Here is a 144,179-nt window from a genome sequence, read left to right as displayed (position 1 = left end):
AAAAATCAGTACCACCAGACTCTCACTGCATTTACTGTATGTTCCCTCAAACTCCTCCATTTTCTTACATTTATTTATTCCTGTTTATCTTATTGATATTGCTCAAGTTCCTTATGTATTCTGTAGTCTGTTGACAATTGTTTCTTCTTTTAATTGGTTTGTGTATCACCTTCATGTCTAAAACCTCCTGATGTAGCGTTGTCAAGTACTAATTTTATTTTATTTTATTAGTTTTGTTTATTAATAGGAACTGTTATGTAGGCATGCTGTTCCTATTTTGTGTTAAAGTTTTTCCTGTCTACTCCTTTTTTATTTATTTACTGTTCAATTTTTTACTTTTTCATCGCATTACCATCACACTGTCAAAGGTTTTACTTACTGTACGTTTCTGCTTGAGTCTAGACGTGTTACTTCTCTTCCAATGTTGTTTGCAAACATTGTAACTTATTTGGTAACAATACTCAGTAAATGTCTGAAGATGGCCTTGTAAGCCGAAAACCGGTTAACACAGTATAAGCAATATTGTAGAACAAAAGAAAATTGGTGCTTTTCATGTATTAAATACCGGTAACTTTAAACTAAGTTGATTGTTTTTTAACTTTCGCATCTGATATGCTACAAGTGTTTACAGTAGCCTTTTACAACTGAATTGATTTACGGCCAAAACGAGATATCTATTACAACAAAAACTTTGCACCAAATTTAATGTTACTCTGAAACGTTTTTCGGTTTATGGTCACTGAGAAATTCCACATAGGGTTAAGTTAACATGAATGCAGACAACGTACACTCCCATTAGAAGGCTAAACTAATGTGGCATAATATGTTAATTATTTACAGTAACTGTAAATCGTAAACGCCAATTAATTACGACATAGGTTTGCAAAATACTAGTAACTTACGAAGATTCTCGAAAATTACGTCTGCAATAGTCCGAAAACAACAATAGCAGCTTTCGAAACTTCGCAGAATTGTACGTTTATTCGCATTAATATACACTGATTCCAGAGGTGAAAGATTCTTTGCAGAAGGATACTACTGCTAAAGTTGTATAGAGCACAGATGTTGATTACGAATGATGCTGTAACACAAAACACGTTCTTCGTGGCATACAATGTACGACAATACACTATAAAAAACGGCACATATTAAGAGTCTTGACAGAATCAGCACGAGAGACACGATTAAATTTTATGTCTAGTTTTGGAGCCAGGTTTGAGGCGATTTTGTCCGACGCACGTGATTTTACTCGGATGCAAAATAAATACCGGAAGTCGGATTACGTACGTAATTGAAACTGAATAAATGTGCTCATTGCACGAATTTTGCGCGTAGCTGGTTTTGTGTTGCTTGTTACATTAACGTCACAAAGAGGACACTGTAGCTTCGGCGTACCCAACAAAACCGGCGTAAAATGTGAAGCTCAACGAGGCATGTTCCCGGTTTGGACCAGCTAAGTGACACGAAAACATGAATCAAGATATTGCAAAGATATCTCAAAAATAAGATTCTTGCTAAAAAACATGGAAAAGGGGTATGATAATGTAGAAAGATCAGATAACAAATACACTGACAAATTACTTCGAACACAGATATTTTCTGTTTCACACATGACAAGAAACAGAAACTGGCTGATTTCCCTTTACAAAACTAAATGAACGTCGAATGATATTTTCTTACTAGAGCTGAAAAATGGTGTACATCTTCAAGTTAGCAGATCACAGCGTCTTTGAATTGTTTGAACCACTCGCGTCCTTCTTCCATAGGACTATTAATTGGTATCTAACTAGTAGCATTCCCGTAGCATTAAAACTGACATCACCACATCTTAGAGTGAGCTTCATTATAGCGTGCTTGCCAGCGTATTATTTTGCATTCTTCTAGCATATATTTAATATCCCTAATTTGGGATTGATTACAGACAGTTTTCACTGCTTTATAACACGTGATATATTCCATTATTAAACTCATAATTATTATTTAAAGAAAAAATGCGATTACGTTTACTTCCGATAAATTTCTTTTTAACTTCCATTTTGATCATTATGGATCATATTTCAGCCTCAATTATGGTTCTTACTTTGCTCTTCCCTGCGTTTCTAGTACGCTCCCTATTGCCCTCCATCTTGAATATTTATTTTCTTGCCACTTTTGGTTTCATGGCTCTGAGCATTATGGGACTTAACATCTATGGTCATCAGTCCCATAGAACTTAGAACTAGTTAAACCTAACTAACCTAAGGACAGCACACAACACCCAGTCATCACGAAGCAGAGAAAATGCCTGACCCCGCCTGTAATCGAACCCGGGAACCCGGGCGTGGGAAGCGAGAACGCTACCGCACGCTGCGGACCTTTGGTTTCTTAGTTCTACTTACTTATCCTGCTGAATTCAATGAATTCATTTTTACAATAATTTTTTGTGTTTCTCTTCCATCCATGAATACTCTTTGTAAATTTATAAGATGCAAGTTGTCAATACACCTTTCTACAAACATTGGGGGTTATATATTGTGCTAAGTGTCATTGCTCATTCTGTAAATAAGTTCACAAAAGGCAAAGTTTCACTTTGTTATTTCGGACGAAACTTTCCGTTCACAGTTTGCAGCCACGTTGTTGTTAGTTTTGAACTTACTACTTTTGTAGAAATTCATGTCTCTAGTCTATCGAATTTATAATTCACTGTTGAACATTCACGCACGTGTAAACATTCAGAACTACTGACTGTAGTCTGCAGCCTTAGTTTTATATTTGTGTAGATACATTCACTATCATAGGTGTCCTTACTCACACCGCATATTATTTGTATTCTAGTGAATGGTTTATTATATCACAAAATGTCGGTGGTTGTACTGAGGAACAATGCAAAATTGTGATTAGCCCTTATTATTCTATTTTGTAGGTCTTGGTTTATCAAATGTGATAAAACAACTTACAAGAGATGGACATAAGCAAAGTTTTCTGACGATTTTTGATGGATTCACACCCGGAGACAGCAATAGATCCAGACGATGGAGTGAAGGCGAAGGGATAAGAGATCAATGCTTACTGCCTCTCTAAAATTTTCTGTTACTTTGTACGCAGAAAAAAAATGGCTCTGAGCGCTATGGGACCTAACTTCTGAGGTCATCAGTCCCCTATAACTTAGAACTACTTAAACCTAACTAACCCTAGGGACATCACACACATCCATGCCCAAGGCAGGATTCGAACCTGCGACCGTAGCGGTCGCGCGGTTCCAGACTGTAGCGCCTAGAACCGCTCGGCCACCCCGACAGGACTTTGTAGACTTCTAAATTATTCATGATCACAGTGATTTCCCCCCCCCCCCCCCAAAAAAAAAAAGTTAAAATGTTATTTGCCATTGCCCCGAATTTTAACATTGTGATGATTCTTTTATTATGTGAAAGTACATTAACCTACAGTTGCCGAGCGTATAGCAAAAATTAGTTTATCTTGTGTGAAGCAGCACTACTTCAGGTCTAAAAGAAAAACCACTTGTAAATACTTATTTTCCAGCAGAAGAAAATCAAACTTGGAACCTACGATACAAATCTGGCTGTGTAGTGTATATTCCGCTGCTCCGGGCTTGATTCAGTTCTAGAGAGTACTCATTATTTAAGCTAAAAATAAACAGCTTCACGTAGCAGTTACCGAAAAAAAACTGCACATAGTAATCAATTGAAACAAAAAAAATCTTTCACTTCATCCTGCTTTAAAGAAAACGATGAACTACGGAAAACAAACAGCATATATACTGTCAAGAACGATGCAATCACTACGCCACATAGTAATCGTGTGCAAACTGCCTTTTTAAATAAATCAGTTAATATTAACTGCTATGGACCTGATTTGACGCAAAAATTATAAAGGCGTTAATCAGGATTGAATATAAAGCCAAGACTAAGGAATGCATTACATATCACTATTCGTGTTTTGGGCACTGCATTTCCTAGTTGTGGATTCCGTGCTGATAAGTGATTGTTTTGTGGCTCCACCACCGGCTTTGAGTCAGTTATCAGGCTACTACTTTCCCCGGGAGCTCGATGTTGCGTGGTTTCTCAGAATCTCTTTGACAAGGTTATGAAGCAGATTTTCACGAAATTGTTAGTGAAAAGATTTTTTTTCGTACTTTCCTCGCCGCGCGGGGTAGGTAGCCGCGCGGTTTAAGTCGTCTTGTCACGGTCTGGCCGCCTACCCCCGTCGGAGGTTCGAGTCCTCCCTCTGGCATGGGTTTGTGTGTTGTCCTCAGGGTTAGTTAAAGTTAGATTAAGTAGTGCGTAAGCTTAGGGACCGATGACCTGAGCTGTTTGGTCCCATAAGACCTTATCACAAATTTCCAAATTTTTACTTTCCTCTCTTCTCGCCACACTCAGCAAACGTTTTAATACATTATTCCATTTTTAAACTTGGGTTAATACTTCAGTGCGATTAAAAAGAAATGGATGCATCTGAACCATCACAACATGCCACAGATGATAAATTCTCTAATAATAGTAGCAATAAAATGCATACAGTATTTTAACATAATAATAATAATAATAATAATAATAATAATAATAAATTAGTAATTTGTCTGTGCTGAAGTTCATTTTTGTCACGTAAGTACCCAAAAAACAATGGTATTGATTTGATTTTATTTATTCCAAATTTGTTCCGGATCAGCTTTGGGTACACCTGCTACCATTGCGGGTAGTATTAAAATGAGTAATGTGTTCTGTTATATTAACCTCTTTCTTCTAATTTCCGGTATTTTGGTACTGGAAATAAACTGTTGCAACATAATCAGATTGTGAATGTTACAGACCGTATGTAGCACACTAAACAGAGTGCGATGAACACACCTTGGTATCCACTGCTGCATATTAGTAAGCGCTATCAACCATCTCACATCATTTCCTCATGTTGATCGGTGGCGAGAGCGGATGTTGGTTGAAACATATTCCTTGCCAGTCGTCACACCAGTATTTGTATAATTTATTCAGGCCATCTCAAGACGTTACCTACTTTTCACGCGATGTCAGATAGTTGTTTGTGCTTACATACACTGATAAACAAAAATGTGAGGCACGCAGTAGGGGAGAAGGAAACGAAATGAAACTTCACGGATTTAGAGGGCATGTAATATTACTTCAGTGATTACAAAATCACATTTAGAAAGAACTTGGCAGTATGTGCCCAATGATCACAACGGCGTCGCATCCTCTTTAGCCATGCGCATTCACTGATTCGGTGGGGAAGAGCCGTTGTATCCTTTCCTGAGGCTAGTTGGCCCCCGATTTTTGGAGCTGATGTTTCTAATCCTGGGATAGTGGCACTGCTGGCCGCCGTGGCCGAGCGGTTCTACGCGCTCCAGTCCGGAACCGCGCTGCGGCTACGGTCGTAGATTCGGATCCAGCCTCGGGCATGGATGTGTGTGATGTCCTTAGGTTAGTTAGGTTTAAGTAGTTCTAAGTCTAGGGGATTGATGACCCCAGTTGCTAAGTCCAATAGTGCTTAGAGCCATTTTTTGATAGTGACAATGGAGCAAATTTGACTCCCGAGCTGGTCTCACAAATGTTCTATGGAGAACAGATCTGGGGACCCTGCTGGCCAAAGGGATACCTCAGCATCGCCCAAATAGTTCATAGACACGCTTTCCATGCTCGGACGAGCATGGTCCTGCTAAAAATTGCACAAAAATACCGTCACATGACAGGCAACACATGAAGACTCAGGATGTCCGTGACGTAACGTGTCTCCGGCAAAATTCCCTCAGTCACTACCAGCTGTGACCTGAAGTCATTAAACTAAACTAAACTCCTCTCGAATAGGCCATGAAGGCCCAACGGTACCGACCGGCCTCCGTGTCGTCCTCAGCCCACAGGCGTCACTGGTTGCGGATATGGAGGGGCATGAGGTCAGCACACCGCTCTCCCGGCCGTATTTCAGTTTCCGAGACCGGAGCCGCTACTTCTCAATCAAGTAGCTCCTTAGTTCGTCTCACAAGGGCTGAGTGCACTCCACTTGCCAACAGTGCTCGACAGACCGGATGGTCACCCATCCAAGTGCTAGCCCAGCCCGACAGCGCTTAACTTCGGTGATCGGACTGGAACCGGTATTACCAACTGCGGCAAGGCCGTTGACTGAACTGAAGTCACATGTATTAAAAAAGTGGGAACTCTCGCCAGGTCGGCGCCATACTAACCGACGATGGTCATCTGGGTAGGTCAGAAATGTGAGTCATCGTTGAACACAATGCGACTCTTTTTATCAGCAGTCTATACTTCCTGTACACGGTACCACTCCAGACTCAGCCATCTGTGATGTGGTGTTAACGGTAGACACTACCTGCTGCTAGTCTCTGAACAATAGGGCAGGACTGCACAGAATGTTCTTGGTACACAACACAGCGACCATTTACCTATAGTGATCAGATCAGGTCGATAAGAACCCTAACGATGAGTCTGTCGGCCTCACATTACCATGGAGTCCAACTTCTGGCCACTGACAGATCTGGATAACACACAATCTGGCTGTTGCACGTTTCGACCAGCTGACCGTGTGGAGACTCACAACGCGCCCCCTTTCACACACTTTCAGGTGCTGGAGACGCTGTCTTCAAACGACTTCGAGGCATCTTCGTTCCCTTCTTACTGACCTCTTAACATCTGGAATTTTCCTTTAAAAATTATTTACGTTTGCTTTTGAAGTCGTACTGGCTTGGTTAGTTGGTTGTAACTTTGCAGTTGTTTAGCTTTGGGTGGCTTTGTGCATTTCCAGCTGCGAGAGAAATCAAACATATGTGCCTGCGAGAATACAACATGAATTTGCCCCTGTTTTATTAGATTTCCAAAAATGAGAAAGCTGATTAAATCCTGAACTTTCCTATTAATCTCTTTAATAAAACAAAGTGGTCCCTGTCCGTTAATCATCTGCCTAATAACGCTACCCATGAAATGGTCCCTGTGCGTTGACAATTTTCGTAGCAATCTGATCTTGAAATGAAAATATCTTTCCTCGTAATGTCATTGCTTGGAAACGTGGTGCTTGCTGCTCTCTGTGCACCAGCTGTAAATCTCTAACTACAGTTGCTGAGAGCTTAGCAATGCTCCAGACAACAAGTAAACTATTTTAAACTCATCACTGAGTGAGACACTCTTTAAATAAAAATGACTTTGATCGAGGATGTGGAAAATGTTCTTAGGCGAAATATTTCTTTAACACAGTGTTTTTAAATTATCTGATATACAGTGTGTCCATAAAGTCCCTTTAAAACTTCAAAATTTATTACAACGGCAGTTGTTGAAATATTTTAACATCATTTCTTTTGTTGTAATCAGTGTTTACAAAAGTTTTTTTGACAGTGTTTAATAGATCTCTATACGGGCGCCTTTAGTTGCACGAAGCACATCAAGACGGTACTCGATTTCTTGCCGTGTTCGCTGTAGCATAGCGTCCTCAATGGTGGCAATGGCATTACGAATCCTTTGCTTCAAGTCAGCAATGTCCCGTATCTGTGTTTGATACACGATGTCTTTTAATACCCCTATAAAAAAAGTCCAAGGGAGTGATATCCGGCGAACGCTGTGGCCAAGGAATTGGCCCATCCCTCGCAATCCATCTGCCTGGAAATGTTTCATTGAGAAACCGACGAACATGCAGTCCGCAATGTGGTGGTGCACCATCTTGCTGGAAAATGATAGCTGGTTGTAAGTCAATCAATTGTGGTGCTACATATTCGATCAGGAGGTCGAGGTAAACATCTGCAGTAATTGGTGACTCGTTGAAGAAAAAATTCGGTTGCACATGATTCCACACCACATATTCACTTTTGGACTATCCCGATGAAGCTCTCTAGTCACATGCGGGTGTTCAGATCCCCAGATTCTCACATTGCGTCTGTTTAATGTCCCAGAAACATGAAAAGTTGCCTCGTCACTGAAACAAACTCGCTTGAGGAATGCTTCATCCTCCGAAAGGCGTTCCAGCATGTTGGGTGCAACTCTGTCCCTTTTGCCTTTTCATTTGGCTCAAGTGTCTGTAACAGTTGCACTTTGTAAGGGTACAACCGTAAGTTCTTGTGGAGGACCTTCTGCACAGTTGAATTTGGTAGATGCAACTGTCTGGCAGCAGTGCAGATGGACTTCGTAGGTGAACGAGTGAAGACGTTTAAAACGCGATCGATGTTTTCCTCGGATGTTCTTGGTCGCCCGCTCCTCCCTTTGTCCATCACTGTCTCCATAAATGTTTTGTGCCATGCACGGACTGAAGGGCGTGATGGTGGATCTCTTTCATACTTTGTTTTGAAGTTTCGTTGAGTCTGAACATCCGAATTTGTCTCAGTTAACCGGGACACACATTGTGCCTTCTCTTGAGGAGTTGCCATTTTGTAGAGGTTCAATTCCTTCCAACAACAGAGTATCTGAAACACAAAGTTTTAGTGTATATAAAAACTTAAGTAAACAGTGATTACAATAAAAGAAAAATTGTTAAAATATCTCAACAACTGCCGCTGTAATGATATTTTGAAGTTTTAAAGGGCCTTTAGGGACATCGCCTTTATGGAAATCCTGTATTATTACTTTTATGAAATTCATGTTGCAACACTCCCTAATCTTGACAAAGGGCAACAATGATATCAAAATCTTACTCTTACAAATGTCAGCCAAATAATTAATAAGCATCAAAAATTTCTTTCTGTGAAAATTAATCTTTAATGAAGAATCTCCAGTTCCATGATACGGATGTCTCATTCAACAATGGTTCCAAACTATGCGCGACTGCAATGCAACTAAATAAAAAATGTTACCGTCATTCCTCTTCATATGCTTTCTAATCTCATTATATCTCATTTCATTGTTAATCACTAATCGAATGTCTCTCCTCTTTTTCACAATATTCAGATACAAATCATTTTATTTGCAGATGCACTTAGCTTAACTTCTATATTGCCACGATAGAACTCCCGCGCTCCTCGCTGCCAAGCAGCTTCCAGCGACACAGCTACTCTGACCAAAGACTGCGCGCGATTGATAATAAATTCAGAATTGTCGCTTAGCGTTTGAGACATCCAGAGTATGTACAAATTCCAGAAATGCAAATAACAAACTCGCAGTAGATCCATTTCAAATCTGATGTTGTTCACGCCCCTTATATACCATACTAGCCCTGGCAACAACATTAAAGGCGAACAACACTGGGGCACTCTTGTGGCCAACCTACCTGTAACAGAGTGTTACAACTTTAATAATTTATATTGCCGACTATTGCATGTACGTGTACGAAATTACACTGCCATTCGACCACGTCTTCTGGGTGTTACACGTTTTTTTGCTAGGCAGTGTATTTGCAGTGATGGACGCCTTCACAGCACAATGTTAACTAAGCTACATACGGGCCGTAACATGCACACCCGAACAATTTGTTACATGCTATTTCTTATACCAACATCTAATAAATTCTCCGAATGAAACTTTCACTCTGCAGCGGAGTATGGGACGATATGAAACTTCCTGGTAGATTAAAACCGTGTGCCTGACCGAGACTCGAATTCACAACCTTTGCCTTTGGGGGGGTGTGTTCTACAGATGAGCTACCCAGGCACGACTCACGACCCTTCCTCACAGCTTCAGTTTGGATGGTAGAAGGCGAGGTACTGACGGAAATGAAGCTGTGAGGAGAGGTCGTAAGTTGTGCTTGGGCAGCTCAGTCGCCAGAGCACCTGCCAGCGAAAGGCAAAGGCTCCGACTTCGAGTCTCGGCCCGATACACAGTTTTAATCTGCCGGGACGTTTCATTTCAGAAGTTGTGCGTAAGAAGTTATTTTAAAGGATTACGTAGGTGATAATTTTAATACCCTTGGCTATATATGGTGTATATCATATATAACCCCATCAATACATACCATTGAAATTACACGGCACTAGAAGCAAAAGAAGTCTCAGTAAACATAGGGCCACAACCGTTTGCGAGATAATTGCGAATTTATGGATACGAGCCACCACTCACTTGTTTCTGTGTAAATGTCATCCCAGTTAAGAAAAGTTAATACTGCACAACATTAAGAAACGGTATTAGAGATACTGTGGTAGATGAGCAAGTGTTCTGAATAAACACAAAATCAATTACATGACTGTACTCGTAGTTAAAACAGGTGTTAAAAGTGCCGTCCTTGTTCCCAGATGCACGCCTGGAACATTTTGAGAGCTTTAACAAGCATTCACAAGTCACTGCTCCAGTTCTTCAACCGTGTTAATCGGAGTGGTGACTCCAAACACAAAATTCCAGCCTGCCGGAGTGACCTAGCGGTTCTAGGCGCTACAGTCTGGAACCACGCGACCGCTACGATCGCAGGTTCGAATCCTGCCTCGGGCATGGATGTGTGTGATGTCCTTAAGTTAGTTAGGTTTAAGTAGTTGTAAGTTATAGGGGACTGACGACCTCAGCAGTTAAGTCCCATAGTGCTCAGAGCCATTTGAACCATTTTGAACAAAATTCCATGGTGTACATATCTGGTGACATTGGACCCTGCGGTGTGGATCATCCTTGCCCAATCCATCTTTGGCAAAATGGGCGCGTTAGATGTCGTCTCACCATAGCAGAAAAATTTGCCGGAGCTCCGTCATGAATGTACCACATCATCTGACGTTGCTCTAAGGGAAATTCCTCAAGAAATGCTGCTAGATTATGCCACAGAAACAGAAGGTAATTCCGTCCACTAACTTTGTTTAGTAACATGTGCGGCCCAATAAGACGATCACCCATTACCCGCAGCCACATATTCAACGAGAAAATCACGCACTTGGAGACACATGCAGAATGCATGGACTTGAGCCTAGATGACTCGAAACGCTAGAATTGTGATAATGAAACTGAAATTTCTCGTAATTAGAGATAAGAAAAAGTGATCTGTAATTGCTTTGAATAATAGTTAGTAGCCGAAATGGCATTCAGTACTATTTACTCCTCTGTTAAGACTGTCATCTTCTGATGTGTTTACAGCGATCCATTAACGCAGAGTACATGGACAATCAACATTTATATTTGCCATTACAAATGAGGAAATGAAAATTCTTCCTTTTCATACCTTTAAAGAAGTAGTTGTTTAGATGTCCTGTTACATTATGACTGTACCACACATGCCATGTTTACTTTATACGTCCCACATTCCACAAGGGGTTGTTAAAAATAAAAACAGGTTTGTCGCAGCTAAAAAGCAATACAGTCAAAAAGCACTTTGCGTAACTAGGGATGTCCACACATAATGTTCTACTGATGCCTGTTAGATGTTGAACTGCGTAACAGTGTACATTTGGCATTTGCAATACGATTATAATGGAACAGGACGTATAACAACCACATTGAAAAGGTAATGGCAAATATAAATATTGATTGCCCATGTAATATATGTAAATTGATCACTTTACAGATCAGAAACTGAGAGTCTGCACTATTCAACCGGTTATCGGGCCGGCCGCTGGTGGCCGAACGGTTCAGTCTGGAACCACGCGACCGCTACGGTCGCAGGTTCGAATCCTGCCTCGGGCATGGATGTGTGTGATGTCCTTAGGTTAGTTAGGTTAAAGTAGTTCTAAGTTCTAGGGGACTAATGATCTCAGATGTTAAGTCCCATAGTGCTCAGAGCCATTTTTTGAACCGGTTATCGGAAATAAATAGTACTGAATGCCATCTTGATCATTAAACACACCCTCACGCATGAACCGTGCGTCATCTGTAAATGAAATGTTTTTCTCAAACATAGGGTTGCTTACAGCTTGTTCATGCATCCGCAGACAGAACATTAGTCTAGGACCAAAGTCCGTCTCACTTAGACATTGAACTCGTTGGAGGTTGTACGGTACATTCCACTGTGTTGCATTATTCTTCAAACACTGCTGTGGGTCATTCCAGGAATTTATTTGGCATGTTTCACTGTTAAGATTCTTGGACAGTGTTCGACTGTTTCCAGCACCACATGTTCAAGCGTGTACAAAGGCCGCAGTTTGTAGGGAGGCACTGATGCACGCTTGTAAACGTTCGGTACTCGGGGGCCTTCGGGCAGGGCATACTTTTTGGTAAAGCGTGCAGCGCCCCGTGCATTGCCTTTAGCCCTACTATACATGAAATGCATATCCACCACCTCGTCATTACTGTAATGATCCATGTTACCACCTACTCTCGTACGACACAACTGACGCTCCACAAACGACTGACGTGAGTGGCTGTGCTGTCATATCTATTCTGTTTACATAACGTATCGAAAATGAAACAGGGGCCACACCACAGCCTGGGATGCTGCGTTTACGGAGAATCACGTCAACAGTGGCTGGTAATCACAAATTCTCAGTTATCTCGCATACGGTCTTCTTGTATCGTGTACTGTATGAGATTACGCGATTAACTATGATACAGCCTGTATATGATCTACCCGAAGGTTAATGGCGTTGTGTGTAATGCATATATGCATTCCCATCACATGTTTAAGCCAAGTATCACGCACTATTATGCGATCGGGAATGCTCAGTAGCAGCCAGGCTACATGTACATTTAACAATTAAGCGTCAGCAAGAGCATTAGTGATGAAACCATAGGAGGCAACGTTGTGCAACCTTAGTAGGGACAAGATCCGACTATTTGGGAGTAGGATCTTACAATCTGAGACAGTGTTCCGAGACAAACTTCCGTCACAATATCCGCAAACGTGACGTCAGATCGGCCTAGCAACAGCGATCTGAACGCACATTGGCTGAAGGTTTGGATATATATATATATATATATATATATATACTCCTGGAAATGGAAAAAAGAACACATTGACACCGGTGTGTCAGACCCACCATACTTGCTCCGGACACTGCGAGAGGGCTGTACAAACAATGATCACACGCACGGCACAGCGGACACACCAGGAACCGTGGTGTTGGCCGTCGAATGGCGCTAGCTGCGCAGCATTTGTGCACCGCCGCCGTCAGTGTCAGCCAGTTTGCCGTGGCATACGGAGCTCCATCGCAGTCTTTAACACTGGTAGCATGCCGTGACAGCGTGGACGTGAACCGTATGTGCAGTTGACGGACTTTGAGCGAGGGCGTAAAGTGGGCATGCGGGAGGCCGGGTGGACGTACAGCCGAATTGCTCAACACGTGGGGCGTGAGGTCTCCACAGTACATCGATGTTGTCGCCAGTGGTCGGCGGAAGGTGCACGTGCCCGTCGACCTGGGACCGGACCGCAGCGACGCACGGATGCACGCCAAGACCGTAGGATCCTACGCAGTGCCGTAGGGGACCGCACCGCCACTTCCCAGCAAATTAGGGACACTGTTGCTCCTGGGGTATCGGCGAGGACCATTCGCAACCGTCTCCATGAAGCTGGGCTACGGTCTCGCACACCGTTAGGCCGTCTTCCGCTCACGCCCCAACATCGTGCAGCCCGCCTCCAGTGGTGTCGCGACAGGCGTGAATGGAGGGACGAATGGAGACGTGTCGTCTTCAGCGATGAGAGTTGCTTCTGCCTTGGTGCCAATGATGGTCGTATGCGTGTTTGGCGCCGTGCAGGTGAGCGCCACAATCAGGACTGCATAAGACCGAGGCACACAGGGCCAACACCCGGCATCGTGGTGTGGGGAGCGATCTCCTACACTGGCCGTACACCACTGGTGATCGTCGAGGGGACACTGAATAGTGCACGGTACATCCAAACCGTCATCGAACCCATCGTTCTACCATTCCTAGACCGGCAAGGGAACTTGCTGTCCCAACAGGACAATGCACGTCCGCATGTATCCCGTGCCACCCAACGTGCTCTAGAAGGTGTAAGTCAACTACCCTGGCCAGCAAGATCTCTGGATCTGTCCCCCATTGAGCATGTTTGGGACTGGATGAAGCGTCGTCTCACGCGGTCTGCACGTCCAGCACGAACGCTGGTCCAACTGAGGCGCCAGGTGGAAATGGCATGGCAAGCCGTTCCACAGGACTACATCCAGCATCTCTACGATCGTCTCCATGGGAGAATAGCAGCCTGCATTGCTGCGAAAGGTGGATATACACTGTATTAATGCCGACATTGTGCATGCTCTGTTGCCTGTGTCTATGTGCCTGTGGTTCTGTCAGTGTGACCATGTGATGTATCTGACCCCAGGAATGTGTCAATAAAGTTTCCCCTTCCTGGGACAATGAATTCACGGTGTTCTTATTTCAATTTCCAGGAGTGTATATAGGGAACGAGAGAAGTGTCCTTATTGGCTGAGAGAGAAAGGTGGGGTGGTCTCTCTCGTCCTTCGGGAAGACAGGGAGAGTTAGTCGCGAGGAGCCACGCAAAGCGCACGGTCGAGTAACCGGGGCGGCTGTAAAAGAACGGTCGCGAGTGAATATTTCAGACGTTAAATAAGATATAAAGTGAAGTTATTAGTTATAAGGACAGTGTCCCTCATTATGTAAAGTCAGAAAACTGTGTTAATGTGTGTAAAGGGTCGAATAACGGCGTAGTCCAGAGCCACCATATTGCAGATGATGATTCTGTGACGCGTGTGACAAAGAAATTTCTGTATTAAAACAATTATAGTACAAACGTTGTTAACAGTTAACAACTGGCATCCCTAAACACTCCACTTCAGCAGGATCACCACCTACATGGAACCTGGCGATTGAGCGCTACAACTGTGCGACGAGGGACTTACCGAAGCAGCAAGACACCAGGTTAGTGATACCGTCCAGAGAAGCACTTCCTTCTCGCTACAGTGCAAATGAGGGTGTTGTATGTGCCCGAAAACAGCCAGGCAAAAAATTTGAATAAACAAAAGAAAATTAAACAAGAAGCTTTTGTCGACACTTACCAGTCAAAAACGAACATCATCGCAAACATTAGAGCCACCCAGCATTCAGGCTACAACGTTTCTGAAGTTCCAGTGCTTAGCGCATCGCCCTGCCAGAAGTCCAAAAAACTTCAGAGAAATATTTTGTTTGGAAAGTACTTGCCAAGAGTTGAGAAATCTGTGTCACGGAATTAAGGGCTCTAATAGCGACAAACTCTCATAGCTTGACTAACTTGAGAACGTCTTAATTTACACTATCGAAGACAGCGCTCATGACAATCAGTATTTCAATTAGTACAACGATTGTGAACACAGATCTTGCAGAGTTTGGCTGTGGGAAGGGGTATGTTGTTTGTTTCAATAGTTTTCTGTCTTTTATTACTGATCATCTTGAACGCACGAACAAGTAGAATTTCTTTTGGCAGCACGTATGCTTAGCTGTGGATATCTGTCCTTCTGAAGAGTGCATGTGTATACGTTATATCCGAATTTTATTATTATTTTTTTTTAGCTCAGAGAATAAAGAAAACTTTCTATGCCAGAGTGTAGCATATAATTTACACTATGCACTATCGGTGTATCAGTTGCTTTCGTTTCTGCATGTTCGCCGTAGGTGTCAGCATTATTCTAAGATAAAGGCTGTTTACGGCAGAGTCAGTACATGTTCGAGAAATTGAGGTAATATCTGTTTTTAGTAATTTTGGGTGGGAATGTGTTTAGAACATGATGCAATATGCTAATGTATCCTACACTATAGAGAAAGTTATTGTTCATTCCATCGAAAAATACAGCTATTTATGTTCTTCGATGTAGTGCTGGGACTGCTTTCGGCAACATCTATACTTTCACTTTCCACTGGCACTGGTTTCATAATTTTTCGGTCTTAAGTATTGAGTTTCCTGAGGACTGCACCTATTTCATTTATTTTTTTAACATAAATAGTATTCAAAATAAATTTGTTCTAAAATTTTGGTAGATCACACCAATTTCTTAAATTTGCTTATTTTAATCTTATTTTGCTGCATAACGGCGCATTAACGATCAATAAGACCATTTCATTAACAAAATCAAGGCTTAGGACTGCGAAGGATAAGCACCTTCAGCTGGCTGAAAAGTGTCCTGCAGGCAGCCAGGCAGCAGTTGTATCCATGCATCCAGGCGAACACTTCAGACGTAAAAATCCTTGCCATTATCAAAATCCTTGATTTCCATGCGCCATTATTCTCCTGTTTGGAGTTGGAGAGGCTCCCACGAGCGCCTCCCCAAGTGGCGGATAAGGATTTCTTATCAGATATGGCGGACACTGGGGAAATAAAATATCCGGGATGGACCGAAAACTAGAACTACGAGACGACAGATCTCGAAACCGTAGAGAAGGCAATCTGTCATCCGTCTAGCACAGATAAAGTTTGAAACAAAATCAGCTGGAACGGAAGCTTAAAGGTGGCAGCCGCATCATAGTCGTAGGGAGGGAGAGAGAGAGAAAGAGAGAGAAGGAGAGAGAGAGGAGAGGGGGGCAGGGGAGGGGTAATAACTTATCAGAAACGTTTAAGGTAGCAACATCGAACGTTAGAGGTGTGACAGAAAGAAACAGAACTGGGAGAAGAACTAAGCAATGCTAACGGCAATATTGCTACCATAATTGAAACAGAAGAGAAATTACGGCGAACGACCGAATTTATAAAGATGCCATGATCTACTGCGTAGTATAGCAGGAACAAAGAACAGCTGATAGAGTCTCTATCTGTATGCGAAAAGCGTCAAAGAACAGAACACATTTCTACAAATTGATAAGCAGAAGTCGAGAGAGGATATGTCTCCATATTGTCTTTGTGTGCGTCAGAAGAAGGAACAACTCAAAATTCCGTGAAATTCATGACGTATTACAGGACAGTATTGAAAAATAAATAAAAGTAATTACATACTTCTCATGGAAGAATTAAACACCCGACTGGGAAAGAGATCCATTAACTACCCATTAACTATATAGTAGCAAAAGAGTGAAAATACACTGACTAAAAAGGGAAAGAAGCTAATACCGTTTGCCACAAACAATGAATTACAAATAATAAACATCTTTTTTAAACATTGTTATATTCATAAATTTACATAGGCAGATCGAGGTACAGTGTCAATAGAAGACTATATTCTTGCAAATAAAAAGTCATGGGTAGAATAAAAGACACAAGAGATTACAAACGATTTGATGTAGCATCAGATTACTTCTTAGTCTGAAGTGAAATAACATTTTTTTAAAACACCCGTGAAATCCAAGTCGGATATAAGGATTTACAAAATGCACCTACGCCAACAACTTTGTGTCAGATTATTATAACAAAAGAGACTAAATGAGAAATGTCAAACAAAACCAGTAAGAAATACTCTAAAAGGGAACTAACGATTTTGAACGACCATATTGACAAGTTAATAAAAGACAAGGAGAAGGCGTATCTTAAAACTCTGTTATCACCTAATACTGTGAATCACAGAGAGGATCATTAAAGTAAATCTGCATTAGTAAAGAAAGAAACAGGAAACATTAAACGGGAAAGTTGGAAGCTATATTGAAGTGACATTTAATATGATATTCATGAAAGACAAAACAAAGCACACAAGATAATAAAGCTTTGAATAAACGAGAGTGAGATACTTCAGAATTAAAGGTAATATCGGAAAAAGAATGGGGAAAATACTTCAAATGTATGTGGGCAGATAATGAAGAGGAACCAAAAATAAACAACAGTACCTGAGGCTCTGTATGTTTAATAACAATGAAAGAGCTACAAAATGTGACCAAAGAAAACAAAAGAAAAAGTCACCTGTCACTGATAATATAAAAATGGAGCAGGTTAAATGTGAATCTGATCAACGAAAGCAAAGACTCTTAAATTTTATGAATGTTTGTTGGTTGAGGGGACACGTGCCAGACGATTCAAATGACACTTTAGATTGACCTGTTTATAAGAAAGACGATAAATCACAACGCGCAAATTACCGAGGAATAAGTCTACTAAATTCCTGCTACCAAATATGTGCCAAAACTATAAACAAGGGATTAGTACTGTGGTGTGTGTACTGTAACACCTTTGGTAGACACACCATCAGATTATTTGACTTGTCGCTCTAACGAAGTAGGCGAGTGTCAGCAATATGTGTTGTGACTTGGCAAGACAGCCAATACTTAACTTTAATCCATAACTGGTGAACATCGGTCTGACGGTACATGCATCACAAGATAAATAGCAATTGATAATGGCGCCTTGCTAGGTCGTAGCAAATGACGTAGCTGAAGGTTATGCTAACTATCGTCTCGGCAAATGAGATTGTAATTTGTCAGTGAACCATCGCTAGCAAAGTCGGATGTACAACTAGGGCGTGTGCTAGGAAGCCTCTCTAGACCTGCCGTGTGGCGGCGCTCGGTCTGCAATCACTGACAGTGGCGACACGTGGGTCCGACGTATACTAACGGACCGCGGCCGATTTAAAGGCTACCACCTAGCGAGTGTGGTGTCTGGCGGTGACACCACAATATGTCTTGTGGTCTTATCGTGGTGTGTTTATCTTCTGCTATTAGGTCGGATGATAGAAATGCCACTTGCACACTTAGAGTAGCAGATTGACAGTGACCAACTTTAAACAGAACTTGCTTAATTTTCACACATATTTATTAAAATAATAAAAAGCATAGAAATTACTTAACTTGATTCTGGATGCTGTTTACAATTGACAATCTGAAGTTGCTTTGGCCTTGGTACGTTAATCTTTTTCTCACATATCTCTGATACTTGACACAGTGTCTATGCATTTCTCTTCATGGCTGTTGTTGTTGTTGTGGTCTTCAGTCCTGAGACTGGTTTGATGCAGCTCTCCATGCTACTCTATCCTGTGCAAGCCTCTTCATCTCCCAGTACCTACTGCAACCTACATCCTTCTGAATCTGCTTAGTGTATTCATCTCTTGGTCTCCCTCTACGATATTTACCCTCCACGCTGCCCTCCAATACTAAATTGGTGACCCCTTGATGCCTCAGAACGTGTCCTACCAACCGATCCCTTCTTCTGGTCAAGTTGTGCCACAAACTTCCTTTCTCCCCAATCCTATTCAATACTTCCTCATTAGTTATGTGGTCTACCCATCTAATCTTCAGCATTCTTCTGTAGCACCACATTCCGAAAGCTTCTATTCTCTTCTTGTCCAAACTATTTATCGTCCATGTTTCACTTCCATACATGGCTACACTCCATACAAATACTTTCACAAAGGACTTCCTGACACTTAAATCTATACTCGATGTTAACAAATTTCTCTTCTTCAGAAACGCTTTCTTTGCCATTGCCAGTCTACATTTTATATCCTCTATTCTTCGACCATCATCAGTTATTTTGCTCCCCAAATAGCAAAACTCGTTTACTACTTTAAGTGTCTCATTTCCTAATCTAATTCCCTCAGCATCACCCGACTTAATTCGACTACATTGCATTATCCTCGTTTTGCTTTTGTTGATGTTCATCTTATACCCTCTATTCAAGACACTGCCCATTCCGTTCAACTGCTCTTAGAAATCCTTTGCTGTCTCTGACAGAATTACAATGTCATCGGCGAACCTCAAAGTTTTTATTTCCTCTCCATGGATTTTAATACCTACTCCGAATTTTTCTTTTGTTTCCTTTACTGCTTGCTCAATATTCAGATTGAATAACATCGGGGGAGGCTACAACCCTGTCTTACTCCCTTCCCAACCACAGCTTCTCTTTCATGTCCCTCGACTCTTATAACTGCCATCTGCTTTCTGTACAAATTGTAAATAGCCTTTCGCTCCCTGTATTTTACCCCTGCCACCTTTAGAGTTTGAAAGAGAGTATTCCAGTCAACATTGTCAAAAGCTTTCTCTAAGTCTACAAATGCTAGAAACGTAGGTTTGCCTTTCCTTAATCTTTGTTCTAAGATAAGTCGTAAGGTCAGTATTGCCTCACGTGTTCCAGTGTTTCTACGGAATCCTAACTGATCTTCCCCGAGGTCGGCTTCTACTAGTTTTTCCATTCGTCTGTAAAGAATTCGTGTTAGTATTTTGCAGCTGTAGCTTATTAAACTGATTGTTCGGTAATTTTCACATGTGTCAACACCTGCTTTCTTTGGTACTGGAATTATTATATTCTTCTTTCTTCTTCATGGCTATGTACAGGAATATTATAATCTTATTAGGCGCAGACTGAAACTTTACTATAGACTGGTACAGACTAATGCAGACTGGTACTGACTGGTGCAGACAAATGCAGACTAATGCAGACTAATTGGAGGTCTGTACACTCGTTATAATACCTTGCACGTTCAGGTATCACTGCGCAAGTGTGATCCACAAGGAGAAACGTTCTACGTTAGCAGCAATCTCATTGGCTGCATTATGTATTAATACGCAGATCGGCGGAAGCAGAATTTGGTCCGTCTCTAAGACAGCGCCATCTCGTAGTGCGGAGACGGACGAGCGCTGCGCCTGCACTGTTGTGCTTAGTGGGGCGCGCTCTATTGGGAAATTTGTGTATGCGCTGACTATGCGGAACTATGTACACAAGTACCAATAGCCGACACACATATGTTAGAGGTAAAATACAAAAAAATAATAAACTAAGCATCCGTACTCTTAGGAATGGGAGAATTGCTGGTATCAGTCAATGACTCAGACAATACTGCCTATTGTCCCCCGTCATTTTTAATGTTTACATTGACGGTATCATTCGTAAATGGTTGATTTTATTAAGTGGCACATTAAAAAGTGATAATTTCAATTTGATGATAATCAAATTATAATAAGAGAATCTGAAGAAGAGCTTCTAATTTCTGTACACAAATTGAGACAAACTGCCGCTAAGTACGGAGTGAGACTAAACAGATGCAACAAAAGTGATGGCAATTCAGGGATTGGAATCCATAAGAGCCAAAGTTGCTATAGACAGACAAATAACTGAATAAGTAAGATAATTTAAATATTTACGTTGTGATTTTTAAATTTCCCAAGTCAGATGATTTAGAGCTAAAACTGGCCGGATTTAGATATTTCTATGGAACTATACAACATACATAAAACATAACGTACGGAAAGAAGCATTAATTAAACTCTACAAAGTAACAGCGTTACATTGCTGCTGTATGGTAGCGAATGTTAGACCCTAACATCTGATCAGCTGCAACGAGCCGAATCATCAGAGATGAAGTTTCTCCGCTTTGTAACGGTATATTCATTGTTGGACCATGAAAGAAATACCGACATTAGATAAGAACTAAATGTCGAACTAAATATTTGAACCAAATATAATTAAAAATATCGACTGAACTAGAAAGACCACCGTATGTCTAATGACAGAATAAGTGAAACGACAATACAATATAATTCAAGCGGCAAGAGGAACGTTGGACGTCCCTTAAAGAGATGGTGTGACAACTACGAGGCGAAACAGGACAAAAGGCCTAATACCTGAAGAGGAAAAAGATGATGATCGTTGTTATTTTCCATAAACTGGTTACGAAGAATGGAAATAAATATACAAAAATATGAATGATTATAATAAATTTTTTTAAGGGGGTCATGACTCAGTTAACCTTTCCTTTGTATCAACGAACGTGTGGAAACAGGCTTTTCAAAAGTCTGCAATTTCAGCATCGTTTATTTAAATTCGTTAATATTACTACAGCAGTAGTTATTTGCGTTTAACAGATTTGTGCCTTAGCTGATGTGTGTCCACATAAATCAGTTACTATGACGGTCTACATCCTAAATTACAAACGATACACATACTAAAGCTAATTGCATACGTTCATACATTGCGTTCCTCGCTGAGGTTATTATTATGTGCACAGATTAATCACTGGTAAGCAAACAACGGCTGCAATATAGAGTGCCGTAAACAGTGTACCGACTCTAATAGTTCTGCGGACGAAATTAACAGCAGCGGTGTCAGCGCGAGATACTCCGTAGCAGGCAATTTGATTGTGTGCTCCCAGGGGCTGCCGCGAAGTTCAGCGCAGGGCGTGGGGTCCTCTCGACACATTCCCTTTAAGCAAGGAGAGGAGCGAGTGCGGCGGGATATTAAGGTAGATAAATATTTCAGATCGGAGTAACAAAGGACTTTTCAGAGAGTATAATGGAAATTTGATTTAAGACTTTGGTCTCTATGAAAGGAGAGCGGGCGGAAGTTCGGAAAGGGCAGACTTAGTCCATTATTTCCAGCGCCTTCCTCCTACAATAAAAGCAGCAGCCGAGATTAATCGCTGTATTATGTACGCTCGGTGTACGGACTTCCTTATTATATTAAGAGATATTGTACCAGACACTTTGTGCGAGAGAAAAAGAAGTCTATTATATTAAGATTAGCCGCCGAGAAGCGCTGTTAAAAAATCTTGCATTTAGTGGGGATTTTGAATTGTTTGTACCACTTTTTCAGGTGCTGAAATACGAAAGTACGAATAAGCGTCTCATCGTTCCACCGTTCTTTGAAATTTACGCTGTTGTCGCCCTTCGTCTACTACAGCAACTGGAATTTAATTTACTTTAAAGTTGATTTGTAAAGAAGGTTCAGTGAAGAAAACGCTTAATTCCATTAAGTAGCTTTTGTTTCAGTTACTGAGAACAATACGCCTCGTCCTTTACTAGGGGATTATACTCTTAGTGAATTCCTTAGTGGTTTTCCGTTAGTACACAACTCTTTCTATTTCGTCCGACCACGGCATAAGATATACGCATTTTCTTTAACGAATTGGATCTAGTAAATGAATTAAACGAGAGTTGTGTTGTAAGTAGCTTATGTATACAACCAAATTACTATCGAAGTTGCAAATATGTAAATATTGATTGCAGCACGACCTTAATTTGTATGGCTCCACTTCAGCACTCACGGAGAGATTGTTGACACTAACAGATACCGATGCCACCACCATATGTGTAGCCGTAGCGATGCTAAGTAGTTATCGAGACGATTCAATACAGCCTGTCGATTAAATTTGGTGACCTAAGGAATTTTATAGCATGCAATGTTTAGCTCTTAGAGCAGTTTTTACATGTTGTTCACCAACAAACTTAATGCAAAAAGAATTTTGAGTTTCGAATGGTACTTTTAATTGAATGGGAGGGGGGGGGGGGGGGGGGAGGAACAGTGGCTTAGGACGAACTACGTATAGTTCATTTGTTCACAAGTGAGGAAAAGATCTGCCTCGAAATTGCGCACAGCATAAGCGTCCTGCATTAATCATTTATTTGCATCTGTTTTGCACAACCTTTATTCATTCACACATCATATCTGCTAAATCCCTTTATGAATGTAAAATTTTTAACTTCACCTTGGTTTTGGGAATTATTAGACTGTCCAGCTTTAAGTCTGAAAGTGAAATGGTTTCCACGCTGCGAAATATTTATTCGTGTTTAAGTCTGTGCTACCTCTCCTTGCCGCTTACGAGACGAGAACATGAAAGATTGCCCATGCTTAGCATATTTTTATATTTACTTCAGGTGTTCCGGCGGTAAAATAAGTTGTATTTACTATATCACTTCATATAAAGATATTTTAGAGTTGATGATTCATAATCTGTCTGTAACGCTGTTGTCTGTCATTCTGCATGGTTCAAGTCCTCTCGAACAATAGTTTATATAGTCCTATCCTGGTAATCAGATCTAACAGAACGACTGCGGAAGAAATGTTATGTGTCTGCGTAACAATCCTTATCATTTATTCCTCCGCTTGGTCTGTCAACTCCTGTCAGTATTGTCCCATATTTTTCGTCACTATTATATACATTCGATCTTTATGATAACTTACAACCACTGGTTTCCCTATTTACCATAAATATACGGGTGCACATCAATAAGTAAATACAATTTTTTTCTGCTCCAAACGTTTATAGCACTGACCCAACAACGACATGTCTTAACCTCACCATAAAGGTACGAGACAACAAACAAACAAAAATTACGCGAAGCGAAATGTAGTGTGAGGAGGGCTATGCGAGAGGCGTTCAATGAATTCGAAAGTAAAGTTCTATGTACTGACTTGGCAGAAAATCCTAAGAAATTTTGGTCTTATGTCAAAGCGGTAGGTGGATCAAAACAAAATGTCCAGACACTCTGTGACCAAAATGGTACTGAAACAGAGGATGGCAGACTAAATGCCGGAATACTAAATGTCTTTTTCCAAAGCTGTTTCACTGAGGAAGACTGCACTGTAGTTCCTTCTCTAGATTGTCGCACAGATGACAAAATTGTAGATATCGAAATAGACGACAGAGGGATAGAGAAACAATTAAAATCTTTCAAAAGAGGAAAGGCCGCTGGACCTGATGGGATACCATTTCGATTTTACACAGAGTACGCGAAGGAACTTGGCCCCCTCCCCCCGCCGGCCGCGGTGGTCTTGCGGTTGTAGGCGCTGCAGTCCAGAACCGCGGGACTGCTACGGTCGCAGGTTCGAATCCTGCCTCGGGCATGGAAGTGTGTGATGGCCTTAGGTTAGTTAGGTTTAAGTAGTTCTAAGTTCTAGGGGACTGATGACCTAAGATGTTAAGTCCCATAGTGCTCAGAGCCATTTGAACCATTTTTTAACCCCTCGTCCCCCCCCCCCCCCCCCCCCCCCTTATTGCAGCGGTGTACCGTCGGTCTCTAGAAGAGCGTAGCGTTCCAAAGGATTGGAAAATGGCACAGGTCATCAACGTTTTCAAGAAGGGACGTCGAACAGATGTGCAGAACTACAGACCTATATCTCTAACGTCTATCAGTTGTAGAATTTTGGAACACGTATTATGTTCGAGTATAACGACTTTTCTGGAGACTAGAAATCTACTCTGTAGCAATAAGCATGGGTTTCGAAAAAGATCGTGTGAAACCCAGCTCGCGCTATTCGTCCACGAGACTAAGAGGGCCATAGACACGGGTTCCCAGGTAGATGCCGTGTTTCTTGACTTCCGCAAGGCGTTCGATACAGTTCCCCACAGTCGTTTAGTGAACGAAGTAAGAGCATAAGGACTATCAGACCAATTGTGTGATAGGATTGAAGAGTTCCTAAATAACAGAACGCAGCATGTCATTCTCAATGGAGAGAAGTCTTCCGAAGTAAGAGTGATTTCAGGTGTGCCGCAGGGGAGTGTCGTAGGACCGTTGCTATTAACAATATACATAAATGACCTTGTGGATGACATCGGAAGTTCACTGAGACTTTTTGCAGATGATGCTGTGGTATATAGAGAGGTTGTAACAATGGAAAATTGTACTGAAATGCAGGAGGATCTGCAGCGAATTGACGCATGGTGCAGGGAATGGCAATTCAATCTCAATGTAGACAAGTGTAATGTGCTGCGAATACATAGAAAGAAAGATCCCTTATCATTTAGCTACAATATAGCAGGTCAGCAACTGGAAACAGTTAATTCCGTAAATTATCTGGGAGTAGACATTATGAGTGATTTAAAATGGAATGATCATATAAAGTTGATCATCGGTAAAGCATATGCCAGACAAATTCATTGGAAGAATCCTAAGGAAGTGCATTCCGAATACAAAAGGAAGTAGGTTACAGTACGCTTGTTCGCCCACTGCTTGAATACTGCTCAGCAGTGTGGGATCCGTGCCAGATAGGGTTGATAGAAGAGATAGAGAGGATCCAACGGAGAGCAACGCGCTTCGTTACAGGATCATTTAGTAATCGCGAAAGCGTTACGGAGATGACAGATAAACTCCAGTGGAAGACTCTGCAGGAGAGACGCTCAGTAGCTCGGTACGGGCTTTTTTTGAAGTTTCGAGAACATACCTTCACCGAGGAGTCAAGCAGTATATTGCTCCCTCCTACGTATATCTCGCGAAGAGACCATGAGAATAAAATCAGAGAGATTAGAGCCCACATAGAGGCATACCGAGAATCCTTCTTTCCACGAACAATACGAGACCGGAATAGAAGGGAGAACCGATAGAGGTACTCAAGGTACCCTCCGCCACACACCATCAGGTGGCTTGCGGAGTATGGATGTAGATGTAGATGTAGTATGCGTCAGTAAATAAATATAATTTTTCCCTGCTCCATTGAGCAATTACTCATCAATGACGTGCCTCACCTCACTGTTGTTCTTGTGCGTTAGCATTGATGGTTAAACGAATACTGTAGTCGTTGGCATTTAACAGCATTTTTTGTGTGTCCTCCAATCTCCGTGTGCACCAAGGAAGAAAATGAGTGAAGTGATTCGTTTTCTGTACTCCATAGGCATTACTCTGCGGAGTTTTGCGAAATACTGCTGCAGTGATGTGGTACCTATCTGAACGAGTGGACAAATCGCATTGAAGGCAGATGTGTATTTACCGTCAACGCAGTCAGTTCGAGTAGGTGGATAGGAACATTGCGACTGCTATGCAAATATTTCGTGATGATCGTCGTACCGTAATTGATGACACTATGGTTTGAACATTAGAAACGTTTCAGGGTTTGCAGTCGTCCACGAATCTCTATACGACGTATGAGTTTATATTCGTTAGGTACCACGTCAACTGACAGGCAAACACGAACAGCAATGTTTGGAAACGTTGAAAACACTTTTAAGGCGTTTATAAGAGGAAGGAGAAGACATTTTAAGTATCATAGTAACTGTAAATGAGACGTTGGACCAACACTACGAACCTCGGTGTTGGCGACGGAGTATATTGTGGAAACTTCCTAAGAGAAAAAAAAAATTATGGACAAGAGTCTGTAGGAAAGGTGCGTTTTGGGAAAGTAGAGGTACACTTCTAAATCATTACATTCCTAATGGCCAAACACAGACTATTAATTGATATTGTGAGCTACTGAGCTACTGCGAGATCAGGAGAACATTTTCAAAAGCATTTTCAAAAGATATTACTTTTCTTCAGTATAACGTTGGCTGTAATGCTGCTGGGAAACAATCTTGGTTTCGAACTGCTTGAGTACCCATAGCTATAGGGGTTAGTACCATTTTCAGTTTACGAAGGAGCGTTGGGGGAATCGCAATTTTTATAATATTAAGAGGTTGTGAAATCTGTGTACCCGTTACTTTGCACGATGCCAGAACGGAATTAAGAAGCTCGTCAAGAGATGGACCAAGTGCATGAAGGTAGCGGAAAACTATTGTTGTGTGCAATGCTGTCGTCACATTAAAAAGTTTACTTAAAAAATTATCGTGCTATTTGACTTGCCCGTTGTATCCTAATTGCAATCACCACAACTAGTGAAACTTCTCATATTTTCCAACAATTTTTCTGTGTTGTGTGCTCAAATATTGCACTTTCTGTTTGAGGACGTCACTATGGTGCAATTTCCTATGTACATCCTCACAACGTAAGTACATGTTTCTCCCACTACTTGGGCTCTAGGGCAGAGCACCGAACAATGCATTAAAGGTCATAAAAGTGTGCTGGATATCATGCCGCGTCATATTGTACAAGGGCTATTTATTTTCCGAGCTCTGATCGGCCGCGAAATTGAAACATTAATGAGTACCTGACAAATCTTTGTGAAGACGTGTTTTGCGGTGTCTGTAGTATACCCGTAGACCTAGCCGAACGGTCTAACGCACTGCTTCCCGAGCAGGAAGGCGTGACGGTCCCCAGCAGGAATCCGCCCGGCGGATTAGTGTCGAGGTCCGGTGTGCCGGCCAGCCTGTGGATGGTTTTTAAGGCGGTTTTCCATCTGCCTCGGCGAATGCGGGCTGGTCCCCCTTATCTCGCCTCAGTTACACTATATCGGCGATTTCTGCGCAAACACTGTCTCCACGTACGCGTACACCATAATTAGTGTACCACGCAAACATTGGGGTTACATTCGTCTGGAATGAGATGGTCCCGGGGGGCGCTCCACTGGGGGCCGAACCGCACAATAACCCTGGGTTCGATGTGGGCGACGGTGGGGTGAGTGGACAGCTGTAGCCTGTTGTGGGGTTCTGTACCTCTGAGGGCTACGGCGGAGACGAAGTCTCTCCGTCGTTTCTAGGTCCCCAGTTCAATACATACATACATACATAACTGTAGACCACGTCACGTCGCACTTTTCACTTCTGAGCGCCCAGAGAGCACATAAATATGCATAGAACAAGAGAGTATCCCACCATAACGTGACTGTCATGCGTTTCCCTCTTCATGACAATCCTTGGCCACACACAGCTGGTGCAACGAAGATGCTTATACAGCAGTTTCGATGGGAAATATTTGAACACCCACCACACATCCCAGACTGGACTCCCTGTGATTTTCATCTCTTTTCTCACATCAAACGCTTGCTATGGGGATACATTTTTGCACAGAAAACGAGCTGCAGGCCACTGTAGGGAATTGGCGGGAGAGACAAGCGGCTTCCTTCCTTTATGAGAGAATTCGAAAGTTGGTACAACGGTATGGGAAATGTCTTAGAAAGGACACTATGTAATGAAGTAGCTCAAGTTTCTCTGAAATTTATCATCTGACTTATATCTACCGTTCGGCCACTGTTGATTTGTTGTGGTGCCCGAGTCGAAAGTAACACTCATTCACGGTTACCTCTTGCTACTGGCTTAGTGATTTCGCCAGTGTATACTTCACAACACTCACTGTCCGCTTTGTACAAGGCTCAGTGGGTGGAGAGTTTATCTCGTCTTCAGAGGAGCCCAACACCCTCTCGATTTTATGGATGCTGTAGAAGGCTGTTGGATACCTAAACGATGAGGATATTTATCATTTTGGCCAATGACACTCTTCACACAAAGTAAGTGCATTTCTGGCTGCTGTTTATAATAACCACCTCTATGTCATTCTTTTATTGTTTTGGGCTATGCATTCGTTTGGGTCTATATCCATTAGCACGTTGTTTTCACACTTTTAAAGTCACGTGTTAAGTCGCGAGCATCACTTAGACGCTGTGCGTGAATGGTGAATGAGCTGATATCTGAGTTTTCTGTGTTGGGTGGGAATGAGTTCGCTTCCCGTATACTCTGCGATTTAGTTTGTCATCCAGTGTACTGTACGTCTAAACGCCTAGTAATGGAACTGCATCATGTTGCTGCACTTCGAGAATGAACTAAATATATTTGTCCAGTTATTCGTGGATTCTTTGTAGCTGAGGCTCACCATGCAGCCAAGTATATGAATCATCAATGTAGGCGTAATAGAGTCGTACTAAATGCAATGGGTTAAAAGGCATCCATGAATATGTGTAACAGGGGCAAGGGAGAACCCATTGTTACACTGCCTGTCCTCTTGTAGTACTTTTGCTGCGGTTACAAGTAAGTCGATGATGGACGTAGCTGCACTGAGTGGTATATGTCTGGCGGGTCCGTTTCGTCTACTGGCACATTTATGAATCGGGAGTTTAGACCGAAGCTGTACATGAAGGCCACACCTTCCTTATCGTAAGAGTGCATCAAGCTCTTCACTTAAGAATCCGTTTTCATAACTGGCGGTCTTAATTTTCAGGTTAAAGATTTTGCCAAGTTGTACATAGGCGAATTGATCTCATTTATTACTGGCCCCAATGCATAGTCTTCTTTGTGTATTTTTGGCACTCCATGAATTCTAGGTGTAGCTGCAAATTTTCGGTATTAGTCCTTTGGCTGTGTCAGCGTCTTACCTTGAGGTAAACATTTTTGGAAGGTAACTATCAACAGCCGCCAAGTAATGTATGAGATGCATATTTGACCATCAGATGCTTTTATTTTAAACCAAAATATCGAGCGGTTTCAGTCATGGACCATCTTCACGGATAAGGGTTAAAATGGTTTAAGCCACGACATTACATCTGTCGTGACTTTAATGTGCAGAGCATGTCATGAATATCAATATACGAAAAAGGACTTATAGAAGCAAACGTACTAATACCAAGGGTACGAGTCAAATACAACTATTGCTAGATATGACTTTTAAAATGTTTTAATGTAACGAAATATTTTCATAAAAAGTTTCATGCCTTATTTCACCCACTCAGGGGTTGAATTTCAAACTGACATTGAAAGCAAGAAGCAAAATACATTTTTTTTAGTTTCAGAAATGCTTTCGTACTGAAATATTTCCATAGAAACATTCATCCCCTATTTTAACCCCTTAAGGGTGAAATTTTCGGAAACACTGAAATACGTATTTGTTTGTTTCCAACCGAGAAGTCAAAAACCAATTTTCGTAGTCCTAGCTTCAACATTGCCTTAATACCGATATATTTTCGAAAAATCTTTCATCCCGTAATTCACTGCATGGGGGGGAGGGGGGGGGGGAATTTTGAATAGTCTCTCACTAAAGGATGTCTACAGCACAAGATCAACTCACTCTCCAAAATTCCTATTTCAATATTAACAGTTCAGGCTAGACGATGAGTGAGTGAATCAGTCAGACTGTATTTCACCCCCTTATGGGTTGAATTTCCAAAAACACGTAATTTTTTGTTCCTAACTGAGAAACCAATTTCAAATTGTCATACATCACGCTTTAAAATGCTTCCATAATGATGCGTCTCCATAAAACGTTTCATAATCAATTTCTCCCCCTTATCGTTTGAATTTCCAAGAACGCTAACACACTTAAATTTTTTTGTAAGCGAGAAGACAAATAACAGTTTTCATAGATGTCACTTTAAAAATACTTCAATAGCTTTTTAATGATGAATTTTACCCGCTATTTCACTCCAATAGTGGCTAAATTTCCAAAAAAAAGTTGAAACACGTATTTCTTTATTTCTGACGGAGAAAAATCCCTTTTAAACGACGCCTATGGTATAAGATCAACACACTCTCCAGATTTCAAATTAATATCCTGACAGGTTTTGGCGATGACGAGTCAGTCAGTCAAAACATGTTCTTTTATCTGCAGAGATAAAGATCTTTATTTTCAACTGGATTTTATTACATGTTATTAACCATGTTAATGTACTTTATGTTTTATATTCCTCAAAAATTGCATGAAAGTTAGACAACTTCAAATGAGAAAAGATGGATTGATGACTTCCAAGTAAAGACAAGCTTGTATGTTTGGACTGGCTGTATTGGTGAACCCAAAGAGTAACAAATAGAAATAAAAAACAAATAGCTATCTGATTAAGGCTTCCCATTTTCGATTCATTACATATTTGCATCTCACTAATATTTGTCCAATACTTTTTTCCAGGAACTGTTTCAACATTTCTCTCAAGGATCGTCTCAGCTTTGTCTAATTTAGAGCTTCACTTGTTTGACGTTTTCTTTCTCAGTATGTTCCTGAAGTTATACTTTCTGATACCAATCAAAGGAATTCCGGCTGGGTTTCCGCAGTTTCGACTATCTCTTTCGAATCCCACGCTACTGTCACATGCTTCCCTTTCAGGAAAAAAAACAGTAGGTGCAATTTTCTCAGTATGAGAGAATGATTCACTTGTAGAAACCAGAAGTTACTTGTTTCAGTTCATTTACCTTTTTTCTTCTAATTTTTACCAATTAGTGGTTTAAGGAATTTCTAAATATTTTGTTTCTGCTGTTAATACCAGAACGAAATTATTCTGTTTGTTATCAGGGGAAACCGGGGCACATTTACGTAGATTTATTTTCGAAGTTATTCCAATCTTTTGATTTGATTTATCATGTTTAAAATTATTTAGTCTTATAAAGTGGTTATTGAAGTATAACTTGATATATTTATTTATAATTAAACGTTTCATTCGAGAGTGGAAAATAATTTTGTACAGGCTCAAGTTGAGGCAGGTTAAAGCACCTTTCGGTGCACGTTCACGCATACAATAGATCACACTAATGTGGAAACAAAACACAGTACTGAAAGTTTCAAAATACGTTTTACGCGAGTAAACTATATTACAGGCCTAGTTACAGCAATTAAAAAGGTGAAATACAAAAATTTTGCTGGCAGCAAACCAATTGCTTGGCAAACTTCCGCCTCTTAGTATAATATGGCCTACATAGGCGCTTGAATGTTAATTAAAGGCCTATTCATCATCATTGCCCGAGTTGTAATTTACGCACAGCTGTCGTGAGTCCACCTTTTATATCTCAGACACTGGGCCCATTCTTGATTCCTTTTTGAATATTGTGACATTTCAGGCAGAACATACAAATGCAGTTTTCATTCTCTTCATCAGACTGCTGCAGGTTATAAAAGAAAGGAAGAAGAACATTCGTTGAGACGGGTGTACTTGCTAACAGACGCTAAGGAGGAGACAAAGATGATGGATGACATATAAGGAAGCGTAAATTACGCGTCCCTGAAGAGGATGGCAGAAGCCAGGAAACCGTGGAGAGTTACCATGTGAAAACCTGCCTTTGTGCAGAAGACCAATAATGACGTCAGAAATAGGCCTTGTCCATATTTTTCCTTGTTTCAGATTTTAGCAGTTTCTTGCCCTTATCAGATCTTGCTACCGAGCGATGTGACTCATTGGTTAGCATACTGGCCTCACATTCGGGAAGACGACGGTTCAACCCCGTCCCGATTTAAGTTTTCCGTGACTGCCCCATAAATCGCTCCAGGCAAATGCCGGGAGGGTTCCTTTGAAAGGGTACGGCCGATTTCCTTGTCCATCCTTGACACAATCCGAGCTTGTGCTCCGTCTCTAATGACCTCGATGTAGATAGGAAGTTAAACCCCGTCTTCCTTTCTTCCTTGCCCTCATAGAATTAGTACTGGCTGCTTTAGATTCATTAGGTTCAAATACCTTTTTAACAATTTCCATCCTTTAATATCTTGTGCCTTCATTTTTTCCACATTGCGTTTCCAGCTGGTGTTTTAACATTCCGTTACTGTGACATCAGATAGATGGCAAAATAGTGCGTAAATGTGCCCCAATAGAACTCCGTAAACGCACCCCATCGATATGCTTGAATTAGTTTCAGATCCATAGTAGTAGCTTTCCGGCTTTCAGATTATACAAATGTACCTTGTGAAGTAGAATAGTCTCCTATAAACAACATTTATCTATTATCAGTTCAAAAAGGTTTACTCCCTAGGAGTTTTGACGTCTGAATAACAAATTTTGCGTACCTCACACAAAAATTTTCTTCGCATTAAGACGTTCACTCACCAGTGCCGTGAAGTTTGTGAAAGCCTTTAAATATGTTGGCAGTTCAGGACGTGACACTGTGTTATACTTTAAATAAAATTGTTGTTTTATTAAATTTTGTATGACCTTATATTTGTACAAGATTTTGTCTAGGGTTTTTTAAATATATGCTTTTATATGCGATCTGAATCCTCTCGCCATTAATAGTGGTGCTTCCTGCATTTTTGTATCGGATTTTTCGATGTATTGACATACTTGTGTATTTGTTTTAGCTCTGTTAATTTATTTTTTTATAAATTATTTGGTAGTTTCTAATATTAACAGTGTACATTAGTCTTGTATGTATCAATTCCGATGTAATTACTGGTAAATATTTTGATACTTTTACAAAATAAATGTTAGGTTGACTATTTGTCCGAATAGGGGGCGTTGTTGGTCGAGGTGGCTAAACTGTTAGTACTGATGCAGTCTGTAAACAATAACTTCAGACCATATTCACATTCTGTTAGATATGCTGCTCCTTTTTCTCATTATGTCTATACTGTAGGTGTGACTATTTATTCAAATATGAAAGATATGTGTGTTTAAGCACATGTTTTATGTGACCACATTGGGTAAGGTATGGTACATATTTGTCTCATTTTTATTTTTACTGAGCTACATTGTCTTCTATATTCTTCCAACTTACTTACTTCTGTTACCTCTAGCACTGATGATGGCTGTTCTACAAAACGAAATCGACCTGCAGTATATTCATATTATTGGCGACTAATCGCTGCATCTTTCCATTTGTTTAGCTAAAGGTCGTTGCATACAGGAGTCACATGGATTCCGACGTAAATAATCTTTATATTATGCTTGTTGGCAATTTTGCTACGTCTTTGTACCAGGATTTGTAGTTCATCTTCTGTTTTCCTAAACATTAGTTGGTCATCCGCAAGTAAAAGAGTGTTACATTGGTCTCACATTTTATTCTAAAACCATTGTGGTCATAAGTCCATTCTCGTAGGATGTTCCCAATATATTAGAGACCTGACTTAGGGTCTTGTCGACATTTATAGGTGTGCTCCGCTCTTCAATGCTTTCCGTGAGTATCTTTGTACGATTATACAGACTTTTAAGAATAGTAACTATGTGGGATAGCCCCTCTTATTCAATATCTCTCACAGATCTTCCCTCTTCACACGGTCGAAGGCCTTTTCTTAGTCTATAAACGCTACATACGTCTCTGTGTTCTTTATGTTTCTCAACAATTTAGCTCACTACGAATATGTTTTAATACCCGGGTGGTCTGGCATAAAGCCACAGTCTTCCTCAAGCAGTAAGATCTCCATAATTGGTTTCATTCTTTGTTTTTCATATTTTGGATAGCCGGGTGTAAAAATATTGATTCCTCTGTAATTATTATAAATTATTCTGTCTCCGTTCTTAAAAAGTAAAATCACTTTCATTATTTGGTATTTTTTGTTGTAACCAGTGCAGATTTTACAAGTGAACTAGCTTTAATTGAAGCGATGCTCCACAGTCCTTCAAAAGTCGTGCGTCGATCTTATCTGTCGTTATAGCTTTTTTATTTGTGCTGGTTTTCAGAGCTTCTTTTAATTCTTCTCTTGATTATGTCAACACTTAAATTTTTCATGTACAAAATCTACCTGTTGTTCTGTTTCATCATACCATAATCCTTTATGCACCTAATAAAGTCTTCCTCTTTAATAAGGTTGAATCTTGCAACATCTCTTTCCGTTTTGTTTAGGTGTTAAATCATCTTTTACGGAAACTGCTGATATCCATGTAAATAATTTTCAGTATTTTTGATCAGAAGTATACTGAAAGGTGTTAACAGTAATTTCCACTGCATCCTTTGTTGTTTTATCTCGCAGTTATATTAACCGAACAAGCACTTGTACGTGGGGATTAGGTTTCTGAAGAACTCATTAAAATTGTCCTGACATACTGCAACATTATCTCTGATGATTCCATTCGGCGGGCGTTCTGAATGACTATGACTCTACTCAAAACTACGGTTCGGTAATTTTGGTACACTACATAAATAACGGAGTAAATGGTAGCATTACCGGCACTATTGGTATAATTTGCAGGGAAAGAAACATAAATGAATATGTAAGAGAGAAACTGGGAGCAGACGACTTCTCTTGGTTTTTTTGTTTGTTTGGTTGTTTCTTTTGCACGTTTTTAGAGCTGCACATGTCATAACACGACATGGAGGTCTGGGAATGGTGGCCACTGAATCCATAGATGCAAAAACATTTAACGATCTTTATTAATTTCCCTGCGCCCAGTCTGTCCATGCAGGTAATAAGTACACTTGACAAACGATAAATCCTTTGAATGAGCTATGGATCCAGATTTAGCAGTTTATCAAACAGTCTTCTTTTTAATATCTCTCGAGCGCCAAAGAAGCGTTCTAGTCGCGCTGGCAGGGACTCATACGCTAATAAGGCATGTTCTGGATATAAGTATCGATTTGGACATTTAATAAACACAACGTTACAAAAATATTTGGCACCTACGTCAAATGGCAAATGGGCGACAATTTAGTGGAACATAGGTAGTTATACATTTCTAATTATCACATCGACAATATTAAGCTACGTAGTTTCTGGTTTGTTCTGTGGTATATTGTTCCTCATATATGCAAAAGATCTTTCGTCTAATATATAACAAACAGAATTAGTTCTTTTGCTGATGACACTAGTATTGCAACCACTCCAAGCACACATACAGAAACACCAGAAATGGTAAACAACGTTCTTACAAGAATCACTGACTGGTTTTCTGCAAATGGTCTCACCCTAAATTTTAAAAAGACAACATATTCAGCTCCGCACATCTAGGGGTACTACACAAATGATGTGTAAAACATGGTTAGGAAATAATAAATAGGATGAAAACTTCAAAGTTCTTATGTCCATACTGATGCGAATTTAAATTGGAAAATGTACACTTTAGAGCTGCTAAAACATCTTAATTCAACCACATTTCCACAAAGAACCATTGCAGACCTTGGGGAGACAGAAATCAGTGAGATGACATGTTCTGGCCGGCCGCGGTGGTCTAGCGGTTCTAGGCGCTCAGTCCGGAACCGCGCGACTGCTACGGTCGCAGGATCGAATCCTGCCTCGGGCATGGATGTGTGTGATGTCCTTAGGTTGGTTAGGTTTAAGTAGTTATATGTTCTAGGGGACTGATGACCACAGATGTTAGGTCCCATAGTGCTCAGAGCCATTTGAACCATTTTTTTGACATGTTCTGTATATTTTCATTCAATAACGTCATATGGAATAATGCCCTTTAGTAACTCGTCTTTAAGAAAAGTATTCATTGCGCAAAAACGTGCTGTAAGGATAATACGAGGGCGGTTCAGAAAGTAACCTCCGATTGGTCACAGTGCGGGTTGTGGGGGGAGTAGCGACGCCATCTGTGCGTTCACGCACTCAACAGGTCAGTCGGCATCAAGCCGTGGTCGAGTGAACGTCGTACCTGCGCTAGTTTAGTTTTTGTGGCAGTTTGAAATGTGTGCTGCAATAGAAAACCCCGCCAAATGTGAAGTGCGTGGTGTCATAAGATTTTTTACAGCCAAAGGATATTCTGCAGCAGCTATTCATCGTGAGCTTTGTGCCGTGTACAGACCAAGAGTTATGAGTGAAGGAGTTGTCCGTGAATGGGTACGTTTATTTAAAAGTGGACGAGAAAACGTTCATGATGAAGAGAGGACTGGTAGACCATCATTGGTGACTGACGAACTCGTTCAGACAGTTGATGCAAAAGGTCGTGAAAATCGACGTTTCTCAATGTCGGAGTTGTCTACTGGTTTTCCACAGATTTCTAAGACTCTCTTGTACGAGATAGTGACAGCAAGATTGGGTTACCGTAAGTTCTGTGCAAGATGGGTGCCCAAAATTCTTACCGACCACCACAAAACTCAAAGAATGGCCTCTGCATTAGACTTTCTGTCACGTTATGAGGACGAAGGAGAACCATTGTTAAACAGAATCGTGACCGGTGACGAAACCTGGATTAAGTACGTGAACCCTGAGACAAAAGAACAATCAAAGATGTGGGCACATTCAAATTCGCCTACCAAACCAAGAAAAGCCTCGCAAGATTTTTCTGCCAGAAAACTGATGGCAACGGTGTTTTGGGATGCCAAAGGGGTGTTGTTGGTTGAATTCATGGAACGTGTTACGACCATTAATCAAGACGTGTACTGTGAAACAATAAAAAAGTTACGACGGGCTATACAGAACAAACGCCGTGGTATGCTGACTTCCGGTATCGTTTTTTTGCACGGTAACGCCCGTCCTCACTCTGCTCGCAGAACAACGGCCCTTCTTGAGTCCTTCAAGTGGGACGTTATCAACCATCCACCTTACAGCCCAGACCTGGCGCCAAGTGATTATCACCTCTTCATGCATTTGAAGAAATGGCTCGGGTCACAGCGGTTTGATGACGACGAAGAGCTCAAAGATGCGGTCACAGGCTGGCTCCAGGCACAAGCGGGTGATTTTTATGCAGAAGGAATTTCAAAGCTTGTGAAGAGATACGATAAGTGCCTCAATCGCTATGGAGACTATGTAGAAAAATAGTGCAAAGATGTAGTTGTAAGATGTATATATTAAAATATTTTTATTTAACTTGGTGTATTTTTTTAAATCAACCGGAGGTTACTTTCTGAACGGCCCTCGTATGTCGTGCTCATCCATGATCATCTTGTAGACATCTTTTTAACGAATTGGGTATTCTGACTACTGCTTTGCAGTATATTTATTCCCTCATGAGGTTAGTTGTAAATAATCCTCCAGTTCAAAAGGAACGACATAAATCATTACAATACCAGAAGGAGGAATGACATTCGTTACTCTACATTAAGGTTGTCTTTAGCACAAATAGAGGTGCACAATGCCACAACAAGAATTTTTGATCACTTACCCAGCGATATAAAATGTCAAAGTAAATTTGAAAACAAACTGAGAAAACTTCTCCTTGACAACTCCTTCTGTTCCGTAGAAGACTTCCTATTACTCACTAAAGCGTAAAAAAATGGTGGGTAGGAATTACTAAGTCACATCTGTATATCTTTTTCCTTTTTGCAAAATATAAAGATATTTAGAAATATTCAGAATGCAGCCTATGTATAAATTAATTTGGGATGTGAAGATAAAATGTCTCGTTCCACATCGTTACGGTCTATTGTGCAAAATAATTCTTGGAACGTATAACTATCTACAGTCTTGGTACTCATTGAAATCCGCCGCCCACAATAGCTAATTTCGTGAAAGTAGGGCAATAATGTACTATCATAAGCCAAAATGGTTAAGTGTCGCAGACCCTTCCAGTGTGGTCAAAGATGTTTTCATGATGAGGAACGAAGTGGCAGACCATCTCTCTGCGAATAACTGGAAACTGCAAGAAGAGTGGGGGCCTTGGGGCTTCCAGACCAGCCTATCAATATGTTAGCTATGGTGAAAACAGTAAAATCAGTGCTGGATTAATCTTCAATACCTTGCATGACATTCTGAACGTGACAAACGCGGCCACCCACAGGATTTCGCGATTGCTCACAGCTAGAGCTGTAGAACTACCGTAGGGTACCTCACACTGTCATTTGGAAGCATAAATTACGATGGTTTTCATAGCAGCTTTGGTCAGTTAAGGTGGTACACACATTACCTGTACGTTAGGTGTGTTGCTTGCATACAGTCATTACCACATAATGATCGCTTTCTTTGCGTATGCAATTAGTGTCTTACTATATTCCCCTAAAAACCGGAAGCGTCTAGAAACAGTGTGGATATTTTAAGAGCCGGGCAACCTACGGCACAGTTTTATTCTATATAATTATTCTTCTATGTGTTACTTTAAAGTAAACAGTGTTTATAGCAAAATTGAAATAGTTAGTGTTCAGTTTAGGTTTTATTCGACAATTGAACAGATAGATGTTTCTGTAAAAATGAAGAAAACGGTACAGATTTATCATCGAACGCTAGAAAACGCCATTTCCTCACCAAAAAGACAAAATACAAAAATACATCAGACACAACTTCAGCACATCGTAGGACTTTTTTTATATAACATGTTTGTCTTTTTCACAAACAACCTTCGCATTTATGATTAATAACAGGGAATATTTGCGTTTGATCGAGAAGATGGACGTTCTATTGAGTACAAAGTGTTTGTACATATAAACTTTACTTGCATCAAAGGTAGTTGCACTGGTTACAGCCGCCCGGCGTGGCCGAGTGCTTCTAGGCGCTACAGTCTGGAGCCGCGCGACTGCTACGGACGTAGGTTCGAATCCTGCCTCGGGCATGGATGTGTGTAATGTCCTTAGGTTAGTTACGTAGTTCTAAGTGCTAGGGGAATGATGACCTCAGCAGTTAAGTCCCATAGTGCTCAGAGCCATTTGAACCATTTTTTTGCACTGGTTACATAAAAGGGCATAATTTACGAGATCGACTAAATTTTATTACTTACAAAATGCAATTTATATTTTGTGAAGATATAATACGAGCAGTGGACCAACACTAAATGATGCGCGGTTCTAAATATGTGCAAAACAAACAAAAAAGCAAAGAGACCAGTGTAAGTAGGCTGTTTAGGTTTTTTTATTGGTAACGCCACGTAGCGCTCTGTATGAAAATCACTGGCTGTGCTGTGTGCAGTCTGTGGCTAGTTCGCATTGTTGTCTGCCATTGTAGTGTTGGGCAGCTGGATGTTAGCAGCGCGTGGCGTTGCGCAGTTGGAGGTGAGCCGCCAGCAGTGGTGGATGTGGGGAGAGAGATGTTGGAATTTTGAGAGCGGATGATCTGGACGTGTGTCCATCAGAAACAGTGCATTTGTAAGAATGGATGTCATGAACTGCTATATATGGCTCTGAGCACTATGCGACTTAACTCCTGAGGTCATCAGTCGCCTAGAACTTAGAACTAGTTAAACCTAACGACATCACACACATCCATGCCCGAGGCAGGATTCGAACCTACGACCGTAGCGGTCGCTCGGTTCCAGACTGTAGCGCCTAGAACCGCACGGCCACTCCGGCCGGCTGCTATATATATTATGACTTTTGAACACTATTAAGGTAAATACATTGTTTGTTCTCTATCAAAATCTTTCATTTGCTAACTATGCCTATCAGTAGTTAGTGCCTTCAGTAGTTTGAATCTTTTATTTAGCTGGCAGTAGTGGCGCTCGCTGTATTGCAGTAGTTTGAGTAACGAAGATTTTTGTGAGGTAAGTGATTTGTGAAACGTATAGGTTAATGTTAGTCAGGGCGATTCTTTTGTAGGGATTTCTGAAAGTCAGATTGCGTTGCGCTAAAAATATTGTGTGTCAGTTTAAGCACAGTCATGTATAATTGTTCAAAGGGGGACGTGGGACGTTTCACCAGCTCCCAGTTTCTCTTACACATTCTTTCTGTGCCAGTGCTAACAGTACTACCGGTAATGCTATCATTTACTACGTCATTTATGTAGCGTGCCAGAACTACCGAACCGTAGTTCTGGTAGAGCGCAACTTTACTCAGAGCTGTTGAAAGGCCCGCCGAACGGAACGAGCAGCGAAAATGTTGCAACAGTGTGTCAGGACAATTCTTATGACTTCTTTGCGAACCTAATCAACATGTATGAGCGCTGGTTGTGTTAATATAGCTTCGAGACCAAAGAGCAAAGGAAGCAGTGGAAAAATGGGGATTCACCAGCGCCGAAATAGGGGAGGACTCAATCAACATCGGGCAAAGTGATGCTGTGCACATTTTGAGACTTCCATGGAATACGGCGAACAGATTATGATTGCGTGAGGGAAATCTTTACGGGAATATAATACCGAAATCCCTTACAAGGTTACAGGTGGGACGAAGCGTTTTTGCCACTAAGACGTCCCAGCTCTTTCTACACTGAAAACAGTCACACATGCAACTTCTCTGGTCGAACAAATTTTGCCTCCTCCTTCTTGTCTTCCTAACATGGCTTCCTCTTCCCTCGGATTAAAAAGCCATTTCCAGAATAACGACGAGGTGGTTCACGGAAAAACTGCAGACTTATACAGCCAGGGTCGCTGATACGTCCTCCATTATTGAGAAGGGAGGGAAGGGAAGGGTAGGGTAGGATAGCTTTTAACGTTACGTCGACATCGGGGTCATAGAGACGCAGCCCAAGCTGGGAATGTTTCAGGAATGGGGGAAGGAAAACGGCTGTGCCCTTTCAATGGAAGCATGCTGGCTGCCATTTGCGTGCAGCGAGTCTGGTGAAACATACTTCTGTATGATCGAACGCAAGTTTGAACCGTCGTTCTGTCGTTGGGAAATTTGTGTCGTTTAGCAAGTTAAATATGCAGGAACAGGTTAACTTAAAGTAATATGGACGCAGCTTGTTTATTCATGTTGATGTCAAACTATATGACTACCCCCAGTGTGAGCTATACGAGAGATATTAAGGGGACACTGTATGTCCTATGCCTCCAATGTTAAATTTCGAATTTTGTTAACCCATTATCTTGGAAACTTTTTAATACACCAACTTACAATTTTCCTTTAATATGGAATGCATCTTTCTAGTTACACTGAACTTGAATTATTACTAAAATTGTATTGTTGGACACGTTATTTTCTTAAGCAGTCAATTTTTTGACAGAATTTTGTAAATAAATGAACATAAAAACGAAAAACTGAGGATATTTTAATTATTATAGTTCCATATGCGTTGAATCTCACACTTGGCATGCTGTGAAAATTTCATGTCTCTACCTTCAGTACTTTTTTTAGAGAACGGGTCATTTATTGCAAGAAATGTAGTTCAGAGATATTGAGGGTTAAAACATTTTTATTACAAATTCTTATACAGACTAACATTTCTGCGTCTTTTATGCACTAGAATTGCCGTAGCCCATTGTCTGTGTATTCCTCAGTGTCACAACAGCCCAGTGATTGCCTCCTCCTTTTCTTTCTTGCTTCTTTTGTCGTTTGCTGAGCAGCTAATGCTGCTTCACGTACACGAAGCTCATCCAGTTCCCGCACTCCTTTAGCTGTGTTCTGTCCAAACCTTAACCCTAACTTCTTGAGAATCTTAAGCATTTCATAGTTCCCACCATTAAAAGTTATTGCACGAACAGACACTGCTAACTTTAGAGCCATAAGGCCAACAAATACATTTTTAGTCAGACGGCACCACACAACATTATTGAAGAACTCATTCACATTCTGGTCTCCCCATGTAAATACTTCTTTAGTAGCTCAGGATTTGCCAAATCTCTGTAAATAGGTTTGATTGCCTCCATTACTGCCAAAGGAAGAGAATGTTTACTTGTAAATTCAAGTAGGGTGTCAGAAAATTCAGCTTGCTTATATTTACACCAAGTGTTTGGTGGAGGTGGACACAAAGCATGACATGGTTTCCTTCACCGCTAGCGCACGTGTTTTCAAGTACTTCGGAAGAAAATGCAGGTCTCACATATCTGTTACCCGCAATAGAAGTTATCTTACTACAAAAATAGCCGATAATCGCACTAATTTCAACGAAAACTAGTATCAGAAACAAAGGACTGATTTGTTTATTCGTAATGCTAACTTCTGAGAGTAGCAGTAGGCACAAAACAAAGCAATTCACAGCCTTCTAGACTCTGTACTTCCTAAGATATGACTGCTCAACTATGTCAGTATATGCATAGCCGTGAAATTTGACAGTCACGCGTCAACATTCAAAATATTATTTGAAGGTCTCACAATTGTCTGATTTTAATGTACTATGTACCAAAATGTCCAGAAAAGTCCAAAGTACATTATGGAGTAGAAAACAGAAAATGTCGAATTTCAACGAATATCACATGCAATGTCCCGTTAAGAGTTTCAATGCTGACCGTGAAATCCGATCAGGTGGTATCCTTTTTACATGGTCGTAACTTCTTTTTCTATAGTGCCTAATTTCTACTGGCATTGCTGTTCTGAGGTCTAGTTTCCCCCTTATGTCTTCACTTCGCACTCTCTCTCTCTCTTAATATTAGTCCAAGAAGTGCCCGCAGAAATCTAATCTCGGCTGCTCTAATTATTTTTCGTCTCCGTTTCTTAAAATCTATTTTTCTCTGCCATACGTAAGTGCAGGCTTAGCCACCACGTTTTACAGTCTTAGTGTTATCTCTTTCGTCATTGTTGAACCAAGGTACTGTATCTCCTCACACGTCTATTTATAGCATTATATGTCTGTATATTTTGAACCACCTCTGAATTCATATTGATATATCTGCCCTGAGATATTTAAACGAATTTACCTATCCTGTTAACTTATTGTTTATTACTATTTTTACTCTTCTTCCGTGTTTTCCTTCCATTGCCATTACTTTCGCTTCATTTGCAGGCTAGATTAGTTCCCGGCGTTGCCCGGATAGGTATTTATCCGAATTATTTTACCCCTCTCTCTGTTCGTCACCTCCTCCCCTCGCTGTCCATTTTCTCCTCTTTCCTTCCTCGATCCATCTACTCCCTTCCCCTCTCTCTGTCAATCTCCTCTTGTTCCCTTTCTCATTTCCGCCTCCCCACTCTGCATATTTGTGTCCACCTACTCGTTCTCCCACTCTCTCTCTCTCTCTCTCTCCTCCCCCCCCCCCCCCCCGTTCCCTCTCCACGTTATCATCCCAACCGTAGTTCTTTGTAGGTAAGTAATGTGAGTACCAAGTTGGGTTCAAATCGGGTCTGTGGTTTACGAGGAGATGTGTAAGATATGTACACACGTAATACGTATGGGTGTAATCATTTGATAATTTTCTAAAATGTTATTTAATTTAATAACACGCTCTTGTAAAAAGTATTGTGAATTTCTGCTATGAGAACATGGTCTACCACAAATAAAATTTCATTAATAATTTTGTTCATTCCCAGGCCAGTCCTTCTGGGATTTTTAGAGTACCATTCTTCAAAAGCTTTGTTGATGTGTACATCAAGAATAACTGGCGAGAGAGCACACCGTTGTTTCAGCCCCTGGTTTACAGTCAAAACTCTCCGGATATACCAAATTAAGACTTATCGTACAGTGATATAATGACATTCAACAAATTTAAACTTGCACTATAGGCAGTATGTATTTCCCACAATTGCATTTTATCCTGTTCCTTATTATTACTGTTTATTAAGTATAGCTTACGAGTTACAGACTATTTTGGTTCGATTTCATTTATTTCCATTTATTCTTGTAAACTTTAATTCTTTTTTTAATTTATGGTCAAACTAATTTTATTTAAACAAATAAAATAATTTTCCGCAGGGACAATTGAATTCGGAAATAATAATTATATAGGACTATCTTCCATTTCCGATAAAACCGCATCCGTTACACCCATATACAAACAGTGGTGCCACGTAACAAAATTTCCCGTTGTTTGCCACGGAACGTTATGCATAAGAAAGCTAAAAGATTAATGCCGACGCGTTCCCTCCCCACGTTCGACATAAAGGAAGGAAATTTTATTAATTCCGGAACAATAAGTCCGCATAGCTTCCATATCCCAGAAGCCCCTGTGCCTGCGGTGAATTCCCGGCCGTCAGAGGGGAGCCATGCATTTGACGCGCGGTCTGGGGAGCCGCCATTAATCTTGGCTTCGGCCCGGCCCGGCTCCAGCCCTTACCCACACAAGCCGCCCACACGGGGGCGTGTTGGGGCAGCACACAAGCCTGCCACACCGGATCACACAACGTGTCGCAGGGGAGCTAGCTGGACAGTGCCAGCTACCCACCTTACGACTACCGACTACATCTGTTTTTTGCACGTGATATACATGGTGGTGCAAAGAAACATTTCTTTAACAGATAAAAAATATGCACCACGCACCACGAGGGAATAGTCCAATTTACAAGAAAAACATAGGTGTACGTGTACAGACAAACTAATGGCTACAATTTCAGAAAAAACTGGATGATTTATCCAAGAGAAAAAGCTTCATAAATTGAGCAAATCGTCAACGCGTTGGCCCACCTCTGTCCCTTTGCAAGCAGTTATCCGGCTTGGCATTGATTGATACAGTTGTTGGCTACCCTCCTGAGGGATATCGCGTCAAATTCTGTCCAACTGACGCGTTAGATTGTCAAAATCCCGAACAGGTTGTAGGGCCCTGCCCATTATGTTCCAAACGTTCTCAATTGGAGAGAGATCTGGAGAACTTGCTGGCGAAGGCAGCGCTTGCCGAGCGCGAAGACAAGCAGTAGAAACACTCGCTGTATGTGGACGGACATTATCTTGCTGAAATGAAAGCCAAAGATGGCTGGCTATGAAGGCAACGATACGGGCCATATAATATAGTCCACGCAGCGCTGTGTTGCAAGGGTACCGTAGTGACAAGCAAAGGTGTTCTGCTACGAAACGAAATGGCACTCCAGACCACCATTATCGGACCATATAGCGAGTGACAATCAGATTGGTATTACCACGGCTGTTCGGGATGTCTACGGTGATCATCGGAGCTCAGTTCGAAGCAGGATTCATCACTGAAGACGATCTGGTCAGCGGTGGGATACCAAACAAATTGTCGCCCACGATAAGGCCCGACAAGCAAGAGGTGGTTTAGGTTGCTATTTATTTTTACAGCAGGACTCCTTTGGCTGTTCTCCGCGGCAAACTTAAAGCTCAGCGGCACGGTGGCTATATTTTACGCCCCGTTTTGTTGGCCTTCATGGCAAGCCATTTTGGACTTACATTTCAACAAGATAATGCCCACCTGCATACGGCATGAATTTCTAATGCTTGTATTCGTGCTTACCGAACCCTACATCGACCGGAAAGTCACCAGATCTCTACGCAGTTGAAAATCTTTGATAGCATTATGGCCAAGGCCATCTAATCAGTTTGGGATTTTGAAGATTCTAACGCGCCAGTTGGATAGAATTTGGTACGATGTCCCTCAGGCGGACATCCAGCAAGCCAAACAATGCCAAGCCGAATAACTGCTTGCAGTAAGGATAGTGGTGGACTCTTGTATAAATCATCCATTTTTTATGACATTATAATAAGTTGTTTGCCTCTACGTGCGCACGTATCTGCCTGTTTCTGTCCCAGTTGGATATTTGCTTCGTGGAGCGTCGACTGTTTTGTCTTATAGTGTACTTCGTCTGTTATAGACTGTTAGAAAAGACCAGTTTCGGTTTATAAAACATAAAACCACCTTAGTGGCAGTTCTCGCGTTGCGTTTCGTAAAGTACGAGGGTCGTTTAATAAGTAATGCCCCACATTTTTTAAAAAAGCCATTAAGATACATAGACGAACGTCCTTATTGGTGCTTCAAATTTGATGTTTGTTCTGTGCGCCGGTGAAGTTCTAACCGTTGTGGCAGGTGGCAGAGCCGTAGTAAAGCGTCACGGTGGCGTCTACATACGACTCACGTTACAAGCAGCGCGCTGTTATTGAATTCTTGTGTGCAGAAAAAGAAACCGTGGCGAACATCCATAAACGTTTGTGTGCAATGTATGGCTATGGTGCAGCTGATAGGAGTACAGTTGGGCGATGGGTGAAGAAAGTTACAGTCTCAGGAAATGCAGAAACAGAGCTCCACGATAAGCCACGCTCGGGACGTCCTCTCATTTTCACAGCTTCCGACATGCTGTATCGTGCGGATGTCATTATTTGTTCCGACAACTCGATCCTCTACGGGGAACACACATTGAAGATGACGAGAGTGTCACTCATGCAGAGAAAAAATGGCTTCGCCTACAGGACAAGAGCTTTTACCAGTAGGGAATACATGCTCTTCCACAACGTTGGCGTACGGACTTAGAACGTGATGGAAACTAAGTAGAAAAATAGGACATGGACAATACATGTTGATGTATATTGGCACCAAATTCAGACCCTTAACAATAAATAAGTTCTGCGAAAAAAATGTGGGGCATTATTTATTGAACGAGCCTCGTAATAAAAAAAATCTAGACAGCTTCGTTCGTTTTATCGACCTAGAAAAAAACGTTCGACAACGTAAAATGATATATGTTCGAATTCCTCAGCAATAAAGCTGCAGGAAAAACAGGTAACATACAAAATGTATAACAATCGAGAGGGAATAACAAAAATGGAAGACCAAGAAAGAACAAGATTAAAATGGCATTAACACAGTGATGAAACTCTCGCCCTTAATGCCCAATGTATAAAATACGTGGAAAATGTTCTGGACGAGACGAACTAAAGATTGTATTTTATTAGCAGAACACTTGGAAGATGCAACATATGTACTAAAGAGACTGCCTGCACTACCCGTGTCCGTTGAATACCAGAATGTTCGTGTGCGGAACGGGATTTTTACCAGTCAAGATTGACGGAGGGCATCGAAGAAGTTCAGAGATAGACAGGTCTATGACACGTGAGAGGGGGTGACAATCATTAAAATGATGACATTATTCGTTGTGGTGAAATCTCTTCAAAAAATTTCTTTCACAAGCTTTCTCCTCCGAACGTGACAGTTCTTTTCTCTGTGACAGACAACTCACATACATAGGTAGAAATGATAATAGCAATAAAATACAAGAAATCACAGCTTTTACAGAAAGACTTGGGTGTTCATTTTTCGCAGCTTTATTTGAAAGTGGAAATGAAGAAAAACAGTTTGAAAGTGGATCCATGCCAAGAACTCGGTTCCGAATTGCAGAGTATTGATATACAGATGTATTTACAGATGTAGATGAACACTGAAGAAGCACAGAGAAATATCAGGAAGGTTCAATAAAGGTACTAGAATTCGGGGTGAAAGAACGTAATTGATAAGATTCTCTGATGCCATTGTTCAACACAGTAAACGTGAAAACGAACTACTGGACATTTGGAATGGAATAAGCAGTCTTTCGAACATTCACTATGAACTGAGAGTAAACCAAACAAAGACAAAAGTAATGAGTGAAATCGTAGTAAATACGACGTCTTAATTAAGCCAGGAAAGAAATCCGAAATGGGCTGGATCAGTGGGGATTTTCCACTCTTCCACTCTTCACAGTTTCAATCGCATAGTATCAAGATAAGCTATTTAAATTATTTAAAAATGAGAAACACATTTAAAATTCAATGCCAAATTAAATAATTTCAAGGAAAATTTAGAGTTCATTTTAACGCAAAAATCTTAATGTTCCTTAGGACAAAGACAAGCCCTATATAAGGCACAGAATGTAGTAAGGCTAAAACTGTATTAAAGGGAGACGTAAATGTAAGCAACTGTACCCGAGCAGACTAGAACGGCCTTAATTATAAAATCGTGAAGATAAAATATGATTTTAACTTAACTGATTAAAAAAACTTAAAACCTTACTCAAAAACAATGAAAAACAATTTAATACCAATACCTAGGCAAGATAAATTTAAACCCAGGAATTGAAGATTTAACACCTTTTTTTCAATAACACAAGGATAATTAATTTACAATAGAATAAGTTATATGTTGGGATCCTAATGCACATCAAAATTTTGTTAATCTGGAGGCGACAGGACACAAAATCAGAATTATTCGAAGCATAAACTTAACTTGAATAGCAGCATTAAGTAGTGCGGCTGCGGTTGGAGGAAGCAGCGTGAAAGACAGACAGCGGCTCGAACTGCCGAGCGTATGCACTCCAAATGACGTAGCCAGCCGGCTAAGCAAGCCGACGAGGCGTGAGTAAGTGGCGCCCGATCCTGGGTACCCGTACCTGCAATGGCGTACAAAAGATTATTAAAAACAGTTTCCAGCAGCACAAATAATTTTAATCACACGTAATTCCAACACAGAGCTGTGTATCAAATAAATACTCTTAGGATAGAATTAATTAATCTGAGCTCTTATCAAACCCATGGAAACTCAACTGTCTTTTAACAGGTTAACCAAATTATTTAAGAAACCAGGTACAAACACTTAAAATAAATAATTTCAGCAATAAGATAATAATATGAGAAAAAATTTCCTTTCTGTCAAACCATTAAAGCAGCCGCAAGGACACTAGGATGACATTCGAAACTCATCAGTACACATATTAGTTCACAGCAGTTCGGAGAACTGAACCATGGACCTTGCCGTTGGTGGGGAGGCTTGCGTGCCGCAGATAGCCGTACCGTAGGTGCAACCACAACCGAGGGGTATCTGTTGAGAGGCCGGAAAAACGTGTGGTTCCTGAAGAGGGTCAGCAGCCTTTTCAATAGTTGCAGGGGCAACAGTGTGGATGATTGACTGATCTGGCCTTGCAACACTAACCAAAACGGCTTTGCTGTGCTGGTACTGCGAACGGCTGAAAGCAAGGGGAAACTACGGCCGTCATTTTTCCCGAGAGCATGCAGCTTTGCTGTGTGGATAAATAATGATGGCGTCCTCTTGGGTAAAATATTCCGGAGGTAAAATAGTCCCCCATTCGGATCTCCGGGCGGGGACTACTCAGGACCTGGATACTCTGAAAGAACCAGAGGTTGCAGAGAGCTTCAGGTAGAGCATTAGGGAACGATTGACAAGAATGGGGGAAAGACAGTAGAAGAAGAATGGGTAGCTTTGAGAGACGAAATACTGAAGGTAGCAGAGGATCAAGAAGGTAAAAAGACGAGGACTAATACAAATCCTTGGGTAAAAGAAGAGATACTAAATTTAATTGATGAAAGAAGAAAATACAAAAATGCATGAAGCAGGCAAAAAGGAATACAAATGTTTCAAAAATGAGATCGACAGGAACTGGAAAATGGCTAAGCAGCGATTGCTAGAGGACAAATGTAAGGATGTAGAGGTGCATATCACTAGGGGTAAGATAGATACTGCCTACAGGAAAATTAAAGAGACCTTTGGAGAAAAGAGAACGACGTACATGAATATAAAGAGCTCAGATGGAATCCAGTACTAAGCAAAGAAGGGAAAGCAGAAATGTGGAAGGAGTATATAGAGGGTCTATACAAGGGCTATGTTCTTGAGGACAATATTATAGAAATGGAAGAGAACGTAGATGAAGATGACATAGGAGATATGATACTGCGTGAAGAGTTTGACAGAGCACTGCAAGGCCTAAGTCGAAACCAGTCCCCGGGAGTAGACAACATCCCATTAGAACTAATGATAGCCTTGGGAGAGCCAGGCATAACAAAATTCTACCATCTAGTGAGCAAGATGTATGAGACAGGCGAAATACCCTCAGACTACAAGAAAAATAAAATAATTCAAATCCCAAAGAAAGCAGGTGTTGACAGATTTGAAAATTACCGAACTATCAGTTTAATAAGCCACGGCTCCAAAACACTAACACGAATTCTTTACAGACGAATGGAAAAACTGGTAGAAGCCGACCTCGGAGAAGATCAGTTTGGATTCCGTAGAAATACTGGAACACATGAGGCAATACTGACCCTACGACTTATCTCAGAAAATAGATTAAGGAAAGACAAACCTACGTTTCTAGCATTTGTAGACTTAGATAAAGCTTTTGACAGTGTTGACTGGATACTCTCTTTCAAATTCTGAGGGTGGCAGGGGTAAAACACAGGGAGCGAAAGGCTATTTACAATTTGTACAGTAACCAGATGGCGGATATAAGAGTCGAGGGCCATGAAAGGGAAGCAGTGGTTGGGAAGGGAGTGAGACAGGGTTGTAGCTTATCCCCGATGTTATTCAATCTGTATATTGAGCAAGCAGTAAAGGAAGCAAAAGAAAAGTTCGGAGTGGAATTAAAATCCATGGAGAAGAAATAAAAACTTTGAGGTTCGCTGACGACATTATAATTCTGTCAGAGACAGCAAAGGACTTGGAAAAGCAGTTGAACGAAATGGACAGTGTCTTAAAAGGAGGATATAAGATGAACATCAACAAAAGCAAAACGAGGATAATGAATGTAGTCGAATTAAATCGGGTGATGCTGAGTGAATTAGATTAGGAAATGAGACACTTAAAGTAGCCCATTGAGTTTTGCTATTTGGGGAGCAAAATAACTGATGATGGTCGAAGTAGAGAGGATATAAAATGTAGACTGGCAATGGCAAGGAAAGCGTTTGTGAAGAAGAGAAATTTGTCAACACCGAGTATAGATTTAAGTGTCAGGAAGTCGTTTCTGAAAGTATTTGTATGGAGTGTAGCCATGTATGGAAGTGAAACGTGGACGATAAATAGTTTAGACAAGAAGAGAATAGAAGCGTTCGAAATGTGGCGCTACAGAAGAATGCTGAAGATTAGATGGGTAGATCACATAACTAATGAGGAGGTACTGAACAGAATTGGAGAGAAGAGAAATTTGTGGCACAACTTGACTAGAAGAATGGATCGGCTGGTAGGGCATATTCTGAGGCATCAAGGGATCACCAATTTAGTATTGGAGGGCAGCGTGGAGGGTAAAAATCGTAGAGGGAGACCAAGAGATGAATACACTAAACGATTGCCAGCTGTGGTGGCCGAGCGGTTCTAGGCGCTTCAGTCTGGAACCGCGCGACCGCTGGTTCGAATCCTGCCTCGGGCATGGATGTGTGTGATGTCCTTAGGTTAGTTTGGTTTAAGTAGTTCTAAGTTCAAGGGGACTGATGACCTCAGATATCAAGTCCCATAGTGCTCAGAGCCATTTGAACACTAAACGATTCAGAATGATGTAGGTTGCAGTAGGTACTGTGAGATGAAGAAGCTTGCACAGGATAGAGTAGCATGGAGAGCTGCATAAAACCAGTCTCTGGACTGAAGAGCACAACAACAACAACATTTCGGAGAAAAAAATTCTGTCCTGGAGCAGACTTAAATTTGTCTGAGCCACTTAAATAGTACAGAAGCGTTATATAATTTCTTAGGCAACATGGGCCTTTGGCATTAGCTTCAGAGATTCCAGAACACAAAAGTAAATTACACATATACTAATAAAACAAGAAAACTGACACACATTCTGACACGAACAATTAATCATCCGTGGTAACTGATAACACAAAATATTTTACTGCGCCTCCAGTTGACAATTATGCGACCAATCAAAAAAATGGTTCATATGGCTCTGAGCACTGTGGGACTTAACATCTGAGCTCTTCAGTCCCCTAGAACTTAGAACTACTTAAACCTAACCAACCTAATGACATCACACACATCCATGCCCGATGCAGGATTCGAACCTGCGACCGTAGCGGTCGCGCGGTTCCAGACTGAAGCGCGTAGAACCGCTCGGCCACACTGGCCGGCCTGCGACCAATGATTTACTTTAAAACTCAGAAAAATTAAGTGAATGCGGACAACAACAGGTAACGCATATACTAATGCTACCCTCCCCATATATTCAAAACCAGCTTTCCCTGGAAAGCGGCGCTTAAGCTAGCTAAATATTTAAAAGCACCACGGTTATGTAAGTTTAAGACGCAAAACAAATTATAATCAGGTATTAGCCAATGAATCAGTTTAAAATGTCTATCAGATCTTGCAACCACATTGCCGTTCGATTAAAAAAAATTCTTTATTCAATCATTATTATTACGCAAATTAACCTACTACCTAAATACATTAGTAGGTCCTATTTTTAACTATTACAATTTACAATCTGCAACTTTAGTTTCTAACACTACAGGTTAATACTGTGATACCTTCACCACTATGGGGATTATTCTACTATTATTTACTACGCTTGTTGTTTTGATCGGAGCGTTGTCAAATCCCGTGATGATGTACTACCCCCCCCCCCCCCCCCCCAACCTAATCCTAAAACATGGCGGGTTCCAGCCGTGAGGCGGCTGGCCAAGTCCACGTCCTGGCGGAACAGGGAGGGTGTACGGAGTCTAAGTCTGGTGTTTTTTCATTGATTGTTTCTCAGGTACTCTTTGAGGACTTTGCCTGAGATTGCATTTGCTAGGTTGTTCAGGACGTTAAAAGTGTCTTCTTGCCTGAGCAAGTGGTGCGTGTCATTGTTTGGCAGTTGTTCCCTAACTTGTTGTGCAACGTCGACGAAGAGGGGGCACTCCTACACCACATGGTGTGGGGTGCCCTGCACTGCTCCACAGTCCACACGCTGGTGTTGCCCTCTTCGCGAACCGACACAGATATGTCGGGTAGGGTCCAGTAAGAAAGGTGCAGCAAGCCTCTAGTTGGTTTGATGTACGTGAGTTTTAAACGTTCCTGTATGTTTGGAAGTAGCTCATGTGTTCTTCTCCCTGTCTCATCAGGTTAGGTTTGGTTAGGTTAGAAGGAAGGCCAAAATGACGGTGAACACTGCCCTGGCAGCTCGGCGCGCTTCTGATAAGTCACAGAGCAAGCCACGTCCGTACTCGATAATTTACAAGGAGTAACATGACCCAGTAGCAGCCAATCCGGGCACCGCGCACGGAGCCACCACACCAAAGGGCGCTGTGCTCTAAAGGCAACGTGTTAGTCAAAGATCATATGAACAGTGATATCGATATACTGCGAGAAAGCCGCCACGGAGCAATGAGTAGTAGTAGGAATCAGGTTAGCTATAAACTTCATATGTAATAGAACCCAGTACGTTGTCCTAAATGATGACTGTTCATCGGAGGTGAAGGTTTCATCTGGAGTGCCCTAGGGAAGTGTGGTAGGTCCGTTGTTGTTTTCTGTCTGCAAAATGGTTCAAATAACTCTGAGCGCTATGGGACTTAACATCTGAGGTCATCAGTCCCCTAGAACATAGAACTACTTAAACCTAACTAACCTAAGGACATCACACACATCCATGTCCTGTGCAGGATTCGAACCTGCTACCGCAGCGGTCGCGCGGTTCCGGACTGAAGCGCCTAGAACCGCTCGGCCACTCTGGCCGGCTTTCTATCCACATAAATGATCTTTTGGGTAGGGTGGATAGCAATGTGCGGCTGTTTGCTGATGATGCTATGGTGTACGGGAAGGTGTCGTCGTTGAGTGACTGTAGGAGGATACAAGATGACTTGGACAGGATTTGTGATTGGTGTAAAGAATGGCAGCTAACTCTAAATATGTTGTTGTTGTTGTGGTCTTCAGTCCTGAGACTGGTTTGATGCAGCTCTCCATGCTACTCTATCCTGTGCAAGCTTCTTCATCTCCCAGTACCTACTGCAACCTACATCCTTCTGAATCTGCTTAGTGTATTCACATCTTGGTCTCCCTCTATGATTTTTACCCTTCACGCTGCCCTCCAATACTAAATTGGTGATCCCTTGATGCCCCAGAACATGTCCTACCAACCGATCCCTTCTTCTGGTCAAGTTGTGCCACAAACTTCTCTCCAATCCTATTCAATACTTCCTCATTAGTTACGTGATCTACCCATCTAATCTTCTGTAGCACCATATTTCGAAAGCTTCTATTCTCTTCTTGTCCAAATTATTTATCGTCCATGTTTCACTTCCATACATGGCTACACTCCATACAAATACTTTCAGAAATGACTTCCTGACACTTAAATCTATATTCTATGTTAACAAATTTCTCTTCTTCAGAAACGCTTTCCTTGCCATTGCCATTCTACATTTTATATCCTCTCTACTTCGACCATCATTAGTTATTTTGCTCCCCAAACAGCAAAACTCCTTTACTATTTTAAGTGTCTCATTTCCTAATCTACTTCACTCAGCATCACCCGACTTAATTCGACTACATTCCATTACCCTCGTTTTGCTTTTGTTGATGTTCATCTTATATCCTCCTTTCAAGACACTGTCCATTCCATTCAACTGAAGTCGTTTGCTGTCTCTGACTGAATTACAATGTGTTCGGCGAACCTCAAAGTTTTTATTTCTTCTCCATGGATTTTAATACCTACTCCGAATTTTTCTTTTGTTTCCTTTACTGCTTGCTCAATATACAGATTGAACAACATCGGGGAGAGGCTACAACCCTGTCTTACTCCCTTCCCAACCACTGCTTCCCTTTCATGTCCCTCGACTCTTATAACTGCCATCTGGTTTCTGTACAAATTGTAAATAGCCTTTCGCTCCCTGTATTTTACCCCTGCCACCTTGAGAATGTGAAAGAGAGTATTCCAGTCAACGTTGTCAAAAGCTTTCTCTAAGTCTACAAATGCTAGAAATGTAGGTTTGCCTTTCCTTACTCTTTCTTCTAAGATAAGTCGTAAGGTGAGTATTGCCTCACGTGTTCCAGTGTTTCTACGGATTCCAAACTGATCTTCCCCGAGGTAGGCTTCTACTAGTTTTTCCATTCGTCTGTAAAGAATTCGTGTTAGTATTTTGCAGCTGTGACTTATTAAATTGATAGTTTAAATGTTAAATTAATGCAGATGAATGTTTGAATACCCCATTAGTAGTGTAGCGCTTGACATAGTCACGTCGATTAAATATTTGGGCGTAACATTGCAGAGCGATATTAAGTGGGACAAGCATGTAATGGCAGCTGTGGGGAAGGCAGATAGTAGTCTTGGGTTCATTGATGGAATTTTGGGAAGCTGTGGTTCATCTGTAAAGGAGACCGCTTATTAAACACTAATACTACCTATTCTTGAGTACTGCTCGAGCGTTTGTGATCCCTACCAGGTCGGATTGAGGGAGGACGTAGAAGCAATTTAGAGGCGGGCTGCTAGATTTGTTACTGGTAGGTTTGACCATCACGCGAGTGTTACGGAAATGCCTCAGGAACTCTAGAGGAAAGGAGGCGTTCTTTTCGTGAATCGCTACAGAGGTCATTTAGAGAACAAGCATTTGAGGCTGACTGCAGTACAATTTTACTGTCGCCAACTTATATTTCGCGGAAAGACCACAAAGATAAGATAAGAGAGATTAGGGCTCGTACAGAGGCACAGAGGCATATAGGCAGTCATTTTTCCCTCGTTCTGTTTGGGAGTGGAACAGGGAGAGAAGATGCTAGTTTAACACACAAAACAAATTATAATCAAATATCAGCCAATGAATCAGTTTAAAATGTCTATCAGATCTTGCAATCACATTGCCCTTCGATTAACGTGGAGACACGGGCATAAATACCCAACAAACGGAAGGAAGGAAGAACAAAATGACGGTGAGCACTACCATGGCAGCTGGGCGCGCTTCTGATAAATCACAGCGCAAGCCACGTCGACTCAGTAACTTGCACGAAGTGACATGGCCCCCAGTTTCCGTCGACTGCCAACGGCTAACACCACGGCGGAGGGGCCCCACGGAAGGCTCGTTACAGCTTCGTTCCTCAGCTCGTACTCCAACCAAACCGACCACCACGTACGGAGTCACCACACCACAGGGCTGTGCGCTCTTTTTTTTTGGTCATCAGTCTAGTGACTGGTTTGATGCGGCCCGCCACGAATTCCTTTCCTGTGCTAACCTCTTCATCTCAGAGTAGCACTTGCAACCTACGTCCTCAATTATTTGCTTGACGTATTCCAATCTCTGTCTTCCTCTACAGTTTTTGCCCTCTACAGCTCCCTCTTGTACCATGGAAGTCATTCCCTCATGTCTTAGCAGATGTCCTATCATCCTGTCCCTTCTCCTTATCAGTGTTTTCCACATATTCCTTTATTCTCCGATTCTGCGTAGAACCTCCTCATTCCTTACCTTATCAGTCCACCTAATTTTCAACATTCGTCTATAGCACCACATCTCAAATGCTTCGATTCTCTTCTGTTCCGGTTTTCCCACAGTCCATGTTTCACTACCATACAATGTTGTACTCCAGACGTACATCCTCAGAAATTTCTTCCTCAAATTTAGGCCGGTATTTGATATCAGTAGACTTCTCTTGGCCAGAAATGCCTTTTTTCCCATAGCGAGTCTGCTTTTGATGTCCTCCTTGCTCCGTCCGTCATTGGTTATTTTACTGCCTAGGTAGCAGAATTAACTTCATTGATTTCGTGACTGTCAATCCTGACGTTAAGTTTCTCGCTGTTCTCATTTCTACTACTTCTCATTACCTTCGTCTTTCTCCGATTTACTCTCAAACCATACTGTGTACTCATTAGACTGTTCATTCCGTTCAGCAGATCATTTAATTCTTCTTCACTTTCACTCAGGATAGCAACGTCATCAGCGAATCGTATAGTTGATATCCTTTCACCTTGTATTTTAATTCCACTCCTGAACCTTTCTTTTATTTCCATCATTGCTTCCCCGATGTACAGATTGAAGAGTAGGGGCGAAAGGCTACTGCCTTGTCTTACACTCTTCTTAATACGAACACTTCGTTCTTGATCGTCTACTCTTATTATTCCCTCTTGGTTGTTGTACATATTGTATATGATCCGTCTCTCCCTATAGCTTACCCCTCCTTTTTTCAGAATCTCGAACAGCTTGCACCATTTTATATTGTCGAACGCTTTTTCCAGGTCGACAAATCCTATGAAAGTGTCTAGATTTTTCTTTAGCCTTGCTTCCACTATTAGCCGTAACGTCAGAATTGCCTCTCTCGTCCCTTTACTTTTCCTAAAGCCAAACTGATCGTCACCTAGCGCATTCTCAATGCGCTCTAAAGGCAACATATTAGTCAAAGATCATATGAACAGTGGTATTGATATACCTCGAGAAAGGCGCCACGGCTCAATGAGTAGTAGTAGGAATCAGGTTAGCTATAAACTGAGAGAGAGGATCGTCAACCATCTTGTTTCGCGGTGGGCTGAAAGTATGACAATCACTGCGATTACTTTTGAAATGAAAAACATTTTAGTAATTTTTTTCCATCCGTCTCGTTTTCATTTAACTCTCCATTATAGGTTACAGCAGCTGGTGCACCTCATTGCTGTGTATATTATTAATTTCGGAAGCCATACTCACAAGGGAACCTCCCCATCGCACTCCCCTCAGATTTAGTTGTAAGTTGGCACACTGGATAGGCCTTGAAAAACAGAACACAGATAATCGAGAAAACAGGAAGAAGTTTTGTGGAACTATGCAAAAATAAGCAAAATATACAAACTGGGTAGTCCATGCGCAAGATAGGCAATATCAGGGATAATGAGAGCCCAGGAGCGCCGTGGTCCCGTGGTTAGCGTGAGCAGCTGCGGAACGTGAGGGCTTTGGTTCAAGTCTTGAGTGAAAAGTTTACATTGTTTGTTTTCGCAAAGCTATGATCTATCAGTTCGTTCATTGACGTCTCTGTTCACTGTAATAAGTTTAGTGTCTGTGTTTTGCGACCGCACCGCAAAACCAAGCGATTAGTAGACGAAAGGACGTGCCTCTGCAATGGGAACAGAAAACATTTGATCGCAAGCTCATAGGTCAACCGATTCCCAAAAAAGTGATGAAAACATAAGAGTTTGTCACATAAACTGAAAATAAAAAATCTAACTTTTCACTGGCTGGGAAGTCTTGAACCACGAACCTCTCATACCGCAGCTGCTCACGCTAACCACGGAACCACGGCGCTCCTGAGCTTAGACTATCCTTGATATTGCCTATGCTGCTCATGGACTACTCAGTTTGTATATTTTGCTTATTTTTGCATAGTTCCACAAAACTTCTTCCTGTTTTCTCGATTCATCCGTGTTCATTTTTTCAAGGCCTATGCACTGTGCCAACTTATAACTAAATCTGAGGCGGGGTCAGAGATTTTCTCTGCCTCGTGATGACTGGGTGTTGTGTGATGTCCTTAGGTTAGTTAGGTTTAAGTAGTTCTAAGTTCTAGGGGACTGATGACCATAGATGTTAAGTCCCATAGTGCTCAGAGCCATTTGAACTAAATCTGAGGGGGGTGCGATGGGGAGGTTCCCTTGTCAGTTTCAGTCAATCTTAAACCGAGGTTAACATTGTCTAACTTCCCAATGAGGGCTGTTAACAAATCCAGCACTGCAGAGTTAAATCTTCGAGGTGGAGGCGTCACTGCGGTGCAGTAGAGCGAACTGCGGCGCCAGCCTTGGGCCCGTCGCCCGTCAACGTCAGCGTCAGCGCGCCGAGGCGGGCGCCGGGGTATTGATGAGGCGGTGCTGCGTCATCGTGCCGGCGGCGACGGCCTGGGCTACCGGGCGCCACTTGTACGGCATTATGCAAAGTTAGTTAGCGCAGCGCGGCGCAGCCAGCCGGCTGCGACAAGTGCCGCAGCCGCATACGAAGTGAGGGCGGCGGCGGAAAGAGTGCGAGCGAGCAAACGGTGACGCGGGCGCCGGAAAAAGCGCTGCGCTCCCGCGTCCCTATTCAACTCTGTGCGACTTGTTCGCATTTCACAGCGTGAGAACAACTCTCCAGGCGACTATCTGCCACACACGGCGTCATTTTATTTCTTTGAAAATGCGTGTCTTAAAACACACCGACGGAAAAAAAATCACAACACCAATAAAGATAATAATAATAATGAGCGTATGGCATTGGTGGCCGGGAGACCCCTCGCGGGGCGGTTCGGCCGCCGCTCCGCAAGTTCTTTAACGCCACTACGGCGACTTGCGAGTGAAATGATGATGAAAGACACACAACACCCAGTCATCTCGAGGCAGAAGAAAATCCCTTACCCTGCCGGGAATCGAACCCGGGACCCCGAGCGCCGGAAGCGAGAACGCTACCTCAAGACCACGAGCCGCAGACCCCAAGAAAGGTGATGATGATGATGCTTGGGTTGTGGGGCGCTCAACTGCGCGGTTGTCAGAGCCCTAACAAATTCCCAACCTTTCCTCAGCCCAATCTCGCCACTTTCATGAATGATGACGAAATGATGAGGACAACACAAACACCCCGTCATCTCGAGGGAGGTGAAAATCCCTGACCCTACCGGGAATCGAACCCGGACCAAGAAACAAAAGTGCGATGTTAATGGAAGTGGACAAGCGTGTTTCTACGTCTGAAAGATTATTCATATTCAAATTTCGCACCAGTCGCATAAGAGTAGCGCTAGTAGCGCCACTAAGAGGACGAAAATCAGGTTTAAATGTTCAAAATGTTCAAATGGCTCTGAGCACTATGGGACTCAACTTCTGAGGTCATCAGTCCCTTAGAACTTAGAACTACTTAAACCTAACTATCCTAAGGACATCACACACACACCCATGCCCGAACCAGGATTCGAACCTGCGATCGTAGCGGTGGCGCTGTTCCAGATTGAAGCGCCTACAACCGCTCGGCCACACCGGCCGAAATCGGTGAATTCAGGAATGTCATACTGACCAGCAAGCAGGACTTCACTTGCTCCACGGGACTAACGCGCTAGAGGATAAGCATGTCTTTCGCTCAGTACCACAGAGTCCCAACAGCCGACAACGAAATTCAAACGACACAATGAGAACAGTTGTGTCTGGCTGGTAGATTAATTAAAGACTCAACTTTCGTGTCCCGGATCGGTGAGCCGCGGACCTCATAGCAATGGGAACAGCCCCTCACACTCCGACCGCGCGTGGACCTCGCCAGCGGCGCCGGCCAGACACGCGCCACTGAAACTTCCTCGCTGCTCCACGCCAACCGACCAACTGCCCAGGCCCGGAAACGGTGAAAGGACCAAATATACGTCGGCCGATGAGACGACCAACCGAACGACCAACCAACGGCCGTCCCGTCTCCCTCCGTCGGACAGTTCATGTGTGTCGCCAGAGGTCGGCGAGCACTGGCTGTCGGCGCCTCACCGGCGCTCCCTCCCCGAATTCACTGCTGCTGCGTCCCGACTGCACTGCTTGTCCGTCTCCAACTGACTGCCAGACACACGAGGACCCGGAAATAGTATCGGTCGCTCCAGCGATGGTACGACAGTGCACTTATCGATACGAAATGCTGCTGCGGCTCACGGGCAAATAAGGCAGGAAGTTAGTGACGCCAGTAAATGGAATAAGAAAACAGGGTGGCAGTACCATAATAGAAGATGACAATGAATAAATAGCATGAACACGAGCCGTGCAGGCTCAGTTAGTTACCTTAGAGATTGGAGATGGTGATGTTAGTCAAGAATGACTTTAAGACGACAAAGACGTCATGATCTACACGTCACTGACTTTGAACGTGGTCATAGGGCTAGGAACAGCTAGATGTTCCTTCTACGACGCTGCAGAAAGTGTTCGCAGAGTGTAGCCACTGACACGACCACTAGAACGTCCAGTCGCAAGAAGACCGGGCTCCAGACGATCAAGGGAGACTATCGTGTGCGGCGTGCAATTTGAGCAGTAGTTGGCACCGCAGTGACACAACTAATTGTTACAAACGGGTTACTTCAAGGACAAATCCGAGCCAAACGCCCTCTAGCGGGCGTTCCACTCACCCCAAACCACCGACAGTTACTACTTCAGTGATGTCATGCGAGAGCTCGTTGGAGGGAGGATGGAAGACTGTTGTGTTTTATGATGAAAGCTAGTTCCACCTCGGTGCCAGTGATGGCCGTATGCTGGTTAGGAGCTGGCTAGTTGAGTGCTTGCAACCATCCTGTCTGCGTGCTAGACACACAGGACCTACAACCGGAGATACGATCTGGGATGCGAATTCGTATGATGGTAGGAGCATCCTTATGGCTACCCCACGCACCCTGACTGCAAATTCTTACGTCAATCTGATGACTCCAGGAGTGTTTTCGAATAGAATATTGCTCTTCCACATACCGCTGTTGTAAACCCACATGCTATACAGAGGGTCGAAATGTCCCTTGGTATGTTCGATCATCAGATCTGTCTCCGGTGGAGCACGTACGGGACATCAGCGTCACCCGCAAAAAGAATTAACCGTCCCTGTATAGACCGAACGAATGCAGCAGCCGTGCAACTCCATCCCACGAAACTGACATCCGGCACCTGTACAACACAATGTACGCACGTTTGCATGGATACATTCAACAATCTGAGGTTACACCGTTTATTAATGTTCCAGAATTTCACATTTGCAATGGGCTTCCTCGCACTTAAATTAACCCGTGATGCTGCATTAATCTTATGTTACCGAGACAAATGTATTCCCGAAATTTAATTGCTCTACATTATTCTTTGTGTTGCGATTTTTTTCCGTTTTTGAAACTGTTCTAATTAAGCATTTTCTTCTAAACAAAAGTCCTTCTCTTCATATGGTTTGATTTTCAGGAAAAAGAAAGTTCACTGCCAGTTTCATTCCATGTCGATGTATTCACAAGAAATGAATATTTTCTCACATATTGGAGCTACAGCTTTGCTTCCGCCATCGTTCCTAGAACTTCTAGGCCTTGCTTTGAAAATTTACGATTCAAAGCACTAGCCTTTGCTGGCCACTGCTTTCTCCCCATCTTTCGGTCAACGTACGAATCCCATGACTGAAGAACTGGACACAACATTAAAAGATTCGAACTCACACGGAGGCATACCAGAAATCTTTCTTCCTGCGAACGATTCGCGACTGCAACAAGAAAGGGGTGGAAGTGACAATGATTCACAGAGTATGGATTTCATGATTTACCTACGAAAAAAAGAAAGCAATTCAGCATATGTCTTTCTCCTACGAAGATCTCATGAAGCGACGGTGAATGGAATATTTGAAAAATTGGACCGCATACAGGTGATTACTGACATTCGTTGTTCCCGGCCGCCATTCGCAACTGAAATAGGTTCGTGGAGGAAACGTGGTGGGACCACAAACACCCTCCACCATATGGCGGAAGGTCAATTGTGGAGAATACGCGAAGGCGTCGAGTACGGGAGACTTACATTCGATATTATCCTCGCATGATAGTAATGTCTTTTCGAAATACATACACTTTGTGATTAAATGTACCCGGAAATGTGGCTGAAAATGACTTAAAAAAGTTCGTGGCGCCCTCCATCGGTAATGCTGGAATTCATTATGGTGTTGGCCCACCCTTAGCCTTGATGACAGCTTCCGCTCTCGCAGGCATACGTTCATTCAAGTGCAGGAAGGTTTCTTGGGGAATGGAAGCCCATTCTTCACGGAGTGCTGCACTGAGGAGAGGTATCGATGTCGGTCGGTGACGCCTGGCACGAAGTCGGCGTTCCAAAATATCCCAACGATGTTCCGTAGGATTCAGTTCAGGACTCCGTGCAGGCCAGTCCATTACAGGGGTGTTACTGTCGTGTAACGACTAAGCCACAGGCCGTGCATAATGAACACGTGCACGATCGTGTTGAAAGTACAATAGCCGTCCCCGAATTGCTCTTCAACAGTGGGAAGCAAGAAGGTGCTTAAAACATCATTGTAGGCCTGTGCTGTGATAGTGCCACGTAAAACAAAAAGCAGTGCAAGAAAAACACGACCACATCATAACACCAACGCCTCCGAATTTTACTGCTGGCACTACACACTCTGGCAGATGATGTTCACCGGGCATTCGCCATATCCACGCCCTGCCATCGGATCGCCACGTTGTGTACCGTGATTCGTCACTCCACACAACGTTTTTCCACTGTTCAATCGTCCTATGTTTATCCTCCTTACACCAAGCGAGGCGTTGTTTGGCATTTACTGGCGTGATGTGTGGCTTATGAGCAGCCGCTCGACCATGAAATCCAAGTTTTCTCACCTCCCGCCTAACTGTCATATTACTTGCAGTGGGTCCTGACGCAGTTGGGAATTCTTGTGTGATGGTCTGGATAGATGTCTACCTATTACACATTACGGCGCTCTTCAACTGTCGACGGTCTCTGTCAGTCAACAGACGATGTCGGCCTGTACGCTTTTGTGCTGTACGTGTCCCTGCATGTTTACACTTCACTATCACATCGGAAACAGTGGACCTACGGATGTTTAAGAGTGTGGAAATCTCGCTTACAGACGTATGACTCAAGCGACACCCAATCACCTGACCATGTTCGACGTCCATGAGTTTCGCGGAGCGCCCCATTTTGCTCTCTCACGATGTTTAACGACTACTGAGGTCGCTGATATGGAGTACCTGGCAGTAGGTGGCAGCACAGTGCACCTAGTATGAAAAACGTATGTTTTTTGGGGGACCGGGTACTTTTGATCACATAGTGTACATGAGACGAACCAGTATATTGGTTGACTCTTCTAGAAAAATATGCTCTCGGAACTTAATCTGTAAACCAGACCATAATGCACGTCGCCACTCTTGCAGCTTCTGCCACTAGAGTAGGCTCAGTATCTCCGTGTCGATTTTGCGCTTGTTAAATGAAACTGTGACGAAACGTTCTGCTTCTTCTCTCAGTCCTGTTTGGATCAGGTCCCAATATGACGAAGACACGTGCTTAATCTTAGCACTTCTCATGTACATTGTCTGCACAGTCGAGCATATACAATACCACACATTCCACTGTCTCATCTTGCAGATACGATTTCATCTGCCACTTCTTTCTCACTCTGCCAAATTCCTTGGATTACTTCCCGACAAAATGTCAACTTCGGTGACTGTTGCATATGTAATGCAGTGTTTGCTTTTGTTTGTCGTTACCACTACTATGCTTTCTATCAACTCTACTAGCACTGTAGCAGTGTTACGGGTTAGTCGTCGACTAATCAGTTTAACTACGCTTCGTAGCCTCGTGCTGTGCTCAACATTGGGTATCTCCAATCCTGCCCCGTGTTGACGTTAGCATCCAATATTGTTGTTGTATGGAAGACGATATTTGGGGCGCCGAATGCCGTGATCGTCTCTGGCCTTTTGCGATTTCGCACTCAAGGTGTTCCTTGTCAGTATGTATATTCCTGGATATTTCATTGGTGTGACTACTTCCAATGATTGTTCAGCAGTCGTGTAATTATTCAGTGATGGATCTCTCTGCTGTTTATGCACAATACTTTGCATTTATTTATGTTGAGAGTCAACTGCCTATCCCAGCACCAAAAGTCAGGCCTCTGCAGATCTTTCTGCATTTTGTCACAACTTTCTAGCGTTGACCCTTATCTGTATACAACTGCATGCTCCGCAGATAACAGTACTCGTTGGATGTCCGACGTTATCCACCAGGTCATTATCATATAACAATCTCTTGGTGCACTCCCGAAGCTGTTTTTGCTTGTGAAAATTGCTCCCTACTGCTTCCCTCGGAAACTAGGATCTCGTAATTTCAAGAGCAAACCTTCCTGTGATGTAGAGCTGTTCTTTTGTCACCAGCTCGTAGTCTTTTGTTTATCGTTACTGATTCTCTATTACGGGGACCCGGGTTCTATTCCCACCTGGGTCCGGAATTTTCTCCGCTGGTTGTTGTTCTCATAATCAGTTCATCATCGACGCACAAATTGCGGCCGAATTCACCGAAAGGGGACTACCGGCGAAGAATGCCATAAGCACATTTCAACGTCTCACTTGTGGCGTATGCTAGTGGGTTTAGAACAGCGTTTATTCACACACTTTTTAGCATTTACATGCACATTCCATCCATAGCCACGTCAAACTAAAGTGTTTGGCGGAAGGGTCATAGAACACCTCTAACAGCACGTGGTAAAAATGAACAGCTAAATGTTTCGATTCGAGTTCTGATTTTCCTGAATTTATTACAATGATCGTAGATCCCCATATCTGTGGTAGTGAAGAAAGTATTTTCGCGTTCGGAAGAGCGTGGCACTGAAATCTCGCGGAATTTCGCCAGAACGAAAAACGCTTTTGTTTTGATGAGTGCCATCCGAATTGACTATACCGCGCAGCAATTCTCGAGAAGATAACGGACAAGCGTGTATTAGGCTGTCCCTTCAATAGATTTGTTGCGTCATTCAAGTATTCTGCAAATTGAACGCAGTCTTCGGTTCGACTCCCGCACAATACATTCTATGTTCTTTTTACATTCTATGTTGCTTGTAGTTGTATTTATTTGAATCTTCAATCTTGGGATTTGCGGGATGTATTGTGTAAACGAAATTTTATTGTGTTTTTCTTCGTACTCGTGTAGAGGACCTCACACTTTTTGTTGTTTACGGTCGATTGCCACTTTTTGCAACATACTACAGTTATCTTGCGTGAATCATTTTGCAAATCGTTTTGATCTTTCGATGACATTACTTGTCGATATACGACAGAATGCAAACGATCTATGTGGATTTTTCAGATTATCTCCTCAATCGTTAAAATAGATTAAGAGCAGCAGAGGGCATATAACACTTCCTTGAGAAACACTAAACATCGCTTTGATCTTCTTCTCGTCAGTTGCTACGAGCTGTGAGCTTTCTCACAAGTAACCACGAACAGAGTCACTGAACTGAGACGATACTCAATGGGCGCACAATTTGGTTAGAGGCTCTTTTGAGCCACAGTATCAAAATGCACCCTGTAAGTTGTCACATTTCTCAAAACAAGTCGCGACACATGTTATTTATTGCTGTGGTCTTGGAAGCATATATGTGTAGCGAAACCTACACAATCCATCTCTGAACAAGCTTCTCATCGAAATTTTCGTGTGCTGTCGATAATGAACTGCACCGCAGTTGTGCAGGTAATTCTAGAGCTATTAAAGGAAGAAGATCTGGATTTAGTTCTGAAATGTTCTCAAGCTTGGATCTTGAATGAATCTCTGGAACGCTGGGTTTTGGTCCCATACCATGAGATAGAGTACTCACTGGAATGTAAACCGCCATCCTTGAAATGCATTTCGCTGCCTTTACTCCACATGTTTGATCTGATACGGAAACAAGTGTGAAATTCTGTCTGCCAACGACAAATATTGACTGGCTGATTGATAGGCTACTTCAGCGTGCAGTCATCAAACCTAATGAAACATGCAGAATCAATCATCCTAGTGCTTCACCGAGGGATAGGTATCACACAAAACTGTGTTGGTTTTGGATCAATTATCGAACGCGTAAGCGGAGGAGGCTTTGAGTAAGAGGAAAATGTGATTGGTGGCGCGCTGTTGGGAAACGGATTACTCTCAATTGCGCGGAAAGTAAGCAGTAATATGAAGTGTTTGAACGCTGCCTGCCGGCTGGAAACGCGAGAGATAATCATCAGCTGTATGCGTAGGTCTATATTCGCACTTGTTTCGACAGTGTTTGTAATTTAGCTGTTGCTACATGTTAAAAGGCAACAAGAATACGGGAGTGGGAATGACTAGAGTTGTTAACACATTAACATGAATAGAAAATGCACTCCGGATTCTGTCATTACAGTGAAGAGAAAGGGAAACGGATTCACGCGAACGCTGACGTGGAGGAGTAGAACACACAGAGAGAGGCGCGAACGCGCATGCAGACCTGCGGCTCTGGTATCAGTACTCCGCTTCTTTCTTTTGATTTTTAGTGTTATCTCTCCTTTTGCGAAAGGATTTTTCTAATCACCTCAGTTTCTTATGAGTGGTCAAAATTTTACACTGCTCTGCAAAACTTAAGGACGAGACAGATAAAGTACCCTAACATTCGAGGGTTGGAACTTTAATAGTGGCAACTATTTATTTACAGCTCGTACAAAATAAATACGTGTTTCAAAGTTTTAATGACCTTCAAAGTAGTCACCAGCATTGTGTATAACCCGTTGCCAGCGATGTGGATGTCGTAGGATACTCTTAGCAGAGCCAGTTGTGTTGACAGTTCGAGCGGCAGGGTCTATTGCACGACGAATTTGTAGCAATTCTGAAGCGAATGTCGTGAAGTGTTTCCTTCAGTTTAGAAATCAAGTTGAACTCACGAGGGTTTAAGTCAGGGGACTGCAGTAGGTGGTACAGCACTTAGCAGCCCCATCAGTCAAACAAGTCAGTAACAGCTTGCACTGTACGTGCTTGAGCATTGTCCTGAAAAATGATGAACAGGTCCTGCAGAAGTGTCATCACTTCTGTCTCTATGCTGTTCATTTTTGGAACACAACGCCCGATTTAAGCCCTCGTGAGTTGAACTCGATATCTAAACTGAAGGAAACACTTCACGGCATTCGCTTCAGAACTGCTACAAATTCGTCGGGAAATAGACCGCACCGCTCGAACTGTGAACACAACTGGCACTGCTAAGACTTCCACATCGCTGACAACGGGTTAGACACAATGCTGGTCACTACTTTGAAGGTCAGTAAAACTTTGAAGCACGTATCTATTTTGTACGAGCTGTAAATAAATAGTTGCCACTATTAAAGTTCCAACCCTCGTATTAACTACTCGTTGGAAACGAAAAGATGTGTGCGAACCAGTGGTCTCCCAGTCGAGCACATAGAGCTGGACTGAAGTCAGCATGGCTCCTAGGGCGAGAGGTGGGAACTCATAACGCGCTCAGCAACAGTGTCGAACGTGATCGTTTTGGTGTTCCACTTAGAATGGTGTGAGGAAGCATAACGTTGCATGAGCATGGTGACCCTCAAACCTTGAACGCGGTACACATACACATCTTTTCAGAGATGCATTCGACCCTGAGTTCATTTTTATGAATGACAATGCGCGACGGCATCGAACAGCACAGGGTTAGGATCTCTTGGAACGAGAGGTTATCAGACGAATATTGGTGTACCCTCCCGTCGACCCCGCCTCGACCCTGAGTTCATTTTTATGGATGACAATGCGCGACGGCATCGAACAGCACAGGGTTAGGATCTCTTGGAACGAGAGGTTATCAGACGAATATTGGTGTGCCCTCCCGTCGACCCCGCCCCCATGATTTAAATACAGTCGACGATGATGGGAATCATTGGGGAGACGTATTGTGGCACTGCCACATGCACCAACGACCTCTGTCAACAACGGTGGTGAAGCAGTGGAACGCCTTACCACAAGAACCCGTTAGCAGCCGTGTGGTCAGCACGGCAGCACGTTGCAGACCATGCATTGCTGTCCATGGTACACAGCCTAATTGGAAACATGCCCTGTCTTTTGTAAAGTTCATTGTTGTCGTTGAATAAATGTGTTATTTCTATACATTCCAGACGTTATGCCAGAATGAGGGCGATCTGCGATGTAATTAAATCATAAGAGATACTTCAAAAGCCAAGATCGCTAGACACACAGCACAGATGGGGGGGGATTATGTGAATTTGTAGAGCATAAGATTCGGAGATGATAACGTAGTCTTATCGACACTGGTTATCGAAATTTGAAACCTCCCCCTTAGAAAAAATTACGAATTACTGTGCTGGTAATTCTCTTATGTTTTTTGATTTTCAAACAGCTGAGCAAAACTGAATGTACTCAGAGAGTTCTCTCTTTACTTACTCTGATCATCACTAAACTGACACACAAATTTTTTTTTTTTTTTTTTTTTTTTTTTTTTTTTTTTTTTTTTTTTTTTTTTTGCGCTACGCAGTCTGACTTTCATGATCCCTACACTACAAAAGAATGGTCCTGACTAACAGTAACCTATACCTTTCATGAATCACTTACTTCACAAAAATTTGCAATACAGCGAGCGCCAATACTGCCGGCTAAATGAAAGATTCTAACCACTGAAGGCACTAACTACTGATAGGCACAGTTAGCAAATGAAAGATTTTGACAGAGAACAAACAATGTATTTACCCTAATAGCATTCAAAAATCATTTTATATATATATATATATATATATATATATATATATATATATATATATATATATATAATTTTGTGTCATGGACTGTGGGGCTGGTCCCGGCGGAGGTTCGAATCCTCCCCCGGGCATGGGTGTGTGTGTTTGTCCTTAGGATAATTTAGGTGAAGTGATGTGGAAGCTTAGGGACTGATGACCTTAGCAGTTAAGTCCCATAAGATTTCACACACATTTGAACATTTTTAAACAAATTTCCTTTTTCTGACGGACACACGTGCAGGTCGTCCGCTCAAAACTCTGGCATCCCTCTCTCCACATCCACCACTGCTGGCGGTTCACCTCCCACTGCACAAGCTACGTGCTGTTCACATCCAACTGCCCAACACTACACAAGCGAATATTCCAACAATGAGTCCAACCAGCAACAGGCTGCACACAGCACAGTCAGTGATTTTCATACAGAGCACTACGTGGCGTTACCAACGTAGAAACCTAAACAGCCTACTTACAAATCAATGTTTCACTAGCGATCTTGGCTTTTGAAGCTTTTTCTGAGTTTCTCTGTTGGTCTGACTAATTCCTCCAGTTACCTTCTGTACTGCACTGTAACAGTTTTCTCTCTGTGTGGTCCAAGTTTCATCGAGCTATGTTACTTGGCAGTAACATATAATGCGAAAGTTACTTTCGTCCTTGCTAGAGGAAAAAAGTTGTGGTAAGGTCTTATGAGACCAAACGCTATTCAAGAATATGCACACTTGACTATGGCTGAAGTGAACATGGCAGGTCGTTATTGGGATACCCGCACTGCAATACTGCAATAAGAAAAGCCGCAGTGATTACATTAAGTAGATTTTCGCTATGAACTGCTGCATTTCACTGTGCTATCCCTGCATTGGAGTTCCATGGTTTCGCATTGGTGACGAAAAGGTCAAGATCGTATGACAATACAGCAACATATCATGGACCTTGCCGTTGGTGGGGAGGCTTGCGTGCCTCAGCGATACAGATAGCCGTACCGTAGGTGCAACCACAACGGAGGGGTATCTGTAGAGAGGCCAGACAAACGTGTGGTTCCTGAAGAGTGAAAGCAGCCTTTTCAGTAGTTGCAGGGACAAAAGTCTGGATGATTGACTGATCTGGCCTTGTAACACTAACCAAAACGGCCTTGCTGTGCTGCTACTGCGAACCCCTGAAAGCAAGGGGAAACTAGAGAAGTAATTTTTCCCGAGGGCATGCAGCTTTACTGTATGGTTAAATGATGATGGCGTCCTCTTGGATAAAATATTCCGGAGGTAAAATAGTCCCCTATTCGGATCTACGGGCGGGGACTACTCAGGAGGACATTGTTATCAGGAAAAAGAAAACTGGCGTTCTAAGGGTCGGAGCGTGGAATGTCAGATCCCTTAATCGCGCAGGTAGGTTAGAAAATTTAAAAAGGGAAATAGATAGGTTAAAGTTAGATATAGTGGGAATTAGCGAAGTTCGGTGGCAAGGGGAATAAGACTTCTGGTCGGGTAAATACATGGTTATAAATACAAAATCAAATAGGTTTAATGCAGGAGTAGGTTTAATAATGAATAAAAAATAGGAATGAGGGTAAGATACTACAAACAGAATAGTGAACCCATTATTGTGGCCAAGATTAATACGAAGCCCACGCCTACCACAGTAATACTAGTTTATAAGCCAACTAGCTCCACAAATGACGAAATGTATGATGAGATAAAAGTAATTATTCAGATAGTGAAGGGAGACGAAAATTTAATAGTCATGGGTGACCGGAATTCGATAGTAGAAAAAGGAAGAGAAGAAAACGTAGTAGGTGAATATGGAATGAGGGTAAGGAATGAAAGAGGAAGCCGTTTGTTAGAATTTTGCACAGAGCATAACTTAATCATAATCTTGGTTCAAGAATCATAAAAGAAGGTTGTATACAAGGAAAAAGCCTGGAGATGCTGGAAGGTTTCAGATAGATTATATAATGATAAGATAGAGATTTAGGAACCAGATTTTAAATTGTAAGACATTTCCAGGGGCAGATGTGGATTCTGACCACAATCTATTGGTTATGAACTGTAGATTGAAACTGAAGAAACTCCAAAAGGTGGGAACTTAAGGAGATGGGACCTGGATAAACTGACTAAATCAGATGTTGTACAAAGTTTCAGGCAGAGCATTAGGGAACGATTGAAAAGAAGGGAGGAAAGAAATACAGTAGAAGAGGAATAGGTAGCTCTGAGGGATGAAGTAGTGAAGGCAGCAGAGAATCAAGTAGGTAAAGAGACGAGGGCTAGTAGAAATCCTTGGGTAACAGAAGAAATATTGAATTTAATTGATGAAAGGAGAAAATAAAAAAATACAGTAAATAAAGCAGGCAAAAAGGAATACAAACATCTCAAAAATGAGATCGACAGGAAAAGCAAAATGGCTAAGCAGGGAAGGCTAGAGGAGAAATGTAAGGATGCAGCGGCATATATCACTAGGGGTAAGATAGGTACTGCCTACAGGAAAATTAAAGAGACCTTTGGAGAAAAGAGAACCACTTCCATGAACATCAAGAGCTCAGATGGAAATCCAGTTCTAAGCAAAGAAGGGAAAGCAGAAAGGTGGAAGGTGTATATGGAGGGGCTATACAAGGGCGGTGTTCTTGAGGACAATATTATGGAAATTGAAGTGGATGTAGATGAAGATGAAGTGGGATATATGGTACTGCGTGATGAGTTTGGCAGAGCACTGAAAGACCTAAGTCGAAACAAGGGCCCGGGAGAGCCTGTCCTGACAAAACAGTACCATCTGGTGGGCAAGGTGTATGAGACAACCGAAATACCCTCAGACTTCAAGAGGAATATAATGATTCCAATCCCAAAGAAAGCAGGTGTTGATAGATGTGAAAACTACCGAACTATCAGTTTAATAAGCCACGGCTGCAAGATACTAACACGAATTCTTTACAGACGAATGGAAAAACACGTAGTAGCCGACCTCGGGGAAGATCAGTTTGGATTCCGTAGAAATGTTGGAACACGTCAGGCAATACTGACCCTACGACTAATCTTAGAAGCTAGATTAAGGTAAGGCAAACCTGCATCTCTAGAATGGAAGTGAAACGTGGACGATAAATAGTTTAGACAAGAAGAGAATAGAAGCTTTCGAAATGTGGTGCTACAGAAGAATGCTGAGGAATAGATGGGTAGATCACGTAACTAATGACGGGGTATTGAATAGAACTGGTGAGAAGAGAAATTTGTGGCACAACTTGACTAGAAGAAGGGATCGATTGGTAGGAGGCATCAAGGGATCACCAATTTAGTATTGGATGGCAGTGTGGAGGGTAAAAATTGTAGAGGGAGACCAAGAGATGCATACACTAAGCAGAATCAGAAGGATGTAGGTTGCAGTAGGTACTGGGAGATGAAGAAGCTTCCACAGGATAGAGTAGCATGGAGAGCTGCATCAAACCAGTCTCTGGACTGAAGACCACAACAGCAACATCATAATATTGTATTGCGTCTAGAAATTGTTTAGGTTATCCAGAAATAATACCTCATTTATGACTCACGTGCATCTTTTGATCATAAGTGTCTATTATTCGGTAACGGTTCTTCCGCCAGTTGTGCTTCTGCCATTTCAGGCGCCCAGGAATGTTGGCGAACGGCATCATGTTGTTGCAGGACAGTGTCCGATCACATGATCACATGATGTTTCGATTACGTTGTAGAAGTTTCGCTGGGAAGCCCTTACAGATCCTCTGTATAGTCCCAAACTCACCCCATTCATTTTCCATTGTTTTGGAGCCCTGAAGGAAGAAATTCGTGGCCGTCGCACTGCTTCTGACGAAGAAGTGAGTGCCTAGGTACAATCACGTTTCCGTGTGCAACCGTGAACTTTTTCCGTGCAGGCGTTGACCATGTCGTATTACAGTGGGATAAATGTATTAACAGATGAGGCGTTTAGTTTTGAAATAATAAACAGTTATCCATTTTCCATCCACCTCTTTTCGCTTGTCTGTCTCTAGTATAATAAGTAAATAATGAACAGTGTCTTCGATTTTGTTGCGTAATGTCTATAAAAATGCAAAAACAGTTATTGACGTACGATTTCCAGTTGAAAAATCCATGCGTCTAATATAAAAAATGTTGATGCCCCACAATTCCTCTTTTATAAATTAATTCTGAAGACTTTGTATATTGATGGATATTAGTAATTATACAGTTTCCAAAACTACTTCCATCTGTGCGAATTAAAACTTTTCGAGTGTGTAGACTGTCGCTCGAAATTTCGGGAAAACTGCCGCGTGTCACTAGCTTAGGGCCATACCGCACTGGGATGGCACGGCATCTCTGCTGGCATATGTGCTGGCAGCACGCGGGCTGCCGGTGCGGCTGTCATCTGGGACGCCACAGGGGGGACTCCTTCAGCCTGCGCTCAGTGTCGAGATTGACGTAGAGGAGCTAGTAGCAGTGCTTTGTGAGCGTCGCCGACAGAAAAAGAGAATGGAGAGAAAGAAGTATTTGTGGGTACACCCCTTCATTGCTGATCATGATGTAAACGGATTATTTCATACACTATACAATGATTTAAGAAATTACAGTGATAAATTTTTTAATTACGTAAGTAAAGCTATGCCGACAACAGAAGAATGTTTAAAAAAAGCAAATACCTTCGAGAAGAATGCCAACTTTCCTCACTGCATTGGAGCAATTGACGGCAAACATGTACGAGTGACTAAGCCCGCTCACTCAGGTTCCTTGTGCTACAATTACAAAACTTACTTTCCCATTGTTTTGCTCGCTGTGTGCGATGCTAACTATAACTTTACTTTCGTAGACGTCGGAGCTTGTGGAAAAAGTAATGATTCGGCAATTTTCAAAGACAGTTTATTTTACAAGAAACTAACGAACAATTTCCTGAAGATACCTAAAGCTTCACCATTGACAGAAAAACATTAAGCTGTTTTTCCCTATGTGTTGGTAGGAGATGAGGCTTTGGGCACGAGTGAAAATTTGAGGCGTCCATACGGTGGAAATAATCTTAGTTACAAGAAGAAGATCTTCAATTATAGATTTTCCAGGGCTAGGCGATGTGTAGAATGTGCCTTTGGTATCCTCTCCAACAAGTGAAGAATCTTTCATCGTCCAGTAAATGTGGGCATTGATTTTGCGCAAGATATAGTTAAAGCTTGTTGTCCTTTGCATAATTTTGTACGTGCAAGAGATGGATTCGTCTATGAAGAATCACTTGAAGTAATTGGTTTTGAGAACAATGAATGTGCAAGCCATTCAGGCATAAGCGGTCGATCTGCACTTGCAGTGACAGACAAATTTTCAGAGTATTTTGTTAATCATGATCCCCTCAAGTGGCAAAGTACCTACGTTCAGTAAACTTTAGTAACGAAAAATAAAATGTTTTTGAAGCACTTACCGAGTTCTTTCTTCACTTCCAAAGACGATTCTTTTCCTCCGAAAATATCAACAACTTGTTCCCAACACGTTTTTTTCAGTTCGCGGTTCGAATAATCCGCGGATGTGTCCCAAATTGCTGGTCTCGCCTGAATTTCACATATAAAAGCTTCCGTATCGAAACTATCCGTGGTGACTTACATGCAAAACTGCAACAAAACTGAGCACAGGTGAGCGGCAGGTAGCGCGTGGCAGGTCTGCTGGCGTCCGGGTGCGGGAGCTCCCATAAGCCGCCCTGTGTTTCGCTGGCAGCGCCGCCAGCCTGGCAGAGGCTTGGAGCGGCGGTTCTGCTGGCAGCGCTGCCAGCGTCAGGTGGATGCCAGGTGCGGGAGGCCCCATCGAGACCAGTGTATTGTATCAGGCGTCTCTGCCAGCAGAGATGCCTTGGCATCCCAGTGCGGCAGGGCCCTTACGGCCACAATACTTCAGCGCAGAGTCTTCTGACCGTCTTCAGGTGTATTCTGACAAAAGTAAATAGACCTCTCCTGCTTAAAAGGGCCCCATCGGTGGGCACAACACTTATGCACCGGTGCAGTTTTAAACAGGAGAGCTCAGCGTACATTCGCCAGTAAACACCTGAAGATGGCCAGAAGACTCAGGGCCGAAACTTCGTGACAGTAAGAAACTGACACTCTGCATTTTCCCCGAAATTTTGTGAAACTGCTTCCAACTGCCAATCGGCAGCCAGCATATCCCTCCTGTTTCCAAAGACTGACACAGAAGGGCTGAGGGAATCCTTTGAAAGTCGTGTTAAACGGAGAAAACACTGACGCAAGAGAGACAGAACGTTCCTTTATAAGTAACCTAGGAAACCCTTCTACACAGACAAACAAGGTACGTTTAAAGTTACGTTATGATGTGTGAACAGTTCTTTCTCTTGATTCAAGTGAAATAAGCGATCGACAACTTACAATAAGAAGGAATCCAGTCTACTTCTATATAAACAGAAGATATTGTTACACTTTGCCTCCGCTGCAGATGTGTGCTTCAGGTAATGTTTTAATCAACTCATGTTACTGGCGCCTGATGACCGACCTTCTCAGCCGAAAGCAGCCATCAGTTTGGGAAAAGTAAATTTTGTCTGTCGTGAGGTAGGTGATGCAACGGTTGTGGATACAAAAACTCGTCATCGCGTTCACTTCGTTGGTTCGGAGTGGTCACCATTTAGAGATATCTTCATAGCGCAATTTGTACCCTATTCTCTTCGTTCACCATCACAGTATTTTCTGAGGCTTTCGCAGAATTAAGCTAATGGGAGGAGCAAACTTCTTGTCGTTAAAACGATTCCTTCCATCGTACTGAGATTTTTGAAGCTATTGAAACGTCCAGAGAGTGTTTGACTTCGTTTCTCCAACAATGGTTCAAATGGCTCTGAGCACTATGGGACTTAACATCTATGGTCATTACTCCCCTAGAACTTATAACTACTTAAACCTAACTAACCTAAGGATATTACACAACACCCAGTCATCACGAGGCAGAGAAAATCCCTGATCCCGCCGGGAATCGAACCCGGGAACCCGGGCGCGGGAAGCGAGAACGCTACCGCACGACCACGAGCTGCGGACCCTCCAACGATGCTACATAGATTGTATGGTATCGAAGCTCACACGCTCTTACTTAAGTTTACCTTACAAAAATTGTATTATTGGTTATAGACTTCGCTCGTATTTTCGTGAAAATACATAAGTGAGAATCTGTAGTTTGGACTATTCACTTCTTATTTTTGGTTATAATTGCGTTAATCGCTACAAAATTATTTCAATGCACATGTAAGTTCACATAAAAGCAATTCTCCAATGATTTTCCCTAATACTCTTCCAACCTTTTCTCTCATAAATTTTTCAAACTTGAACCACCTCTTTCATACGTCGTATATAATGATAAACGCCTTGTAACTAAACTTCCTTCACAAATCACTTTCACAGAAACGATGACTTTCTCAACGGAGTTCTCGGATAAGAAATTCTTTATTGACATTGTGCTTTAAATTCGGATAAAATCCCAGGCTTTCAATGACCGCCTCCATTACCGTCGTTAGGGACTATCTGTCATGAAACTGGCGAGACTCCCACTTTTCTACCACCGGATAGTGTCTGTTGGTTGAATTATGTCGTGATGGCATTGCGGAGATAGTGATTGCTGAGGTGGCGGATTCTACTGCGTACCAGGCAGCAGACAACGAGAAAGTCTTCCTCTGCGCACTTTCATTAGCAACTGCACGCTTCCAATCATTCCTAAGTGCAAACCGGTGTTCCTATTAATGTTTTTATCACATTAGTACCAACTATTTCTCTAAACACAGAGTCCCGATAGTGCGAAGCATAGACCAAAAGTTTTGTATGTTCAGATCTTCTTGTTTTTGTTTAAAAGTGGCTTGTCAACCACCTCTGATTTCTCAATTCGCGTTCAACACAGGATTAGCAATAGTACATATAAACTGCCCCATGTAACTGCTGCTACACGAACAAGGTTCACATGGTTCAAATGACTCTAAGAACTATGGGAGTTTGAGGCCATCAGTCCCCTAGACTTAGAACTACTTAAACCTAACTAAGGACAACACACACATCCATGCCAGAGGCAGGAATCGAACCGGCGAGCGTAGCGTTTGCGCGGTTCCAGACTGAAGCGCGTAGAACCGCTCGGTCACAGCGGCCGGCCACGAACAAGGAACTTTATAAATCCGAATTACCTTTAACAGATAACAACATTCCCTTAATTTTTTTAAAATTTGTTTTTGTGGAGGTCCACAGCCTCAGCGTGTTCTGAGAATGGAAGAACGTTCCAAATAGGCAGTGTACGTTCATTATCCGTGCAACTGGCCAATTTCAACCGTGATTCATTTTCAAACACATATATTAAGTTTCACGCCTTATTTCATATTCTAATTAATCCTCTAATTGCTCACATCGCTTAGCTTTCCTGAGTGGTGGAAGGACCATTGATCATAGCCTCTTGAGCGCCCTACCTATGTTACTACTTGTTGCAACTTAGAATGGAATCCGCACTGTACGGTGGTCCTGCTAGCTTTGTTGAACAGCGTCATATCTTACTTCCCTCGACCAGCGTTGACCCAGTATCACGGACTGAGTACATGTTCCTTCTGAACTCCGTCGTCAGATGATTTATCTCGGAGCCAAGGTGCTCCTTTTCCGAAACTGTTCTGGGTCTGTGTATTAAGGTGTTCAGTAGTGCTGTCTCCTGAACTGGATCGTGAAAGCTACGGCCTTTAAAATACAGGTCCTTATGCTTCTGTTCTCCCCTTCCTTCTCCATCACCGCTGTAAATCTCACGTTAGGAAGTATACCTTTAATACAATCGACGAACTGCTGCACCCCCTCAATGTCAGGTGGCCAGGTATCGTATTCATATCAGAAGAAGCAGGATGGACAGATGGAAGCGATGTTCAACGCTCGATCTTCCAAACCCTCCACGAAAAAATCAGCTTTCCTGTTCCACTCGCAAATAGAGCGAGGGAAAAATGTCCGTATGTCTCCGTACGAGCCCCAATCTTTCTAATTCTATCTTCATGGTCCTTACGTGAAATGTACGTTGGCGACAGTAGAATCGTTCTGCAGTCAGGCTCAAATGCCGGTTCTCCAAATTTTCTCAATAGTGCCTCTCGACAAGAACGTCGCCTTCCCTCCAACGATTCCCGTCTGAGTTCCCGAAGCATCTCTCTAATGATTTCGTGTAGCTCGAAACTAACAGTAACAAATCTAGCTGTCCGCTTCTTAACTGCTACTGTGTCTTCCTCTAATTCGATCTTGTGCGGACCTCTTACACTCGAACAATGGGTCGCACTAGTGTCCTATATGCGGTCTGTTTTTCAGATAAACCATACTTTCTTAAATTCTCTCATAAACCAGAGTCGTCCATTCGCTTTCCCTACTACAATCCTTACATTCCCATTCCATTTCATATTGTTTCACAACGTTACGCCCAGATGTTTAATCTATATGATTGTATCACGCAGCACACTACTAATACTATGCTCGAAATTGTGGGTTTGTTATTTCTACCCATCTGCATTAATTTACTTATTTCTACATGTAGAGCTAGCTACCATTCAACACACCAACTAGAAATTTTGTCTAAGTCATCCTGTATCCTCCTACACTCAGTCAACGATGTCACCTTCCCATACCCCACAGTATCATCAGCAAACGGCCACAGGATGCTGCTCACCCTGTGTGCAACTCATTTATATACACAGAAAATAACAGCCGACGTATCACACTTCCCTGTGCCATTCCTGATGATACCCTACACTAGTATGACATGAACAATCGCCTTCGAGGACAACCTAATGGGTTCTGTTACTTCACAAGTCTTCGAAGCACTCACTTATCTGAGAAACTATTCCGTGTGCTTTTACTTTTCACCGATCAAATACTACATGGTCATCAATGTCTGTCGAAATAATTTAAAATTTCATGAGGAAGCTAAATCTTATGCTTTCTTCTTCACGTACCTTTGTAAAAAGACCAAAAAAGCTAACTTTTTCGCAGTAGGTACTACTAGTTGAATTTTACGACTCTTAAATCACAGTAATGACGTTGGTCAGTGTCATTTGTAAGGGATTATCTGTGAGGTACAGGTCTATAAGTAAAATATGATCTGAGATATACCATTTTACACTTAAGCAGCGTTACCTGTAGTTTTCCCTGGCATTTGATTTCAACTGGCAAAAAAATAAAAAAGTTAATCAAATCCCTGTCCACACTGGACAACTATAGTAAAGAATCTATTTCTTCGTGTACCGTCCCCTAAGCGGAGTTTGTGGTGCGAGTAATAATTTCAGAAAACTTGCAGTAACAAGAAAAAACAGTGTCTTGCGTAAAAGGCCGAACCTATATTCAACAATTTTGCCTGCAAACACGGAAAAAATACAAGAGCTGCATATCCACACAACTCTGTATTGTTTCGCTTCTCCATGTACGGGATGGATTTGTCATGTTATGGTTCGTGCTGTCATCTCCTTTTTGCCTCTTTCCATTTTCCTGTTGGCAGATAAAGGAATTCACACCTGCCATTCTTCTGTCCTGTGACCATCGAGACATCAGATTTGTTCTCTTACTGCAAGTTTTTCGATTACCAGACTTATTAATATAAAGAGAGGAAGAGGCAGAAGTTGAGAACTACATACAAGTAAGAGACATCAATTGGAAAAAGGTGAAAGTTTATTGTCCACCTAACACTTAATAAATGTGGGGTGGTCTTTTTACAAATATGGAACGAAATAAACCCACAATTTTGGACTACTTGGCACGTAACCATAGGAAAAGAAAAAAAAATGGATGGAAATACTAGAAAACGCAAGATGATAAAGCGTTCAGTCCCTAGAGATTGGTATTTAGAGAAATGAGATGATCTCTTGGAGATAAAGAACGAGAAAGAAGGTAGTCAGCGGTGAGGAATTATGGATACGAACGCAAAAAAAGGGGCAGCGCGACAGTGCTTACTTACTACGTCAGCACTGACGGCATCATGGTGCCGGTTTCTCGCGCTGCAAAAGTTGTAATCATATACTACTATATGAAGACAGGTTGTAGTTGAACGTTGTTACCAAAAATTTCAAAGAGTTCGTGATCGATTTGCTACAGATTTTTACACGATACTCTAATAAACGTGCAGACAGACATAGGCTACATTTTTAGCATATATATTTTACATAAAGGGGAAATGTAGTTAGCAAAATACTCGAAATATTTCTCGCCAGTTTACTTCACATTTTTACCTGTTTCCCTAATACACATTTGGACTACAGATTTTTTAAACATGTGTGGTATCTAAACCAGCTTCTACACTACTGTACAAAAATAAGTCGTTATTACCAAAAGTCTCGAATAGCTCTTGAGCAGTTCACTTCAAATTTTTCACGATACTGTAATAAAGGTTCAGATGGCCGTAGGTTACATATGTTTTTAAATATATTTGGTATAAAATGTATATCTATTAAATAGTGAGGAAAAGTTGTTAACAAAAATCTCGAAAAGTTCCTGACCGATTTACTTCAAATTGTTACTCGTTACTCTGACATTCAGACGGACGTAAGCTGTACAGTTTTTCAACAAGCATGCACAAGTTTTAAAGCCGAGTGCGAGTAAGAAACTATGCTGTTTGTTTTCTTCCTTGCTGCCAGTTTTAAGAGGAAAGAGCAAAGTTGTATTTAAGGCCTATCGATTTATGACTAGAATACTACTACGGAATCAGAATCGTCCGAAACTTTTCTGTCCTACCCTTTTACAGACTGAAACTGCGACAAATAATCAGTGAAGCAGTACCATGACTGCTCCAGCAACTGGGTAGTCTCTCCTGTACCATTTATTTTAATGATCCCAACCGATTTACCCTTTCATTTTAAGCGTCTTTACTTCCTGATCATGGTTTAGTTTGTAGTAACAATAAACAAGGGTCAAGGTCAGCGAAAGAGGGGAAGGAGGAGACGGAGGAAAGGGGGGAGGTGGTGATAGACAGTGTGAGACGGGAGGAAAAGGAGATAGACAAAGAGAGGGAGCACAGGAGAAGATGGACAAAGAGAGTGGAAGGAGGAGATGGAGAGAGAGAGGATCGAAAAAGAGATTAGCACCTATATACAATTCTCATACGTATTTAGCAAATTAAAAAGCGTTGCCGGGTTAGCTAGTCACGTAATAAAAACCACTGCGGTTGCCATAAACACAAGATTGTTCCCAAGGTGATGTGAGCCAGATAATGGTAAATGGGTATGGCGGCAACTTGCGCACTTCTATCAGTAACTTAGAAGAGATACCTGTAAGATCTGCAGTCGAATGGACTGGAAGAGCGTCTCTCCGTGTCTACAGCCAACTTTACAGGGAGTTGCAGTGATCCGAATCCTGCCATTAATGCGATATTTCAGCGCCTGTGTTGTTAAGAGGAATGGTGCCTCGTTCTTCTTAACAACACAGGCTCTACAATAATGTATTCATCGGCCGATACCAGGCAGTGATTTTTAATTAAACATGCCCTCCACTGTAGGGGACTCACATAACGAGTTTAGATTACAGGTTGTCACATAGAAACGACGACACATGGAAGTCTGGTTCTGGTTTTGAGTCATACACGGATATCCCTGCGCAAAGGCGTGTCTACGGCTGACATTTTAACGCAATGGCCCCCAAATTTTACTGATTTCCCCTATCTTCTTGTTTTTTTAAATTTAATTTGAGGACATGAAAAATTATCTGCCTCCTACTGTTCGATAGTCCTTTCCCTTGAGAAGACATAGTTGGTTTCCGAAGGCTGGAATTTTGTGAACGTCTCTATGACAACGCTTCTTCATAGCTGTGTAGACTGCTATTATTTTCACCTACAGCCGTTTGCCCTTCGCAGTTGAAAGCCGTCGAAAGCGCTGGCAAGTGTTAGTGATTTCCTTAAGTTCACTCTACTGTACGAGTGTTTTAGGAGTAAAGAATAAATGGATTAAAACCTCATGGACCATGCGCAGTTTTTTTCACACACCTCATTGTTAATGACGTCGTATCTCCAGATCAAGATGGCATACAACGATATAATTTTGTAGGTACATACTGCATCGTACGTGAATACTGCCTACGAAATACATTGCGAATAAAGTTACTATAAAAGAAGTAATAAATTTAAACGCCACGCATCACGATGTGGCAGTTTACACGCGTTTTATTGTTTATGACGCCATGTCGCTTGATATATATTACATAGGTGATTCTTATTCTTGTTGTCTGGCAGTAAAGTATATTTGTAACAAGTTTCGTTGAAATCGGTACAGTGGTTTAGGAGAAGATTTGGAACACACACACACCACAGACCTTTTTATAGTATGTATGGATGTGCACGGAACATTTTAAAGTGGAATGACGATATAAAACCAATCACGGGAAGGACAATCGCTACATTCATTTGATAGAAAAATTACTCAACAAAACTCTCGTTCGACCAATACTTGAATATTGCACGTCAGTACGGGATCGGTAGCAAATAGGATTGATGGAGGAAACAGAGAAGATTCAATTTCGTTACAGGTTCATTTATGATGGTGTTTCAAATGAAAACCTTAAAAGATCCATAAAATTTCGAAAAGTCGTGTGATGGAGTTGGTAGGCGGGAGTAGTATTCATGAGGTTCAGAAAGTAATCGACAAGTGGCAGAATGAAGGTACAATCCAGGAGAAGGCAGCAGCGCCCACAACACGAAGGCCGTCCCACTATCAATAGGCACCGCGATTGAGTAGTGACCTGTGATGCGTTTTTTTGGGCAGTGAAGGCGTCGTACCAATCGAAATTCACCACAAAATAACAGCGCAGTACGGTGATTCGTGTTTGTTGTTGTAGTAGAGAGTTTAAAAGCTGGATAAACTAATGCTAGGGCAGGCTAACCGTGTGGTGATGGACGAGAACATTTGCGTTAGTGGAGGAGCTTGTAAAGGAGAACAGACGCGTAACTCTGAACGAAATAGCCACAAGTTACAAGATTAGTATTGCTGCAAGACAGTATGATGTCTGCAGGTGGGTGCCACATGAGTTAACTGCCGAATCGTGTCGATGTCTGTGTATAAATTCTGCATAGTTTCCACATCGAAAATGATGCGTTTCTGGGAAAAAATGCTACAGGCGAAGAGACTTGGGTCTGTAGAAACAAAAACGTCAAGGAAGAAATGCCCCCACTGCTCATCACCGGAACCAAACGAATTCCACTCTCAACTCTGCTGGAAAAGTCGTGCTCATTCTCTTCTGCGATTGAATAATTTTGAAGCACTTCATGGATAGATGAGTCTGGATAGGGGAGTGACGGCAACCAGTACTTCTTATTCACACATGCTGAAAAATCAGCATTGGCCTGTAATCAGAAGTAAACGACGAGGAATCCTGATTTCAGGAGTACTGATAGAGCATGACAACGCCGTAATGCATACAGCCCGTAAGACATTTGAAACTATTCATGAAATTAGATCTGAATGTCTGGCACTTCACCTTATTCACCAGACCTTGGTCCAAGTCACATTCATCGGTTCGGTGCACCCAAAGAAGCAATGGGAGGCATGCATTTCAGGAGTGACGAAGAGGTGAAAACTGCAGTAAATGATTGGCTACAAGTATGGCCAAAAGAATTCTTTCATCGCGGTATCTATGCTGTTCCGAAGTGACGGAATAGGTGCACTGAACGTCAGGAAAAGTAAGTCTAAAATGACATGTAAGATATTTCTTCCTTGTTACAATTAAAAATAAAACAGCACTTTTAAGGTTTTCATCTGAATCACCCTCGTCGTGAGCACCAAGGTGTCACGGCGATGATCGCTCAACTTCTGCGGAAGGTGCTGTAAGAAGGCTTTTTCCATCACGATGTGGTATACTGATAAAGTTCCAACAGTGAACCTTCTTATGAGAGACAACAATTACACTACTGGCCATTAAAATTGCTACACCACGAAGATGACGTGCTACAGACGCGAAATTTAACCGACAGGAAGAAGATGCTGTGATATGCCAATGATTAGCTTTTCAGAGCATTCACACAAGGTTGGTGCGGATGGCGACACCTACAACGTGCTGACATAAGGAAAGTTTCCAACCGATTTCTCATACACAAACAGCAGTTGACCGGCGTGGCCTGGTGAAACGTTGTTGTGATGCCTCGTGTAAGGAAGAGAAATGCGAACCATCACGTTTCCGACTTTGATAAAGGTCGGATTATAGCCTATCGAGATTGCGGTTACCGTATCGCGACATTGCTGCTCGCGTTGGTCGAGATCCAATGACTGTTAGCACAATTTGGAATCGGTGGGTTGTAAGGGGTCCGTAGGCCCTTACTATAAGCTTGCACTCGGCACAGGTCGAAAGGGTAAACAATCGATAATGTCGGGTTGTGAGAGCGAGTAAGAGTTGAGTCAGTCAGTTCCCAGGCTTCAGTGTCCGAGCAAGGTTGACCGACAAAGGGAGTGGCCATCGCCGCGGTTTAACCCCTTTGTGTTAGAATAATACGGGAAAGTGAAGAAGTTTAATTACGAGAGTGATCAGTGATATTTTTGTGCCGATATTTTTGGTTTCGCGTCTACCGCGCCGGCATCATTTGGATTGCAGTGTTGGATTGCAGTGTTCGATTACAGTGATTGAATTTGCGTGTGACAATAATGAATAACTAAGAGGCCTGTGACGAGAGTAGCCGTAATTAATTATGTATGACGAAGGCAGTGGCTGTCTCCTATTTCTTGTGTTTTTGAGACGAATATAGGACTTGATTAGTGAAGCTGTGTTGGCGTTCTTCTTGTCACCAGACATTTCATTTTTACAGCAATTGAGAAGGACAAAATGGAATGTAACAACTCCGTAGCAGTCAAATCCGATTGCCAGCCCCATTAGGTACACGGTCACATTAATTAATTATTATTTGGGCTGCTATTCAGATCCCGATCTAGCGGGATACTTAAATCGGAGGTGTTACAGGGTTCAAGAGGGTAATACGGAACGCCGTGCTGGATCCCAACGGCCTCGTATCACTAGCAGTCGAGATGACAGGCATCTTAACCGCATGGCTATAAAGGATCGTGCAGTCACGTCTCGATCCATGAGTCAAAAGATGGGGACGTTTACAAGACAACAACCATCTGCACCAACAGTTCGACGAAGTTTGCAGCAGCTTGGACTGTCAGCTCGAAGACCATGGCTGCGGTTACCCTTGACGCTGCATCACAGACAGGAGCGCCTGCGATGGCGTACTCAACGACGATCCTGGGTGCACGAATGGCAAAACGTCATTTTTTCGGATGAATCCAGGTTCTGTTTAGAGCATCATGATGGTCGCATCCGTGTTTGGAGACATCGCGGTGAACACACATTGGAAGCGTGTATTCGTCATCGCCATACTGGCGTATCACCCAGCGTGATGGTATGGGTTTCCATTGGTTACACGTCTGATTACCTCTTGTTCGCATTGACGGCATTTTGAACAGCGGACGTTACATTTCCGATGCGTTACGTCCGGTGGCTCTACCCTGCATTCGATGCCTGCGAAACCCTACATTTCAGCAGGATAATGCACGACCGCATGTTGCAGGTCCTGTACGTGCCTTTCTGGATACAGAAAATGTTCGACTGTTGCCCTGGCCAGCACATTCTCCAGATCTCTCACCAATTGAAAACGTCTGGTCAATGGTGGCCGAGCAACTGGCTCGTCACAATACGCCAGACACTGCTCTTGATGAACTGTGGTATCGTGTAGAAGCTGCATGGGCAGCTGTACCTGTACACTCCATCCAAGCTCTGTTTGACTCAATGCCCAGGCGTATCAAGGCCGTTATTATGGCCAGAGGTGGTTGTTCTGAGTACTGATTTCTCAAGATATATGCACCCAAATTGTGTGAAAATGTAATCAGATGTCTGTTCTAGTATAATATATTTGTCCAATGAATACCCATTTATCATCTGCATTTCTTCTTGGCGTAGCAATTTTAATGGCCAGTAGTGTATGTTGCATCCTCCTACGTATATCCCGCGAGAAGACCATGAAGGTAATTAGAAAGATTCGAGCACACGGGGATGCATACCGGCAATAGCGTTCCTCTCCAACTATTCGAGACTGGAACAGGAAATGGGGGGAGTGACAGTGGCGGACGAACTACCCTCCGCCACACACTGTTAGGTGGCTTGCTGAACGTAGATGTACGAACGTTTTGGCGATCATGGGAGCATGGTCAGAGCATTTATTGCCGTCCATAGTGGGAATACACCTTTTTAAGAATCATGTTCACGTTTTGTAATATCTAGTGGCCATTATAAATCGCGATGACTCCACTGTAACTATTGTTTTGAATAAGAGCGTCACTTTCATTCATCTCATTGCATGTTTATTTCAGTTACCTTGAGTGTTACAGGGTAGTAGCTCTTTTTATGCGTGGTCAAAGTTTCATCGAGCTATGTTACTGGGCAGTGACCCTTCATGCGAAAGTTACTTTCGTCCTTAAATTTAGGACACCGATGTATATTAGGTTAGAACGATCTTGTATATGAACGTACTGATACAATGTACATCGGTGTGCAGTTAACATTTTTCGATTGTCACTTTGGCAGGAGTCGGAAGCAAAGAATTTCGACGGCTTTTATTATCATGCGAAAAGAAGTCTGTTGCGCAAATACAGGTTGTCTTAATTTTGAAAATGGATCGTACTTAAAAGAAGACTCCGTCAGTTCCAGAGAACTGTTTGGAAACAAAACAAAGCTAAAAAATTAACATATCGAGAGGTATTTTTCGCTCCGGCCTGCCGCTGAAAGGTACATTAAACAGCACATTGTGGGCGCATCACAGTTGATTAGCAGCACCGGACGGCTGGCATTTAGTGGGCCATTTCGATGATTGCCTTCGGCCGTGGCAGCGCGCGGCCCCAAACCGCAGCGGCGAGTGATTTTAATGAAATGTCACCGCCATTTGTGGCGGCGGCCGCATTCCGCGGCGCTCGAAATGAAGCTTCCTCGCAGGTCGCTGCCGCTGCCGCTGCCGCCCGTCTATCCGGCGCAGCGGTCGACCGCCGCTGTCAAACGGCGGCCCCCCGTCTCGTCCACATTCGCGACGGGCGCGGTCAGCACCTTCCGGCTTTCGTTCGTTCCACTCGGTGGCTTACACAACTGCCTGAAGCGGCAGTGTGTGGCTGAAAAAGCTATCCACTTCCCAGAAAACACTTTACCAGGCGTCCTACAGGTTTTGCAGAAGAAACTTTGTTTTCGCTCCTACAGACTTGCTCTATCCATTCCGTACCGATGGTGGACTTTTTTATCACTGCACTGCTCGTCAAATACTGGTTCCTGTGCTGGCAGAAAGATATTTGTCGAAAACTATTCGAAGAAAAAAAATTGCCCCATCTTACAGTCTGAGATCATGACTCGATAAAGAGCTCAATTTATTTTCGTTATCCTTCACACTTAATGCGCTGCAGCAAATTAAACGAAACATTGAAACATTGCACCCAGTTATAAAGAGTTTGCAGAGGTAAAAACGCACTGTGTAAAATTTTCGTATGTTTGATTTCGGCTCGAACATTACAGCGAACGAAAAATTGATAAGATATAGAAATTTCATTTAAGGGGGGGGGGGGGGTGTAGGACGTCAAACGGGCCGACTTGGAGCAGGAGAGGCACCACACGACATTTTAGTTTCCACTGTCTATACTTTTAGAAATAAATTCATAAAACTTTGTCAACACGACCAGGAAGGATTCAGAATTCAAACTTATAGCAATGTAAGTTCAAAAGTATAACAAAATAATTTTCTTTTACGTGTGAAATTTCATCATTTTTTCACTTACTAGTGGATGCATTTGTTGCTATAGGTACACTTTTCTTCACAAGTAAGAGAGATTCTTCGATGAATTTTGCACAGCATACAAACCATACTCACAGGTGTATGAAACTCTAGAATTCATTTAATGAAAAAATGAATGAGCTGTTATATTTTAAACTTCATATACAAAAAAAACTCAAATTTTATGGTTAATTATCTCAATATTTAGCACAGTTTTTAATAGATTTGGAAAATTCTAGTGTTTCATACACCTGTAAGTATGGTTTGTATGCTGTGCAAAATTCATCGAAGGATCTCAGTTACTTATGAAGAAAAGTGTACCTAGAGCAACGAATGGAGCCAATAGAAAGTGAAAAAATGATGATATTTCACATGTAAAAAAATATATATATTGTTATATTTTTGAACTTCCACTGCTATGAGCGTGAATCTTGAACCCTTCCTGGTCATTCTGACAAAGTTTTATGAATTTATTTGTAAAAGTATAGACAGTGGAAATTAAAATGTCCTGTGCTGCCTCTCCTGCTCCAAGTCGGCCAGTTTGACGTCCTACCTCCCTAAAAACTGAAAACCGAACGATGTCTCATTGCAAGACATAAAGGAATTAATGGCTGGAAGTGGGCATTGATTTAAATCACTGGCGGAAGTTGAAAATTTGCGCCGCACTAGGATTCGAACACGGGTGTCCTGCTTACTAAGCAGAAGCACCGAGCACTGCATCATATGAGCATAGTGATCATCACAACTTCGCGGACTACCCTCGTACGCCTCACCTCAAACCCAAATTCTCAACTTATCCACACTGTACTTGTATAGCGCCCCTCTGCCATTGTCCTCGTTACTCGCTGCATTTCGCTGATTCACGTAAGAGTTCGAGCGTAATGTGTATCTACACCGACCAACTGCTCATTCTCGCTTTAATTAAAAGTACGAAAGAACAGACACTACACATGTAACTAAGGTGAGCGCAACCAATTGACCAGTGCAGATGCACACCACACTCGAACTCTTACGAGAGTCAGCAGAATCCCGCGAGTAATAAGGATAATGGCCGAGGGGCACTACGTCATATTTTTTTTGAGTCAACCGACTTCTGACTGGTTTGACGCGGCTCGCCACGAATTCTTCTCCTGTGTCAACCTCTTCATCTCAGAGTAACACTTGCAACATACGTCCTCTATTACTTGCTGGGTGTACTCTGCCTTCCCGTACAGTTTTTGCCCTCTACAACTCCCTCTGGTACCATGGAAGTCATTCCCTCATGTCTTAACAGATGTCCTATTATCCTGCACCATCTCCTTGTCAGTGTTTTCCACATCTTCTTTTCCTCGCAGATTCTGCGCAGGATCTCCTCATTCCGTACATTATCAGTCCACCTAATTTCCAACATTCGTCTCCAGCACCACATCTCAAATGCTTCGATTCTCTTCTGTTTCGGTTTTCCCACAATCCATGTTTCACTACCATATTATACTGTGCTCAGAACGTACATTCTCAGAAATTTTTCCACAAATTAAGGCCTATCTTTGATTAGTAGACTTCGCTTGGCCGTGAAAGCCCTTTATGTCATTGCTAGTCCGCTTTTGATGTGCTCCTTGCTCCGTCCGTCATGGGTCATTTTACTGCCTAGGTAGCAGAATTGCTGAACTTCATGTACTTCGTGACCATCAATCCTGATGTTAAATTTCTTACCGTCCTCATTTCTACTACTTCTCATTTCTTTCGTCTTTCTTCGATTTACTGTCAGTACACATTCTTTACTCATTAGCCTGACATTCCATTCAGCAGCTCATGTAATTCTTCTTCTCTTTCATTTAGGATAGCAGTGTCATCAGCGAGTCGTATCACTGATATCCTTTCACCTTGAATTTTAGTTCCACGCCTGAATATTTATTTTATTTCCATCATTGCTTCTTCGACATACATACTGAACAGTAGGGGCGAAAGACTACATTCTCATCTGACACCCTTCTTAATCCGAGCAGTTCGTTCTTGGTCGTCCACTCTTATTATTCCTTCTTGATTCTTGTACATATTGTGTCTTACCCGTCTCTCCCTACAGCTTACCCCTATTTTGCTCAGAACTGCGCCATTTTACATCGTCGAGCGGTTTATTTTTAGTCTTGTCCGCCCCAGTAGCTGAGTGGTCAGCGTGACGGATTGCCGTCCTCTGGGCCCGGGTTCGATTCCCGGCTGGGTCGGAGATTTTCTCCGCTCAGGGACTGGGTGTTGTGTTGTGTTCATCATCATTTCATCCCCATCCGGCGTGCAGGTCGCCCAATGTAGCGCCGAATGTAATAAGACCTGCGATATGGCGGCCGGACCTGCCCCGCGAGGGGCCTCCCGGCCAATGACGCCAAACGCTCATTTCCATTCTTTAGTCTTGCCTCCATTATCAACTGCAACGGCAGAACTGACTCTCTCTGTTGTGTTTACGTTTCCTAAAGCCAAACTGATTTTCATCTAGCAAATCTTCAGTTTTTTTCCATTCTTCTGTATACTATTCTTGTCCGCAACTTTGATGCATGAACTGTTAAGCTGACTGTGCCATAATTGTCGCACTTGTCAGCTCTTGCAATCGTCGTAATTATGTGAATGACATTTCTCCGAAATTCAGATGGTATGTCCCCAGACACCTACATTATACACAGCAACGCGAATAACTGTGTTTTCTCCACTTCCCCCAACTATTTCAGAAATTCTGATGGAATGTTATGTATACCTTCTGCCGTATTTGACCTTAAGTCCTTCAAAGCTCTCTTAATTTCTGATTCTAATATTGGATCCCCTATCTCTTCTAAATCGACTCCCGTTTCTTATTCTATCACATCACACAAGTCTTCCCTATAACAGGGGCCTCTTTTCACCTATTTTCCCTCTCCTCTGCATTTAACAGTGGAATACCCGTAGCACTCTTAATGGCACCACCATTGCTTTTAATGTCACCGAATGTTATTTTTACTTTACTGAGTCAGTCATTCCGACAATCATTTCTGTTTCGCTTTCTTCACATTTTTCATGCAGCCATTTCGTCTTCCCTGAACTTCCTATTTATTTTATTCCTCAGCGACTTGTATTTTTGTATTCCTGATTTTCCCGGAAGTATTTCTTATGTAAACCATGGTTTCTTCGCAGTTACCTTTGTTGTACCCATGCTTTTCCTTTCAACTTCTGTGACTGCCCTTTTTAGAGATGTTCATTTCTCTTCAACTGTACTGCCTATTGACCTATTCCTTATTGAAGTATCTATAGCCGTAGAGAACTTCAAGCATGTCTCGTCGTTCTTCCGTATCCCACTTCTTTGCGTATTGATTGTTCCTGAGTGATCTGTTAAACTTCGGCCTACTCTTCGTTACTACTACATTGTGATCTGAGTCTGTATCTGCTCCTGGGTATGCCTTACTATGCAGTATCTGATTTCCGAAGCTCTGTCTGACCGTAGTGTAATCTATCTGAAATCTTCCTGCACCACCGGGCCTTTTCAGAGTACGCTATATCTCCCCCTCTTTTGGTTCTTGAATAGAGTATTCCCTATTACTGGGTGATTTATTACAGAACTCAATTAATCTTTCTCCTCCCTCATTCCTTGTCCCAAGCCCATATTCTTCTATAACCTTTTCTTCTACTTCTTTTCCAACAACTGCAATCCAGTCTCCCATGACTATTAGATTTTCATCTCCCTTAACATACTGTGTTACCCTTTCAGTATCCTCATATACTTTATCACTGCATCTTCAGCTTGCGATATCGGCATGTATACCTGAACTATGCTTGTCGGTGTTGGTTTGCTGTCGCTTCTGTTAATAACAACCCTATCGTGAACTGTTCGCTGTAACACACTCTCTGCCCTGCCTTTCTATTCAAAACGAATCCTACTCCAGTTGCACTTTATTTTCCTACCATATACTCATCTGACCAGAAATCCTTGTCTTTTTTCCACTTCATTTCACTGACCCCTTCCCTATCCTGTATACCTACTACTATATACTATCCCCTACTATATCGAGATTGAGCCTTTGCATTTCCCTATTGAGATTTTCTAGCTCCCCTACTATGTTAAAACTTCTGACTTTCCACGCTACAACTCGTAGAGCGTTATCCTTTCGTTGGTCATTCAGTTTTCTTCTCAGTGTCACCTCCTCTTTGGCAGTCCCCTCTCGGAGATCGGAATGGGGAACTATTCTGGAATCTTTTGCCAGTAGAAAGATCACCATAACACTTTTTCAATTACGGACTATATCTACTGTGGATACACATTGTGTATCTTTAATTCACTGGTTTCCATTATTTTCTACATCCTCATGCCGTTGATAGTTGCTGGTTCTTCCATCTTAGGGGCAGTTTCCCACCCCAAGGACATGAGAGTGCCCTCAAAATATGTCTGCTCCTCCGCCCTCTTTGACAAGAGCGTTGGCAGAATGCTGATTTTTAATCAAAATTTAAGTGGTGACGAGTTTCGGTCCCGGGACCAATGACGTTTTGATTACTTATAAAAATTTTTCTTTTTGCGCGACGATCACCACTTTTTTAAAGGGAACATTACCGGCGCCAAAAGGTAAGGGGGGGGGGGGGGGCAAAGTCGGCAGGGGTCGTAACTCGAGGCCTGGTCGCTATGTCCCGTTCCTATCCTCCAGAAACCAAGGAAAGTGTAGGGAACGTAGATTAGAAGTGCAATGAACATCGTTTATTAATTTTATTTTCGTTCTTTTCTTCATTTTTATTTATTTATTTTTGTCATTAATACCACCAAGAATATCAGGAAACCGGCGTCACGCGAGGAGGAGGGCGCAGCAAGACGTCAGACTAATTGAGACTATCAAACGTATAGTTTTTCCAAGATGAACATTCCGATCACTAGTGAATATGTCGGTTCTAAATGTGGAAGAGACGGGGATACTCTTCGTGACTGGAAGACCCCAGCTCTGGTGTGGGTTCAGGAAGATACTGCAGAGAAAGTTGGAGAAAAATTGTCTGTATTTTGGTTTGCGGGCAACTGCACAATGGCGTTCATTATGGAACTGTAAGTCAAGCATACTTTTGTCGCCATCAGCAAACACGTAGTGTACTGCGTGTCCACAAATTCACCTTACAGAGTTCGTTTTCGCTTGCAGGAAGTGTCTTGTGTCTGGAAAGAGAAGCAGCTGAGTAGGTATCTGGTCAGGAGTCATACGGGTAATGAGGGACCACATCTGTCGCACCATGAACCAGACCCCTCTCGTCGACCTGCACACCAGGCGGTGCTCGTCTGAATCCATAACATCATAGTCGACACACAACGGGGTGTCTGCGAGGTGAATCCTGTGAAGGCGTGACCGGTAACTTGCTTCCCATTGACAGTAAGGTATCACGCAGACTGGACGTCAGTGTCACAGTAAAGAGCGCACATCGATCGCCAAGCGGCACGCCAGTCAACATGGAGTAGCGTCCCACCAACCACATTCGGTGACCTGTGCTGCTGGAGGAAACCATAGATCGCCGTCGTGGATTTCAACTGCGCCGGCAGTATCATAGTACGGACGAGGCTCAGTTTAAGGAAAAAGTGGCGGAAGTAAAAGAAGGGTGGCGGGACTTTTGAAAGTTGGATAGTTGCTGAGAGAGAGTGTGGCGCAAGGGCCTGCAGCAATAGGGTGGTAAGGGACGTGGGACAACGGCGCCACAACGTCATGTGAGAGCCAAGGAAAAGGATTACCTCTCTGTCAGGCACATGATACAGACCTAAACCGCTCCCACACCGCGGAAGAGTGAGGGTTTCGCACCTTATCCGGAACAGTAAGCCGTGGCAAACAAACGAACCCAATGCCGCTAGCATGCGGCGGGCAATGGATGGCGGAATAGGAAGTGTCTGTGGCACGTAGGGGACACGTGACGCCAAATATACATTTACGTATTGTGTGAGTTGCAGAAGATCGAGTGCTCGTGAACAGTGATCCAAGAGCCCAGCTCGTAGTTGGGATACTAGAGGTTGGCAGTTGAGGGCAATTGTCTGTCGCAGATCATTTGCGAAATCGAGTCCTAAGCCCCAAGCATCGGAGAGCATCGGAGAGCATCAGCTATACGCAATGGAGCAGCACAGGCCGCAGGAAGTCCTGCACCTACTGCCGCGGCGCTCGATTTGCGGACGTTAAGGCGCTGTACCTACGACACGTAGCGAAAAGAAATTCAGTCCTTTATCGAGCGAAGGTGGTGACTCGTGCCAGTGATTCCCTGACCTCAACACCACTACGAAGAAAGACGACGATATCGTTTGCATATGCAGTGCAGTTAAATACATGGCCACCGAGAGACATCCCAGAGGGTCGTTGACGGAGACCGCATAGCAACGGTTCCATGACGAATGCATACAACAGTGCAGAGAGCGGGCAGTTTTGACCCACTGATCGACCGATCGAGATGGGAGGGGTACGACGGCCATTGTACAGTACATGAGACGTAGCTCCACGAAGGAGGAAGGAGACGCATTACGATGTCGACGGTAGTATCAGGGTAGCACGCCTCCCAGGAAGTCGTGATCGACTCGATCGAACGCCTGGCTAAAGTCAAGAGCTGCCAAAAGTCCAGGCATACGACGAGCGTTAACAAGAGCGATTATGTCCCGATGGTGGTAGAGGGCAGTGCGGATGTTACTGGTACCTCCCAAAGAAGTTTGATCGGGGGAAACTACGTACGGAGCTGTCCGTTTAAGCCGCGCATCCAACAGCCGGGTAAAAATCTTTGTATCGCTGTAGAGTAACGTCAAGGGGCGGTATTTGCATATCCGTGAGGTACTCTGAGGCTTGTTGATCGGAAACCATCGAGGAAACCGTCTGGAATCGGTACGAAAGGTGACCGAAGGTCTTGACAAATTTCCTTCCACACTGGCGCCAGAAGGGGACGAAATGTGCGATAGAACTCCAATGGGAGGCCATCAGGGCCAGGCGACCTGCTCGCAGATCCCGCCTGGATAGCGTTTTGAACGTCGTCCTACGTGGTGTTTGCAATCAGATCCATAGTCGCATCGATGGGAACCGAGCCAAAGCAGAGACTGGAGACCGTCGTAATGTTGGCACGGTAGTGGCGTTCAGAGTACAGCGTAAGAAAACGTGCATGGAGGGCAGACCTGATATCCTGTTGACTATCAAAATGCAGCCCATCATCAGTCGTAAGATCATTAATCAAATTCCTTCGACGGTGGCGCCGTTCCGCTATGATATGATATATAGATGGACGCTCTTGCACTAACCCATTGCGCGTGCGCTCTCTGACCATGGCTAGAAGGTGGCTGCGATAGAAAGACGTTAGCTGTGCCTTGGCACGATTCGCCATCGCCTGGCACTCTGGAGAATGCGGCATCATAATGGATTCCCGAAGAATAGTGAAACAGAATTCCTGCGGTCGTCGTCACTACGTTGCAACCTCCTTTCCATAACCAATCAAGGCCTTACGGAGAGCAGACTTTGCATAGATCACCCACTAAGACAGGGCAGACTGATCGGCGTCATGGCGTCGACGACAAGCTGCCCACGTGGTATCGATGAGCTGCCGGCATTTGGGTGAAGTAAGGTGGATCGTGTTCAGTTTCCATCGTCCACGGCCGCGTCACACCCTTTGGCGGCAGAGATTAATGGCGCAGATGTATGTGTCATGGTCAGAGAACGCAGTCGGCCAGACTTCAGCAGCCTGCATCCCCAATGACAATATCGCGGGAGAGGTAAACACGATCGGGTCAGCTGGAAGAGTGTCTAGTAAACGAGTAAACCCTGGACCATCGTCATGAACAAGCTACCTAGAATCCACTAGTCTGAAGTGCTGGAGAACTGTCTCTAGCGTCGCGCGCGGAGAATGACGTGGTAGTTGGTCTCTCGGTGCCTGGGTGCAGTTGAAATCGCCTCCCATGACCAATGCATCATGCCCACCCAGTAAGAGAGGCGTGACTGTCTCTGAGAAGAAGGTGGAGCGTTCACGGCGGCGACCCGAACCAGATTGCGTGTAGATATTGATGATCCTGACGCCACTAAAAGTGTCACCTCTGGCATCAGGGTTATAGGCAACTGCATCGGCGGGGATACTATCACGTAAGAGGATCGCCTCCCCACTACCAGTAGGGGAAGCATGAGAAACATGGCTGTACGACCATAGTGAGCACAGAAAGTTGCAAATGCACGTCCTGAAGGAGAACTACGTCAGCGTCAGCTGCATACATAATGCCACGGAGTAAAGCCAGTTTGTGGCGTATGCGAATAGTGTTGGCATTGACTGGGGCTGTGCGATAAGTCTGGAAGGCTGCCATCGCCAGGAGCACAGGTGATTCAAACACGGCGGAATCACAGGGAACTCCCTGTTAGGCTCCACAGAAGGGGACATCACTGTGACGGGGAGGGAGCCGACCCCACCAAGTGGGGTCCATTTTCTGTACACTTACAGAATGTCCATCCTCAGTATCGACGTCATCCTCCCACGAGATAGACGTGTCACCGTGCCGGTTCAGTGGAACATTATCAGAGGTGCGCCCACAGGGTGGCTACCGCATCAAATGCAGGCCGGATCATCCGATTTCTAAAAAAATCTATTATGTAAAAAAATTTGATTTTAGTTCATCTAGTAGTTTGATATCTTCGCTCGATAAAGGACTGAATTTCTTTTCGCTACGTGTCGTAGGTACAGTGCTCTATCAAATCAAATAAAAAATTGCACGAAATGTTAAAGATTTTTGCAGAGGCTAACTATGTGTAAACGTTGCTCATTCATTGGAGTAAACGAAATGTGGATAAGATACCGAAATTTTGTATAAAACTGAGAGCAGAACGATATCTCGTATCGTTCATGCGTTGTTCAGTTTTATATTCGGCTCATGGTCGTGCAAGGCGAGTCCATTCCCGTTCTTGGACTTTGCGAATCAAGTGCTCATAACAACTGTCAGAGTTTTTTTTCCAAATGACAGCATGCAGTGAGGAACATATGCTGTACGATAAATATTCAAAATTTTTTATTAACCAGGACATGGAGAGTAAGAGGTTGGCGGCTCAGGAGCGGTGCAGACGTCTACAGCACTGTAGGAAAACCAAAGAGGTGCATGTATACACGTAGCAGGACATGCATACTCGCCCACAGCAACCAAGGCATTTCGGAAGATTGCGTTTTGCGAATAAGTGATGAATGTACTCATTGAAACGATGTAAACAGGGTTATATGGGAAAAACGGCATTTAAGGAAAAGTGGAATAAGAAATGATTGAGAAAACGAAATGACCCTTCCTGTTTGTTTCTTTGCATGACACTACAGTACCGCTCATTAATTTCAATAAACAATAAGTTATTCCAAATTTGAACACATACAAAACTTTATTTCTCCAAAAATATAGTTATATGCCCTTAAACACATATAATACAAACAGAAAAATTATATTTTAATTTCATCAAGGTATCCTCCCTTCGATTTAATGACAGTCTCACACAAACTCGAGGAACGTGGTCAATACGTATTTGTAGATATTGCATCTATATGATTCGATCGGTCCATAATGACATTCCAGATATGTTCTTTGGTAGTAATGTGAACTTTTCTGATACGCCTGTCCACTTCATCCCCAGGATTGCAATCAGGAATTTGGGATGGCTGCACTATATCTTTCAGTACCTTCTGGTTTTCTTTTGATACAATGTACTTCATTAGAACGCTGGTTGATGTTTTGCAACATTACCCAGCAGTAATGTGAATCCTTTCAATACAAGGCGCAATCCACATTGTATCGTACGCAACTGAAGTTTGCGGTGGTAGTGCTTCTGGCCCATACACCCTTCTATTTCATAATGCCACCAACTGTCTCTGCCACAAAACACCCCCAAACCATAATACAACGCCCACCGTGTTTAACGGTAGGTACTCGTATAATGCGCTGTCGGTCCCCCCCCCCCCCCAAACCCCCCCCTTCTCGAGACGGACAAAAAATTTCCTGCTTTTGGTACCAGAAATTTCAAATTTCGATTTACCTGTGAATGACACTCTTCAAGTCTTCATGCGTCCATTTACTATACGTCCTAGCCCTTTCACGCCTCTCATTCTTATTTATGGGCTTCATAGGGAGCTTTCTCAATGCCACAAGTCGTTTCAAGCCTGCCCCAGTCAATATACTTCTTACTGTTGCAACAGATATGTTTTTCCTGTTCGTTTATACCAATTCTGCGTGAATTTGTGCTGCTGTTTTGAATCTATTTCTCTTACTAGTAATTTTGAAGAATTTGTTCTCACTTTTGTTTTGCGAGTTCGTTCTGGTCGTGGTAGATTCTTATTGTAACCTGTTCTCTTCTGACAGTGAAGTGTGTATTGCATTCTTCCTACAGACACATCAAATAGTTACGCAATTTGGGGCGTAGGTAAACCCGATTGTCTGGCTGCTACAATTGTAAGAGTTAGGTCTGTAAACGTCTCTACTATTTGGGCCATAATAACGATGTTTAGGCTGCTAGCTGTCACTAAGGAACTGAAATGCAGTAACCACTTAGTTTGTATCGTACCAATGCTCGAAGTACGCTGCGGTCATCACACCAGCCGGCCGCTGTGGCTGAGCGATTGTAGGCGCTTTAGTCCGGAACTGCGCTGCTGCCACGGTCGCAGGTTCGAATCCTGCCTCGGGCATGGATGTGTGTGATGTCGTTAGGTTTAAGTAGTTCTAAGTCTAGGGGACTGATGAGCTCAGATGTTAAGTCCCTTAGTGCTTAGAGCCATTTGAACCATTTCGGTCATCACACCACTACAGGAAACAGCAGAGCAGTATGGAAGGTGCACTCATTCGTCACACAGGTAAACAAACATACCGGTTCAGATAGCTATTTTGTATGTACACAAGACTCTTCTGGATAATATTGCATGTATATGAAAACAAACATATGAACCTGATATGTTTACCAATGTTGAACAATTCCTTTGCTTACTCAACAGTAACAGTGATATATGTTATCCACAGCGAAATAGGTGTCGTTTATTAGGTTTGCTTAAATTAATGAGCGGTAGTGTATATGATCTGAGCCAATGAAACATATTACCAACCAGTTAACGGAAGCGAGATCTGTTAACACTGAAAAAATTGTTGTTGTTGTGGTCTTCAGTCGTGAGACTGGTTTGATGCAGCTCACACTGAAAAAATATATAAAAAAAATCGTAATTACGGCTAGAGTTACTAAGACCTCTGCGTCAGCTATCTATTAAAAATTCGAAGACAGAATATTTGAAATAAAAGAATTATTTTTCATTCGCAATGTAATTATATTATTTTGCCGAAGGTAATGAATGTGTATAGTTTAACTGTGACCTGTGGAATGACAATTTGTATTCAGTCCGCTATCAAAAACGTAATTACACAGATTTCGGTCTGAGTAGCTTCTGGCAGAAAGAGATGTGTGAAAATGTGAAAAGTTGTAAATTATATTCACAAAAGGAGGAATACAGCAGTTATAAATAAGGTTTTGTTTTTCAAAAGAAAGAAGAAACCAAACCTACCACCCGTCTCTGGCCTAAGAATAGTGTTGTTGGACGCTCGAGTTCCCCCGATAGAAGGTAACAGAGTGAAAGTAAATGAAGGAAACACGCCTTTGTGTGTCTGTGTCAGGGACAGTAAAGATCATTCCTTAGTGAAGGTAGCGGCACTTAGTGTTACTACTGTGTGGTGCTACGGAACCTGACTCGCCCAGGCAACAAAATGCAGCACCAATGATGACTCGGCCATCTTCGATCTGGCTACACCAACTGGTACAGCCGTACTACCTCGTGTCCATCACCATTCACACGGTCGGACTTAAAATCATGTCTGCCTGCTCACGAAATGGATATCCTTAGCGGAACACTTTCAGTTGACTCACTACCTGTGGTACGTGGCACTAGAGGACGTACTGAAGACGACGTACTGAGCGTCGAATGTGAACAAATCTCCCTGGCAACACGACACCATCTGGAATGAAATGAGTCAGACGCGTGCATAGATGAATGAAGTTTTTGTGTTGTGCCTGGAAAGCCACTGAGAGTCAACTTTCATTAATAACTCGTAAACGAAGGATTTTTCAGACATATATTTACATGAACTTTTTCCTTCTTTTAGTATGAGGATCCTGCTCCTAAGGTCTGTAATCGCATTTTTGAAACACCCTGTATATTAGGTTAAATTTTCATGATTGTGCATTCATTTGTGTTCGCTTAAGGTTTTATTTACTGTTGCAGGGAGAGAGCTCATTTTCCTGACTTTTATGCTACTATAGTCATTTGTGAAATTGAGCTTGAACTCTGGTTTGTTTTATCTGCGGCATGCGCTCTGGTAGTATTAGGGTTCGTACTACTAATGAAATTAAATTACAGTTGTATAAGGATTCACGCTTGCACAAACGCCTGTCAAACTCAACCCCATTGAAAATGTGCGCTATAGCAGAGTGTACATCTACATATGGAAATTTAAATTGTAAATTAAATTAACAGCGTAATGTGTTACTGTACTTTTTACAAATATTGTCCGAAGCTGGTGGTCTAGAGGGTAGCGTTGCTGCCTCTGGATCACGGGGTCAAGGGTTCGATTCCCGGCCGGGTTGGGTAGTTTCTCTGCCTCGGGAATGGGGTTTGTGTTCTCCTCATCATTTCATCATCATCCATGACAATGACTAGATTGGATTGTGAAAAAATGGACTGTGTAAAAGTTGGGACTTAGTATGGGCGTTGATGACCGCACAGTGAGCGCCCCACAAACCAAACATCATCACTTACAAATATTATTGCTGGTTTAACACAAAAATTGTATTCCAGTGACACCTAGAGTGACAAATACATTCAGCGGGTTCGGCAGTTGTTCAGTGCGGCAGATACCCCTAGCAGACTTTTCTCTACCGTGTAAGGGGTTCACCATACTGCTGGAGGAAATGTAATTTCGATGTATTGTTAACACGCTGCCTGCGACAGCAAATATCTTTGCTGCAACAGAGTCACAGGTCAGAGCACTCTCGGCAGTTGTTGCAGTCGCTCGCTGCTACAATGCAGTTGTAGTCTGTGGCTGGTACAGCGCAGTTCATAGCCGTGTAAGGTAAGGTAAATTTTATTATTTTTATTGGCATGCGCGTAGTTAAGTCACTTGTCTGAGATGTTAATATGAATGTGTTTCAACCTTTTTGTGATTCGTCAGCACCAGCTGACCCAGATTTGTAATATTCAATCCCAAAGAAAGCAGGTGTTGACAGATGTGAAAATTACCGAACTATCAGCTTAATAAGTCACAGCTGCAAAATACTAACACGAATTCTTTACAGACGAATGGAAAAACTAGTAGAAGCCAACCTCGGGGAAGATCAGTTTGGATTCCGTAGAAACACTGGAACACGTGAGGCAATACTGACCTTACGACTTATCTTAGAAGGAAGATTAAGGAAAGGCAAACCTACGTTTCTAGCATTTGTAGACTTAGAGAAAGCTTTTGACAATGTTGACTGGAATACTCTCTTTCAAATTCTAAAGGTGGCAGGGGTAAAATACAGGGAGCGAGAAGCTATTTACAATTTGTACAGAAACCAGATGGCAGTTATAAGAGTCGAGGGACATGAAAGGGAAGCAGTGGTTGGGAAGGGAGTAAGACAGGGTTGTAGCCTCTCCCCGATGTTGTTCAATCTGTATATTGAGCAAGCAGTAAAGGAAACAAAAGAAAAATTCGGAGTAGGTATTAAAATTCGTGGAGAAGAAATAAAAACTTTGAGGTTCGCCGATGACATTGTAATTCTGTCAGAGACAGCAAAGGACTTGGAAGAGCAGTTGAATGGAATGGACAGTGTCTTGAAGGGAGGATATAAGATGAACATCAACAAAAGCAAAACAAGGATAATGGAATGTAGTCTAATTAAGTCGGGTGATGCTGAGGGAATTAGATTAGGAAATGAGGCACTTAAAGTAGTAAAGGAGTTTTGCTATTTGGGGAGCAAAATAACTGATGATGGTCGAAGTAGAGAGGATATAAAATGTAGGCTGGCAATGGCAAGGAAAGCGTTTCTGAAGAAGAGAAATTTGTTAACATCCAGTATTGATTTAAGTGTCAGGAAGTCATTTCTGAAAGTATTCGTATGGAGTGTAGCCATGTATGGAAGTGAAACATGGACGATAAATAGTTTGGACAAGAAGAGAATAGAAGCTTTCGAAATGTGGTGCTACAGAAGAATGCTGAAGATTAGATGGGTAGATCACATAACTAATGAGGAAGTATTGAATAGGATTGGGGAGAAGAGAAGTTTGTGGCACAAATTGACCAGAAGAAGGGATCGGTTGGTAGGACATGTTCTGAGGCATCAAGGGATCACCAATTTAGTATTGGAGGGCAGCGTGGAGGGTAAAAATCGTAGAGGGAGACCAAGAGATGAATACACTAAGCAGATTCAGAAGGATGTAGGTTGCAGTAGGTACTGGGAGATGAAAAAGCTTGCACAGGATAGAGTAGCATGGAGAGCTGCATCAAACCAGTCTCAGGACTGAAGACCACAACAACAACAACAACATATCAATAATGTAAAGGATTTTCAGAATATAATTTTTACCAGTCTACAAAAAAGGAGGGAATAATATCGCCTTAAGTCATTACCATTCCCGATCCAGTCATTTATTTAAATTGAAATATTTCAGAAATTTTCGCAGATCATAGTTATGTGTTCTTTAGTAATCAGACGACCAACTGTGCGGCTGTGTCAGTAAGCAAAGTCAGTTTTTCTAATAATTCAGATGTTAGACAAATGTTGTCCAGTATTAGTAGATAGGCCAGCATTGCACTAAGCTGTGCCATTTACGAGCAGATAAATAGACAGAGTTATCCGGCGATGGCATCATGAGGCAAGAATATTTCAGATTGATTTCACAGGGCCATGGCGTAGCGCTGCTTACGTCAAAATTTATCAGTTTCGTGAGTTCATATATTAACAAAAAATTATCATTTTTATTTTTATACGGGAAGGTTACAACCATCCTAGTTCGCGTACATACAGCTGGTGTAGACTTTGAATAGGAAAGCGAATGTTAAGCTACTCGATAGTTCCGGAGGTATAATGTTACTTTCATAAAGAGAATCATAATTACCGCGTCGTAGAACTACCGTTTCGCATCTGTGGTGCCATAACAGCAATACCATTAAAAAAATTACCACCTACGTTCGGGGCGTAATGGTCGAAGGTAGCCTTACTGAACGGCAATATCAGCGCTTCAAATTGCACACAGGATTTGTCTTTCTTATTTTTTGTTTCATTCTGTGGTTTCGTTATTCAATTTAGTTCGATTCTAATTAAAAAGTACATTTACGTAATATAATTGAAAACTTGAAATCGTGGATTAAACTGAGCAGAAACCGAAAACGCGGTATAGCGAGACCATATTATCTGCCAGTTAAGGTTTTCGCGAAAACATTTTTGCTTCGTTTTGGACGAGGTTATTACTGCAAGTCACAGTGTACTCATTTGCGAATATAGAATGCAGCACAGCTTTAGATCAAGTTAACATCATTAAACCTTAGTACTTTTGCATAATTTCCTATTAATGAGAAGAATTTTTCAGACTTTACGTTATTTCTGAATTATTTCATGTTGTAATAGTATTTCATGACAATGAATTCAGAACATTATTGTGATTGCTGCAAACGTTAAGAAACCACTTCAGACAACCACATTTAGATTATGTCCATGCAGTATTATGGAACCTTTCCACCGCGGTATTGTTATTTAGCGTATTACCAACTTAGCTGTTTGGGTTGTCGGAATTTTTATATTAAGCTTGCGTATTAAAAATAGTACTGTTGGATGGCGCAAAAGCACAGCAAAAGAAGTGGTAAAAATTTTGCTGAAGAACGTAACCCAGATCAGCTTTCTAAAAATTAATTTGTACAATACTCATACCTGAGGGACTGTTCAGAGCTATGTTTTATGAAATAAAGTGGAATAATTACCATATTTCGGAGGGCGTCTGGGTAGGTGCAGAGGCTGATACGAGTGGAAGGTTTCTGGACCTGAAAATGTTGTTGTGGAATCATTCATTACCTTTAAAAAAGGTTCAATTCGGACTAAGGTTTCACAGGTTGAAAATTCGCCAGTGACTACAGTTTTCATTGCTCTTGTTTCTTTCTTATATTGAAGTTTGCCAGCTAAAGATAATTTCAACGCCAGGGCAATGGTGAGCCACAAAGCTAGTACTCATTGTAAATCACAGTCAAGAGACTTCCGTAACCGAAAGTGTGTTATATGTGTAGAAAAGGAGAAAATACCTGCTCCGCTGACAGACTTGCGTCTGAAAGAAAACGACAAAGAGTGCCTTAGTGTAGATATGTTACAGGTAGGGCGTAATCTCTTGAAGTTTACATAGGAAAAGTTTTGTCGAGTGTAGCCCTTGGCCAACATCGTCGTATGGAATCCGTAGTCAATGTAATGTTGAATCAGTGATAATGTTGAATCAGTGACAACGTATTATAACACTCTTCCCCGACACAACCACTTGGACCTGACATGGGAAAAGCCACGTACAGCGCTACCGGCTACTATTACAACTGTAGTATGCCAATAATGTTACTCCTGTTAAAGGATTTCTAATTTTGTGACCATGCGGTATGTAATCGGACTAATTTTGTTTCCGTAAAGATCCATATCGAGAGGAAAACGCGGCAAGATAGACGGGAATCGAACCAAGGTTCTTTAGTAATCAAGAAAACTGTAAATACGTAAAAAGAAACGGTCGCTAGCCTAATTAGGCAAAGTTGCACTCAGTTCTAGAACGATTTATAAAGAAAGTTAACTATGTGAGGTGACTGTACTTGATACTAAATTTCTGTTTTGCTGATAAGATTACAAACAGAAGCAGAATTTAGCAAGTAACTTACCAGTGTATTGACGAACAGCACAGGAGGAGTATTGATGCGTTTAGCCTACAACAAGCTCTCAGTAACCCTTACTATGCCCGCCCGGGGCGGGCGGGAAGGAGCGCCTGGTCCCCGGCACGAATCCGCCCGGCGGATTTGTGTCGAGGTCCGGTGAACCGGCCAGTCTGTGGACGGTTTTTAGGCGGTTTTCCATCTGCCTCGGCGAATGCGGGCTGGTTCCCCTTATTCCGCCTCGGTTACATTACGTCGGCGATTGCTGCGCTAACAAGTTCTCCACGTACGCCTACACCACCATTACCCTACCACGCAATCATAGGGGTTACACTCGTCTGGTGTGAGACGTTCCCTGGGGGGTCCACCGGGGGCCGAACCGCGCAATAACCCTGGTTTCGGTGTGGGGCGGCGGAGGGGTGAATTGGACTGCGGTAGTCGTCGTGGAATTGTGGACCGCTGCGGCTGCGGCGGGGATGGAGCCTCTCCGTCGTTTCTAGGTCCCCGGTTAACATACAATACAATACAAGACCCTTACTATCTGTACATTACAGCAGGAAGATAATGATATAGGGGGAATGCTTACTAATGGTGGAGTACTGCTGACTTGGACAAGAGGTTCTTTTAGTAGTTTAACTATAGGAAATTATTACTATGCAAATAGTTATGGTATTATTGTATCTTATGCAAAGGGTTTTTTGCGTTCTCAACAAACATTTATTTCCTTATACAATTTAGCTCAATTATACATGTAATACCTGCATCTAGAATAGTTGAAACATCTGTAGCCAGTTATGTTGTGTCCTGCCTACTCGTCGAATTTGGGGTGCGTAGAAATGCTGCTTCCTCGGATCGCTAGACAACAATTCACGTAAATCGTATTAATGTATTTTTGTTACAGTAAGATAAATGACAATACTTAACTTTGAGAATTTACAATGGTGTGTCGCAATAATGGGCGACAGACAAAATGAGAAAATCTCTGCAGTATACACAATTCCGAATACAAGTGAAACAATAAACTTCGTCAGTCGCTGCTGTAGAGCTCGTAGAACGGCTAGTATTCAACTGGGCTTATGTTCTCTTCGCCTAGAGGTCGCTGCTGTCTCGGGGTCGTCGTTGAGAAAGGTCGGTCAGCGGACTATTGGCTGACGTCTTCCTCAGAGCCCTTTCTGCTCTACCTTCCTGGCCGTAGTGCTGGAGCTTGACTTTCACGCCGGAAAAAGTTACTTATTCTTGTTTGCTGTTATTGTAATATGACATTTAAATCTCGCTGAACTATTAGCATGGAGACCCAAAAACTAATCTACCGGTAGACTCAGATCGAGGCTTAATTGAAAGCACGAAATGAGAAACACCGCTAACTACATGACACATACACTACTGGCTATTGAAGTTGCTACGCCAAGAAGAAATGCAGATGATAAACGGGTATTCATTGAACAAATATATTATACTAGAACTGACATGTGATTACATTTTCACGCAATTTGGGTGCATAGATCCTCAGAAATCAGTACTCAGAACAACCACCTCTGGCCATAATAACGACCTTGATACGCCTGGGCATTGAGTCAAACAGAGCTTGGATGGAGTGTACAGGTACAGCTGCCCATGCAGCTTCAACACGATACCACAGTTCATCAGGAGTAGTGACTGGCGTATTGTGACGAGCCAGTTGCTCGGCCACCATTGACCAGACGTTTTCAATTTGTGAGAGATCTGGAGAATGTGCTGGCCAGGGCAGCAGTCGAACATTTTCTGTATCCAGGAAGCCCCATAATGACCTGCAACATGTGGTCGTGCATTATCCTGCTGAAATGTAGGCTTTCGCAGGGATCGAATGAAGGGTAGAGCCATGGGTCGTAACACATCTGAAATGTAACGTCCACTGTTCAAAGTGGCGTCAATGCGAACAAGAGGTGACCGACACGTGTAACCTATGGCACCCCATACCATCAAGCTGGGTGATACGCCAGTATGGCGATGACGAATACACGCTTCCAATGTGTGTTCACCGCAATGCCCCCTAACACGGATGCGAATATCATGATGCTGTAAACAGAACCTGGATTCATCCGAAGAAATGACGTTTTGCCATTCGTGCACCCAGGTTCGTCTTTGAGTACAGCATCGCAGGCGCTCCTGCCTGTGATGCAGCGTCGAAGGTAACCGCAGCCATGGTCTACGAGCTGATCGTCCATGCTGCTGCAAATGTTGTCGAACTGTTCGTGCAGATTGTTGTTGTTTTGCAAACGTCTCCATCTATTGACTCAGGGATCGAGACGTGGCTGCACGATCCGGTACAGCCTATACATATACGATGCATGTCATCTCGACTGCTAGTGATACGAGGCCGTTGGGATCCAGCACGGCGTTCTGTATTATCCTCCTGAACCCACCGATTCCATATTCCGCTGACAGTCATTGTATCTGGACCAACGCGAGCAGCAATGTCGCTATACGATAACCGCAATTGGAATAGGCTACAATCCGACCTTCATCAAAGTCGGAAACGTGACGGTTCGCATTTCTCCTCCTTACACGAGGCATCACAACAACGTTTCACCAGGCAACGCCGGTGAACTGCTCTTTGTGTATGAGAAATCGGTTGGAAACTTTCCTCATGTCAGCACGTTGTAGGTGTCGCCACCGGCGCCAACCTTGTGGGAATGCTCTAAAAAGCTAATCATTTGCATATCACAGCATCTTCTTCCTGTCGGTTAAATTTCGCTTCTGAAGCACGTCATCCTCGTGGTGTAGCAATTTCAATGGCCAGTAGTGTAAATACTTTAAATCTTCTTTAGTAACAGTACTTTGATGAAACTTTAACTGTTCGTTTATGCAAACTACGAGGAGTATTTCAAAACTTAGGCTCACTAAATAAATACGTAATTCAGAAATTACTTCACAACTCCACATAGTACGTTAAGCGCTAAAATTGTTTTTCATTTCAATAAATTAGCATACTCGGATTTATCGTAGGACTTGGGATAGCACCCTGTCTAAGTAAACGACAAAGGTAAAATACGGAGGCTCAACATAAAGTTTATAGAACACCAAATTATTATTGAAAACGAAACCACATAACTGGTCCATGCAGTTACACAGTACTCCACTGATAATTTGAGATGAACGTGGTGGCGGCGTTGAGCTCCTGTGCTATTGAAAAATAGGCGGCAAAAGTATCCATGGCCCTTCCTGTGCAACAAGCTCTGAGAATTCTCTTCTTAGCAGCTGATCTTAAAAGTACAGGTATAATTAGATTTACTCACGCCACACAGGAGCCTTACAGTACGACCGCTAGATCACCTTTTGTGTTCCCACCTAGCCAGTTGCGTTGCGGAGTTTTACATGCTTACAAACCTACTTTTCATATGCGTGAATCAGTATTACAATAACAGTTTTAATTTTTACATTCTTTTTCAACGCATTACTTTTGAAATTACGTTCATACATTAATTACAGCTACATGAATTATCATGAGTAATGAATAAAATATATACACGGATGGTACTTCGAACATCGTATTTATGTAGAAATCACATTAAGTAAACAGCGACAAAGAAGTTTGACAAGACTATTATAGGTGAATCGATAAGGGTGTTACAGTGGCGCTTCAAGTTTTTATCAGTGTTTCCAAGGCGCAGCAAGTATTCGTCATTAGGCAGTATGATCGTAATCGAAACTAACCACCCCAGGATAGGAGCGATATCTGCCCATTACCGACCGAAGAAATACAACGATTGCTGAGTCTCTCCAGTCACGGATTAGACCTTGTTCCGACTGGTCGACTGCTGCCTACGAGGCAGAACGAGGGGGGAACTATTATCGTGGGACATGTGATCAGTACTCCGCCAGTCCTCCCAGCCGTTATTGCTAGTAGATGAATCGTGATGATGCCGCAGTCCTTCATTCAAGCAGCCCCACATTTGGGCTCATCGAAACCTGGTCTTCCCACACACGTGGTAACCGTTTCCTTTTGTCATCATTCTTTCGATCTGTTTCTTCGTCGTTGTATTGTCATCGGTTTGTACGGATGTCGCATGACAACTTTCAGATTCCATCGATTAGAACTTCTCCGCGCGGGGTAGAAGCGCGGTCTGAGGCTTCTAGTCAAGGTCCTCGCGGCTCCCCCCGTCGGAGGTTCGAGTCCTCCCTTGGGGATGGGCGTGTGTGTTGTCCTTAGCGTAAGTTAGTTAAGTTAGATTAAGTAGAGCGTAAGCTTGCGGTAACGCTGATGTCCGAGTCTACTAGGTGCAGAAGCCGAGCCATTTGCTGTACGTCGAACGGTCTAACGTACTTGACTGTTTTGGGACGAGGTGTGATCTGGTACTGTCTGCAGTATAGTGGCTTCAGCTGTGGGGGGGGGGGGGGGATGTCATTTGCAGAAAGTGTTGACCCAAACCGGTGGGCATCGCGTGTGTTCGATGTTCGATGACTGAGGTGTTGCCTTGGAAACAATCTGTTTGCCTGGGCCACTTTCTCCACGTGTTATTGTCCTAAAGATTCAGCTTGAATACGATTTGTATATTTTTTGTGGTTTTATCACTTTTTGACGCCCATTTGCTCTCTGCTTAACTTGTAAGTTGTTGAACACTAATCTTGTCACCAACTCTAAGTTGTGAAACTTAGATTTCTTCTTTCCCTCTTTGTGAACTGTTGCGCACTATCACCAACACGTAAGTGGTTTGCTATAAATCGTTTGTCTGCTGTGTTGCAGTAACAAAGTTATTGAGGTTGCTGTAACGTGTAGCGTAGTTAAATTCGTCGAGTTGAAGTTTCGCAGTAAGTCAGTTAGTAAGAATGAGATTTTCACTCCGCAGCGGAGTGTGGCAGATTAAAACTGTGTGCCGGACCGAGACTCGAACTCGGGACCTTTGCTTGGGTAGCTCAGTTGGTAGAGCAATTGCCCGCAAAAGGCAAAGGTCCCAAGTTCGAGTCTCGGTCAGGCACACAGTTTTGATCTGCCAGAAAATTTCAGTTCTTAAGAGTTCATTACCTTCAGAAAAGATCGTAAGTCTTAAATTTTACTTGTTGCTTAGTTTTTTAAGATTACTTGCTTTTAAAGATTTTTTTTACTTAAGGATTTCATTATCTAAGGTCTTGAAGCTAAGTTGTTAAAAGAAATCCTTAGAACTTCACTATCTAGGTTATTTGTGACCGATTCTGTCTGGCCTTAAGATTTTATATGTTGCATCTTTTACAATGTACCTTCCTTGTTCCCTGTGCGTCGGAAATGCGTAAATGTAAAATTAAATTTTAAGTGTTCTCCCTGTTATGCATATTTACATGGCCGGCCGAAGTGGCCGTGCGGTTAAAGGCGCTGCAGTCTGGAACCGCAAGACCGCTACGGTCGCAGGTTCGAATCCTGCCTCGGGCATGGATGTTTGCGATGTCCTTAGGTTAGTTAGGTTTAACTAGTTCTAAGTTCTAGGGGACTAATGACCTCAGCAGTTGAGTCCCATAGTGCTCAGAGCCATTTGAACCATATTTACATGCCCTAGACGCTTACTACTCAAATCTTCGTTGCATACCGGATGGCAGCACAGCATCCGTTTAAGCGATAATTTCATATTAGACAGGACATTAAACTAGGCTATATTGTTTATTGTAATTGCACTGAGCGTTAAAGAAATCTTTTTTGGCACTTGCGTACTGATCAAAATTTTGGATTCAGGTTTTACTAGTTAACATGGTTACACGAGCGATTTTGGGTTAGAACATCTCAAAAAACAGCATCTGCTGCAGCTTGTCCTTTGATGCAACTGGGTTGGGGCTGGGGAGATATGTGCAACTAATCGCAAAACACGCGTTTGTCCAGTACCTACACCTCAACAAAACTCTAATTGGATTAGTAGAAAGTAAGAACATCACATCCACAGTTTCATAAAAAATAACCAATGTTATCAGTAAACATTAGTGAAATGAATACAATTAGTCAAACACGCTTACCTTTTACAAAGAAGACAACCAGAATAAATGGAAATACAAGTGCAAAGGAACGAATATTTATGAAAACTTACTCCAGACAAATATAAAGAAGTAAAAGATAAAGAACAAAAATATAAATAAACAAAGGCTGAACTTGCAAATTATTTTTCCGAACATTAAATTTTGACAAAACTGGACCTTATAAAACAACTGTGTTTATTGTAAATTAGACAGTCAGGCTTACATACTTTTGTTGTTGCCGAAAAAGCAGATGTAAAGAAGGCTTATTTCATTAAACGATACTGAAGATATATTTGGAAAAATTAGCAACAGAGAAATGATAGAAGACCGAGAAATGGTATTTATCCCTTTTCTATGCCTGGAAATAGCGTTTTCTGTAAAATAAAGATTTTTAGAAATTACAAATATGGAATCAGAAGTTTTAATGCTGCAAGTTTTCTTAAAATGACAATCCATAATACAATAAAGAATTTACAATAGTGTACAATACAAAGAAGAGGATTTGTTGGAGATAAACATTTTAAAAGTGGGTAGGACAATTAGATACTTGTATTTTAAGGTTAAATATGTTAAAATGTCCAGTTACTACGTGGAGAACGAAATGAGGATTAAGAAGAAAGAGCCAAAATTTAATTTTAAGATTTGCTTACATAAAATGAACGTTATTCAGAATGTTTAACAAAAATTTGTAAATATTAGTATGTGTTGTTCAAATTTAGTGATCATTGTCACGCATTATAATGAGAATAATAACAGAAAGGGGAACACATTTTCTGGTGATATAACTTTTTGAGCAGGTGTTCTTTCCCTATTATGTATTATCTTCTACACCTTTTACTTCACATTTTCCAATAGTTTCTCTGAGTATGACTTACTTATTCTATTTAAACTTTGTACAAACTATGCACAAAGCACCGAAAACACACATTTTCAAATGAAACCCCCATGTTCAGGATTTTGAATAGCTCGTGTGTGAGACAGACAGACAGACACACACACACACACACACACACACACACACACACGCACGCACACAATGTTTGGGTTCACTTGGAAATGGCATACTTGAAGAAACTAGCTGGCCAAAATCAAGTCATTTTCGAGGCAATACTAGGTATTACAGGGTATTAGATTGTTATCTTTGACGTGTATGTACAACAAAATTTTTATACTTCGCCTTGTGTTTTAAATTAGTCCATCCGTCTTCAATACAAACTTGAGAAACATAGCAACTTGTGGTACTACTTGTACTAATACTGCACTTTCGTTATTATAAAAGTATCGATAAAATTTCAGGTATTATATGACTACTAAATATGGCACAGAATCTCGTATCGATATGTTTCTTTGTGGCACACTAACCGAAGGGTGTATATGTTCACATAATCCAACAATGATTATCTGTTCCGTTAGCTAAAAGGGACAGATAATGTGTTTATGCTAATCTAATTATGGTGCCTTGCAAACTGGACTAATACACATTGAACCTACACACTTTTCTCAGATCACTGCGTCCAGATAGAAGAAACAAAAAGAGTTGTTTGATTTAAATACTTGATATAGAAAGTTTATCGTCGTTTATTTTTGTTTTTTATTATTTCTTTAACTTGATGAAAGACACGGAATAGAGCATGAATCTACGTATCTTGAGAAGCCATCAAAATTCTACCCTTTAACTTTGTACTATAGTAATAAAATAATTTATTCTGCTATCAAATTGAGTTTCATTTCACGAACTATGCAGCTCATTCAACCTTGAAGGTTTCGTGTGGGGAAGGAGCCTGCAAGCTCTTTCGACCGTCGCTAACTCGGGTGCGCAGCAAGGCGGGTCACGGAGGAAGTGACCGATGCACGAGCTGGCGGGCCGCCCTTCAGCTGGTGTGCCGTAAGTCACGCGCCCTGCTCTCGTCTGGCTGGCGCAGTAAGCTGTTATCAAGCCGGAAGTTACGGTCGGCGGCGGCGCGATAAGCCGCCCGTGTAGGTTTGCTTCGTGCCACTGCTGAGGCAGCTGTCGCGCATAATACTGGCGCCAGCTACGTGTGCGGTCAGACAGGGGAGCTCACGGGCCTCGTAACGTGACCTGCATTGCGGCTGGCCGCCGTAAGGGGGCGCTGCTTCAACTGCTGCGCGCTACACGTACATAATGGCAATCCATCAGCCCGTAGGCATTGGTTTAAACCTGTAAACCTTTGTACAGATAATTTGGTTTTGTATGCATGCAAGGAAAATCAGAAATCTACAGTGTCTGCGGGAGTGCAAGAAACACGAATCTGAAGGTGCCTGTACACTCTGGAACACATGTTACACGTGTTCTAAGGACATTTATTGTTTACGAATTATTAAAACATATATAAAAAGTTATCAGGTGCTCACATGGGAAGTCGGCACTAAAAGGAAAAACCACTGTGCACAAGGGCTATACAGAGGAAACAAACTTGAAGTCAGTGTTGTGGGGAAGGGACGAGGAAGCAGATGAAGATAAGAGGAGAGATGATATGGAGGAAGAATTTGACAGAGCACTGAAAGATGTAGAAAGAAACCCCCTGGAGGAGACGACATTTTCTTAGAATTATTAAGATCTTACGGAGAGACACGACGAAAGTATTCTATGTGGTATACAAGATACATGAAGTACCCTCACAATTCTATAAGACTGTAAAAATTCCAATTCCAAATTGGGAAAGTTCTGAACGACAGAGAACTGTCAGCTCAATAATTAGTGGTTACAAAATACTGACACCAATTATTTACATACCAGTGATAGGAGCTGACCTGCGGGAAGGTCAGTTCAGGATTCCGGAGAAATGTAGAAACACAAAGAAAATAACTGTCGTACGATTTAGAAGGTAGACTCAAGAAAAGAAAACCTGCGTTTGTATCAGTTGTGGAATTCGAGGTAGTATTTGGCAGTATTGATTGTCAAACACTCTTTGAGATTCAGGAGGCAGCAGAGATGCAATACAAGGAGAGAAGATTGACCATAACTTCTACAAATACCAGAATCCAGTTATTAGGTTAGGAGGACATGGAAGGGAAGAAGCAGTTGAAGACAAAGGGTGATAGGCTTGTAGCCTTCCATCGGTGTTATTAAGTATGTACATTGACAATAATTCCGAAGATTGCAAGAGCCTGTGAGAATTATTGCATAATCAGCTTAAGAGCTCATGCATCCAAGTTGCTGACAAGAAAAAAATGGACGATAATGGAAAAGAAAATGGAAGTTCTGTTACACGCCGATCAGTTTGGCGTTAAGGAAGGCAAAAGGCACTAGAGAGGCAGTTCTCACCTTGCGGTTGTTAACGGGGCAAGATTGAAGAAAAAATAAAGACGCTTCCATAGTGAAAAATGTCCAGTTTTGTAAAATGGCGTAAGATGTTGGAATTTCTGGGAAAAATATGGGTTAGCTACGGGGAAAGATGGCTAACATGCAGTATGCACAAGAGGGAACAGTAAAACTGGAAGACCAAGAACGAAGTGTTCCGATTAAACAGGGTGTACGACAGGGATGTAAACTTTTGCCCATACTTTTCAATGTATACATCGAAGAAGCAATGACAGAAATAAAAGAAATGTTCAAGAGTGGAATTTAAATCAGAGTGAAAGCATATCAATGATAAGATTCGCTGATGACATTGGGATCGTGAGTGACAGTGAAAAAGAATGACAGGATCTGTTAAATGGAATCAACTGTTTAATGACCACAGAATATGGGTTGAGGGTGAATCGAAGAAAGACGGAAGTAACGAGAGTTAGCAGAAAAGAGAACAGCGAGAAACTTATTAGAATTGTGGATCACGAAGTAAACGAAGTTAAGAAATTCTGGTACTTCTGAGGCAAAATAATCCACCATGGACGGAGGAAGGAGGACGTAAAAAGCACTGGCAAAATTTCATTCCTGGCCAAAATAAGTCTGCCTGTATCAAGCATAAGTCTTAATTTGAAAAATAAATTTATAATCACGTACATTTGGAGCACAGCATTGTGTGGTAGTGAAACATGGACTCTGAGAAAACCGGTACAGAAGAGAACCGAAGCATTCGAGATATGCTAAGGAAAGGAAGTTGAAAATTATGTGGACTGATAAAATAAAGATTGAGGAGGTTCTTCGCAGAATCGGCAAGGAAAGGAATAAATGGAAGACACTGACAAGAAGAAGTGTCAGGATGATAGCACATCTGTTAAGACATCCGGAAACTAGAGGGAACAATAGAGTGTTGGTTGGTTCGTTGGTTTAAAATAGGGGGGAAGGACCAAACTGCTAGGTCATCGGTCCCTCGTTCCGATTAAAATAAATCCACAAGGAGGGGAGTAAGATAATTGAGACATACAAAACACAGCTGGATGAGTGACAGAAGGGCAACAAACACTAAAGTGGACAAAATCGGACAAGAAAACCACAGAGAGACGCAGGAAACATGTAGAAGAGAGCAAAACAAGAGAGCAGGTTAACATGGCTGGCTGACCATGAGTATAAAAAGGAGACGCCAGCCACTCTGCAACTCATTAAAACCTCCACCCTAAAAGCAATATGGTGGAGGACACAGAGGGACGAAGGATATGCGCTAAAACTTAGATCAAATGATAAAACCCACCCTAAAGCTGCTGTTGAGGCACTGTCGTCCAATACCGAAGGTAGGTCGCTGGGAAAGTTAAAAGTTCGACGCAGAGCGGCTAAAAGTGGGCAGTTCAGCAAGAGGTGAACGACCGTCATTTGTGAGCCACAGCGATACCGAGGTGGGTCCTCGCGACGGAGGAGGTAGTCATGCATTAGCCACGTATCGCCAATGCAGAGCCGACAGATTCTCTGCAAGAGGACCACATGAAAGACTTCCACACATTTGTAGTCTCCTTAATGACATGCAGTTTGTTGTGCGTACTGTTATGCCATTCCGTCTCCCATAAGGTGTAAGACAAAACGCAGGTCAGTTTCGAAGATGCCAATATCCAGAAGCGGTTTCCGCGTAGCCTTTTTGACCAGCCTGTTGGCAAGTTCGTTGCCTGGGATTGCGACGCGTCCTGGGGTGAACACAAACACCACTGGACGACGGGACCGTTCCAGGGATTAGATGGACTCCTGAATGGCCGCTACCAAAGGATGGCGAGGGTATCACTGGTCGATAGGAGTCAGTACACAGGAGAAATGACTCTCCAGGGTATGAGTGGATGTGCTCAAGAGCACGAGATATGGCTACCAGCTCTGCATTGAAAACACTGCAGCCATCTGGCAAGGAGTGCTGTTCAGTACGTCCTCCATGAACATACGCAAAGGCTACGTGACAATCAGCCATCGAGCCGTCGGTGTAAACCACTTCATGGCCCCGGTACATACCGAGAATCGAGAGGAAGTGATAGCTGAGAGCTGAAGGGTTAACGGAGTTCTTGGAGCCATACGAAAGGTCCAGAAGAATCTGCGGCCTAGGTGTACACCATGGAGGTGTACGTGAATGGACCTGCAAGGACTTCAGACAGAAGCGACCGGACGCAAACCGCAATCATAAGCCCTGACACGGGCCGCAGATAGGGAGATGAACCACCATGGTTGGGAAAAGGAGACGGTAATTCGGATGCGCAGGATAAATATGAACATGTGCAACACAACTGGTGAGCAGTTGTGCACGCGTAACGTTCAATGGAGGGACTCCGGCCTCCACCAGGACACTAGTCACCGAACTCGTTCTAGAAGCTCCTGTCGTTAGGCGAACGCCACAGTGGTGCACTGGGTCGAGTAAACGCAATGCTGAGGGCGCCGCCGAATGGTAAACCAGACTCCCATAGTCAAGGCGGGACTGAACAAGGGTTCTGTAGAACTGCAGCAGCATAAACGATCCGCACCTCAGTTGGTGTTGCTCAGGCAGCAGAGGGCATTGAGGTGCTGCCAGCACTTCCACTTAAGCTGACGAAGGTGAGGTACCCAAGTCAGTCACGTGTCAAAATCAGTCCTAAGAATCGATATTCTCCACTACAGTAAGTGGATCGTCGTTAAGATAAAATTCTGGTTCTGGATGAACAGGGCGACGCCGACAGAAATGCATGACACACGATTTCATGGCTGAAAACCTGAAGCCATGCTCTAGAGCCCATGACTGCCCTTGTGAATGGCCCGTGTAGACGCCCCTCAGCAACACCATTACTGGAAGACCAGTACGAAATGCAGAAGTCATCCGCATACAAAGAAGGTGAGTCCAATGGCCCTGCAGCTGCTGCTAGACCATTAATAGCCACTAAGAGTAGAGAGACCTGTGGAACGCCATTCTCCCGAATACATGGGGAATTATGTGAGGCACCGACTTGGACACAGAAAGTACGGAGTGACAGGAAGTTTTGGATAAAAGTCGGGAGCAGCCCCCGGAGATCCCACTCACACAATGTGGCAAGGATATGATGTTGCCAGGTCATGTCGAATGCTATACGTAAGTAAAAAATGACGGCAACCGGATGTTGGCGTCTGGAAAAGGCTATTCGGATGGCAGACTCGAGGGACACAAATTATCAGTGGTAGAGCGACCATTGTGGTAGCCGCTCTGACATGGAGCCAGTGGACGACGTGACTCCAGGACCCAACCCAACTGCTGACGCATCATACATTCCAGCAGCTTACAAAGTAAGTTGGTGAGACTGATGGGCCGGTAGCTATCCACGTCAAGCAGGTTTTGACCGGGTTTGAGCACTGGACTCATGATGCTCTCCCGCCGTTGCGATGGAAAGACATCATCGCAACAGATCCGGTTGAAGTTGACGAGGAGATGTCCCTTGTAGTCAGACGAGAGGTGTGTAATCATCTGACTGTGGATCCGGTCTGGCCCAGGAGCTCTGTCGAGGCTATGTGCAAGGGCGCTGAGGAGCTCCAATTCTGTACGCGGGGCGTTATAGTGTTCAGTGTGGCGTGTAGTGAACGAGAGGACTTTCCCCTCCATCCGCTGTTTGAGGTGTGCGAAAGGCTGGGGGGTAGTTCTTCGACGCAGAGGCTCGAACATTGTGCTCACCAAAGTGCTGAGCAATCGCGTTTACGTCGGAAGATAACACGCCATTGATGTTAATGCCAGGGACACCTGTTGGGGTCTGGTACCGCAAAAGACATCTGTTCTCCGTCCAGACTTGAAAAGGTGACGTATGGCACCCAATGGTCTACACGTACCTCTCCAAACACTCCTGTTTCCGTCGTTTTATAAGTTGGCGAACGCGGGTGCGGAGCCACTTAAAGTCTATTAGGTGCTCCAGGGAAGTGTGCTGCTTATGTCGCTGTAGAGCTCGCCGACGCTCTATAATTACCTCAGCGACTTCCGGCGACCACCAAGGGACTGACTTTCGCCAGGGGCACTCTAAAGAATGAGGGATCGCGATTTCCGCCGCAGAAACGAACGATGTAGTGACCTGCTCAACGACAACATCGATGGCACCATGTGAGATCGATAGTTTAAAGCCCATCTGGGTAGGTGTCCATGGGTTTGACTCTGGGGGAGTGACAGGAAGATGGGGAAGTGTTCACTACCACACAGGTCGTCATGCGCTCTCCAATAAATACACTCCTGGAAATGGAAAAAAGAACACATTGACACCGTTGTGTCAGACCCACCATACTTGCTCCGGACACTGCGAGAGGGCTGTACAAGCAATGATCACACGCACGGCACAGCGGAGCTCCATCGGAGTCTTTAACACTGGTAGCATGCCGCGACAGCGTGGACGTGAACCGTATGTGCAGTTGACGGACTTTGAGCGAGGGCGTATAGTGGGCATGCGGGAGGCCGGGTGGACGTACCGCCGAATTGCTCAATACGTGGCGCGTGAGGTCTCCACAGTACATCGATGTTGTCGCCAGTGGTCGGCGGAAGGTGCACGTGCCCGTCGACCTGGGACCGGACCGCAGCGACGCACGGATGCACGCCAAGACTGTAGGATCCTACGCAATCCCGTAGGGGATCGCACCGCCACTTCCCAGCAAATTAGGGACACTGTTGCTCCTGGGGTATCGGCGAGGACCATTCGCAACCGTCTCCATGAAGCTGGGCTACGGTCCCGCACACCGTTAGGCCGTCTTCCGCTCACGCCCCAACATCGTGCAGCCCGCCTCCAGTGGTGTCGCGACAGGCGTGAATGGAGGGACGAATAGAGACGTGTCGTCTTCAGCGATGAGAGTCGCTTCTGCCTTGGTGCCAATGATGGTCGTATGCGTGTTTGGCGCCGTGCAGGTGAGCGCCACAATCAGGACTGCATACGACCGAGGCACACAGGGCCAACACCCAGCATCATGGTGTGGGGAGCGATCTCCTACACTGGCCGTAAACCACTGGTGATCGTCGAGGGGACACTGAATAGTGCACGGTACATCCAAACCGTCATCGAACCCATCGTTCTACCATTCCTAGACCGGCAAGGGAACTTGCTGTTCCAACAGGACAATGCACGTCCGCATGTATCCCGTGCCACCCAACGTGCTCTAGAAGGTGTAAGTCAACTACCCTGGCCAGCAAGATCTCCGGATCTGTCCCCCATTGAGCATGTTTGGGACTGGATGAAGCGTCGTCTCACGCGGTCTGCACGTCCAGCACGAACGCTGGTCCAACTGAGGTGCCAGGTGGAAATGGCATGGCAAGCCGTTCCACAGGACTACATCCAGCATCTCTACGATCGTCTCCATGGGAGAATAGCAGCCTGCATTGCTGCGAAAGGTGGATATACACAGTAGTAGTGCCGACATTGTGCATGCTCTGTTGCCTGTGTCTATGTGCCTGTGATCATGTGATGTATCTGACCCCAGGAATGTGTCAATAAAGTTTCCCCTTCCTGGGACAATGAATTCACGGTGTTCTTATTTCAATTTCCAGGAGTGTAGATGGGAGAAGGCCAGGACTGCAAACCGAGAGATCAATGGTCGAATATGTGCCATGTGCCACACTGAAATGTGTGGGGACACCTGTATTTAAGAGGCAAAGGTCGAGTTGTGACAGTAAATTTTCGACCTCCCTACCTCGTCCAGTAAGCATGGCGCCACCCCGCAAGGGGTTATGCGCTTTAAGATCTCCTAAAAGTGGGAAAGGTTTTGGGAGTTGATCAATCGGTGCAGCCAATACGTTATGGTGTACTGGACCATATGGAGGAAGATATACATTGCAGACAGTTATTTCCTGTGGCATCTTTATCCTGACAGCCACAGCTTCAAGAAGGGTTTGAAGGACCACAGCTTCACTACATATTGAGTTCAGGACATTGACGCAAACTCCACCTGACACTGATACAGTCGCTATGGTTCCTGTAATATCCCTTACACCCATGGAGGCAGGGGTCCGCATTGCTGGGAGCCAGGTTTCCTGGAGGGCAGTGCAGAAAGCAGGTATAAAGCTTAACAGTTGCTGTAGCTCAGCCAGGTGGTGGAAAAAACCACGTGATCGTGAGCCTGGGCAGCCATGAAACACTCAATGCTGCAGTCTACGCCTCAGGGTCACCTACTGTCACCAGATGAGTACCTGTGCGATCAACATCCATTGTGTCTGAGGGCCCAGCGAGATCTAGGTCCTCAGTGGACGCCAGAATCTCCACCTCATCCTCAGACACAGAGCTTGGAGGTGGTAGTTGAGGGTGTGCGCCACTGCCGTGCCTTGGTTCTTGGGGGTCTTTTTCTTTTTAGGTTTCTGTAGCTGCTTCTTAGGTTTGTACGACTGGGAGGGCTTCACTGATTCAGTCTCAGGGGCTGAGGAGGACCGTGAAGCCCTACAACCAGCTACCTGTGGTTGCTTCAGCCACTGGCAGGTTTCATCTTTGCCACTGGTAAGAACATGGGAAGGGAGTGACCCAAGGGATTCCTTCCTGGTGAGAAGTGGGATTGACGTCACCAATGGCTGGGAGGTGTTGCTCCTGAAGTAGGATGTGCAGGAGCAACAGGGAGGGAAGTGCGCTCCACCATCAAGTGGGCAGGTGGAGCCGACTGCATGAGGCGGAACGGAAGATGGTAGAACCGTTGTCGTAGCAGCGGTGTAGGTTGATGTCATATGCACAGGATGTAGCCTCTCATATTTTCTCTTAGCCTCAATGTAGGTCATTCGGTCCAGCGTCTTGTATTCCGGTATTTTTCTTTCTTTCTGGAGAAGCCTGCAGTCTGGTGAGCAAGGCGAATGGTCCTCTCCACAGTTGACACAGATGGGAGGCGGGGCACAGGGAGTATTGGGATGTGAAGGACGTCCACAATCCCGACAGGTGACGCTGGAAGAACAGCTGGAAGACATATGGCCGAACTTCCAGCACTTAAAGCTCCACGTTGGGGAAGGGATATATGGCTTTACACCACAGCTGTAGATCATCACCTTGACCTTCTCGGTTAATGTGTCACCCTCAATGACCAAGATGAAGGCACTGGTGGCAACCTGATTATCCCTTGGACCCCAGTAGGAATGCCAGATGAAACGGACACGTCGCCACTCTGAATTGAAGCGAAGCTTATCGTCAGACTGCAAAAGAAGGTCACTGTGAAATATGATACCCTGGACCATATTTAAGCTCATATGGGGCGTGATGGAAACAGAAACATCCCCCGGCTTGTCTCAGGTGAGTAGTGCCCGTGACTGGGCAGAGGATGCGGTTTTGATCAAGATCAATCCTGACTGCATTTTGGACAAGCCCTCCCCCTCCCCAAACCTTGTCCTCTAAATGCTCCACAAAAAACTGAGGTTTCATTGACAAGAAAGATTCCACATCAACTCACATACATATGAGGTACCTGGGTGAATAAGCTTCACTGCCATCCTTAGCGTGGCGTTCCTCCCATGTGTGGCCGGGGGGGAGGGGGGAGGGACGATTTGGAATCGTATTAGCACTGAAGTTAGATCTTGACTGCTTGGAGACTGCTGGTGTTTGACCACCAACAAGAGATGACGTACTACGCTTCATGGCGTGTCATCTGTCCTCATGCCACCCACTCCTATCAGGGGCCCTCCCCACCGGCGCCACCCAGCCACAGCATAGACCACCTGGCAGGATGGCGTTTACTGGGAGTCCTGATGCCCCAAGGTAACGGGCATCTACTCCTTGGCCTACGTGGTGAGTTAACGGCGCAGGCATCAGCAAAGTGATCCCTGTGTGGTCAGGGGGCTACTACCAACAGGGTACATGGCAGCTCCACCACAATGGACTGGTTACCGTGCTGGATATCAGGTGAAAACGAGCTAAGAAGTCCATTATCGTTGACAGCGCAGAAATCGATACTACACAGAGGATGGAGGAAAACGCACCCAGGAGGGTGTCTCGCCCAACAGCGGAAGAGCAGATCCACTTCGATGAAGGATGCAAGAGGTCTCAGTGCATGGTGGAGACTATGTACCATATAAGGCGTCCTTTCCCAACTGGCTTTCTCTTCTGGAAAATTTTGAAAAATGGGGGTCAAACCCTACAGGGGACCATCATATAAAAGCCGAAACGTGTGAGACTCCTTTTAGTCGTCTCTTACTACAGACTACTAGTAGAATTCTTTTGGCCAGTAATGCCCTGTTTATCTGCGCTAGTCTGTTTTTTTATGTTCTCCTTGCATCGTCCGTGATGTGCTATTTTGTTTTCAAATCAACTGAATTCCATTTACTTCTACTTCAAGCTCTCTAATTTCAATGTTAAGTTTATCGTTGTTTTTAATTCTGCTGCTCCTCATTGTTTTCGTCCAATGGTCTTCGTGAGACTACACACTCCAGTTGTCAGATCCTGCAAATCTGCGTCATTTTCGCTGAGGTGAGAAAAATCCAAGCGACTTATCATTGATATCCTGCCACATTGAATTTTAATCTCCATCCTGAACCTTCGTTTTATTTCCGTAATTGATTTTTCGATGTTCAGATAGAATAGTTTGGGAGAGACACTACATCATTATTCTTTGTGTTCCATTCTTACTTTTGTTTCTTGCACATACTTTATATTACCCATCTTATCCCACAACTTACATCTATTTTCATGAAAATTTCGAGCATCTTGCGCCTTTTTACGTTGTCGAACAATTTTCTGTGTCGTCAAATCCAATGATTGTATCTATTGTGGAGTATGTATTCGTCACAGATAATACGGCCAACACAACAGTGCTGGTCGCAAATATAACTTATCTGGCCGGATAGCCGTGTGTGTTCACCTGAACGATTTCGGGAAGGGGGAGGTATGCCGGTCCCAGGACGAATCGGCCCGCCTGATTAACGACGATGTTTCACTGTGCTTTCCGAGCTGGATGTGATTTTTCGGCTGTCTCCCAAATCCAGGGGGTGATTGCTGGGCTGATTTCAATGTCTGATCTCCTTAAACTCATAATAAGGAGCAGCATCTAATACAAATTACAAAAATGTATGTATGTATACGATACTGCAGTTCCTGTGTTACTCAGAAATACGATACATTGTCCCTTCGGACATGCTTGACTGCAAATTTGTATGTCAATTTGGTGACGCGACCTGTAGTTCTGCTTTTCATGAACAGCATTATAACAGGATGTCTTTCGCCCTCATACTGCTGTTGTAAGCCAATATGCTCTACCGAGTGTCGAGATGTTGCTGTGGCCTCCTCGATGAGCAGAACGGTCTCCAGTCGAGCACATGGGACATGTCGTCCACAAACAGCATCAATCGTCTGTGTACTGACCGACCAAGTGCAACATCCACAAACTGACACAATGTATATGCACGTTTCCTTGCTTGTACTGAAAATCCTGGCGGTTACACCGGTTATTAATGTACCAGCATTTCACATTAGCAATGGCGTATCTTGCGCTTACATTACGCTGTTATGCTGCAATGTTGATCATTTAAAAGTGCTGCCTCGACAAATGTGTTTCAGAAATTTTATTACTCTGCAGTAACTATTTTTTGGTACTGCGAATTTTTATGTCAGTGTACATTTGACATGTGCGTATGCTAGCAAAGCCACAGTCAAAAGCTCATCCTACATCCCTTTGAACGAGTTCAATGAAATTTGGTACAAATACTAGTCAAAATCTGGAAAGAAATAATATAGGAGTAAGAACCACGAGCCTCCTGTTGAGGTGAGTGTGATAACGTGGAGAAAGAAAAGAGAGGACAGGAGACATGGGAGAGGGAAATGGATAAAGAGAGGGTGAGGAGATGGACAGAGAAAGGGAAGAGGAGAATATAGACAGCTACAGTTGGAGGAAGCAACGGGCATAGAAAGGAGGGAGGAGTAGTTGAACAGACGCATTAAGAGGAGGAAATACGAGGACGAGATGGACAGAGAGAGAGCTGAGGAGATGGACAGAGTGAGAGAGGTGGAGGAGGTGGAGCAGGTGGACGGAGAGTGGGGGTAGTGGAGACGGACAGAGAGAGGGACAGGTGAGGTGATGCACAGGGACAAGAGGGATGAATGGAGAGAGGGGAAGGAGAGTTGGGTAAAGAGAGAGGGGAAGAAAGAGATGGACAGAGAGAGAGGATAGAAGATTGGAATAAATAAATACACGAGCAACGCCGGGTTTCTCAGCTAATCATAAATAAAACTTATGTTTCAAATTTGGGAACGTTTCAAGTATCGAGTTGAAACAAACGCTGAGCAGGTACAAATCTATAGTGGTTTTCAATCAGGTGGCTAATCTTTATAATTGAAGGCTGCTGTCGGAATGTCAGGAAGCCAAGATTAAGGAACGAAAATTCCTCTTATTGTGGATATGTGAAATAAGAGTGCATCTTCATATTTGAGCCGCATGTTGTTTGTTATGTAATATTACGGGAATGCAGCCAAATCCAATAAATCTCTTTCTCTGATATTTCATTTGAGAACCGTGGTGCCATCTGACGGTGCAGCGCTATTTCTCGCTTTATTATATAAAATTTCGCGAGAGCTGCACAGTCATTCATATGGCAGGACGTTTCTCAGAAGAAATATCAGCAGAGGAGATATATTGGATTCTGCTGCACTCTCGTAATATTATAAGACGTCAAATGAGGAGTTTCTATGAGTTTTGGGGATATAAGCCCTCGTTTCGTTAATGCTGGTTGCCCACGGTTGACTTTCCACAGCTTCGTTGATAGTAGGACTACACTGTGGTTAATCCCTCGACTTTTTCTTACCCATGGAATACCAAAAGGAGATGCAGTGTTCAACCACTGCAGAACTGTTAAGCTGCAAAAGGCGACTGCGCTGTAGGTTTTCGATTCACCGTTGTACAGTGGTGTTGTTTGTCGTGTTTTTTTTTCTTTTTACCTGACTGACAAGTAATTTCGTATATTCCCGCCTTCCGTAGAAACATGTCAGCCTTCGTATATCCCAGAAGAGTTGTCGTGTTGGCCCCTACTTGGAAAATCGCATTCACTGATGTTTCTGCCAATAATAGGAAGGCCATGTATTGCAGAATGGCCTTATTATGTCTCTTTACTCTCCCTTTAGCTTTTCTGGCGTTTTGGTTTGCAGAGATTCTAATATGAATATCGATTTTTCTTGAATACTTCCTCCACATTTGCCACATAATTTTACAGCATATCGCGTTAGACGCTACACGCCCCTGTGAAGTAATGCTTTACATACGGTCATAGTTCACGTAGAATGATGACAGTTGACACCTCCTAATATAAGTCAGTATGGGCGGACATGCAATACACGCATTGGCTTAGAGCATCATTTGGTTTACTTGGAACTAGTGCGTCCAAAAGTGTCATTGTAAACCCGAAATTTTCATAAACGAAGCTAGAATACTACAAAATATCAATTTATCCTTGCCGTGCGGCCACGGTATGAAAGTGAGTTATTAATGCACGAGAAAATGTATCGGAGATGTTTATACAGCGCTAGGTGTACGTTCTACATGTACCCAGATGTAGTCACTGACTAGAAGCTGGCTAGATATTGGTGTCATCAATAACTAAATTCATCACTGGTTGCCCCTGCAGTGCATTGATGCTAAATTAATAAAAATGTTAGCTATTTCGTGGTGCGATTTCCCCAGAAAATTGATCGTACATCCCCAGCACTACATATTTTATGATTAAAGGCATCTAGAACGCCATATTTCTTCATTTATGAGGTCGTTAAGGCTGCCGCCACCATCAGATCTGTAATTAAGGTTAAAGCAATAATAATGTAGAGGCGTCATGATCTTGTTTAATACGACGTGTAGCCTTTCTATCCGTAACACAATACAAGTTCCTCGCGCTTAACGAGATTGCATCACGTGTGCTAGCTTCTCACTAATTTTGGTCTAATATCTTGTTACTACAAAGTCCTCTGTTTCTCGGAATCACCTAACACCAGTTTCCGATAACGCTCTGCTAATTACACTGTGCAGCCATTTAAATATACTGTTACAGGAGAGACTGTATAATGCGGAGAGTGTTATCTAGTCCTGATTCCACAGTTGATCCAGATTAGATCGCCAACCGATGATTCGATCTGTCATTTAATTTCTTGGCTCTGAGCACTACGGGACTCAACTGCTGAGGTCATTAGTCCCCTAGAACTTAGAACTAGTTAAACCTAACTAACCTAAGGACATCACAAACATCCATGCCCGAGGCAGGATTCGAACCTGCGACCGTAGCGGTCTTGCGGTTCCAGACTGCAGCGCCTTTAACCGCACGGCCACTTCGGCCGGCATTTAATTTCTTGCGTCTGAGTTAATCGTGCTCTCGAGTTTCAGTCCCGGTCTCTGTAATTCTCATCCTGCGTAAGCTTGTACCAACAAGAATTCAGCAGTCTTTCTTACTGTGTTTAACTTTTCGTCTATACAACCAATATAAAGAGATGACTGATATACAGGGTGAAAAGTATTTAAACCGACAAATTCTGGGAGGTTGTAGGAAACATAAAAACAAATATTTTCCTCCAATGTCATTTTTTCCTGTGAGGAGTATTTAAACCGGTAGAGGAAGATTTCTCTGGAGGCAAATTAATTAAAGCAGCAAACACTTTTTCATTCTTATGACCAAAAGACGACACATTAACACAACCCAATTTCAATTACAGAAGATTTTCAAAACTACCTCCATTGACACGTAAACAAAGGTTACACCGTCGGATCATGTTCTGTCTGACACGGGCAAAAACCCCAGGTGTATCCTGAATTGTTCGTGCTGCTGCTACTATCCGGGCAACCAGATCCTCTTCTGATGCAACAGGAGTTGCGTAAACAAGGTTGCGCATCCCTCCCCACACAAAAAAGGCCAAAGGAGACATATCTGGGGATCGAGCAGGTCATGGTACAGGACCACCTATGCCAATCCATGTTTCTGGGAATCGTCGGTCCAGGAATCGACGCACACGACGACTGAAATGTGCCGGCGCACCGTCATGTTGGAACCACATGCGTTGTCTTGTAGGGAGCGGGATGTCTTCCAGCAATTCTGACAATGCTCTGGGAGAAAATTGTAATAGTGCCTGCTATTTATTGGCCTAGGTAGCAGATACGGCCCAATTGAACAGCCCCCAACAACACCGACCCTCACATTAACGAAGAACCGTACTTGATGAGTGCTAGTAACTGTGGCATGTGGGTTATCCTCACTTTAAACATGCGAATTGTGCATGATGAAGACTCCATGACGCCTGAACGTTGCTTCATCGGTAAACAACACAGAGGATGGAAATTAAGGATGCATTTCACACTGTACCAGAAACCACTGCGAAAACTGTGCTCTGGGTGGATAATCAACTGGTTCCAGGTTGTGGACACGCTGTAAGTGAAATGGGTTTAACAATTGCTCTCGAAGAACTGTTCTTACATTCATCTGATTCGTCCGTATGTTACGTGCAATTTCACGAGTGCTGATTGAAGGATCCCGCTCCACATGCTGCGAGACAGCTTCCTCAAATTGCAGCTTTCTTATCGTGCGACTGCGTCCCTGTCCAGGTAATCCGCTAAATGACCCGGTCTCACGCAGACGTTGGTACATAGCAGCAAAGGTCGTATGATGCGGGATACGGCGATTAGGATATTGTTGTTGATAAACCCGCTGTGCAGCTCCTCCGTTGTGGTGCGCTAGTAGTGCGCACCAACCATATCAGTGTACTCATTCCAGGTGTATCGCTCCATTAGTAAACAGAGACAATGCACTACTACACTGGTGGACAGCAATTGCCTACAACTGAAGAGCGTAAAACGCCCTCTAACAACTGAAGATCGTAACGCAGCCTCTAACAATTGAAAGAGCGTAAGGTACAAAGAAGGTAGCTGCGAAGAAACCATAGGTAACAGAAGGAATACTTCAGTTGATTGATGAAAGGAGGAAGTACAAACATGTTCCGGGAAAATCAGGAATACAGAAATACAAATCGTTGAGGAATGAAATAAATAGGAAGCGCAGGGAAGCTAAGACGAAATGGCTGCAGGAAAAATGTGAAGACATCGAAAAAGGTATGATTGTCGGAAGGACAGACTCAGCATACAGGAAAGTCAAAACAACCTTTGGTGACATTAAAAGCAACGGTGGTAACATTAAGAGTGCAACGGGAATTCCACTGTTAAATGCAGAGGAGAGAGCAGATAGGTGGAAAGAATACATTTGAAGCGTCTATGAGGGTGAAGATTTGTCTGATGTGATAGAAGAAGAAACAGGAGTCGATTTAGAAGAGGTAGGGGATCCAGTATTAGAATCGAAATTTAAAAGAGCTTTGGAGGACTTACGGTCAAATAAGGCAGAAGGGATAGATAACATTCCATCAGAATTTCTAAAATCATTGGCGGAAGTGGCAACAAAACGACTATTCACGTTGGTGTGACTTTCGGAAAAGCATCATCCACACAATTCCGAAGACGGAAAGAGCTGACAAGTGCGAAAATTATCGCACAATCAGCTTAACAGCTCATGCATCGATGCTGCTTACAAGAATAATATACAGAAGAATGGAAAAGAAAATTGGGAATGCGCTAAGTGACGATCAGTTTGGCTTTAGGAAAAGTAAAGGGACGAGAGAGGCAATTCTGACGTTACGGCTAATAATGGAAGCAAGGCTAAAGAAAAATCAAGACACTTTCATAGGATTTGTCGACCTGGAAAAAGCGTTCGACAATATAAAATGGTGCAAGCTGTTCGAGATTCTGAAAAAAAAAAAGGGGTAAGCTATAGGGAGAGACGGGTCATATACAATATGTACAACAACCAAGAGGGAATAATAAACGGGTCATATACAATATGTACAACCGAGAGGGAATAATAAGAGTGGACGATCAAGAACGGAATGCTCGTATTAAGAAGGGTGTAAGACAAGGCTGTAGCCTTTCGCCCCTACTCTTCAATCTGTACATCGAGGAAGCAATGATGGAAATAAAAGAAAGGTTCAGGAGTGGAATTAAAATACAAGGTGAAAGGATATCAATGATACGATTCGCTGATGACATTACTATCCTGAGTGAAAGTGAAGAAGAATTAAATGATCTGCTGAACGGAATGAACAGTCTAATGAGTACACAGTATGGTTTGAGAGTAAATCGGAGAAAGACGAAGGTAATGAGAAGTAGTAGAAATGAGAACAGCGAGAAACTTAACATCAGGATTGATGGTCACGAAGTGAATGAAGTTAAGGAATTCTGCTACCTAGGCAGTAAAATAACCAATGACGGACGGAGCAAGGAGGACATCAAAAGCAGACTCGCTATGGCAAAAAAGGCATTTCTGGCCAAGAGAAGTCTACTAATATCAAATACCGGCCTTAATTTGAGGAAGAAATTTCTGAGGATGTACGTCTGGAGTACAGCATTGTATGGTAGTGAAACATGGACTGTGGGAAAACCGGAACAGAAGAGAATCGAAGCATTTGAGATGTGGTGCTATAGACGAATGTTGAAAATTAGGTGGACTGATAAGGTAAGGAAGGAGGAGGTTCTACGCAGAATCGGAGAGGAAAGGAATATGTGGAAAACACTGGTAAGGAGAAGGGACAGGATGATAGGACATCTGCTAAGACATGAGGGAATGACTTCCATGGTACTAGAGGGAGCTGTAGAGGGCAAAAACTGTAGAGAAAGAGAGAGAGTGGAATACGTCAAGCAAATAATTGAGGACGTAGGTTGCAAGTGCTACTCTGATATGAAGAGGTTAGCACAGGAAAGGAATTCGTGGCGGGCCGCATCAAACCAGTCAGTAGACTGATGGCCAAAAAGAAAAATACGGCCTCCACCGGTTTAAAGAATCCTCGTAGGAAAAAATGACATTAGGGAAAAAATATTTGTTTTGATGTCCCCTACAACCTCCCAGAGTTTGTCGGTTTAAATACTTTTTCGCTCTGTATGTTGTTTGTAAAAAATGGTTCAAATGGCTCTGAGCACTATGGGACTTAACATCTATGGTCATCAGTCCCCTAGAACTTAGAACTACTTAGACCTAACTAACCTAAGGACATCACACAACACCCAGCCATCACGAGGTAGAGAAAATCCCTGACCCCGCCGGGAATCGAACCCGGGAACCCGGGTGTTGTTTGTAGTTTACTGCCATAATGTTTGCAGCTGAACAGTTAAGTGCAGCTGAAGAAATTGAACGTATTTCTCAGAATTAGGTTAACAGATTGAAAAAAAAAAACTCTTGTTAAAGGATGTTGCTCATTTAACAACATGTCGCTACGGGATCCCTCAGGTTTTTAATAGTGAGCTTCCCAGTGTTATGGAAGCAGCTCGTCAGAACACCCGGAAGCAGACTATTAATTTCTTTGCGTCTTTCTTCCCTTCTCATAGAGCAAGTCAGGCTGTCGTAGTACTAGGTTCTTTTCAGTAACACCCCAGAAAATTGATTGTATGGCCGTGGTGTTACATATTTCCTGGACAGATGTAATAACTATTAGGTAGATCCGGCTATCGCGATAATCAGATCTGTGATTAAGATCAAAGCAGCATAAGAGCGAGAGGTATATGTTAATACATTAATGAGCCACAGAAGATGAGAAGCTAAAAAAATATTCCCTTGATTAATAAAACGGGAATATTTGATGCAAAAGGAGGAAGGCGTTTATTTATAGCTGTGAAAGTCGACTGACTTCAAGAAAAGTGAAGAATCCGTATTCACATCATGAGCTGTGATTCAGAAAACCTTCGTCAGCTAAATTACGTTACTTATCAGAGTTACTAAATAAAGCACGTGCTTACTAACAGCAAATACTCCCTGTTATTTACACTCATGTTTTTCCAAACCATTACCAAGCCTTTGCATCGTTAATGGCAACGCGATGTCGCACTTGTACACATCTGTTTGCGTAATTCTTCAGACTTTCCCGGTGATGGGCTGACATCTTCAGATGTCAGGTATTTTGCCAAATGTCAGTGTCGTTCTTGCATGATATTTCGACAACGTGACTCGTTGTCTTCATCAGGTACTACCTGAGACTGATAACCACTGATATCCGGCAGATCGCGACGTCACATGTGTTGATATTTTATTATGCTGCTTATATGATAGGCTTTTTTTTTACAATGTGACAAAACTACCTTACCTTCCCTGATGAACTCTTTTATCACTGTGTAAAATTACCTCTGGCTGTCGATGCCTTGTCCAAAAATATAACTGAGAACGATAATACTGCAGAAATATGAGTTCTTATTAAATATATTTGATGTTGACAAACGTTCTACATATAATAAATTTCGCTATTTAGAAAACGAAAAAAGCATTCTGTCTGAAACACAGTTCGGTATGTAAGCAAGAATTTTCCTTTATACGGTAGAAAAGCTCACGCACTGATATTTCTGGTGCGCGCCCGAACACTAAACTTCAATAGCTCTTATGTGGGCAATTGTTTCACTAAAAACAATTGTCTACTGAAAAACCATGTTCTCATGATAGGTTTACAATAAATGATACTTGCAATGCTTGGTACTTGTAGCCAGATCTCATCTCGTCGTCTATGTATGACTGTCGAACACATAGTTTTAAGGTGATCGTATTTTGCTCTCTGGTCTGTTCCACTACAGATAACGCAATGTCTCGCTTTAACTAGTATAAGTTCCTTGAAATCACAGATGTCACCTAAATGGTTGCTCTTTTTGTTAACCACTCGCCTACCTCCCTGTCTTCAATCGTTTTTCTCTCTCTCCTCCGAATTCGTGTCTGATATTTGACATAATTAGTTACTTTCCCTGTGAGCGGCTCTTCCCAGGACCATAACGTTGATAGGAAAAAACTTCTGCGTATACTCCACGTAAGTATTTACAGTAGGATAATTCAGTTAATTCCACTGCAACTGGTTGTCCTATCAACTAATGTTGATAATATAGATACTCAATTCTACTAAATTTTACTTTACGCATTGCCATGGAAATAAGACCCACATCCACCTTTGCAGCATCCGTCTACATAGTCCCAAAGTTGTTATAAAAATTGTGGTGAAGAATGTTGTTTGGATGGAAATGCAACAATCATAATGCGATCGAATTGTATTTGTAACAATTTGCAGCAAATCAAGTCTAAAAACGAGAAAAAGTAGAAAAAAGCTCAATTGTCTTAACGCGTAAGTTAAGACACACTGCTCATATTATTGACTAGTTCTTTGCAATCCTGGAACTATACAGTGATACCGCTCTTACCAGTTTTGTTTCCTGATCCCCACCATTAGCAACAAAACTGACAGAAAAGTTAAGGTTTAATATTTGTTTGAACTTCAATAACGGTTGCAGATAATGAGTTAAAATTAATATGACGTTACAGAATTGGCCAGAATATAAGCAGCACTCTAATATAAACTGCACAATTAATTTTAATTTTAAAAAAGGGGAAGGAGAAAGGAAGAAACTCAGTGAAAAAGTTATCACACGTTACGAAATTACAAAAAGTTATCACAATATGAATACCGTTTTTAATGTTGCAGTATATATAACGTACACAGAAATAGCAACCTTCCCAGTCTTCACTCATGTCACTGTTCACTTTACTACTGATATTCGTTTAATTAGTATAAATATTTTCGTCACAGTCCATCCAAAGTACTTCGTCCTTGCTACCATCAAAATAACAGGACATGTAGCGCTTTCTAAAGCTCTGGGTGATAGAATGCGGTAACACTGAGAACCGCAACGAGATAATCCATCCATACACAAGGCTGACTGATAGGTTTTTAATCTTGTAAGATGGCATGCATGACCAACTTCTAAAAGCTAACGGGAATATTTTCGAGTACGGTTTTTAAACGGCTTTTCACCAATATCAAGCTATTTTTTCTGTCTGTATAGTCCACTTCGCATTGCTCGGGGTGTCCCAAATGACAGGCGTCTCCTTAAGCTACTGATCTGCTATACTGGGGTTATGTGCCTATAGACATTTATGGATCTGTCGGTAGAATAATAGGGCGTTCTCTGTGCTGGTGAAGAACCTCATCTGCTAGAGAGGCCACTTCTACACCTAAATCTGCGACACGAGCCAGTACTCCTACGGAACAGTGCCTGTGCCATGCTTAACGTCTTCGCAGTTTTCAAGACCTCTAACTGAATAAGTTGTCAAGAGATAGGGATCCCATTTAATAGTCTTTGGCATGCATGCATGTCCGAAGGAACAGCCACTGCGGTGACTGAAGTCGTTTTGAAATAAATAAAATGTATTCGCAGTTGGAAATACGAGCAATCAGAACCCGAATAAGTGAATGACGACGGTGAAAATTTGTGCCGACCGAGGTTTTCACTCATTGGTGAAGGCTGAACTGTACTCCCGATGCAGGGAAAATCCGTGCATGTTATGTTGTGTTAAATAAAGGAACTGTGAGCTCGATAACAGTCGTTACCTAAATGAAAAGGCGCGCGCGGGCGTGTGTGTGTGTGTGTGTGTGTGTGTGTGTGTGTGTGTGTGTGTGTGTTTAGAGCTTATGGCCGCTCAATGGCGAGGTTATCAGCGTCCTTACCCATACTAAAGGAAACGAATGTCGCTAAAGAGACGAAAGTTACTGTCACCTATAAAATGACTGTCATTCTTTCGTTCGCACCACACAGTCACAATGAAACAGCAACAACCGAAGAAGGTTACATTGTTACCTCTTAAACAACGATTAATTTCCAAACACTATTGTCATGTCTCCTCCTTTTCGAACTAAGGAGAGGTCTACAGCTGAAGTTTCTGTAATGTGAAAATATACCGGAAGTTGTAGGGTCGCACCGTACGTCTTCGCTGTAAAACCTTGAGGGAAATTGTGTGGCTTACATTGGGGCCAATTCGAAAGATAATTATTTCGATCAGAGACTTGCTAGTTTCAGTAAAAATGATCATTATTTTTCAATAGCAGCACTGTGATTTGACGAGAGTTATTTCCAAGACTAAATTTAACTGCAAAGACTGCACCGTATTTGAATGTTGCTTATTCCGCTTATTTATGGTGTATTATTTCGCAGATTTTGCATTTTCATGCACGAATATCCCTTTAGGGATAAAAAGAATGTTGACATTCATGCAGTCCCATGCAAAAATTTATTTCCAGGTTCGTCAGACAGGTCTTTCTGTTAATTTACGTGTATCTAAATGGGCGACCTGAACAACTGACTGATCCAGTTCAAGGTATCTTCGTTTTTGTGAATTTCACAACAATTTTTCGTTCATGATATTTTTAATCTAACACACAATTATGATATGATCTAGTCTTGTTACGAATCACGGATCCTATTAGGGTACCTTTGCATTGCGGTATGGAGACCTCTTAAGCTCAACAGTGTTTCTGCTGCATACAAAAAATAACAGGAAACATTTCACGTGTTCATAAAAAGGGAGCTCTTGCCCTGGATAAAACGCTTGCTCGGAGAAATATGATTGCACTGCTTCAACTTAGCTGTCAGTAATAATTATCAATAACTGTAAGTAAATGAAATTGAAAGGAACATATCTTTCACCAAAAAATTCATTAATGTTACTTCCAGGTAACAGATCACAGTTCGTTTATTTGCGTAAATAAAATGGAGAAAATGCATGGTTTGGTCAAAAGAAGTGTCAAGTCTGTCAAAATGAAGGGGGAAATGGGTGGAGGGGTAGATATCGAAGGAAGGGGGGGAATGTAGGAATGGGATATGTGAACACTGCCTGTCGTCGTAACATTTCGGTTATCACAACATAATTATTTTAATAACAACCTCTTCTCATAGTGGTAATGCCGCGGACAGTTGTGGCACTTCCGTATCAAAAACTGGTGGTGGATAATGCAGCTCCTCTCTTTAAGAAGACGTAATGTGAATACAAAGGTTAGAAGGATATTGTCAACTGAAGGAACGAATGGATGGCATATAACGAATCCTTTTATGTGAAATAATTAAAAATATTTATCACTGGTGTACCAAACTTAAATGAGCCATCTAAATATAATAGTTTTAAATTGCTAGAAGAGACAGACACTTCACTAAGCTACGTACACCTAAATCTACGTTGATACCCTGCACACCACTGTGAAGTGCATGGCATAGGACACCTCCCTTTGTATCAGTTATGAGAGCTTCTTCCCGTTCCGTTCACATATGGGGAGTGGAATGAATAACTGTTTATATGCCTCTGTCTTGTCCTCACGATACCTACGAAAGCGATATGCAGGGGCTTGTAGTAAATTTCTATTCATCCTTTAAAGCTGATTTTTGGAATTGTTGTAAATAGGCTTGCTCGCAAAAGTTTGCAGTCTGCCTTCAAGGGCCTGCCAGTTCTGTTTGATGAGCACTTCCCTGACACTCTCCCGCTGGTCAAACAAACCTATGACCATTTGTGCTGCCCTCATCTGTGTAAAATCGGGGTCCGCTGTTGGTACTGTTTGGTATGTGTCCCACACACTTGAATAATGTGTCCCAAGAGTTATTTCTAAGCAGTCTCCGCTGTAGCCTGACTGCATTTCCCTAACACTCTACTAGTGAACCGAAGGCTGCCACCTGCTTTATCTACGATTGAACCCATGTGAATGTTCAAGTTCGTGTTCGTACAAATTGTTGCACTCAGGTGTTAGTATGAGTTGATCACTTTCAAAAGTAACCAGTGGATGCTGTAATCATAAGAAACTATGGTTTTTGTTATATGAAGTGCACAATTTTACATTTATGAACATTTCAAGAAAATTCCCAACTTTTGCATCACTTTGAGATCTTCCGACTGTTTATTTGTGCTGCTTTATATGGACAGTAGATTATTACAGAAAAATGTAGCATGTACGAAAAGTCTGATTTCACTATTAATATTCTCTGCAAGCTCATTAATACGCATCATTAACAGCAAGGTTCCCAATATACATCTCTGGGTCACAACCGAAATTGTTTCAACATCTGTCGAAGACTCTCCATCCATGACAAAATGCTGTCTCCTCCCTACTAAGAAATCCTGAATACAGTCACAGGTTTCGCTTGATACCCCATACAATCGTACATTTGATAATAAGCCTAGGTATTATAGTAAGTATAATATTTTTCGGATATCCAGAAATACCGCATCTATCTGACTGCCTTGATTCATAGCTTTCATGATATCATGTGGCAAAAGTGCTTGTTGCATTTCACGTGATCGATGTTTTCGGAATCCATGCTGACTGGTATGGAGTCACTGTATTATGATCGAATAATGGCCCTATATCGTTCACGAGTGTCTGGACGCTAACTCTGGTATCACTAACAGCGTTCACGTTTGACCAGAATTTCTATCCTTTTTGTGAGAGCTTTTGATAATATTTATCTAAGGAAGTGTGTGACGGCTTCACGCATTGAACGCCAAACGCGTTTCGTTCAGCATCTTCCTATCTATAGCTCTTTGTTTTATTTTACGCGTTTTACGCTATTGTCTCTGTGCCTTTAGAAGTTTCTTTACAGTGACTGTATCCCACTGAGAGCCCCTGCCACCATGAACTGTGCAACTAGGTACATATTTAACGTGCGTGGTCAACTTTTCTTCTAAAACTGAGAAACAGTTCTTTTACATGTTGTTATTTAGAGCTAAATGTTTCAAGTTCCCTGTTAAGATATGCCACTACTGTTCTTCTATCTAGTTTTCTGAATATATGGAACCCTCCGCTTGTTTTAGTTGCCCTATGTACTTTGGTCATCAGTGTTGCTACAAGTGCCTCAGAGTTACAAATACCAGCTTCTATATGAATGTCCTCAAAGAGGGTATGTTTACTGCTATTAATTCCACTATATTTCTATCCCGAGTACGCTCCAGAAAATTTTGTTTTAGTTCTCAGAGAACGCAGCAACATTTCGCAGGATGTCTTGTCATGCACACCACTTACAAAATGGAAATTTTCCCAGTCGACTGATGAATTACTTAAGTCTCCACCAATGATGACAGTATGACTGAGAAACTTGCATCTTAATGAACTTAGCTTTTCTATAAAGCTTTTGGTTACATCTCGTGGCGAGTCCGGTGGTCGATAGAATGATACGACTTTAGTTTTATGCCCATCCTTGACACTGAGTCTTGCCCAGAAATCTCGCATGCAATTTCAGTTTCTGTACCGTGGATTTTTCTTGTCTTCAGCAGCAACTACACCACCACCATTTGGCATCAGCCTATCTTCGCTATTTCAGCGCCTAAAAAGCGTAAGAAATTAGGCACAGTAGCGTGCGGTTACAGAAAATCCACGCAGTGCGAAATAGATATGCTTAGGTTAGTAACTTAACATGCAACGGTGTGTAGTCTCTTATAAAATCCTCTCATGATTGCAGAGAGTAAATGTGGTTAATTTGTAGATAAACACAATGCTATATGATGATTTCGGTTGAACTTAATCACAATAATTCAATCTGAAAATTGTCTAACACCAAAAATACCTCACCAGTCATTGAATATTGTTATGGTTCAAGGACAAAATCTGCATATACTACTGCAAAAGGTGAAGACCTCACTACCATGTAATGCACAATTTGTTACATAAAACTATCAATAATACATATTACAAAAAATCACATCAAATCTCTGTCCTGCTGTTACTGACGAAAGTCATCATTCATGACCTGAAAATTACACATGCAGAATGAGTAATACTTATTTGTGACTGTCACTGAACTGACAAAGGCGAGTATCAGCATTTAGTGAGAACAAGATGGTGTTGCATAAAAAGTACTTCAAAGTACTCACGAAAATTAAACGAATGACGGAAGGAGCATAAATAAATAACCATTAAACTGCAGTAATTGTATTAAGCTCAAAATAATGAAAAAGTAAATATAAACAACGTGGGCTATACAATAGATGTGAACATGAATTTAATTTCGAGCAATCACAGAAATGTAAGTTTCCGATACATATCTTCCAGTAGTTCATTCAGAAACCTGAAATACATGAGAGAAAACGAAAGTGAGGTCATAAAGCATTAGACTCAACATGTATGACACTTTTCTGAAAGCAGCTTCCAGCTTGCGCTAAGTCATCGATCTCTGTGCCTCTGTAATACCATCTTGAACATGATAGACAACAAGAGCTGTAGTGTCGTCTGCCATAACTTCACAACGATGAGAAGAATCAAGTCAACTGACTGCTCCAGGCTCATCTTCGACTTAAGTCACAGACCCACCATTAACCTCTTGTGCTAGTTTGTTTATTAAAATATCGACACTTCTATCCTCAACATTCCCTACCAGCCTAACTGAAATATTAACTGAATCACAAAAAGGTACACATACTTCACTTTGAGAATTGGTAATAGACAGAACAACGCCCAAACCGCACTGAGTTTCTAAACTAGGTTCCTCATTTCTGTCTCTTTGACTTAGTGTAGGCGTCTCCTTCATAAAACGAACAGCAAAAGCTAGAACGAAGATACAACTGCCTGAGAGAAACACACAAGATTACTAAACTGACAGCAGTATTCCTCCAATAACTCTCGAGAAAATCTATTAAGCACCTCACTAACAGTACTCAAGGTAACAATGCTAAACATCTCTCTCAATACTCCACATAATCTCGAGAATCAGAAATAGAAGCAAATGAATCATGACATATTCACTCCACTGTAAATAAGTGCTAATACTTAAATAATCACTCGACAGATATTAAATATTCATAAGAAAGACAGAAGCATAAGTGGTCTCAATTCACAGCGTACAATGCTCAGTACCAACTCAAGCTAACTGTGAACACAAAACTTTCAAAGTGCAGATTCACATTAATGGCAATGAACTAAATAATGAAAACAGGTAAATGTTGATTAATCCACTGCAATCGGCATGCTCCAACCATACAAAAACGGCACCATGCTCAGCCTTCCTCACAGTCTCGGCTTTTCCGAACACATAGGGTAAGAGGGGATGGTTTGAAGAATCCTCTAAATTTCAAGAGCTGAATTATTAAGCAGAATCACTCCACTTTTCACACTATAATGAAATCAACCCTTGTAGAATATTATATAAGTTCCAAATATTCCTCCCTCTAATTGGATCTGAATAACAGATATGTATGAAGCAGATAGTAAAACCACAAAAGAAAATACAACTGCAATGAATAAGCATTAACACCTTGAAATGCAAGTCCCAGACAATTAAATACTACAGTTAAAACAGGGAGGTACACTTCACAAGCTGACTACTGCAACAGACTTCAAAGAGGCGGAAGAAAAGTCTTCTCCACATTAACACAAAAAGTTCAACGACAATAATGTTGAGCTGCCTGAGTTTCTCACAGGGTATACAATGTTCAAATAACTGACGGAGATGGAGCCCAATGACGTTGTTCGAGTGGTACCCATTGTCATTTCGAATCAAATATATAGCAAGTAAGCGTTGTGCAGACTTGAAAACCTCGATTTGCAGAGTTATCCTGGAAACACTCACACACTCACACAAGCACAAACGCACAAACACGCACACGCAATGTGAACACTAGCGTCACAACTTAGTCTAAGATAACCAAGGTCGAAAGTTATCGATAGTGAAAATTAATAACCTGCTACTGAGGTAGCTTTTTTGACAAAGGTAAGAGCAGTATTCAACGCAGAATTTAGGCAAAAACCTCCATCTCTATTTATAAGGTTAACTGCTAATTTAATTTCAACTGCTTTCTTAATAACACAATACTAACGACTGGATGTGGATGCAAGAATCTCCGTGTTGTTATATTCTATACGACGACTGGTGCCAAGCTAATGTTTTGCAATAGCAAATTTGTTCAGCTCTTGGAAGCGTGTGTGACGCTTACAGCAAACTGACCAATATAATACGACAAGCCACAACTGAAATCAATACGATAGATGTCCTTCTTAAGCAAACCAAGATCATCCTTTACAGAACTTAAAAGGATCCTAATCTTAAATGGTGGTCTAAAACATGTTTCACATCATATTTCCGCAAAATACGACCAATTGAGTTGGAAACCCTCCTATCAGGGTCTGAGATGACGTGCGCTCTGTGAAATAAGGTACGAAGTGTCCCTTCACTATGAGCTCGGTGGTGACACTATCAGCCTGTAGACACAAGTCAGCGTGAGTAGTCTTCCTATAAACGGCATGTTGAACAACCAATCAAGGAAGGGAAGGCAGTCATCCTTTACCACCTCCATCGTTAAATGAATAACCGGGTGGACTGAATTCAAGTGTTCTAAAAAGTTGCTCGAATTCTCACTGCTCTGGGCCAGCCAACAAAAGAGTCGTCCACTTGTCTGAAAATTCCGTTGGAAACGCTTAACTGCTACACTTTTGCCATGGAAGTGACAGGGTGTCCACCTGTTGAAGTATCAGAAGTGGTAGACGTCACCCAGCTGCATTCCCATAAGTTATTTGAAAATAATGTCTGCCCTGTGTAATAATCTGACACCGTCCTCCTTTCATAAAGGAGGCCACAAGTATATAGTTTCTCAAAAGAAAAGAAAAACTTTCCATTGTGTTAAGAATTTAAGAAAACTTCAACAATCCTAGTCTCAATCACAGCACTGACCACAAATCTTGCGCATCTTCCGCCAACAGTGTTACTCAGTAATATGACCCAAAATATTTCACCATACTTCTGTAGAACAAATAAGACGTAAATTGTCCCCACCGTATTGCAAAAAACAAATATCACTCAACTACAAATCCACAAAAAGGCGAAGAATGTTAATCTCAAACGGTGTGCACTTCAGCAGAATAACAAGAAACAATATATATTCAAAACTAAAGATAAGGTAATGGTTTCACAACAGTCACCCCATATACCTTATATGCTAAATCATTTCATCAACATTTACCAAATAGTAGCAAAAATTACTTCCACTGACGCAGATCACACTGATGTAGTTAAAGAAAAGTACGTATTGTGTAATGTACGTGAACTTCAACGCTAAAAATCACTGTAAATGCACCAAGTAATCGAAACAGTAAAACACTTGTAAGTATAACTTCAAGCGTGAATTGATTCTCGAATAAAATTAAATTTTCCCGAAAGAATGTACGACCATGTATAAAACACAGACAAACGATGTTATTGCACTGTCGTCTCCAAACTGAAACAATTGGCCTTAAATCGTCCTACGCTTTTAATGACTCCCAAATATCCACAAAAGAAGGCAGAACAACTATTATCTTTTCAGTTAATGTTAATAACAGTTAACTTTAACATTTATAAAGCACTGACAAAACGTAAGTTTCTCAGCATTTTCTAGACAAATGTATCCGAAATAAAACAAGTAATGTAGTATTTGCTCATTGTTTTTCATGTAACAAGAATGGTTCACAAACATTTGTATGACTCTTTAAACACTGGTCTGCAAGAGAAGTATTTAGAAAGCTTTTCACACACAATATCATACACGTCAATAAAATGTACTATTGAAGATGTAATAGCAATATGTCTGCCAAAATACAATACAAATATTAGCAATAGAAACTGATTTGTTAGTAATATAAGAGGTGACCTACAGAACATGAAAATTCAATACAAAACTGATTACTACTGGTAACATGAAATCTTTACTTACTAAAATGATACTAACTAGTGACGAAATCACAGGAACCATATCATAGTAGACTCAGATTTATGAATATCAAATGAAATGACTTGGAATAGCAGTTAATCAGAACTTTCACTGGAGACGAACCTGGCATGGTCACCAAAAATAATGTATGTACTGTGTTTGGTTCTGGTCTATCATGAGAAGTAAAATGGAACCTTTATTTATGTAATTATGCTCTGTTATACGAATGTCCATGCCCCAGTAATCTATGAAAGCACAATAAATGCTATGTGAGTGCAGAGAAAGTAACAGCATCAGTTAAATTAGCCCACACTTGCAGAAAATCCATGCAACATGATATGGGTATGCAGAATTTGTTTAACTACAATAGCATGTGACTAAAAATTAGACGTTTGCACGCAATTCATGAACAATGGAACACGTAAATGACAGCAATATAAATTTGCGAATATGAAAACCCCCAACTGAAATGTCCTACACTTTGTGCATTAAAATAACCACCTTAAGTAACTGCACTGGTCTCACCAGGCCTCAAACTGCAATCTGAAATAAAACAAACCCTTCTTTTACATTCCTTTTTCGATACCCTAACGAAATACTCTCCAAAGAGGAAGTTCATTGAAAGTTTCGTAATTCCAATTGTATCTAGTAAGTGATTTCATGTAATACATTAAATTTCATAAAATTTATTAATTCATTTGATTACTTGTATGTCATAATCTTTCAATGTTGTATTTTTGCTTCAGTTTCAGTCTCCTCCCCACCAAAGCCTAAACAAACAAAACTTTCGTTACAAATCCTCACTCCTGATCAACTTATACTTTATGGCCACCACATCTCGAACGCATGTGTGTATTTAAACTTAGTTGTACACATGGCCCAAGTTAGCCATGTAATGCCTGATTTACTCTAGCTGAGGCGAAATCGCCAAAGATGAAAACGCTAATCTTGGTACTGCTTCAGAAAGAAACACCTGTAACAGCTTGTTAGACATATCGGTGCCGATTACAGAATACCTTTGAAAAATTCATGTAATGATTATTTTACGATCTAAAGAAGAGGAAACGGCAAGTGAATTGAGGGTGCTGTTCAACATGCAACTTTACAAGTGTCACTAATTCCCTTTAAGACAGGAAGCAATAAGTACGAGAAGCGAGATTTACATTAAGGCAACAGAAAAGCCATTGTAAAAGTTTCTAATTTCCTGAGCCTTTCTTTTTTTGAGATTGTAGTGATTAACAAAATCGAAAATATCATTCATCTGTGATAAATCGAGGCAACATACACCTCTTGAAGAGGAAAACGTAATGTAAGACGCATTTTAATTAAAGTTATTCTACGCTAACTACGAGTACATCACAAACAGCGATTTACTACAAAATGCACTTTTATTGACATTGATACACTCCGATATTCTGGGCGAACGACTTTTTGAGTTATGCCCATTCCCAAACCAACCACTGTTTGCCAAGTAAAATAAATGTCCGTCAAACATTGGTTGGTTTGAGAAGTACCTAAATGAACATTCATTCTAGTTGAAAATCTGGCTGTCTTCTTTTTGCATCGCAATCTAAAAATGATTTTCTGTCTCACTACACATACCGCGATGGAGTTATGTTTGGTTCACTGGGTTTTCACAAATAACAATTAAAGACTGACAATCAGAATTAATTGAATAGTGGAGGGATATTTGTTTAAATAGGAATTTTAGATACAAGATTAGTTTCTATTGAATTGCAGCGTGTAGTTTGCCAAAATACGGGATTCTATTCCAATAACGATGTTTTAGTTAAGAAGCTTATTATTGCGAAACTAAATGAGGACAAAAGTTGCTGACAAATTTTCAGCATTAGCTATTAAATGCTACAGTCCTCTACATGACTTTTTTATCTACTTTTTCAGGGAATTTGCAATCAGGCATATGTTTACATAAGAACAATAATAACTAAGTTTTATTTTCTGGTATTTGTAGCTAGCACCTCTTTAGTTGCTTAGTCACACCAATTGATTCTAATCAACCAAATGAATGTAATCGATAGTAACATTATGTTGGTTAAGCCCTAAGTTAACATTAAAATTTTTAGTACTGAGCGCATGCCGTATAAATAACATTAATGGTGATATTTGCAAAAAAAAAACTACTATTTTTTGAGGGGGGAGGGGGGTAGGAATGTATAACAGGAAGAAGGAATGCATTTGCTTTGTTACAAGCTGTACCTTTAAAACTAATACAAACTGGACACAAGTTACATGGAATGTTTTATTCGTACTATACTACTACCTCTTAAAACATTTATCGTTCCTTTTTAAGTACTATCTATTTGTTGCGCCAGTAATAAGATAGAGAGGTTCGGTAAGTGGGATTTTGTAAAATACTCTGTGTGCCTGTGGTACAAAGTCGCATCAGGAATCCTGGTACGCCGCGCCGGTAACGCCATACGTCGTGCAGAAGGAACTAAGTTAAGTGAAAAGCTGTTAAAAATTTTACTAACCTGCACTAAAATACTGTCGGCGATGGAACCGTCAAAAGAAGCTGAGGTTAAACTTAAATCAGAACCTATGTCTGTTGAGGGAACTGTAAATCCAGACAACGGTTCAAGTGCAAATATGCATGAAAGTAGTAATGTTAAAGTGAAATATGAAGTATTGTCTCCTGACAGTAGTGTGTGAAGGGGCAATGATTCAATAATAGAGACCCCTGTAGTAAAGCAGAAAGTAGAAATTGTAAATTTATTGGATGATAGTTTCTCTGATGAATTAAAAATGAAACAGTCATCAGAGATGGTAGAGTTTAAGAAGGAGCAGTTAGATATGACTAATCAAACAGAAGTTTTATGTAGTTTTGATGATTCTGGTATTGGAGCTAGTTTTTCGTCACCTGAGTGTGATAAAAAGCCAGCTCGTGAGCAACCCAAAGATGCTGGGGCTGTTGATCTAAATGTTATATTACAAGCAATAGCTGCCAGTCAAACAAATTTTAATATGCGGTTT

Source organism: Schistocerca piceifrons, chromosome 6 (genome assembly GCF_021461385.2).
Source record: "Schistocerca piceifrons isolate TAMUIC-IGC-003096 chromosome 6, iqSchPice1.1, whole genome shotgun sequence".
NCBI classification, from domain to species: domain Eukaryota; kingdom Metazoa; phylum Arthropoda; class Insecta; order Orthoptera; family Acrididae; genus Schistocerca; species Schistocerca piceifrons.
The sequence above is the reverse complement of the archived record's forward strand: the minus strand, read 5'-3'. Positions refer to the sequence as shown.